At 32.2% G+C, this 144,179-nt stretch overlaps 1 long non-coding RNA gene across 1 annotated transcript; it reads right to left on the bottom strand.

Moving 5' to 3' along the window:
- Positions 1-40,115: 40,115 nt before the first annotated feature.
- On the bottom strand, positions 40,116-127,533 carry LOC140433354 (uncharacterized). The gene is made up of 3 exons (XR_011949930.1): positions 127,484-127,533; positions 127,134-127,395; positions 40,116-40,186 (listed from the first exon to the last, which is right to left on the bottom strand). It is a non-coding gene; the product is annotated as an uncharacterized lncRNA (long non-coding RNA).
- Positions 127,534-144,179: the final 16,646 nt, after the last annotated feature.

Raw genomic sequence — 144,179 nt, 5'->3', positions numbered from 1 at the left:
GGAATTCTACTCTTCAAGTTGACGAGTAGAATTCCCTACTCTAAGGGTTTGACATATTGCACTGTAGACCTAAAATATTACTTAGTTTATTGGGTATATTGTATAACATCCGCTTTGAAGTTAATGCTGGACATTTCTCTAATATATGTGTGATTGTTAATTTTTCTTCACCATTGTCACATCTTGGTTCTTGTTTGTTGGAAAACACATGGCTATTAGGTAATCACGTAAACCTGATCTATCCGAGTTGTTGGTAATGTGGGCCAGGGTTTTATGGATTTTTTACTATCGAGTAGCTTGGCCGATGACACTTTCCACTTTTCTTCCCACATATATCGCACTTTACCTTTGACCACAGCTCTCACATCTGCACTGGTAAATGTTTCAGTACACTCCGCACTACTACCCCTTCATTTCCTTGAATTCCAATATGGGATGGTATCCAGAAGAATATAATATTTTTTTCCATTTAGTTGAGCGGTATGAACTTCTTGTTTTATCTTGATGGCCAAAATATTAGTTGAGTAAACATATTGTTGGGAACTTAGAGAGTGTGTAAGTATAATATAATTGGTATTATTGGATGCGTTGACAACAAGGGTGGCCTGGTATAGAGTGTATATTTCAGCAGAGTAAATGGTGTACTCTGAAGAGAGTTGACACCAAGGGTGGCCTGGTATAGAGCGTATAATTCAGCAGAGTAAATGGAATACTCTGAAGAAAGTTTGTATTTATTTGTCGATGTTGGGGATATGATACTGCAGCACCAGTATCTTTATTTGATTTAGAAGCATCTGTGTATATATGTGTATACTCCTTGTAGTTGTGAAGCATATCATTGAATGCGGATTTGATTAACTCTGGTTTTGTTGAATGTTTGTCGAAAGAAATGAGGCGGATTAGGCACTGATTGTTTTTTTATTTGCCATGGAGGAATTGAGGATAATTGGGAGGGAAAGCATGCTGGGAACGTGTAGTTAAATTGATTTAAGTAGCTTCTAATCTTTGCGTAGAAGGGAGTAGATGTAAAGAAGAAGAAGAGGTATTTGTGAGGTGAAATACCTTTAATAATTTAGTTATCATAACAGTAATTAGTCTTATTAGATTAAAATATTTAGAGAAACATATTAGACCAGGGAAATAAGCAAGAAATGTACCCTGTTAGTGATCTTAAACCGGCCAGGTAAACGACAGTTGTTTTGAGTAGTATGGACGTCTGTAACAAAAATCTAGATATGTTTTCTGTAGTCAGTTTTTTGGACTTAACTTATTATTAACAAATTAAGGTCAAAAAACGATAAATTCTCATTTTTTATATCTATCAACAAAAAGTGAAGCATTTGAAAAAAATTTAACAGTAATAAACTTTTAACTCACATAAAAGCTTTCAAAATAGCGTTTTTCAAATGTTTTTATCCTTATTTATTGCTTAAAAAGAAACTTTACTTTTTTAAAAACAAACTTACAATCATCATATTACATGAGATTTTGGGTCAGGTAGTGATTAAAATATGACCAAAATTTCAAAGCGATCGATCAAATTGTTTAAAATTTATTTTATTTGTTTATCCGAAATTAAATTTTTTGCAATCATATAAGTATAGTTTATGAAGGTATAGTAATTCTAAGAATAGTTTATGAAAGACAAGGGAGTATTATTACTGTCTATCAACAGTATTAAGAAAAAATAAAAAAAAAATGGATTTTAGATATTGCAAAATATTTTGCAAAAACCTGTCGATTTTTTGCTTATAAACAATTAGAATATCTTTTTAACCATTGCCTACAAGAAATTATTTTTTCATTTTTAGAAAGACTGCATTTTTTACAAATTTAGAAGAAAAAATGTTGACCCAGGTATATATAACAATTTTTAAATAAATTATAAAAAAACACTTTTTTACTTCAAAACCACTTTTTTATTATTTGGGTTATTTTAAAACAAAAGTTATTCCTATGATGTTTATGTAAAACGCTTACTTTAAGCGTAAATTGCAAATAAAGAACTAAAATAGCAGAAAAATACCCATTTTAGTATTTTTCGAGGCCATTTTTTAATAGATTGGACATCAGATGTAAAAAAATAAAAAATAAAAGATGAAAGTTTAAGTCAAGTCGTTTAAAAATGCTCAATTTAATTTTGATGTTATATTGCAAAAATCAGTTTAAAATAAACATAAACAAATTAATATACCGTTGCGTTTCGGAATATACAGACATACTATATTATTGATTTATACTTGACGAACGTCTAAACTTTAACTTTTGAAACACAATGTTTATTTCTTACTCACAATGTGAATCTTATTGAAAGAATATCATGCTACAATATGACAGTAAAAAGTTTACCCAAAGTTTACCTGGAACCAGCTTAATATAAACAAAAGAATAAATAGTTCAAATAAAAATAAAAATTTTTATTTTTTGGAAAATTGTGATAAATAAACAGTTTTCGTGTTAAACTTTGGGTAAACTTTTTACTGTAATGTTGTAGTATAATATTTTTTCGTTTAAAATTTCGATAAAGATTCAGTTTGTAGGTAAAAAATAAACAATATGTTTTGAACGTTAAAGTTTAGATGTTCGTTAAGTAATATGTCGGAAAACACAACGGTATATCAATTTTGTTATGGATATTTTAAACTGACTTATACCATATAAAGTCAAAATAGACTTGAGCATTTTGAAACTACATAATTTGTAAACTTTTACTTCATCTTTTTTGTTTTTTAAATCAATGTTCAACTTATTGAAAAATGGCCTCGAAAAAAACGTTAAAATCGGCTTTTTTTCGTCATCTTAAATTGTTTATTTAAATTTCACGTTTAAATTAAATATTTTACGAAAAAAACACAAGAATAACTTTCGTCTTAGAATAACTTAAATAATTAGAAAAAAGTAATTTTGAAGCCAAAAACTATTTTTTTATAATTGATTTAAGAAGTGTTAAGTAAATAAAGAATTAGATTTTCAGGAGACAATTTTTCCATTAAGAAAAATCTCAAATTTTCAGTGAGATTTCAAATTCGTGAAATGATTTAATTTGATAAAATAAGCCTTTTTCTTCAATTTGGTGCTTTCAAAATTCATGTATACCCAATAGTTTACGCATAATAACGTTGTCGATAAAATATTTTTGGGATAAACAATTTCAATTTTGCAATAACTATTTCTTGAAATTTTTAAAGCTGAATATTTGTGATATTGTACTTATTCTCCCGCAAAATCAAAGCTTTTTGTGCATTTTTAAAAAAGTTATTATTGGTTTTTAAAAGGTCATCTTTTGACGCTATTTTTGTAATAATTAAGCAACCAATTAAAAAAAAATAGCTTTTCCAAAACCTTATTTTAAAGGATTTTCTATACTTTTTCAGTTTTCACTTTTTCATATAATTTACCGGTCTTCACATGTAGTATTAAAAATCAAATAGCGATCTTACATTGTTTATATATATATATATATATATATATATATATATATATATATATATATATATGACCTATATAAACCTAGAGCTAACATTAACCCTACTACAGGAATTAATATTAAACCCAACAGTCTTCCGGGTTGCACCACGTCGATTATTTTTGCGCCGAGCTTTCGACATCCTCTTCGATGTCTTCTTCAGGGCTTCTGATGTATATAATATATACATATACATATATACAGGGTGTCCCGGAAAATAGTGCGTTCCTTAACGATATGTGCAGATTGCAGCATTTAAAACAAAAAAGTCTTATAACATTTTTTTATGAAGTTAACCGTTTTCAAAAAAAAATTATTAATTTTAATCCATTTGATTATTGTTCGCAGAAAAGGAAATACAGCCGGCAACGTTGCGTTCCCTGTTATTCTTCGTTAATTACTGTAAATCAGCTATCATGAATCATCGATCGTTAGGCATAATATGTATTGATACTGATAACAGTGATACAGAAAAAGCATGTATTTGTTTTTATTAAATATTTAATAATTAAAGTTTGAATACTGTTTTTACTTACATCGAAAATTATTATTAAAATAAATGTTCGAAATGGCCACCATTTGCACAGATACACGCGTTTATTCGACGAATCCAATTATTCTTAATATTATAAGTATGTAAATTATGTCTGATTATTTCAGCAGCATCAAAAATTCGTTGTCGCAATGGAGCTTCTGTTTTAATTTCATCCTGGTTGTCGTATACTAATGATTTTAGATGTCACCAAAAATAAAAGTCTATAACATTGCATGCTGGTGTTCTGGGTGGCCACAGAACGTGTCCATTTCTACCGATCCAACGACGAGGAAAAGTGATGTCGAGGAAATCTTTAATATGTCTCGTAAAATGTGCTGGAGCCCCGTCATGAAGAAACCTCATTTCAGAGAGTATTTGTAACGAAACGTCTTCAAGAAGTATCGGTAGAACATGCTGCAAAAAATTTAAATAGGATTCTCCATTCAATCTTCTGGGAAGTTTGTACGGTCCAATCAGACGATTACCAATAATCCCAGCCCATAAATTTATCAGTTATAATATAGTTTTCATCACTCCACACGTGACAATTGTGAAAATTAAACACACCATTTCTCGTAAAACCAGGTTCAACTGCATACAACACTTTGCACGGAAATTTGGGTTCTCTGGCGATTTTGTTTTGAAACCATCTACAAAATCTTAATTCTCGAGGTAAATCGCCTTGGTGTAAATCTTGCACTCGTTGGTAATGGTAAGGATGTATCAGTTGTTCCGTAAAGTCTTGTGAACAATGTTTTTTGAAATGCCAACCATTCTAGCCACAGATTGAGTACTTACTCTTGGATTATTACTGACTATATCCAAAATCACATCTTCTGCATTTACTCTACGGTTACTTCGTGTTCTACCGCTAGTTTTTTTAGGTATCACACAACTCGTCTCTAATAACCTTTGGGACACGTTCACAAAACTTCGGGTATTAGGATGTCGTCGTTCGGGATAGCGTTCAACATAAAGTCTAAGAGCCCTATTACTGTCACAGTGGGCTTCACCGTACGTAATTAACATATCGTGATACTCGCGAATCGAAAACATGACAATACTATTTATTCTTGAGCTACGGGTAATTACAACTGTTTACAAATACTGTACCTTTTCTGTATCAAAATAAATTAAATTATCGCATTCTGCCCATACCTTTTGGAGCGCAACGTTGCCGGATGTATTTGCTTTTCTGTGGACACTAATTAAATGGATTAAATTTAATATATATATATTTTTGAAAACGGTTGACTTTATAAAAAAATGTTATAAGACTTTTTTGTTTTAAATGCTACACTCAGCCCATACCTTTAAGGAACGCACTATTTATGGATATATATATACATATATATTTCAAATTATTTTTTCGACCGTACTGTTTTAAATATTTATTTATAGTATCAGCAATCGGTCAGGAAATAAAACTCTATTTGTTCAGTCTCAATATTTCGTCACGATTTTGTGACTTCTTCAGGAGAAAACTGTAAATTTATTAGAATAATTAATGATTATATGTGAACAAAATGAATATTTTAATACTTACAACTATAAGAATGAAAATTTAAATTTTTTAGGCATATCTAAATAAATGACATATTTGTTTGATTTTATTTAGGAGTTATGGTAACCGCAATATTTTATAGAGTGAATTCCCGTTGTACAATTTTTAGCGAGTAGGTTAAAATAAACAATTACTATGACAGTATTATTCATATTATAAAGTGGAAAGATGGAATTAATAGAATTGAGAAAGAATCAGGAACACGATAAATTGATCTATAAAATGTAATTGATGGTATGTAGTCAGTTACTGCAATACTGATATTTAGGAATGTAATAAAATTATAGGTACAGTTACTAGAGAATTACTAAGTTTGTGTTTAAAGGTTAAGATCTATCATATTATATATTGTTTAGTATGTTGCAGTAGGTATTACTTAAATGATTGGTGTCTGTCTTATAATTGATAGATTCAGGAGTTTTATTAATGTGTACCATTTCAAGGAAAAGCCGAAAATATAGATAAAATATAAAATATAAAAAATATCGAAGACAGGACCTAACTTTGACTTTAATAATGTAAAAATCTTGGAACAAGTTGATAATTATAAAAATCGGCTTTTCCTTGAAATGGTACACATTAATAAAATTCCTGAATCTATCAATTATAAGACAGACACCAATCATTTAAGTAATATCTACTGCAACATACTAAACAATATATAATATGATAGATCTTAACCTTTAAACACAAACTTAGTAATTCTCTAGTAACTGTACCTATAATTTTATTACATTCCTAAAATAAATATTAGTATTGCAGTAACTGACTACATACCATCAATTACATTTTATAGATCAATTTATCGTGTTCCTGATTCTTTCTCAATTCTATTAATTCCATCTTTCCACTTTATAATATGAATAATACTGTCATAGTAATTGTTTATTTTAACCTACTCGCTGAAAATTGTACAACGGGAATTCACTCTATAAAATATTGCGGTTACCATAACTCCTAAATAAAATCAAACAAATATGTCATTTATTTAGATATGCCAAAAAATTTAAATTTTCATTCTTATAGTTGTAAGTATTAAAATATTCATTTTGTTCACATATAATCATTAATTATTCTAATAAATTTACAGTTTTCTCCTGAAGAAGTCACAAAATCGTGACGAAATATTGAGACTGAACAAATAGTTTTATTTCCTGACCGATTGCTGATACTATAAATCAATATATATATATATATATATATATATATATATATATATATATATATATATATATAAATATATATATATATAAATATATATATATATATATATATATATATATATATATATTCCTTAAACATTTTTTGATGTGTATATCTTATAAAAAAAGTATCTAGGTCACTTCGGCTTCTGAATATAAAAAACACAAAATAATGAAAATTTTATTATTAATAAATGTAAATAAGGTCCGAATTGTTCAAAGAGTAAGGCACAACGTTGCGTAAATCCAAAACCCCTTTTCTGATTTTCTTTTGTCAAACAGAATAGAGCAAATATTAGGTTCTACTTTGTTATTCCTATAAATTTCTTCGCTGGTTGTGTATATTTTGTGTTTGAACATGAATTATAAATACAGGGCATTACACTTTACAATTTAGTAGTATGAGACGAGCTATAAATTACGAAATACCTTTGCTAATTATTTTTCTCTCTGGAAAAATAAATATGACGTATATTTTTTGGCTATTACGCTTAATTACTGTGGGATAAAATATGAGATTACTCTACAAAAAATTATTCAATTAGTCTTTCAACATGGTGTTAAAATTTTTTTATAAGAATAAGCGAGATATTAAGATTAAGATTTTCAAACTGTTTTCTTGTGGCATGTCTAAGTCAAATTGTATGTTCAAACAGGATTAAGTCACAATTTATTGTAATTCATATTTACTAACGTCCATACAATTATACTAGTACAGAGATTGTCATGTCAGCGCTCAAACAATTATGGAGTAAATATAGTGGGGATTTCCAGCAGAAAAATGGCATAGTAAAATAAACACATTGCAAATCAAAAGACAGAAATTAGAAGAAAATTTTATTTTACTAGAAGATCAGGTGAGTGGGGTGATTATCATCAAGCTCTGATTAAATATAATAGAAAACAGAATACCAAAAAAAATAGTTATGATGGGCATTACAAGATGATACGTCAGCCTGCAGAAATGTTAATGCTTTACAAAACTTTCTCCGAACACCCTCAGATAAGTATACTCTCACTCTGAAAATAACTTTGTTTAAAATAGTATAGAAATACTAAAAGAACTTTTTAGGATGCACCTTTCTGAGTCTAAAACAAAACTAGTACCAGTAGACACAAAGCAGCACACTAAACTGATCACTGGAATAACTTTCCGTACAAAAAGTTGATAGACACTATAGACCAACTTAGCACTTATATACCAAAATGAGGACTAAGTCCCTAAGGCTGATTAGCCTGATACAATTATTTGTACCGACAACTCTTGAAAAACTTTCAGATAGACCATTAGTGATGGTGTATTACTAAAAGTCCGATACATCAGGATTCTAGAGTTTCCTATGTTCTAGGAGCTCTATGTTGTAGAGCTAGTAGAGCTGTAGTTGTAGAGCTCTATGTTCTAGGCCAAAAAGTTATGCTGGGTGTATTTATCGATATAGAGGAAGGATTTGACAATACTCTCTTAGGAAGCAATATTAAGGGCGATTCGTCTAAAAGTAATAGACGAAACAAGCTGCATATAGATAGACTGCATGCTAAGTAGCCGTGTGGTATACGCCACGTTATTGGGAGATACAGTGTCAGCACAGGTATCTAGAGGTTGGCCGCATCTAGAGTTTTATGTCTTGGGCTATGAGCTGTTGGGATGACTTGGTCATTTTAGTCTATGATAAATTAAATATTAGGGATATAATGTCTGGTTTTACTAACTGGCTCTGGCGTCTGGTAACTGGCTATGATTTTAGTTATAAAATAAACTTTAAATGTACGGTTTAACATAAACTCCAAGAATAAAATTAATAAGTGCAAAATCATAAAATTTACCAGAAGAAGGAATTTAGAAGGTGGTAAAATATAATGGTGGTAAAACCAACAATTACCCATACATTTGGCTAACAGTGCAGTAAAACAGTGCCATCCTTATACTAAGCAAGATGCAAATACTTGTTTGCCTGATAATTACAAGGCCCTGAGGAAAACACAAGCCTTACTGGATCTTCCTCCTCTGCACATCGTTATTGGGGTGCAGTGAGAATGAGATTTTATAGACTGCTGAAAAACCTGATCAACATATTATTTAGAGCAGGATATAGTAACATCACAAGTTAAATCAGGGATACAGAATAGATGATGACTTCGGACCATATGATACCCAGATAAAGCCTTACCTTACCGTACTTTTCCAATTGGACACGCGCCCACGAGAAGGATATAGCAAAGGAAACACACAATTCAGAGGTTACGGAGTTATACCTGTAACATTAACGGGTGTAAAACTGTAGAAGGGTCGGGATTGGGAATATTCAGTAATGGTGGAAAAGTAAACAGTTCTATGATACTAGGAAAATATACATTTGTATTTCAGATAAAAATTTATGCAGTCTTGCATTTTTAAGAGAAATTAATATAAGGGCTTTCGAACTAAACCGGATCAAGGATCATAATATGCACAGCTAGTCAAGAGGTAGTAGGGACAGAATCCCTAAGGTGGGCTCTAGGCTAGTGTCGGAATACCAAAAAGAACTGTACAGACTAGAGGAACATAACAATGTAAACCTGATATCAGTTACAGGTCAAAGATGAACTTACCAGAAGAGGATCGGATTCAAAATACTTAAACAAAGAAAATGAAATAGTCAACTATATCTTGCATGTTCCTGATTTTATTTTGAAAGTGATTATCTTTTACTGTTGTTCTTGAAATTTAAATAAAAAATGTCAATAGTTTTCTAAACAATTTCCAAGCATTCCTTCCATTTCTGGAATAATCGTGAATTACGTTACCAGAATCTTTATAAATTTTGTTGCACTTTTTATTGAAGTATAAAGTATCAGATTTTTTATAACTCTTGACGATATGTATAGACATATATTTATGAACATGATTAAACAATACCTTCGTTTACATTTCGTTTGAAGAGCATAGAGGCCCAAAATATAATTTCGGATATATTGTCAGGTATCTCTATATCCAATTGAACTCGTAACATACCACAAATATTGTTTCATCGATATTCCTCTATTTAAATCTACAATGAGAGCCTATGCTTTTAAAATATATTTATATATACATAAATATATGTATCTGTCTGGATGGTTACATTAATTCAGTAATGATGTAATTGGTAACACACATATATGTATGAATAAACTTGCTATAGCCTACGGCCTCTTGTGCACAATTATTCGAATTTTAGGTTATAATCTAAATTACTCCACCTATGAATCCGATGTTTTTTATTTGCATGAATCGTAATTCGCTTAACCATACATTATTTCGCATTTTGGGTAATAACAGCGAAGGTATAGGCGAATATATTCATACTGTATTATTATTTTGTAAATAAACAGAATACTGCAAATAAATTTGAAGCAAGAAATTAACTGACTACTAGGAATTATAAAAAAGTGATAACTTTTGACGATACTAACAATTCGGCTGTTTATATAACTACAATCAGCACAAGGTTTAATAAACCACTTCTTTGTTCTTGTATATATATATATATATATATATATATATATATATATATATATATATAAACAAGATGTTCTTGTTTATGTATATTTTTGTGTATATATATATATATATATATATATATATATATATATATATATATATATATGGGTTTTCAGTTTTGTACCTGCCCGTTTTACTATTAGTCTACAAGCCCACGAGATATTTTTAATGGGTCATCTCACCCAACACGAATCACATAAAACAATATCACAATATGTAAAAACAACTTTGACTATGACGTCAATTATTATAGCTACATATGAGTCACAAGTAAGATAAAGTTACCACTGGAGGGGGTAAGTTTTTTCGGCCAAACATTTTTAGACGGCTTTTATAACTTAGGTAGGTAATACAAAAATAATGACCTGCGACCTAATGTCGTACAAAAATAATGGTACAATTGACATTTGGCTGGAACAATAGTGAGAAATCTAAGACGCAACTCCTAATTTGAACCCCATGCTTTGTGTACCGCTTAAAATTGGCGGCATAGTTTCTAAAGTTGTAATTACTTATTTCTGGCTATTTCGTTGTCATCAGTACGGTGCAGGCGATGACGGTGTTAATGCGTTTTTATCGTATTGCCACTCTCATTGAAATTCACGATTGAATTCATCTTGCATAGGGCTATTATGCGCAGGCAGTTCTAATTCATACAACATCTTGCCAGATATCACCAAGCACAAATTCTCTAAAGATATCGATACACCATTGTGTATCTCTGCATAAATTTTAAGTTTGGGATTTGTTGTTCTTGAACTTACTCAAAGTAAAATTTCTTCCGCAATATTGTCTCTTTATGTATCTCACAAACTCTATGGGTTTAATGGAAAGTATATCAAAATGATTATTAAAAAAAAATGATTTAATGTGATGGGAAGTAGATGACATAATATTATCAGCAAGTGTGTGGTCCCAATGAATATAATCCTCTAATAAATGTGAACGTTGAGAGGCTTCTCAATATCTTACGCACAATTAACCATCAATTGTTCGTAGACATGTAAATAAAGTTGGTCCACGAATATTAACTAATAACAACCGCAAGTAAATATATTCGTCAGTACTTGAGTGAACTATATAGATGCGCTCCGATGCAGTTGAATATACATCCACGCATCCAGTTCCTTGTCTCCTACGTTGAAATTTTTTAGATGATGCATTTCATGTAGAATGTTTTGGCATTTCAGCGTTGTTGCAGGTAGACGTTAAGCTCTTAGCGCTGTTTTGTTTGTTGTGAAATAAACTCGTTATCCATTCTCTAGAGGAATATCCAAATGGACTAGGTGGGATGACGTTCATGTATTGGAACTAAAAATATTCTCCAAACCTCTTCATTGCTACTGATATATCTTCCTTTTTGACATTGTATAACTTTATTATTATTATTTAAATGTGCAATACCAAATACAGCTATGTCGTTTCCTTTTGTGACATACTTGCAAACATATTTACTTAATCGATGTGACCAAATTGCAGTACTCAAAATTGCAATGCGCTTTAAATGTCTGGGAAAGCTGTGGTGAATATGGCACAATCTAACTGTTGTTGACTACAATATGCTTATTTTTCACTTTGTTGATTGTTCTCTCTCGTTATATTCTACGGAACAACGACGGTACTGTGGATAACTATTATTGTTTGTATATTTTTCAGCCAACCAAGCACGTGGATATTGCTTCGAACATTTCTTATTGATGATGCACAGTAATTCCCGATTGCGTTCGACACACGGGCCATGAATTATGTGCTTCTTTACTACTTCATACAATTCTGGATCCAAATTGGGATCAAGAATTTCTGCGCAAATTATTGAGTCAATTTCATCAGGTCTTATATTTTCGACCATCTACAGTAGAATATGTGCATGAGGCAGTCTTCTCTTCTGCACTCTACAGAGTACATTTAACATCGTAGGTCTTCAAATAAATATTTTACAATAAAGTTCATGAGAGCTTTGAGTTTCTGCTTGGATATCCGTGTTGTTATGTCGTGACGATCACTGGATGATTGACCAGATAATATTCGATTAGTTATTTCAATCCATCCACTCACTTTTCGGAGATTTTTTAATATATACTAATATTTTTGTGATAACACTTCTTATCGCTCAGTATGATGTTTTTCCACGGGACAGAATTAATATTTAGCGTGACGCGAAACATCGAGACGCGTGCCGTAACTTTGCCGTATACTACAATATAGGTACACAGTATACATACATGAACATTTATTATAAAAATAAAATGACGGTTTGTTTTGAACTGATTGAATCGATTTTACTAATTTTAATTTTTGAAATATTTGTAGCAATTTAGCACGAAGGTTTAAAAGGTGAAAAAAATATGATGACATTGTAAGGAGAATATCTAGTAAAAACAACCATTTTATTTTCACATATATATATATATATATATATATATATATATATATATATATATATATATATATATAATCGAACACCTCCCTACCCTAAGGTGTGAGGTAAATATAAATACAGGTTACAGATATACATTACATCTCAAATCCAATGAAAATACAGAATTTTTTTTTATTCTATTCTGTGCACGAATTTTGTCCATTCTTTCTTGTTTTTTGTCTTATTTTGAGCTTCTGACTATTCCATTCCCCTACTTTTCAAAATCTGCCCTACTTCGTCATCCCAGGTTTTCCGTGGTCTGCCTCTGGTTTTAAACTTTTTCACTTTAGCCTTCCAGACTTGCTTACCGGGTCGGTTGTCGCTCATTTGGCACAGATGACCAAACCATTTTATTTGTTGTGTTTCAATAGCATGTAGTACAGATTATGTGCACAGTTCTTCTCTAACATCTTCATTTCTTATTTTGTCACGTCGTGTTATTCCTTTGACTCGTCTTAGATATTTCATATCATTGGCTTGTATCTTGCTTTTTAATTGCTTTGTTAAAACCCAGCTCTCGCTTCCATATATCAAGATTGGTCGGAATACTGTCTTATAAACTGTCATTTTGGTTCTTCTACTGATTTCCGGTTTACCTATGAATGCTCTACTAAGATTATGGTACACTTTTGAAGCACTACTTATTCTTTCTGTTATTTCATTCTGCATGGTACCTTCTCTGCCTATTGTATTTGAATGCATCTACTTGTTCTATGAGTTAGTTAATTTCTATGTTAACATTTTGGTTAGTTTTCGTTATTAGCATCCCCTTGGTTTTCTTAACATTAATCTTCATGTTTCTAATTGCCAGCTCATTATCCCAGCTATCTATATTTTTCTGGAGGTCCCTTTCGTTGGAAGCGCATAACATGAGATCATCTGCGAATGCACACTCAGCTATACCAACCGGTTGTAGTTTACTATATCCGATATGTACTTTGTGTATACTTGCTTTTGTTTCCTTAATTATGTCGTCAATAAATCAATATGAACAGTGTGGGGCTCATAACACCTCTTTGTCTTAGACTCTCGTTTATTGCAAACATCTCTGATTCCAAGTTATCCTTACGTACATTTATTTTCACATACAAATAGTTATATAATGTTCCCTTGGATTTACATCACTAAAACTGTGGCTATCTGGAGATCTATTTACTTTTTTACTTTTCACGCAAATAACTGAAATTAGATTGCATTCGCAAAAGAAATTTTTTGTTTTTTAAATCCAATATAATGAAATATAATTATAATTAAAATAAAGTAATTAAACATAAATACAAGATAATAATAAAAATCTAAATTATGAATAAATTCTGTATTATATTTACCTTATGTACTTACTTATATTAATGCTAGCTCCAGGAAAAATGCTAGAAATAGGAAAAGAACTCAAAAAGTATAAAATAGATATTGCAGTACTGCAAGAATTACGCTGGGAGGGACAGGGACAGATTGATAAACAAGACTTTACAATGTTATATTCAGGAGGAAAAAAGCAAGGGCAAAAAGGCGTGGGATTCATGATACTAAGGCATCTAAGAGAGAAAATTATAAATTTCAAGCCAATATGCGAAAGGATGGCCTATGTTAGAGTTAACAGCAAACCATTTAATATATCAGTCATTGAATTTATACGCCCCCACAGAAACAAGCAATGCAGACATAAAAGAAATCTTTTATGATAGGGTCGAAGAGGAGATAGAAAAAATATTCAAAGAAGATGTCATATTTGTACTAGGAGACCTCAACGCCCAGATTGGAAAAGAGGACTTTTTAGAACAAATTGCAGGAAAGCATACAATACACGAAAACACGAATGACAATGGGCAAAGACTATGTAACCTAGCAACAAGAACAAATTTGTTAATAAGCTCAACAAAATTTGAACACCCTAAAATACATAAGGTAACATGGGGGTCACCAGATCAGAAAACATATAGTCAAATTGATCACATAATGATTAATAAACGAAAACAATCTTCAATAAAAGATGTAAGAACGTTCAGAGGTGCGTGTTCAGACCACTATATGGTCACAGTTACTATAAGACAAAAAGTTAAAATTGAAACAAAACAAAAAAACCAACATAAAAAGTGGAATCTCAATAAAATGAGTAATGAAGAAGTAAGAAAAAATATGAAGAGGCAGTAACAGTTCAAATAATAAAAGAGAAATATAAAGCAAAAGATATAAACACAGAATGGGAGACTATCAAAAAATCAATAGAAGAAGGTGCAAATATGCAGATAGGTAAAAGTCAGGCTAAAACAAAAAACGGATGGTATAACCAAGAATGTAGAGAAATAACAGGAAAAAAAGTGCAAGCCAGAAATAAATGGCTAAAAGATAAAGAGGAAGACAGAGAAGAATATGAAAAATTAAGAAGGAATGCTAAGAAAGTGATAAGGCACAATAAAAGAAGATGGGTAGACAAAAAAATGCAGAAAATAGAGCAGGAAAGAACAAACAGAAATACGAAAAGTTTTTACAAAAAGATTAAAGAACAAAACAAAAAATACAAGGGCAAAACAAACGGAATAAAAAATAGAGAGGGAATAGTGATAATAGAGGACCAAGGATACAAGCAAGTATGGAAAGATTACTACAGAGAGCTCTTGACGGAGGAAACAACAGAAGAAGAAATGCATAACGAGGAGGAAACGGTGCACGAAGAAGAAGCAGATGAAGTAGATGAAGTAGACATCGAAATTTCAAAAGAACCAACATTAGAGGAATTGGATGAAGTAATACAGAGAAGCAAAAATGGAAAAGCCCCTGGTAAAGATGGAATTAATATGGAACTAATAAAATACGGGGGAAGGGAACTAAGAGGAAAAATACTGGCACTATTGAAAAATATATGGAAAGAAGAGAAAATGCCAGGGGACTGGGAGGTAGGGCAGATCATAACAGTACATAAAAAGGGAGATCAATAAATCTGTGAAAATTATAGAGGAATAACGTTACTAAATAATATACATATAATATAAATAACATATAAAATATTGACATCAATAATAAAAAAGAGGTTATTAAAGATCACAAAGTAAAAAGTAGGACAGTACCAATGTGGATTCACAGAAGGAAGATATACAATAGATGCAATACACACAATAAAACAAATAATGGAAAAAGCAAACGAGTATAAATTAGAATTGGAAATGTTATTCATAGACTTCAAATAGGCATTTGATTTAATTAAAAGGAACGGATTAATGATAGCACTGAAAAAATTAAAAATTCCACATAAACTCAAAAAAATAATAGAAATGACAATGAGAACTACAAAAATAAGCATAAAGACACAAAGAGGAGAGACAGAGGAATTCAGTATAAATAAAGGGATGAAACAAGGAGATGCCTTATCAACAACGCTATTTAATCTAGCATTAGAATATGTACTACGAAATATAAATAAAGGAAATTTCAGAACAAGAGGTGGTCAAATAATTGCATATGCAGACGATATTGCTATTATTGCAAAGAACAGAAAAATAATGAAAGAAATAAGAGAGAAAGGGGAGGTAATGGGGCTAAGATTAAATCAAGAAAAGACAAAAATATTAAGATTAGGGAAAAACCAATGAAAGAAAAAATCAAAATAGGAAGTTGTGAGTTTGAAGAAGTAGAATACTTCAAATACCTAGGAGTTACAATAAGTAAATCCGGAGAAAGAAAATCCGAAATAAAAGAAAAAATATTAGCAGCGAATAAAGCTTATTTTGCAAACAAAAGATTACTTAAAAGCAAAACACTGACTAAAACAAGTAAGATGAGCATTTAGAACACCATAATTAGGCCAATATTATTATATGAAGGAGAAACAATGACGATGGTTAAAAAAGATGAAAAATACTTAAGAATAGCAGAGAGAAAGATTATGAGAACCATACTAGGACCAATCAGAACAGAGCAAAATGAATATAGAAGCAGAACAAATGCAGAGATTAATGAAGAACTTAAGGCAGACATCGTAACTAAAATAAAGCAATGCAGAGTTAGATGGTTAGGTCACATTTGGCGAGCGGGCGATGAGGCAGTGACATACGCAACGATAGAATGGAATCCAAGAGGAAGAAAGAAAAAGGGAAGACTGAGATAAAAGTGGCTGCAAGAAGTTGAAGAAGACCTCCAAAGGGCAGGAGTCAGAGAATGGAGAGGAAGAACTAGAGACAGGAAAAAATGGAGAGATATTGTCAAGAAGATAAGATAAACAAAAAAGACTGATCCACTTAAGAAATAGGATCTAGAAAGCATTTGCGGTTTAACCCCACACTGGGGTGTAGAGCCATTAAATATATATATATATATATATATATATATATATATATATATATATATATATATATATATATATATTATATTTACCAATTTTTAAAATTACTAACAATATATTTTTTTTTATTTAAGATTTTTTAAATTTTAAAGAACTTAATGTGTGGTTTAATTTTAAAAAAATATTAACAATTCAATAATAAGCAGACATAAAATTTCATTACTTCCCATATTATAGTAATAACGCGATAAGATAGCGAAAATAGTATTCTTCCTACTTTAAAACGGATAACGATAAAGCTGATCGACGGAATTCAAAAGACAGAAAACTGATGAACACAGTCACACGTAATTGGGAAAACCGACATTATGTAACAGAAGAGAAATTATATAAGTATTAAATTGACTTAGATGATGATATTGCAGAACCGTACTTTAACGAAAGTAAGTTTTATGAAAACATCAATTCAGATTTGGATAAAATGTTGCATACTATGCTAGATTAGATTAAATTAAGAGAGGTGGCCTTTCGGCCTATTCCACTGCGACCTTTTCAGATCTATTGTGGTCCTCTAGTCCTAGATAACATTCTCTAGCCTGACCCTTTTTACAAAGTCTAGTTGCTTCGAGACTGTACCTTCCATGTAGCTATTTGCCGGTGGATTTTCTTCTCCTAATGCAAAGAACCGCACATTTGCCAGACTGTCACACTGACATAAAATGTGCTCTGCTGTTTCTTCTTCGAGGTGACAGAATCTGCACAGGTCATCATCTGATAATCCCATCAGCTTCAAGTGCCTATTCTGCTTACAGTGCCCTGATAGAAGACCTACTATGACCTTGACTGTTTTCCTGTCTTTGCTTATTAGGTCTGCCGTAAATTTTGGCGAATGTTCTGTAATGAACTGTTTCGCCTGTCTTTGTCCTGGTGAATTCCTCCACCATTCCAGAGATTTGTGAGCTACCCACTTCCTTGTAGCCGTTCTTGTTACTGATTTAGCAACTCCGCAGAAGGGTTCCGGTCCAATAAATGGCAATGATAAGCCTTGTTTGGCCATTTCATCTGCTTTTTCATTGCCCTTATGACCCTCGTGCCCCGGTACCCAGGCTACCGTAACCTTGCTACGATCTCCTAGTTTATTTAGGGCATACACGCAATCCCATACTAGCTTAGAATTGACCTCTACAGAATTGAGTACCTTAAGCGCTGCCTGAGTATCTGTGAAGATGGCAACCGAACAGAACGTTCTTTCCTGCCTTTCTATGTCTTCCACGCAGTGATAGATTGCAGTTATTTCCGCCTGGAAAACTGTCACATCCTTAGATAGACTTACCAGGAAATCTATCCATTGATTTGTCCCTACTATGCCGGCTCCCACACCCTCCGATGTTTTTGAGCCATCCGTGTACCAGGTAGCAGCAGCTTGTATGGGTACACCTTTATTCCAGTCTTCCCTGCCTGGTATCTTAATTGTGAACTTATTAATAAAGCTATATCTCGTAACTGTTGCATCGATAGGTTTCCCCATCACAATATCGGCTTTTAGCTCCTCGATTAGCTTTCTGTTGTCAGTACCATCATCATCCAGCCTCAAGAGTCCACTGCTGAACATAGGCCTCTTCCTCATGTTTCCAACCCCGTCTATCTTGCGCCGCTCTCATCCAGTTTTTATAGAGTCTTCTTAAATCGTCAGTCCATCTTGTAGGTGGTCGACCGACGCTTCTCTTGTCTTCCCTTGGCCTCCATTCCAATAACCTCTTTGTCCATCGCCCATCTGTCATTCTGACTATGTGTCCTGCCCATCTCTATTTTAGTCTGGCTATCTTCTTGATGATGTCAGTCACTCCGGTTCTTCTCCTGATGTCTTCGTTGGTTATTCTGTCTCGCAGAGTTATTCCTAACATGGACCGCTCCATTCTTCTCTGCGTGACTCTCATTTTGGTAGCTGCTGCTTTTGTTAAGGTAAGTGTTTCTGCTCCGTACGTCAAGACTGGGAGGACGCACTGATCAAATACCTTTCTCTTTAGGCATGTGGGCAGCTCACTTTTAAAAGTTTCTCTCAGTTTTCCAAATGCTGCCCACCCAAGGCCGATTCTTCTCTTCAGTTCATGAGTCTGATTATCCCTGCCAATCATAATTTCATGTCCCAGGTATTTATATCTATCTACGAGTTCTATTTCTTTTCCACCAATACTGATGTTCTGGTTGGGTACCAAATTGGTCGTGATTTTTGTTTTCGAGATATTTATATTTAAACCTACACTTTCTGTAGCCACAACGAGTTCCTGTACCATCTCTCTTGCCATACCTAGATCTTCAGCTATTATAAGTATATCATCGGCGAAACGTAAGTTGTTTAGATATTCTCCATCTATTTTTATTCCCTTTGTCATCCAATCCAAATTCTTAAAAGCATGTTCTAGCACCGTATTAAAAAGTTTAGGTGACATTGGGTCTCCTTGTCAAACCCCCCGTTCTATTTTTATGCGATTACTGTTAGTATGTAATCTGACAGTGGTTGTTGCCTGCAGGTATATTTTGTATAATAATTTAGTATATCTATATATGTCGCTGACTATGGATTAATTATGCGCATCACGGATCTGGCTTCGCCCTGTGTAAAGATATGAAGTGGTGGTAGATTTAACAGGACTTCCAGCGATGCAGTAGGAGTTGTTTTTAAGGCCCCCGTAATACACAAGCATGCTAGCCTTTGTGTATTACCTAGCAGCCTTATTGCTCCCACTTGCTGCGTCTTTGTCCACCACGTCACCGAGCCATAGGTTATCATGGGTCTAATAACCCTTGTATATAACCATAGAGCCATTTTGGGTTTAAGTTCCCAATTCTTACCGCACATTCTTCTACATCTGCCCAAGGACATAGTAGCTTTCTGTGCGGTTTTTAAAATGTGAGTATTCCATGTAAGCCTATGATCAAAATATACCCCAAGGTATTTTGTTTCTTTGGCAAATGAAATCTCTGTTCTTCCCAGCACCGGTGGTTTTAGGCCTTGTAGTGCTGTTTTTTTGGTGAAGTTGACAATTTGTGTTTTCTGAGCATTGACTATCAGTCTCTCTTGTTTACACCAGTCGTCAACTATATTTAGGGCTGCTTGCATTCTCTCAGACACTACCTGAGCAAACCTGCCCCGATTGCTATATCGTCAGCATATCCTAGATAATAAAAGCCTTCTGTGGACAGATTTCTGAGGAGATCATCTACCAAGGTTGTCCAAAGTAGAGGGGACAGAACTTCTCCGTGTGGACAGCCTCCACCTACTTTTGCTTTGATGGTTGCTTTACCCAGAGTGGACATTACTGTCCTATTCTCCAGGGATGCCCTTATCCATCTGCATATTACCGCAGGTGCGCCTCGTCTACTCATAGCCCCTATCAAAGAGCTGGTGGTAACATTATTAAATGCTTCTTCTATATCTAAAAAAGCGGCCATTGCTATCTCTTTGTCTTCCATTGACTTTGAGATAAGCCTATTTAGATCATCCAACGCAGAGTCCGTAGATTTACCAGGTTGGTATGCATATTGACGATTGCTTAAAGGATTATCTTTTAGCACTTCGTCTTTGATGTACCTATCAAGAAGCCTTTCCAGCGTTTTTAATAGAAAAGAAGATAGGCTTATCGGTCTATATGACTTTGGTGTTAGGTCTGATACTTTACCTACCTTAGACAAGTATATGACTTTGACCTTTTGCCATATTTCCGGTACGACCCCCCATGCTAAACTGGCTTTGAGGAGCTCGCATAGGTGTGGTATCAATACTCCTAATCCCATATGCAACAGTATTGGATATATGCCATCTGTACCTGGAGACTTATATGGCCGAAACTTATTTATAGCCCATCTATTCTGTTTGGTCTTGTGATTGCTGTGGCTATTTCCCAATATGTAGACCTTGGTCTAGTGAGCCTTTGGTATATGTTGGTTTGCCTATCTGCATCATCCAGAATTGTTGAGCCCGAAAAGTGCGTGTTCATTAGTTCTCTAAGACTTTCCTCTTTGGTGTCCGTAAATTTGCCATTAGCTTTCTTTAGGAAACCTACTTCTTTGGTTGTAGCACCATCCTTTGCCAGGACTTTATGGATTCGAGAACATGCCGGGGTATCTGTAATCTCCTCGCAAAACTCTCTCCATGAATTACTTTTGGCTTTCGGAATTTCTTTATTGTATAGCGTTAGCTTATACCTGTAGGCATCCCAATCTTGGTTACTTTTGGCTTTATTAAATAGGCTTCGGACTTCCGACCTCATCTTCTTTAATCCGTTGTTCCACCAGACTGTATTACTTCCCGTACTTTTCCTTGTTTTTTCTGGACAATTTTCCTAGTAAACCGCCATACTATGCTAATTTGGGAGAACTTTTAGTACAAAATATTTAGCCTGGACCATCATTTTATGATATTAATGTAGAGAATAATGAAATTTTATTGATTAATTTCTTATTTCAGGTCACATTCCAATAAATTATTTCAATTTACTGGTTAACGAAAGATTTTACGAACTTATTGTTACTAAAAGCAATAAATAAGCTGTGGAAATTTTTCAGAGGAAACACAAGAGAATTACTAAATTACACGCTCACAAGACACCAATGTACTTACATTTTTTGGTTTCTAACTACATGTGGAGAAGATTCGACTTCAGGATTATTGGAAAACCGACTGTCTTTTAATATACCTATTTTTATCTTTCATAAAAAGGGATCACTTTATATTAAATAAGATGCTTTAAGTTTGCAACAAACATCAAAGTAGCGTTAACAGATTACACAATAATATAGTACACACCAGTAAGAGAATATTTCAATAACAAAATAATAAAAGTTTATTACCCTGATAAAACTTGTCGCTAGGCGAGTCCATGATTTAGTGGCGTAAAAAGCGTGTGTTTCGGCAATATGTAAAAAACGAAAACCACAAATATGGCATAAAGCTGTATATGCTCACGGAGCCAGATGGAATTATTATAAAAGTTACAATTTATACTGGTTTGCTGGATGATCATGGTGGAAAAGGGCATGCTACACAAATTGTTCCTCATTTAATGAATAAAAGCTTGAAGTAAATAAATTTAATAAATAAAATCTTGCTTAAGTCGTATTTTTTATATAAAAAGTTTAAAAGTTTAAAGATATCGTTTTACAATTTTCTATTACAACTAATATGAGAATTATTGACTCCCAAACGCCAAATATTACTATCCCCAAAGACCGCAACCCATATTCCACAGAAGAATCCTCTAGGATCAACGTCCCAAATTCCATATGGCAAAGAACATGTGTTGTATGTTACGAAAAAAATTAAGAAAGGACACTTTATATTATTGTCCTGCATAGCCAGGGAACTCAGAACTGTGTTTGCAGCCATGTTTTTCAAATTTTAACCCTGGGATGCATGATTGATTACATTTACGTAACATGAATAAAAAATACTAGTATATTGGCTTGTATCGCTTGTATTAAGTATGTTTTTAAAAAATACATTAAAACAAATAAAAGTAAAGGAACCTTAAGTCAACAACATGTTTTACGTACGTAAATTAAATGTTCTTTGCAAATGAATGCATTACACTTGACACAAACGCGTTTACATTTTCGATCCTTTTTGGATGAACACATGGAGGTCCGTTTTTTTTTTCACAAATTTTTTTGACAGTCAAGCCCTCTTTGTGGTTGTCAATGTTCACAAATTTTCTTTATGTCTTCATTTATTAACTATAATAATGGATATATAATTGTTTCATACTGAATACGTCTTTTAATTTTGATTTAATAAGAAATAATTGTTTATATTTTATCATATAAAAAAAATGTAAAAAATGTTATTCTGGAGTAATGTATTTGTTAATACATTCTTTTGGAGTTGTCCGTTTCTCGCTCTTCTTTTCATGTAGGGCAAAATTAATTTTGTGGACAGTTACTTTAGGAATAATCTCCATTCTTTATTTCGCCCATTCTTATAGTTGAAGTGTTCAGTCAGAAAATAAAATGCATTGAAAGTTCCTACATCTACCATATTGTTCCATATAACAACTGGTCATATTTTTGTTTATTTTTTACATGTGTAATTTGCAATTTTCTGATCCATTATGTCAACACCTCCTTTTTTATTATAGCTATGTACAATTTCTCGTTTCTTTTTGTTTCTTTTGCTCAGCAATATCACAGCTTTATTTTTTTTGGGTACATAACTACTCACCAATTTAATATTTTTGTGAAATTCAAAACAAGATGAATTTACAGGTCTTTTCTAATTTGCTTACATTTCTTTTAGAATGTCCCTTTTTATTTTTCTTATGCAGTTTCCAACTGCAGTAATTTCAAGTGACAATAATTTTTCAAACAAGTCATCACTTGCAAAATAGTTATCAACTACTAGATTTTTGGAACTATGAAGTTTATGTGCATAAATGAAGTGATTGCACATTTAAAAGGTGACTTCATGCTGCTGGTTTGTGTTCTCGAACTAGAGTAACTGGATTACCGCTTTCCCGTGAACACCGAATTGCTAGATTGAATTTTGCACGAGAACACTTGGCTTGGATTGGAGTAGTGTATTATTTTCCGATAAATTGAGATTTTATCTTACAGACTCAGACACACGTGTAAAAGTGTGGCTACATTAAAGCGAGAGGTATGCTCAAGCATGTGGTACTGAGCTTGAAGAGTCAGTTATGACACGGGGAGGCATATCGTTTGATGCTCGCACGGAGTTAGTCGCTATCGAGAATGGCACATTTACTGCACATAGGTACCTGACACAGATTCTAGAAGACTATGTTTTACCGTTTATCGGTATTCATAGAAACGATGCAACATTTATTCATTATAATACACGGTCCTACAGTGATCGTATAGTTACTGAGAATCTTGACGAGGTTAAAATCACACAATTTGTTTGACCTGTTCGCAGTCCAGATATCAATTCCATAAAACATGTTTGGGATGGGATGAAGAAATGTTTACGGTGTCATATACCGGCCCCCAGAAATTCACGAGAGCTTCGCGACATATTGGTGCAAGAATGGAGCAATCTTTTGCAGATGAGTTCAAAATCTGATCCAAAGTATGCCTCGTCGTTAGAAACCTATTATCACTGCTAAAGGAGAGAATACTACTGAAGTTTTTAAAATTTCTTTTGTTTTAACAAAAAGCACATCAAATTAAAATTCCTTCTCAATATTTAGCATATTAAAAGAAAATTGTTCATTTTCAATACTTTTCATTAGCTTTAAGGGACAAAATTGTGTAATAAAAATTTAATTTTAATGTTATATTTTACAAGTCCCTTGTATATGCTATTCGTACACTCTATATTTATTGACTGTGTTTTATCGCTATAGTTTTTTTGCAACAAAACAAAAAGAAGCAATAAATGTACTAATTCTATAAATATACTAATTTCCAAGTGTTCACGAATTTTATTCGGCTACTGTTTAATTGTTGATTATTATTAATTGTGTTTATTATGGAGCGTCAATAACGTAATTTAATCCGAGAAGAATGTGCCCAAGCAGTGATACTGTCTGAAGAAGGGTGGAGTTACCGAAGAATTGGTCGTTGGTTTAATGTGTCCCACACATCCGTCTCACGGGTGTTAGAAAGATTCCTCCATACAGGGGATCATACTCGCAGACCAGGGCAAGGACGAAACCGGGTAACTACCCCTATTCAAGATCGATTTATAAGAATTTATGCTCTTCGACAACGTTTTCTAACACATCGAAGTCTACAAATTCAGCTTCGAGACGTGCATGCTATACAAATTAGTACTGAAGCTGTTCGCCAGCGACTTAGGGAATACAACTTAACATCTAGGATTGCCGCCCGAAGTCCTCTATTAACTGCAGAGCATCGAAGGGGGAGACTGCATTTTGCCAGAGAACACGTTAATTGGTTAGAGGCTGATTGGAAACGAGTGCTATTTACTGATGAATCCCGATTTTGTTTGTACAATAACGACAGACGGGTTCGTGTATTGCGACGACCCAACCAACGATATGGTCAGTGTAACTTCTCACACACCACATTTTTTGGTGGAGGATCCGTTATGGTGTGGGGTGGTATTTCTTTGACCGCACGTACGGACCTAGTGGTCATATAAAATGGAACTGTTACAGCTGAAAGGTATATATTGGAGATCCTGGAGCAACATGTAGTACCATTCGCTCCTTATATCGGTGAAAATTTCTTACTAATGCAAGATAATGCCAGACCTCACGCTGCACAGATCGTCAGAAATGATCTAGAAGAGGTAGAAATTAACACTATGGAATGGGCAGCACATAGTCCGGATTTAAATCCGATTAAAAATCTCTGGGATATCCTTGGTAGGCGATTAAGAGCGACACCGATCCCACCAAAAAACTTACAGGAAGTGGGATAGAAGCTTATCCAAATTTAGAAAGAACTAGACCAAAATGAAATACGGCAATTCATTTTAAGTATGGGCCAACGATGTGAGGCTATTATACGTAGTAGAGGTGGAAACACTCGTTATTAAGACTTTTTTCATATTTTAGTTTACTTTTCTTATCATTATTTTTTTAGTATTTTCCGTTTTATTTTTTTTTATCCTGTACTTCAACATTTTCTGATGATTAGACAAATTGTTATAATTGCTAATAAAATGTAGAATAAATCTGGTGAAGTTTTATTTTTTATTCTTTGCCTGTTTACAAATAAAATTGATTTATTGAAGTGGTGCGTTAATTTTTTGGAGAAGTGTATATATATAGATTATGGCATTATGTTTCTTGAACCGTACTATATTTATAATAGCGTTGTGTAGCTTAAGGAAAATGTACCTCTATGTCCTATCGTTTCCTGCATTCAATCACCCTTTAAGAATTTTTCAATCACTAACATCCCAATAAAACTTGCCATTGACATCATTAAAAGAAGTGGAATGGTATAAAAGAATACACTAACATCCCATTGCAAGAATTCCAATCATCTGTAGAGTTAACATTAAACTCAACATACTTTTTATATAAGGACAGATATACCAACAAATGAATGAATTTGCAATAGGTGCAAGTATTTCTAGTGTCATTGCTCAACTGGTTCTGGAAGATTTAAAAGAATCTGTCATGAGTCATTTAGATTTTATTGTACATGTACATTTAATGTATCTGTGCTATCCCAAGAAATAAAATAAACGACATTTTAGACAATTTTAACAGTTACCATCCAAAACTAAAGTTAACTATGGAAATTGAACAAAATAATAAAATAAATTTTTTGGATATCACCTTACATCGCATTAATAACACAGTTAAAACCATGTGATTTACAAAAGGAACATGGTCTTCACGATATCTCAACTATAAATCTCATCATCCATCCTCCCATAAGATGTCTGTAATTAAAAGTCTTGCTGATAAATCTATAAAACTAACAGATCCAGAATACAGACCAACTGCAATAAAAAAAGCAAAAAATGCCCTTCTAAATATTGCATATCCCGAACATCTAATCTAAACTATATTCAAATCAAGATTAATCAATTTTACAACCATACAAATAACAATAAATCCAACAGTACCAAGATTACGTATACAACTCTTCCATATATAAAAGGTTTATCCGAACAACCAACAAATCTTTTAGAGGCAAACATAACATAACAGTGACTCACAAAGGCAACAACCTTTTAAATGAATATTTCACTACACTATAAACACAAACTCAAAAATTCAAAAATAACATGTTGTTTACTAGATACCATGTATTAACTGTGAAGGTGTCTATAGCGGTCAAACCAGTCAACTGCTTCAATCCAGAATTCGTTCTCACAAATATGAAAAGAACAACATCACTGCGCTCGCAAAATATGAAAATGAGAATAAGCATAAATTTGACTTCGAAAACATTAAAATTTTAAAATCCGAACAAAACAAAAAGATACACAGAACCTAAATAATATAACACCATAAAAAACTCTTAAAGTCATAACATATCTCCACTTTACCTTTTTCGAAAACACAAACGATACGTCCATGTAAAAATAATTATATACTAATGACAGTAAACTATGAGATATCAGTTATTAATTTTTACTTCTGTCAATTCATTAATGTCAAAGTTTGGTAAGTTTCATATATTTTACAATAACTTTTTGTTCATAATCTTGTATATTTTAGAATCTTGACAAAGGCTCGGGGTTTCCTGCCAAAACGTTGATTTCAATGGACAATAAAATCTAGTTCCAAATTTAATATTACTTATTGAACCAAAACCCAAGAAATACTAACTTTATATTATATATATATATATATATATATATATATATATATATATATATATATATATATATATATATGTTATATGAGAAAATATTAACCTTGAACTAGCTTAAGTTCGCCGACTTCAGATTTCATCATCCCATTCCCATAGAAACCGCTGAGCACGCATTAGAACTTTGTAAGAACCGTTGGCCAATATTCATGGGAACAGCAATTCAGCACTTCATACCAAACCTATAAATTACCATTCTCAGATGCCGGAACCACTCTTAGCTGCAACTTCGACCAGTCCAGTTATTGTAGTCATTTTAAATTAATTTAATTTTGTACTATTATTTAATATTTAATCTGTAACAAATAAAGTTCTTTTTTAAAAAGTCAAATACGTGATTAGTGATCTAACAATTGGCGCAAAGTCAGTAGGATCCGGTTAACGTTGCTAGAACACGTGTATACTCACTGGCAGCGGCGGATTCTCATCCCTTAACGGAACAAAGAATCTACGGAAGTCCTCACTCCTGTGACCTACGGAAGGAACACGTAGTGATGCCCCTGGTAGCCAAGCAGAGAGAACAAGATGACCCTTAAAGAAGAAAGCATCTCCGAACAACCTCACTCCTGTGATCTACGGAAGGAACACCTAGTGAAGCCCCTGGTAGCTGAGCAGAGAGAACAAGGCGTCTCGATGTTCTTCTTTATGTAAGTGGATTTTGAATCATCTCGTTAATAATTTGTTATAATAATTTACGAAATTAACTATACTGCAAGTCAATTAATCAAGATACATAAAAAAAAATACAAGTTGATTATCTAATATTTGAAATTATTGATATTGACATATTTCTTTCATACTATTTTATACTGATATTTTATTGACATATTTTTTTTACTTGCTATATTTTGGTATATTTTTCTTGATATATTTTTATTTGGTATATTTGATACATTTTTGTTGATATATTATTTGATATTTTTATATTGATACATTTTTGCCCTTTATATACCACCACATTTTTTTTTCTCCCTTATATACTGATACATTTTATATTTCTCCATACTTCTATTTTTCATTTTCGTTTAAAAATATCTCGAAAAATGCCTGAGACACGTTCCCAGACTCAACAAGAAATCGAACCATACAAGCTTTCGGAAATATTTTCTATTATCCCAGAATTTGAAGGCGATCCGATTTCTCTTTCTACATTTTTAGATGCGTGCGACTGTGCTTTTAAAATGGCCACAGGCGATCAGCGCGTTCTATTAACGATTCACGTAAAAAATAAACTCAAAGGTAAAGCTGCACAGCTTATTAATTCTAGAAAACCAATTTCTTATACAGAAATAAAACAATTACTAAATCTACATTTCGGAGACAGTAGAGACCTGACCTCCTTAATACAAGACTTACAAAGATTAAGACAACTATCTAACGAATCTCCTCTAACTTTCTTTAACCGTTTACAAGTTCTGAATGCAAAAATGCACGCCTCGATCCAAGTAGCAAATTTATCCCCAGATCAAAAAACTGCCCAATGTGACTTAATCGATACCATGGCCCTAAACACACTTTTAACCGGTTTAGAACCTCGTCTAGGACAAATTATTAGGGCTAGTAATCCAAAAGATCTCATTGAAGCAAGCAATCGTATTAGACGCGAACTTCAATTGTCATATTTTGAAGAACAAAAATCTAATTCTAGATCGACTATTCCTAAATCCTCTCAACCAATGAGAAGACCCTCATCTCAGTTTACAAAATGTACAAATTGTGGCCGCATTGGTCATCTAAATAGTGAATGCCGCTCTTCACGTTTCGTACAGCCAAACAAAACTTTTTCTAGACCACACGGTTACCAAAACCAATATAATAATGGACCTAACAACTATCAAAACAATCAGAACCTTAATAGGAATCAATATTCCTCCAACAATCCAAATTTCAACCAACAAAGACCTTCCTTTTCATCTCAAAATCAAAATCAAAATCGTCCATCTGTTATTCAAAGAAACCCAAACTTCCAAAGAGCACATGTTTTAAACGAATACCCTGATGAAATGACGACTAACTATTATACAGACGATTACTATACAGACAATTATTATAATACCGATAACTATGAAAACTATGAAACGGATTATTATACAGAAAATAATCCGCAAACTGATAACTTTTACGAAACCAATAACACACAAAATTATCAGGATTTTCTTTCACTTCAGAATCAAAATCATCCTCCCAATCATACGAACCCCTCAACGGATATTACGAATATCCAAGAACAAATCCAAGCACTCAACTTGGACAACTTTCATCCGAATCTCAATTTTCCCGAACAGACATTCATGTAACCCCATTTCATACAATGAGTTCCAAAAATTTATATTACATTAACGATGCTACCTACACTTTTAAACTTTTAATCGACACAGGTGCTGGAATCACTGTTTTCAAAGAAAACACAGCACGCAATTATCATAATAGATTTCCTGAAAACGTTACTATTCAAGGTATAACCGATCAAAAATTGTTAATAACAGAATCTGTCCTGATTCCCTTCACTGCCGATAATCCTCACAAAGTCTTTATTTTCAATCTAGACATTGATTTCGATGGCATAATAGGCCTAGACTTTCTAGATCATTATGAATGCGTAATAGATCTTAAATCCCGACAGTTGCATACAAATTTTTAAACTGTCACCCTTCACAAAGTAGGACACGAGACAAACACACCTCCTAAAGACAAAACACCGACACACCCCACAGAAATAAGACAAAACGAACCTAAAATAAAAATTAAATCAGATTCTAAACAGGAATCAAATTTAAAATATCAAAACCCTATAAATGAAAAATATACTATCGTAAAAAACCGAGATCAAGACAAAAATTTTGAAAGACCGGAGAGAAAACGAATAAAATGAAAAAACAGAATTACCATTGACAGCCGGACCGAACAAATATGCAGACTAAAATGCAACTTATCAAATACAGATGCCATATTATCAGCTCAAGAAATAGAAAAAGTTAGATTACTTCATGCATTAGTCCATGTAGATGAAAATGGAGAATTCTTAACTTCCGTACTAAATGCTAATGCTATGCCGAAGACAATCGAATTTTCAGACATTTCAATCGAACCTTTCAAAAATTCGGAGACAATCCTATCCTACAACGGAAATGATTTTGAAGAACCCGTAGTAGATAGAACACGAATAATTAAAGAACAACTAAGAATTGATCATCTAAATTGCGAAGAACAAGAACTAATTCTAGATATATGTACTGAATACGCAGATATATTTTATGTCGAAGGCGACAAACTGACCTTCACAAACGAAATCAAGCACAAAATCGAAATAAACAATGCTAAACCTGTCTTCACTAAATCCTATAGATATCCTCAAATACATAAGGAAGAGGTAAAGACGCAAATTAATAAAATGTTAGAAGAAGGAATAATACAGAAAAGCGTCTCGCCCTGGTTGAGTCCAGTCTGGGTCGTACCGAAGAAATTAGATGCGTCAGGAAAACAAAAATGGCGAGTTGTTATTGATTATCGAAAACTCAACGAACTCACAGTACAAGACCGTTATCCTCTACCACAAATATCAGAACTATTGGACTAACTAGGAAGATGCCAATACTTCACAACACTAGATTTAGCGTCTGGATTTCACCAGTTTGAAATCGAGCCACAAGACATCCAGAAAACGGCCTTTTCCGTCGAAAATGGACATTACGAATTTGTCCGCATGCCATTCGGACTAATGAATGCTCCATCTACTTTCCAGAGAGTAATGGACAACATCCTCTTAGGAATACAAAACGAAAGATGCTTAGTGTATATGGATGACATAATTATCTACTCACTCACTATTCATGATCACATGTCACGACTAACAGAAGTTTTTAAAAGGTTACGAAAAGCAAATTTAAAAATACAGCCAGACAAGTAGCATATTTGGGCCACCTTGTAACAGAAAATGGTGTAAAAACAAATCCAGTTAAAATATCTTGCATCAAAAATTTCCCGGAACCAAAGAACACCAAAGAAATAAAATCATTCTTAGGCTTAGCCGGTTACTATAGAAGATTTATTTCAAATTTTGCCAAAATTTCTAAACCACTTACGAAACTACTTCAGAAAGACGTACCTTTTATTTTTAATTCTGATTGCAAAGAAGCCTTTAACGAACTCAAAAATATTTTAACTTCAGATCCAATACTTATATATCCCAATTTTGAGGAACCATTTTTACTCACAACTGACGCTAGTGCATTCGCGATTGGAGCCGTTCTATCGCAAGGCCCTATTGGAAAAGATTTACCCATAGCTTATGCCTCCAGAACTTTATGCGGTGCCGAAACAAAATATTCGACTATAGAGAGAGAACTATTAGCTATCGTATGGGCAGTCAAACATTTTAGACCATATCTTTTTGGCCGAAAATTCACCCTGATTACCGATCATCGACCCCTTACATGGCTTTTCTCGATAAAAGATCCCGGAAGCCGATTAGCGCGTTGGCGCCTAAAACTCGAAGAATACAATTATAAAATAGAACATCGCACAGGAAAAATAAACAGAAATGCAGATGCCCTCTCAAGGATAAAGATTAACCATTTCAAGGATTGTGCAAACTTTCAATCAAAAATCTCATTACATGCATCGAATGAAGATGACACGGAAACTCAAGAAAACGAAGACGACGATGAAGAAAATATAGAAAAAATGTCCGAAGAACTTGACAAGTTTATCGAACTGTATAGAACAAAGTCAATAATCGATTATTCTAAAATTGAAACATCGAATACGGACTTATTAGACAAATCCAACAAAAATATTGTTACATTTTTTTGGCAAAATAAACTTGAAGAACTCCACGAGAACATAATGAATGACATATTCGAAGAAAACATGGAATATAGTAACCGAAGAATTAATAATGTACACAGCAAAACTGTAAAAGATCGAAAATATTTTATTATACCATTACCGTTTGATCCCGAACGAGTAATATCATACTTGTTTCTTGTACTTTTTGCAAATAAAGATCAATTCGATGAATCAAAAATATATTGCGTCGAAAATAATCTCGAACTACCTATCCTAGAGATATTTTCTTATATTTTTGCTGACAAAGAATTAAAATTAAGAATCTGTCAGAATATAATTAAAACAGCCAGCGAAGACGAAATCCCTCAAATTTTAGATCATTACCGTTGCGGTAAAAACAACTTACATCGAGGAATAAACGAAACTGTCAGAAGAATAAAGCAGAAATACAATTGGAAGAATTTAACAAAAGATGTAGAGAAATTTGTAAAAGCATGTGAAATTTGCCAAAAAGTTAAGATTTGTAGGAAAAACTTAAGTGGACCACTAGTCATAACAGAAACTCCAAAAACACCATTCGAAAGAATAAATATGGACATATTAGAATACCCTACTAGGAACTACGCTTTAACTATTCGTGACGAATTGACAAAATTCACGCAAGCCTATCCTTTGGAAGACAAAAAGGCAGTAACAGTAGTCAAGACACTCCTACTCTTTTTTCAACACTATGGAACACCACTAAGAATTCATTGTGACTGCGGTCGAGAATTCGAGAATGCTATAATCAAAGATCTATGCGAACTATACGACATTAAACTAACATTTTCTAGCGTTAACCATCCACAATCTAATGGATCTATAGAAAGGTTTCATGCCACACTCTCAGAAATGATTAGAGCAAATCAAGCCGAGAACCCAAACGATCATCCCTTCACTATACTTCCTTATGCAATAATATGCTATAACAACACAAAGAATAAGACCCACGGTTTCACACCATATGAACTTATATTTGGGCACACTGCAGGCCGACCACCAGAAACTCTATACAATCAAAAAACACTAATGAGTAAATATATTCGAGACCTGAATAACCGCATGGAATATTTTTACAAAGTAGCCAGAGCAAAAACAGAAAGACAGAAAGAAAAGGCGAAAGTAAGATTTGACGAGAATATTTCAGAATGAAGACCTGATTTTAAAATTGGTGACAAAGTTTACGTAAAAGAATCCCAAATTAAATCAAAATCGGATATTCTTTTTAATGAACCTTTCGAAATTCAAGAAGTTTTTACAAATTCCGCAATTATCCTTAACCCCAAAACTAACCAAACCTCTAAAGTAAATTTTGACAGACTTAAACCTTATTTTGAATAATTTTCCTTTACAGATTCTATGGACTCCTTCCTATCGTCCAATCCCAAATTCTCCTCACTCCAATTAATAACACAATTGGAATATTTTTTCATGAAAAAGGAACTATACGAATATCTAATGACAAATGGACTTTACTTGTTTACAAAGAATTATTACCTATCTAAACTACAATATCCAATAACGACAGAATTTTGGAAAACCTGTTAGAAAAATTTATTAACGTGGATACACCGAGAAAACTTGCCTTTCAAGCCGAAGTACAGACACATGTTAGTCTGCTAAAACAAATCTCAAACTCCGTTAATTTAAAATATAAAGAAATAACCTCTGACACAGTACCTTATAATAAACGCCTAAAACGCGGTTTAGTAAATGGTATCATAGACTTAATGGACGCATTAAAAGAAATCTCACAGTCATTACAAAATAACGTATTGCCTCTACCCACTTATATGTCAAATATAGCTCAGTATATTGACATAATAAAACTGCAAGCTTATCAGCTTGATTCAAAAATTGTTTTCGTCCTCGAAATTCCGTTAGTTGATCCCGAAATATTCACCTTGTATCAATTATATTCAATACCAATATTAGATGATCAAACTGGTTTTCATCATATACTTTCAACTGTTCATAAATACATAGCGCGAGATGATGATTCAATTTCATATGTCTTACCCATGGACACCGAAAAATGCAAACAAATCAGTCAAAACCAAAGAATGTGTACAGACATTCTTCCGTATCCCATAGACACAGATGCTATATGTGAAGCCCAGCTTTTGAAACCTCTCAGCAACTTACCAAAAACTTGCCAGATGTCCATGCTCTTGGCACAAGGTTACAATGTACAAGAAATTGACCGAAATTTATGGTTACTAACCATTTCCTATCCATTACCAGTAACAATCAAATGTGCAAGGAAAGACGTCACTACAAAAATAATAAAAACAAATTCAATCTTAAGATTAATTCCCGAATGTATTGCATTCATCGGCAGTACCAGAATTCATGCTAGAGACCAAATTGAGAAATATACAAATATCACGTATAGAAGTCACCCAGTTAACGTACCCTACAGATGCTGTGACCATTTTGAGACAAAGAGTCACCTATCAAAATTGAAACCACTAAAACTCAGTAAAATCAACGTAGATGACTTAAATATTGCACAACACAAATTGGACCAATATTCAGAAGAACTGGACCATATTATGAGCCAATCATTCATTGAGGAACATCTACCCTTATTCACTATATCAACCTTATCCCTGATTATTATCCTAGTTATCTTATACCTTTTCTGCAAATACCGAACCAAAATATTCCCAAAAATTGCAATCTCCTTGTCCCCGGATCAGACTCCAACTCCACTACCACGCGGAAATTCCATTAGACAGAAACTTCAAAGCTTAACCTCCTTCAGAAGAAGACCCAATGTCCAACAGGAAAGCGAAGCAGTAACACCAATTACTCTGTAAAAGTCAAAGCAATGGCATTGACTTTTCACTAATAAGGGGAGCTGTTATATGAGAAAATATTAACCTTGAACTAGCTTAAGTTCGCCGACTTCAGATTTCATCATCCCATTCCCATAGAAACCGCTGAGCACGCATTAGAACTTTGTACGAACCGTTGGCCAATATTCATGGGAACAGCAATTCAGCACTTCATACCAAACCTATAAATTACCATTCTCAGATGCCGGAACCACTCTTAGCTGCAACTTCGACCAGTCCAGTTATTGTAGTCATTTTAAATTAATTTAATTTTGTACTATTATTTAATATTTAATCTGTAACAAATAAAGTTCTTTTTTAAAAAGTCAAATACGTGATTAGTGATCTAACATATATATATATATATATATATATATATATATATATATATATATATATATATATATATATATATATATATATATATACTTTCTGTAGTTTTCCGGGTTTGACCCCGCGTTGAATAATTTTGGTTTTGATTTTGACGACGTTTCGGCAAGGTCGCACTTGCAATTGTCAAGTCATGTAGTAGCGCTTCTCGCTGATGCTTGAAGTTGACAGTTAACAGTTAACTAATGACTTTTTTAACAGTTTTTGACCACATTGTAGAATTTTTATAAATTAAAAATCCTGTATGTTTATTTATTTTGTATATCATGACGTACATGTATAAGAACTTCCTCGGAAATTACTGAAAGAGTAGTAGTAGTATATTAATAATTATTATTATTTCACTATAATATTACACTAACCTACGCCGACATTATCTTAACAATTCATATCTCGTTATTTTAATATCAGAAAACCATATTTTAATTTAATTAAATGTGCAAAATAAAATCCAACAAACAAACAAAAAATTATAAAAACTTCAGAAATCTGGCATGAAAAGTGAAAATTGTCAGGAGAGAAACCAAGAAAAGAGATGAACAAAGGACTTTAAATCGTTTCGTGTCAAGGTTCCATAGAAAGTGGACATCGCATCAAGGGCTCTAATCTAACGATTGTAGTTATCATTTAGTGCCAACTGACATGCGATATTTAATATTGTATCACTCTGTCATTAAGCGGCCATTATCATTTTCTATTCTCTCACTAGACTTCATCATACCATCTCTTTTTGTTTCAATAGGCCGGTTTAGTAATGTTGTACTGCACACAAAATTTGTCAGTAGAATGTATAGGATAATATATATGTATACATATACATACATATATATATATATATATATATATATAAATATATACATATACATATATATATATACATATATATATGTATATATATATATATATATATATTATATATAAATTCCTTTTCATCAATTTGCACGGTGAAGGTTCGACCACCTACTTAGAAATAGAATAAACACATGTGCGGATGCTCCTAAATAATTATGGAAGCTATTACTCAGATTAATAACCAACTTAATAAAACAAGTTTGGAAAAAATGAGAAATTACTAAAAGGCTGGAAAATTGCGTCCATACGTGCGATCCACAAAAAGGAAGATAAAAGATTGTGCAAAAATCATAAAAGAATTGCTTTATTAGATGAAGCATATAAGACATTGGCTTTATTAATAAGAAACTGACTAATAAAATATGAATCTGAAGTAATAGGCGAATATCAGGGAGGGTTTAAACGAGAAAATAATCAAATCTAAATCCAGGAATACGAAAATCAGGATTTACAAAACGATTGTGCAACCTTCCAATTATTCATTTAGAATAACTTAAGTATTAAGTAAGAAAAATACAGAAAAATTGGAACCATAGGAAAGAAAGATATTACTCAAAGTATATGGAGGGATAAAGTACAATGACGGTGTATGGAGAAGAAGTACAAATAAGAAAATAATGGAGCTCTACAACCAACTAAGCATAATACAAAAAGTAAAAGACAAATGACACGACCGGAAAAAAATAGTAAAAAAAACAATGGACCAGGTCTATTTTAGTCGATTTTCTTGGGCTTAGGTTCACAAAAAAGACTGTCATGATACTAACACATTTTTATTTACTTTTTTCTACGTTTCGGCAGGAATTTCATCTTCTGTCTAAATACAACATTACGATTGCTCATAAAGGGCACAATCTTTTAAAAAAGAATTTTACAAGACTAAAAACAAAAACCTCTTTATTAAAAAAATCGCATGTTGTGTATGAAATTCCCTGCTCGAATTGTGATGGAGTATATATTGGACAAACCAGTCAGCTACTTAACTCAAGAATACGTCAAGGTACGTCAACCGCTCTCACAAAATATGAAAACGAAAGGAAACCTAAATTTGATTTTGACAAAACTAAGATCCTAACAAGTGAACATAGCAGGAAGAGGAGGGAGCTCCTAGAGTCTATACAAATCAAAAAGAATAATAATGCAATAAATGATAAAAAATATGTAAAAAATGTTAACAAGATATATAACAAGTGAACATAGCAGGAAGAGGAGGGAGCTCCTAGAGTCTATACAAATCAAAAAGAATATAATGCAATAAATGATAAAAATTATGTAAAAATTTTTTAAAAACACACAAAAAGATAATCTCAGAACGCCTAAAATAACTCATTGTTTAAATGATAAACCAACATCAATAAACAACATATTAAATTTTAAAATACATTTTACATGTAGTGGCGTAGTGGGTCTGTCCTATGCTTCTATTATTATTTTAATTGTGACGTTATATGTATACTTGTTAGCAACGAGCTTTTACATGCTTGGTAAGTCAAAAGTTTCTCTTTTAAACCTTATACCTAATGCCTTTGATAAAATGTTTTTTAGTCAATAATATTTCTTAATATTGAAGTAAATAAAAATATGTTAGTATCATGACAATCTTTTTATGAACCTAAGCCCAAGAAAATCTACTAAAAAATATATATTGAGATTCAAGAACTAAACTCAAACTATATATATATATATATATATATATATATATATATATATATATATATATATATATATATATATATATATATATATATGTATATATATATATGTATATATATATATATATATATATATATATATATATATATATATATATTAATGTGATATCAAGAATTTTAATTTTAAAACTTTACAAAAAATTTATATAAAACATTACCTAAAATTTTTGATTTATGATTTATATCACATCTTTCAATTTTGTTATCTCAGGTTTTACTCGTGCTTCAATATCTATACTTTACAGCTGATAAGTTAGGTCCAAAGAATAACGAAATAAAACAACATAATATGATATGAAGATAATGTAATAAAATAAACTGATTAAAATACCTCCAAAAATTATTAGCATACAATGTTTATCAAACAAAATTCGTTCTACGTACGTAAACCTTCAATAATGCATGGATAATAGAATACAATTACAATCTAAAATCTAGCTTATTATTCTACATAAACAAATCAAATAATGTTCCGTGTCCTTCCTAATACAATTTTGATATATCGATTGTACCAAGAAAAATTTGTATGAATTATCCAATTTTCTCCACAGCTCCTTGTCCCCTCTCAGAACAAATTTGATCTCCTTCGACTATGGACAACTTATTCACACATTGCTAATATGATATAATATTATTTTACCCAAAATTCTCAAATTGAATATATTATGAATGTTTCTCCCGTTGAAACGCTTCCTCTGCCTTGAGTTGTACAATTCCTCGTTCTGTGCAAAATGAACTAGCAGTTGTCAGCAGCCTCCTATGTAATTGGCAATATTAAACAAGATATTGCAATTTAGTGTCTTCAATGCTCTCCTTCGAATGCACGTACCTTTCCAATGATGCCAGCCTCTTTTCCTCTCGCCAAACTTAAACGTAGAATACAAGTAGGAAAAGTTTACTTACAAATTTATACCAGATCAACTACCGTCGGACACACTTACTTCACCAACTCACAACTTATTCTTTATCACTTACTACCTCTGGATACTACCTCGAAAACCAACCATTCACTTTAAGAAACTCGAACTAACTCCCTCTCTCATCTCCTCTATCCATCCATCCAACCTCTCATTATACACACCCACATCCACTTTCCAAATTCTCGGCCAATCAGAAATTTGTATACCACTCCCACATAAAATCAGAAATACCTACAAACTTTCCTAATTCATATTATTTCCACAAGGACACTTAATTTCTACTGGGTATTTACATATTCCGAACAATCATTTATTTATTAACTATTTTTATTGTCTTGTTCATGGCGCAAACCCGGATTACTGAACACTTTATGGCTTATGGGGAAAAACCATCGTTAACTTCTATTCATTGTACCCGCACTATTCACTTGTTATATTTATACAAAAGATTATTTATGACTAAGATTGCCTTTGGTTAATTCCAGGCAGCTCGGAGTATTTTTATTTTCTATAATCTCTGAAATATTGATTTCATCGTTGATTCAATATTTTTACTCTTCAATTTTGAATACCACAACAATATATATATATATATATATATATATATATATATATATATATATATATATATAGAGCAGAGCAATGGCAAACTTTTGCTAAAAACTACTATTTTTGCAAATTTCGACATGCCAGAGGACAGAAAAGAATTTATTTAAATATTTTGTTCTTCACCTCAAAAGTAGTTGGCACTTCTGTGAGCAAACCACTGAAAGTGGGAAGATATTGGAGACATTAGCTGGACTTTTTAGTTTGAATCGGAATCAGCTCGAACAGCTGATGAAGTAGATATGTTGAAATAACTGTTATACCGTTCTATTGATTCTGATTCAGAGTATGGGGTTTGACTGATTTGTTCTCCAATATCATAATGTATTGCTTATATATATATATATATATATATATATATATATATATATATATAAAGCGATTAACGTCAAATAATTGTGTTACAAATACAGACTAAACTCATTAATGTGGTGTTCATTAAATTATATATTTTTTAAACCTATAGATGATTAGATAATAAAAATTGGAAAAAACCGGCGAAAAATATGTTGATAAAAACAAAAAAGAATATCAAAAGCAGAACACCAACATATAATTATTGAATGTCTAAGATAATATCAAAATCCCCTTACCTACTGGCCTGTACGGTGGTTTATTATATTTAATTTGAATTGTTTCTGGCAATTTTAGCAAATGCTGTAAGGGGAGGACTATTCGTTAAAATATAGTCGTCGTCTATGGCTAACGTTTCTTATTCTTAATACAAATTCAGAGGTTTCCTAAAATTTCAGATATAATTTTAAAATAAATAAGAAATTTAGTTCAATATAATTAAAAGACAGTTACTAATATCGCTGTACATACAGTAAACATAAAACAAACGACGCTGCACTGCAAATATTTTCTCGTATTTAGTATCTGATTTACACATTACAAGCTTATATTCAAATTCTTAAGTCTTCTATTGAAAGGGTCTAGCCGGTTCTTCTTCTTCTTCTAATGGCGCTACAACCCTTTGTAAGTCTTGGCCTGCTTAACAATGTTCTTCCATTCTGCCCTGTCGGATACTTTCATTCGCCATTGCCTGATGTTCATGGTTTTAAGATCCCTCTCTACGTCGTCTATCCATCTTTTACGGGGCCTTCCTCTTGTTCTGTTTCCTTGGGGCTTCCATCTCTGGACTACTTTTACAGCTCGATTATCTGGCATTCTTTCTAGGTGACCAAGCCAGTTTAGTCTTTGTGATTTTACAAATCTGACAATATGTGCGCTCTGCATTAGTTCATCCAGCTCATGGTTCATTTTAATTCTCCACGAACTATCGCTGCATTGGGTTGGTCCAAATATCTTCCTTAGTATTTTGCGCTCAAATATTCTCAGTTGATTTTCATCAGTGGTTGAAAGGGTCCACGTTTCACATCCATATGTGACCACTGGTCTAATTACTGTTTTGTAGATTCTCAGCTTAGACTCACGATTCAGTAACTTACTTTTCATTAAGTCTTGTTGTTGTCATTTATTATTGAGCCTAGGTAGGGAAAAGTGGAGGCATATTTGTAGGTATGGTTGTCTACCTTCAGATTCTCATGTTCATTCGATTTTGTGCACTCCATATATTTTGTTTTGCTTTCATTTATATATAGACCAAACGTAGCAGCTTCTCGTTTCAGTTCTATACCTTTTTCGCTCAATACCCTTTTGTTGCGGCTTATTATGGCAACATCATCCGCATATGCGCATATTTGCATAGATCTTGTATTAATACAGCCGTTTGTTGTATTTTTCCATTCAACATTTCTCTCTTTTTCCTTCTGCATATTTTCTTTGCATCTTCTCTGAGTTCTTCATATGCCTTTCTATTCGATCGGGAATCCCTTTGTAGACATTTCTGTCTAGCTATATGTTTGCTATTTATTACTTGTTGGCAATCTTGGTCAAACCATTCCTCGTTTCTTTGGCTTGAGGTTTAACCTAATGTTTCCTTTGCCATATTTGTAATTGTCGTTTTAATGATATTCCATTCTTCTTCAATGTTGTTTTGTTCTCCTCTTTCATTTAATATTACTTTTATTTTCTGCTGGTACTCATTCTTCTTTTTCTAGCCGGTTAAGATAGCAAAAAATGCCCCTTGCGATATTTCAAAAATAAAAATACTATGTTGTTCTATATCAAAAATTAGTATTTTTTACAAAATTTTTGGCAGAAAATGAAAATTTTTGAACGTTTGAGAAATCTTTAAAATTTGTTTAAAAAAAACTATCTCGAACGCCACTCCAATATATATATATATATATATATATATATATATATATATATATATATATATATATATATATATATATATATATATATATATATATATATATATATATATATATATATATATATATATATATATATATATATATATATTAGAAGTGATTATTTAGACCAAAAAATAATTTATAAATACGTTCGAATTATCGGGTAAAGTGGTCTGTAAGAAAATCTTTCTTTTTTCTGAGATACTCAATATTTCGCCATTTATTTAATAGCTTCCTCAGGAGTAAACTAAAACAATTTGAACATTACAAAAAATGGCGTACAAATACATTTTAACACTCACAGAATTTAAAAGATTTCGCAAATAAAAACTGAAATTGAAGTATTTGAAATATTGAATGTCAAGATTAAATTGTCTTAAGCACTTTCGTTACAGCTATACGATAAAAAATTAAAATTATTTCAAATGTAAAAATAAAAATAACAATAAAAGAAACGTTAGAAGAATGATATTTCTTTGATGAATTATTAAGGTTAGTTGTTATTGAGATGAATGTTGGCTATTTTGAATATTTATAAATTTTGTTCAATATGTTACAATATATGTTACTTAACTGTCCAGTGTCCGTTTTATAATTTAAATAAAAACACTTTCAACACATACAACATATAAGAACAACTGCAGAAATTAAAATTATGTTTATCTTACTCACCATACGAAAAAAATGATGTTGCTATAAAGCTGTAATCAAAATCCACAAAAGTGGGCAATTAGATCATAGCGTACTCGATTTCATGTAGAAAATTGATTTAATAAATTGTAAAAACATTTACCAAAAAAGATATTTTAGGTAAATTTTTATCTTTTTATCTAAGACACAATTGGCTTCACTGCAGGTTTAATAACATATCTTGTATTGACATTTGTATTCATCGCCAGTCCCTATCTCCTTGTTTTTTCTAGTATAAATTTTGCAGTGTCTGTCTCAATGCTGAATTTTTTTTTGGTGTTAAGTAGTGCCAATTTCGAGTATTTTTCGGCTTACTTTCTTATTATACATTTTATACATTCCTTGTCAGTTACTATGATGTCCAGACCATGTTCTGAAAGTGTTGCCGCAATTCAAGGTATTCAATTGTCGACAGAAAGCAATACAATAAGAACCGAAATATTGGCTGCAAACAATATAAGGTGTACACTCGAACTTCTTTGAAACACGCCTTGCTACGCCATAGCACTTAATAAAATATTTTATGATATTAAAATATTTAGGAAAGCATTTGATCAAGTTGATTAATTGTATGAGATGTCGTTCTGCTCTTCAGCATAGGCACTTTTTCTATCTGAGTGTAATTTAACGCATTCTAGCTACAATGTTGGTTGACTAACTAAAGGTCAAGTGATTAAACGTTTTTGATAAATAAAACTAGAAATAACTACGTTCTTAAAAAACTTGAATACCCATTTTGAAAACCTAATATGAGATGAAGACATTTTGCAACACTTAAATGTGCTCAATACCAAACTATAAAAAAATAAGAAATTAATTGGTGATCTGATAATACCCGTTATGAAAAAGATATTGCAAGTCAAGAACTAATTCACTTTAAAAACAATTCTTGAACACAAAAATAATTCTGAATCAGAATTAGTAGACGTTTCCATATTTTTAGATTTCATTAAAAGTTTTAAAAAGGAAGTCGCAAGAAGATTTGAAGACTTTGCAAAGGTAGAAAGGTTGTCGGTATTCTTAAAAGCGCTTTTGCATTTCCCCTAGCAGGAGAATTGAGTAATGTTGCTGCAAATTGAATCCCCTTTTTAATGCCCTTGCTCCAAATGGAGATTATAGGCTTACAGAAAGACATTTTCTTGCAAATGCATGAAACTGCATCCACCCAAGGATTTTGGAGTAAACATATTCCAGAGAAATTCCATTTCTTTGTAAAACTTCGTTTTTAAAAATGAATTTTTTTAAGAATAAATATGGATCAAGATTGAGAGACGCTCACCTATTCCCATTAGCTGCTCCCAGCGTAAACCTTTCTTTAAAAAACGGGCTCAAGAACACAAGTGTAATTTTTTACATTGATTTTAAAAATGTACACCTTGATGTTAAAAATACCTGTTTGTTGTATTTCATATTGTATTGTGAGTGAAAATTAAAAGGAGCTAGCAAACTATACGAGTGCTTTTGGCAGAACTTCGTGATACGCCACCGTCAAGTGAATCAAATTTAATGTGTGGATCTCCCCAAACCTTATTTAAAATATGTCTGGACCCCACCCATAATTAGTTGCCAATTCCTAATATAGAGTGTTTGGGACTAGACATAGCATCCTTGACGTAGCTCTTTTTTAACAGAAATTCCAGGTAGTATGGAGTTGCTTATTTTAACTTAAGACTGAGATTTATTATATAGGTTTTGCAGTGCCTTTATAAGTATATGACCCATATTGATGTCATAAAGTATTTCCAAAAATTTAGTTATTGGGACTATATCGTAGACATTTTGTAGATCAGTGAAAATTATGTAGACTTGATTCCTTGCTCACAATATTATAATACGATTATTTTAACATCGTGAAATATTAGAACGAACGAAAAAAAAAAACGAATAAAGCCTATGGAAATATAAAAGTAAAATAATGAAAAAAATGCATTGTTATACATTTTTCTTTGTAAATTTAAAATAATTATTTTATTAATTTTCTATAAAAATCATCAAATAAAAAATAGTGGTAACTGATTGTTCATATTTAACAAATTTCCTTAAATTTCCTAATCACCAAATTCCGTGCCACTATCTACAACTTATATAAATCGATTTATAATAACCTGTTGTTTATTTAATGGGCACTCTGTTCAATTTCTGCTATTGTTGTGTCCACTTTTGTTCCCTTCATAACAGCCGACAGCACACAATAGATATCTGTTTATTAAATATGTATAAAGATATCAGGAGTTTTCCTGTTGCTGGACGGTTTATTTATTAATGAAAACATGGATTTTACTTATTACGAAATTGTTATGCTCTTACTAAACAATTTAAAAAAATTAAGAGTTCAATTTATGACGTAAATAAAAGATAACCAAGTTTAATATTCTAGCTTTTCAAGATAATATTTTTTCCGGCGTATATGCATCGACGCTGTTGAAGTTATCATGTATTTGAAACATTGCATTTATGTTAAATATTGTATTTATATGGAATCAAGCCACAACTGAATAATAATAATATTTTGTACTGAAAAAATTTGTTGTTGAGATTTCCACTCTAGAAATCGTTCTCAAAAACGATTATTTATTAATTTTGTTAAAAAATTCTTGCCACAAGAAAACAGCTTCAGAACCTCATTAAACAACAAGTATGGGCCCTGTGTTATCAAAGATTTTAGAAGGTTAGACTCAACTTGGCCCAGGCTTAGAATATCATCCAATTCCTAAGATGGGCATGTAGCTAAAGCTATCCTTTTTAAGTAAAAGATTGGACAGATTTTTACACAGAGCCAATTTAGCCATAATAAGGGAGAGAATTTAATACCACAAGTTTAATTTATTTTCGGGAACTTGTAAGTGTTGAAAACTCTCTTTATTATAAAACATCAAAGTCTGATTAAGATAGAATACCACATTGTACACACATAGTATACATTAACACATACACAACAGACAAAAAATTAAAAACATTAATAAATTTAACAGCCTGTTAGAAAATATTAGTAACAACAAATATAACAACCTAATAAGACAGAATATACACAGCAGAACATTTTTTAATCTATCCACAACACAGTTAAATGCCTCTGATCAACCTCTGATCCTATCAAAAGGTCTGAATTATGATGTCACACGCCCATCAGTTTTAATATTGGGTATAATTAGTGCTGTTGAAAAAGTCTATCAAGTAATTCGAACACAAGAAAATGAATAATTGTTCAAAAAACGAAATTGGAGAAAAGTACTAAATCAAAAGCAACCATTAGTAAGGAACAATATCAGGAAATTCAAGAATTGGTCACAGATGGACCATACACGAACTAACAAAGAATCCAATTTAATCACTGGAAAACAAAATATGTATGTAAAACACTGCACAAATTCACAGAACACCTGACAGACTGCCAAAGAAAAACATTAACACCACACTATACAGTATGTCACCACATCTATATGGAGTCCCAAAAATACCTAAAGAAAATTTACCGCTCAGACCAATTTGCAACAGCTTGGACTATCCTTGCAGCATACTTAGTTCATTCTAGACAAAATATAACCTCTATCAGACAATAAAACGTACAATAAAAACTTATAATTATTATTACAAAAACTAGCAGAAATATATTATAATTACAACAATATGCTGGTTAATTTTGATATCACCAGCCTTTTCACCAATGTGCCATTGGAGAAAACGTTCAAAATATATATATATATATATATATATATATATATATATATATATATATATATATATATATATATATATATATATATAATCAAAAACCCTTCTACCCTAAGGTGTTGGGTGCTACCCATAACAAAAGTTAAATTGGGTAATCACAATATATTGAGCACAAAATCCAAACTGAATATATTAGCTGTCATGAAGCTACTAACACTTTACACAGACAATACTTATCTTCAACTTAATAATAATTTCTATAAGCCAAATTAAGGATTAGCCATGGGCTCATCCTTATCTCCAATATTAGCAGATATATTCATGGAGAATTTCGATCAAAACATTTTACACAAACAAGACAAACATCCCATAGTATGGTGGAGATATGTATATATCTCTGATAAACATCAACAATAAAGAAAAATCAATAAAATTCACCGTGGAAAAAGAAAACAATAATACACTTCCTTTTCTGGATTTGATAATCATAAAATGTAATACAGGATATGTAACCAAAGTTTACAAAAAACGAACAAACACCAACATATATTTAAATTACCACTTAAATACAAAGGAAAACATCAAAAAACAAATTATCAAATCAGTATATGGAGCCCAAAACACCTGCTCTAGTGAAAAGTCATTTCAAGAAGAAAAAAAAAGCTAACAAAGGTTTTAACAAAAAATGCTACCCATTGTTATTTATCATCAAGGAATTCCACAAGATAGGAGAAAGAAAACAACAAAACACAACAAGCAATCCAGAAACACAAGAAGGGACTTAAAGATGAAAAAATACCATATGTAAAACTCTTATCAGAAAAATTAAAAAGGATAAGAAACAAGTACATTACAGTAACATTTTAAACAACTAACACACTCAAATCTCTCTATGTGGAGAAAAACGCAACCCCACTAAGTGTCAGGATAAACGAGCATGAAACATACATCAAAAACAGAGACCTCGACAAATAACAGATAAGCAAACATGCCTGGGAGAATAAACACAGAGAAAAATAAAAAAATGCATTTATAATAATTAAAGAAACAGACATCAAAAAGAGAAAAATCAAAGAAGTAGCCCTCATGCTACTCAACGAAGAAAAATCCCATCAGCAAACCCATCATTAAAATAAAGCAGGTTTTGGTTTCCAATGCTGAAAGAAGAAGCCAACAACAAGAATATACCAGTAATAGCGGACAACAAACGCTGAGACACATCGTTTTTAATTATACACAATACATATGCACCATACAACATAGTATATAATATTATACACGAACACTTTCATATACACTCAAACGCTTTCAGTACATATTAATAATGAAACCTAATCAGAATTTGAAATTCCATAGGGCAAAAATCCACCTTCATATCTTTTCAGCCAAAGCATGCCTGTTGCCTATAACACAGCGGCCAAGTAGTCAACTTTCAATTTTGTGAAATGACATAACCACGTCAACAACTTTGACGATTATACACTCTTTTACAAAATTCTTAAATAATCTTTTTTTAGAACGATTTTCGCAGTGGAAATTAAAACGTTAAATTTTTTCAGTTGAAAATGCAATTATCATTACAATCAATTGTGGATTAATCTCATATAAATACAATATCTAACTTATAATAGCCACAAGAAAAGAGTTCAGAGCATTGCATTGATGTATTACTTATTTTATGAATTAATCAAGAATAATATCTTTATGTCTTAAACAATACATGCATTTGTTATCTTGTATGTATAAATGTAAGTATGTATATATTTCGTAGTAAGGTGTATACTAGCGAACAAGATTCATTTTGTAAGATGAATTTTAATAGGATACTATGGCAAGTAAACTTGTAAGGTAGCTTGCTATGCTTTGTAAGAGAGCTAAAGCTCATTAAAGATGGCGGCGTGTAATTAGTTTTCATTAAATACCTCCAGAAGGCTTTTATTAAGAAAAACGGAAACTTACGATTATTTATCCTTTAGAGTTGAATCGATTTCATCAATTGCGAATTGCAAGTACCGGTCATAGACATTCGTTTTGGGTAGGACAACGGTTATTTTAAAACTTAATTATTATATTCTCAACTATTCTACTACTAAAAGGTTCTCTTACTTTAAGTCGGTATGAAACACTGTTTTCTCTAGAAAAATCGGTTTCAAACTTTTTCGGTTTTTTGTCATGAAAGTTAAATTAATATGTTTTGCATTAGATGGCTTTGAACTGTCAAAAACTATCAGAAGTATAATCTAAGTTTTTCATTGTCAAATTGTTATCAGTTAGCCAAGTTTTTCCTTTAAGTTTTTTAAATTGTGGCATTCAAACACAACTCCAAAAAATAATGAAACAGGGCGACATAATCACAATAAAAAATTTTAATGGAAGTTAAATTTTCCTGCTCGTGAACAATTCGCTACATGGTTACAAAATCAGAAAAATCAAAATGAAGATTTTTAAAATACATTTTTTTGCGACGAAGCCACATTCTCACAAAATAAAAAATTTTATTTACATATGCACATTATTATTCGTACGTTGGTGACAATCCTTACGTTGTTCAAGAATTTAAGCATCGGCATAGGTTTAGCATAAACATCTCAATAGGAGTAGTTGACGATATTCTACTTGAAGCTGTTGAACTGGCTGCTCGTTTAAGTGATGATTACTTGCATTTCCTACAAAATTTACATGATTTTTTAGATAATGTGTCTTTAAATATTCGGTAAAACTTATGGTTTTTATATGACGGCTGTCCGGTATACTTTAGCAGGAATATACGAAACTTGATAATAACTACGAAGACCACTGAATTGAAAGAGGTGGTCTAGTTGCTTGGCCAGCAAGTGGCAAATTTATGCATAGAAACTAATCGTCATCACATTGAGCAACTTTTGTAACTATCTACCTTTGATACTGTGATAGTTTCATTTCATCGTAATAAATACTTTGTTGTTAAAGATGTTTAAATAAAATTTTGTTATAATTTGATTTTTTGCTTTGTTTACGAGTTGTGTGCTGCATTTAATAAACAAAAGATAATTTATAAAATTAAAGTACCTATTAATATACCTTTCATGACTAAAAAACGAAATATTTTCAAACCGATTTTTCTAGAAAATGGTGTATCCTACAGACTAAAAGTAAGAGTACCTTTTAGTACTAAAATATTAGAAAATTTATTAATATGGTATTACTAATGCTTAATAGTTAAAGACAAAAAAGTTGTGCGTTAAAATAACTGTTGACCTACCCAAAACGGACGCCTATGACCGGTACAACAAATTTACAATTGATGGAATCGATTTATCTCTAGATTATAAATAATTGTACCAGTTTTTGTTTTTCTATTTAGAAGGGTTCTAAAGTTATTTAAAAAAAAAACTAATTACAAGGCGCCATCTTCAAAGAGCACTAGCTCTCTTAGGAAGTATTTTCGGACTAATTGAATTGGGTTAAATTGGCTTAAAATTATCTGAGAAATCTATGGTCTGCGTTTGTCAGGAGTGTTTCTGGACACCCTGTATAAGTGGGAATGAATCAACTTTAGTTGTCATATTTAATTCAAGATGCTTAAAAAACCTAAACGAAGTGAGGGCAGTATTAACGCGATTTGCGAAAGATTTTCCAGATTTTAGTACGGATGGAAATGTACTGTTTTGCAAATATTGTGAAGTTCCTGCGAAGTCCCGCAGAAAGTTCCAAGTAACACAACATTTCGCAACTGCAATGCATAAACATTTAAAGCATAGAAATCTAGTCAAAAACAAGTTTTAATAACCACATCGCTTTCATCAGGAGTTTAAAATTTAATGAAGATTTGCCCAAAGCTTTTATCGATGCTAACAATTTATATGGTTCTATACTAAATGAACTGAGACAAAAAAGCAAAAAACAAAAGTATCTGGATATCGTTAGATGAAACTACGGACGTAGAACAAAAATATGTTATGTTTCATTACCTACAGCTAAAGTTGTTACTTAAATAATTGCTGCTATTTACTATGCCGAAAATTTCAATTTATTAATTATTAGACATACCAAATAAATTTAACTCAGAAGACGCTCACTGTATACAAGAAACCCAAAAAATATTTTCCCATAATAAACTGCATGCATATTTGAATCATATTAAAAATAATTGTTAATTGTTTAAGGAGAACTGATCAGTTCTCCTGAAACATTAAGAAGACGCAGAACTAATCTGACTTGACAATGGCAAGTGTGACCTTGCCAAAACGTCGCCAAAATAATGGATTTTCAAAAATACAAAACTACTTAACACGGAGTCAAACCCGGAAAACAACTGAAACCACATATAGCTCTCGCGGAAATTTCAAATCAAATATATATATATATATATATATATATATATATATATATATATATATATATATATATATATGTATATATATATATATATGTTATATATATATATATATATATATATATATATATATATATATATATATATATGAAGACGTCTTTAAGGAATATGACTGTTTAATTTAATATAAAAAAAAGTGCACTCGTAAGTGAATGGGATGTTTTCGGTCAATTTGGAGATAAAAAAGACAAGAGTTGTGCTACTTTATGTATTTATTGAAGACGTTTCGCCCACTGTTCAATGAGCATCATCAGTTCATCTAAAAGAGTGTCTAATAAGTTAGACCGTGTCGTTGTTAATATAACATTTCAAAATTGATAGATTTTTATTAATTAAATGTAATTGAAATTACATTTTTTGATAGATTTTATAATCAATCAATGTTTTCAAAAGTTAAATTAAAAAAATTAATATAAAATTACTTAAATTGGGAATCTTCCGACGTTCTGTGTTTCTGTGTTTTTGCTGATGTATTTATTAGATTAATTTTTGATGTTTCTTCACATTAATAACATTTTAATGCTACAGATCTTTTAAAGGTAAGATCATTTACTTAATTGTTTTTCATATTAGATGTATCGCTAATAACACTCTTTTAGATGAACTGATAATGCTCAATGAACAGTATGCGAAACGTCTTCAATAAATAGATAAAGTAGCACAACTCTTGTGTTTTTTATCTCCAAATTGACCGAAAACATCCCATTCACTTACGGGTGCACTTTTATGTGCACCCGTACGTTTGTATATATATATATATATATATATATATATATATATATATATATATATATATATATATATATATATATATATATCTATATATATATATATATATATATATATATTGTTATGATGTATTGTTTGTTTGAATGATGAGCAATGAGTATTTTTAATAATATAGGGTTTTTATCGCGGTTCTCAAAGAATTAGTTTGTAAGTACTTTTTTAAATTATCTTTATTATTAAAATTGGCTAGTTTATCAATTTCACCCAACTTCTTATTATATGCACCAACAATTTTAAACTCTCTATTGTTTGAATATTTTGTACAGTTACTGTTTGCACAACATCAGCATCAAAATGTCTAGATACATTTAAGACCGTTTCATCCTCTCTAAGCGGTGGTTCTAAATATTTTGCAACTGTTATCAGTTTCAATGCATAATCTACCATATTTGATTTTAAATTTTGATTATACTTTCCAAAATATAGAATTTCTCTAAACTTAGCTTGCTCTAGTTCACCCCAATAATAATTTAAAAATTTATTTTCAAATGTTTGAAAATTATCTAAATCATTTTCAATACTAGCAAACCAAGTTGCTGCATTGTCATTTAATGTCATTCTAATATAATCTTTAATATCATTAATATTATTCACAAATCTTAATTTATGTTTTAAACTATTTATGTATACTCTAGGATGCAAATTTTTGATATTACCAGAGAATTTAATCCCAGTCTCATTTGTTAAATTTAAGTAAGGTCTCCCTATGTCTCTCATTTGTGAAATATCATCTATTCTCTGTTCCACATTTCTTATTTGATTACTATTTATTTGGATATTTTGTTGTATATCCTCTAATTTTTCTTCTGCGTTTCTCCTGTCTTCGTTAATTTTTACTTCTAAGTTACATTTCTGCAACTCTATTTTCTGTTCTATATCTATCTTATTATCTTAAATAATCCTCTTTACTTCTTGTCCTCTCATTGTCTATCCTTTTCTTGTAGTCATTCCGTATACTTTTTATTTCATTTGCTACTTTTTTCTCTGCAGCTTCAAGTTTTTTTATCCATTTGTTTTACAATTTTATTATTATTATCTTCTATTTTCTTTTCTAATTTTCTATGATTCTCTTCCAATTTCTGTTCCATTTTTTTCATGTCTTCTTTGACTCTCTTTTGAATTCTGTTCCATTTTTGTTCTATTTTTCTCATGTCTTCTTTGATTTCTTTTGAATTCTCTTTCATTGTCTTGTTCATCTGCATCATTAATGACATCAAAGCTGCCATATTGACGTTTTCCTCTCTGTCTGGATTCATTTCTGCAGTATCTTGTGGAACTTGAACTAAACTCTCCTCTTGTATAGGTTGTGTTTCTACTTCCACATCTTCTTCATTCTTTTTGCTTCTTGTACCTTTCTTTCCTTGAGACATTTTGAGACTTTACTTGTTCAAATATAATTAAAAATAAAATCTATAATTTTTTCTTTCTACTGATAATGTAATTTAATTATATGAGAGCACTTATCTTCCCAAACTAATTCTTTTAAATAGAGAGCCCCGCGGTGGGCGCCAAATTGTTATGATGTATTGTTTGTTTAAATGATGAGCAATGAGTATTTTAATAATATAGGGTTTTTATCGCGGTTCTCAAAGAGTTAGTTTGTAAGTACTTTTTAAATTATCTTTATTATAACTATTATGAAACACACATATATATCTAACCTAGCCAATGTAAATTTAAAATAAACTATCTTTAAATTGATATTCTTATAAAACTAATTAAATTCTATAGACAATGTAAAATTTAAACAAACTATCTTCAAAATTGAAATTGTTATGACACTAACTAAATTATATTAACAAAATTTTGTACCTTTCTTTCACTGAATGCCTAAATGAACTGTTTTCCACTATATAGATTCTAATCACCACTTAATGTCTTCGTACTTCGGTTATCCTTGTTTTTGTGAAATTACTTTTCCAATTATCAGCTTCTACCAATTTAAGATATATTTTTCTTCACCAGCATTTATAAACCACCAAGCAAACCAGCAAAACAGCATTTATATTTATTCTTCTTTTCAATATACCAATGTCCAATTAGTATAAGTTGATTTATACTAATCTCCAATCATAATATAATTTTTATTTCTTCCAATATCCATCCAATATTCTTCTAATATACTTTTTTAATCTTCAATAATTATTTGTGTATAATTATAAATGTGCAATAAAATATATGCATAATTTTTAATCTTCATTTAACTCACTATATTAAACAATTGGACTATTTGTAACTGAATGGACTGGACCTACTTTCTTACTAAAACTTTTCTGACTGCACTATCTTGAAAATTCTGAACAATTGACTTCACTAACTTAATGAGTCTATCTTCTACTAACTTTCATAATAAACTGGCCATCTTGAAACCAAATCACCGGGTATTTATATCTTTTTTTATGTTCCAGAACCATCTGGTAAGAAATCATGTTCGATTTAGTTCTATTTCTTCTATATGGATGTTCTCGAAAAAAGTATCTGTTCGATCCACCGACATAATCATTATTCCAGAATGTTCCAACATAAACAAAGGTCAAATTCTGCATTCTGGAGAATTCGTTAATGATAATTTTGTTGACATTTAGGCTTTTCAGATCAGAATAAACACTTAAATCAGTAAATATATATATAAATTAAACATTTTAAACTAACATTATTATTATAACCCCACTTATATTCCTAATTATTTAAAATGTCACTTGGAGAGTAAGTATATCTGTCTGTCACTCACATATGTATAGTTGGTTGCCTAGTCACATGGCTCACTTAAATATATCTACCACATTATAATTACTAAAATACAACTTTTTACAATTATTATATGCTAATTTCTTAAAAATGCCCTCACATAAATAATTTTTATTAAATTCTCTAGTATATAACTTCTTAAAATAACCAAATACTTTTTTATATCTAATATTATCTAGTATATAATTTATAAATTATTTTCTTTAAACACCAATCATCACAATACCCCAAAATAATATTTAAAATAAATAATTTACTTATTATTTTTTTAAATATTAATTTTCTCATACCTTATTAAATTTAATAAATCAATTTTTTTTTTTATTTAAAATGTGTACTATTAAATACATCCCTGTTCGCTGTCTATGTCAAACTGTCATGTCAAATAAAGCAATGGAGGCTATTATATGAGAAAATAAACATAATCATATATTATTGTGTTATGTTTATTTATAGACAAAACCTATGAATTATTTCCATTCAACAGGCTTTCATCCATATGAATTGGTAAGTTTAACACTTTATTATATTAGAAAGACATTTTTAGCAAATTATTTATAGAATCTATTTAGTATCTAACCCCAAATTATGATTTTTAGGGTACAAAATAATTTCCATATGTACAAGACAACAAGTATGATGTCAAATTGATTCAAAATAATGAAATCTACCATCTATTTAACAAATCAAGTCTATTGAATAAAATGGATATATCAGTAAGCTGTTAGTGTTTTTATAATTAGTGTTAAGTTTATAGTATATTACTTCTTTTTGAAAAAATGTACATTTTTCTTGATTTATTTTAAGTCCAACTTTATCTAATCTGTTTATTATAATTTTTAGGTGTTTCTCATGATCTTCAGCCGTTTTAGAAACAATTAATATATCACCAATGTAGTGAATTACAAAATGTTCATATTGATCCAAAATATCATGAAGACATCTACATAGAACACTGCAAGATGATTGAAGTCCAAATGGTACTACTTTGAATTGATATACTACTCCATCTATCTGAAATCCTGTATACTGTCTACTTTTTCTTTCTAGAGGTATTAACCAGAAACTATGCTGTATATCAATTTTAGTGAAAAATGACATTCCTGTAATTCTTCCTATTATTCCATCTTCTAACATATTATTAATCGTTCTGTTTACTTCTTCTCTGTATTTATATGGTATTGGGTATGATTTTGTTTTAAAATCTTTTTCTTCTTTAACTTTTATACTATGGATATAATTTTGTGCAATTCTATTTTCTTTATTGACAAGTCCCTTGTGTTGCTCCAATATGGAAACGACTATTGATTTATATTCTTCAGGGCAATTAACTTTTATCACATCTTCTTCTTTACAAATAAAATTATTCTTCATTATGTACTCATTATTCCTTGTTTCCATTTTTACGCACTCCACCTCGTAGGCATCCATCTGCTTAAAATTTCCATTCCTTAAATATTCACTACAATAATTATTCTTCACATTCTTTTGGGACATATCCCTATCATCAAAATACATTTCTTCTTCATAAATATCATTATTTTCTTTTAATAATATCCTATCAACTCTTATTCCTTCTTCCACCTCATCTTTCTGCATAAATTTAATTATTTGCCCTTCCAAAGTTACCATTTTTTCTTCAAAATCTATCTTTACTTTCTTCTTTTCCAATTCATCATTTTCCATTAATATATCAACACATAAATCCTTGACAATAAATCCTTGCATATTAATTTCTTTATTAAGAATATTAATTTTAAAATTGGCTAGTTTATCAATTTCACCCAACTTCTTATTATTTGCACCAACAATTTTAATTTTTGGAATCTTTATTATATCTGATAGTTTTAATGTATTAAAAATAAAATTCTCCGAAACTAAAGTACTTTCTGAACCAGTATCTATTATAATTTTAATCATTTTATTTTTGGCCAAAGCATTTATATAAATTAAATTAATAGATTCAATAATTTTATCTTCATCTAAAGAAATAAATTCAGAAGGTTTTTCATAATAGCAATGGCCTAACTTGTAATTCAGAAAGTTTACTGAACAAAATTTTGATTATTAGAATTGTCAGATTGTATCTGACCACTTGGATCTGATGTCCTATGTCTTTCCCTACTATGACTTCTACTCACATTTTCTTGCCTTGTACTATTTCGTTCCCTGTCTTCGCAGCTTCTATTCCTTCGTACACAATTTACCTGTCTGTTATAGTTAGGCCGCTCTGTATTTCTTCTATTGTTAAAATCTTGTCTATTATAATTAGTATTGTTATTAAAATTTTGTCTATTATAACTAGTATTGTTATTAAAGTTCTGTCTATTTTGATTACTGTTATTATTATTAAAATTTTGTAAACTATCACCATATCTATAATTATTATATGATTGTCTATATTGTTGATTATCATTTTTATTATATTGAAAGTTATTATTGTTTTTTCTGTTGTTATTATTATTACTTGTCATATTACCTCTTTGTATTCTTTGAATAAAATTAATAAAACTCTCTATTGTTTGAATATTTTGTACAGTTACTGTTTGCACAACATCAGCATCAAAATGTCTAGATACATTTAAGACCGTTTCATCCTCTCTAAGTGGTGGTTCTAAATATTTTGCAACTGTTATCAGTTTCAATGCATAATCTACCATATTTGATTTTAAATTGTGATTATACTTTCCAAAATATAGAATTTCTCTAAACTTGGCTTGCTCTAATTCACCCCAATAATAATTTAAAAATTTATTTTCAAATGTTTGAAAATTATCTAAATCATTCTCAATACTAGCAAACCAAGTTGCTGCATTGTCATTTAATGTCATTCTAATATAATCTTTAATATCATTAATATTATTCACAAATCTTAATTTATGTTTTAAACTATTTATGTATACTCTAGGATGCAAATTTTTTATATTACCAGAGAATTTAATCCCAGTCTCATTTGTTAAATTTAAGTAAGGTCTCCCTATGTCTCTCATTTGTGAAATATCATCTATTCTCTGTTCCACATTTCTTATTTGAATACAATTTATTTGGATATTTTGTTGTATATCGTCTAATTTTTCTTCTGTGTTTCTCCTGTCTTCGTTAATTTTTACTTCTAAGTTACATTTCTGAAACTCTATTTTCTGTTCTATATCTATCTTATTATCTTGAATAATCCTCTTTACTTTTGTCCTCTCATTGTCTATCCTTTTCTTGTAGTCATTCCGTATACTTTTTATTTCATTTGCTACTTTTTTCTCTGCAGCTTCAAGTTTTTTATCCATTTGTTTTACAATTTTATTATTATTATCTTCTATTTTCTTTTCTAATTTTCTATAATTCTCTTCCAATTTCTGTTCCATTTTTTTCATGTCTTCTTTGACTTCTTTTGAATTCTCTTCCAATTTTTTTATGTCTTCTTTGATTTCTTTTGAATTCTCTTCCATTTTTTTCGTATCCTCTTCCATTTTCTGTTCCATTTTTTTCATGTCTTCTTTGATTTCTTTTGAATTCTCTTCCATTGTCTTGTTCATCTGCATCATTAATGACATCAAAGCTGCCATATTGACATTTTCCTCTTTGTCTGGATTCATTTCTGCAGTATCTTGTGGAACTTGAACTAAACTCTCCTCTTGTATAGGTTGTGTTTCTACTTCCACATCTTCTTCATTTTTTTTGCTTCTTGTACCTTTCTTTCCTTGAGACATTTTGAGACTTTACTTGTTCAAATATAATTAAAAATAAAATGTTTTCTTTCTAATGAAAATTAATTTAATTATATGAGAGCACTTATCTTCCCAAACTAATTCTTCTTCTTGTCCTCTCATTGTCTATCCTTTTCTTGTAGTCATTCCGTATACTTTTTATTTCATTTGCTACTTTTTTCTCTGCAGCTTCAAGTTTTTTATCCATTTGTTTTACAATTTTATTATTATTATCTTCTATTTTCTTTTCTAATTTTCTATGATTCTCTTCCAATTTCTGTTCCATTTTTTTCATGTCTTCTTTGACTTCTTTTGAATTCTGTTCCATTTTTTGTTCTATTTTTCTCATGTCTTCTTTGATTTCTTTTGAATTCTCTTTCATTGTCTTGTTCATCTGCATCATTAATGACATCAAAGCTGCCATATTGACATTTTCCTCTCTGTCTGGATTCATTTCTGCAGTATCTTGTGGAACTTGAACTAAACTCTCCTCTTGTATAGGTTGTGTTTCTACTTCCACATCTTCTTCATTCTTTTTGCTTCTTGTACCTTTCTTTCCTTGAGACATTTTGAGACTTTACTTGTTCAAATATAATTAAAAATAAAATCTATAATTTTTTCTTTCTACTGATAATTAATTTAATTATATGAGAGCACTTATCTTCCCAAACTAATTCTTTTAAATAGAGAGCCCCGCGGTGGGCGCCAAATTGTTATGATGTATTGTTTGTTTAAATGATGAGCAATGAGTATTTTTAATAATATAGGGTTTTTATCGCGGTTCTCAAAGAGTTAGTTTGTAAGTACTTTTTTAAATTATCTTTATTATAACTATTATGAAACACACATATATATCTAACCTAGCCAATGTAAATTTAAAATAAACTATCTTTAAATTGATATTCTTATAAAACTAATTAAATTCTATAGACAATGTAAAATTTAAACAAACTATCTTCAAAATTGAAATTGTTATGACACTAACTAAATTATATTAACAAAATTTTGTACCTTTCTTTCACTGAATGCCTAAATGAACTGTTTTCCACTATATAGATTCTAATCACCACTTAATGTCTTCGTACTTCGGTTATCCTTGTTTTTGTGAAATTACTTTTTCCAATTATCAGCTTCTACCAATTTAAGATATATTTTTCTTCACCAGCATTTATAAACCACCAAGCAAACCAGCAAAACAGCATTTATATTTATTCTTCTTTTCAATATACCAATGTCCAATTAGTATAAGTTGATTTATACTAATCTCCAATCATAATATAATTTTTATTTCTTCCAATATCCATCCAATATTCTTCTAATATACTTTTTTAATCTTCAATAATTATTTGTGTATAATTATAAATGTGCAATAAAATATATGCATAATTTTTAATCTTCATTTAACTCACTATATTAAACAATTGGACTATTTGTAACTGAATGGACTGGACCTACTTTCTTACTAAAACTTTTCTGACTGCACTATCTTGAAAATTCTGAACAATTGACTTCACTAACTTAATGAGTCTATCTTCTACTAACTTTCATAATAAACTGGCCATCTTGAAACCAAATCACCGGGTATTTATATCTTTTTTTATGTTCCAGAACCATCTGGTAAGAAATCATGTTCGATTTAGTTCTATTTCTTCTATATGGATGTTCTCGAAAAAAGTATCTGTTCGATCCACCGACATAATCATTATTCCAGAATGTTCCAACATAAACAAAGGTCAAATTCTGCATTCTGGAGAATTCGTTAATGATAATTTTGTTGACATTTAGGCTTTTCAGATCAGAATAAACACTTAAATCAGTAAATATATATATAAATTAAACATTTTAAACTAACATTATTATTATAACCCCACTTATATTCCTAATTATTTAAAATGTCACTTGGAGAGTAAGTATATCTGTCTGTCACTCACATATGTATAGTTGGTTGCCTAGTCACATGGCTCACTTAAATATATCTACCACATTATAATTACTAAAATACAACTTTTTACAATTATTATATGCTAATTTCTTAAAAATGCCCTCACATAAATAATTTTTATTAAATTCTCTAGTATATAATATATAATAGTCTCCCGTTTTATACCGCTGTCGCGGCTTTGGGAGTATAGCAGGGTAGTCTGCTATATCTAGGGCCTACGGTATACAAGGAAGGTAACATGGCCAGTGCTACGTTTCAACCGTCTATTATTACCCCTGGTTTTACCCAAGGTACTCATTTTTATTCAGGCTGAGTCGACCTGGGGCCTATAGACATTTTTAAAATGTCTAGATGTTCTTGCCGGCGGTGGGATTCGAACCCCGGACCACCGGCTTGCGAGTCAAGCATCCTACCGCTTGCGCTACGCAGGCCCATTCTCTAGTATATAACTTCTTAAAATAACCGAATACTTTTTTATATCTAATATTATCTAGTATATAATTTATAAATTATTTTCTTTAAACACCAATCATCACAATATATATATATATATATATATATATATATATATATATATATATATATATATATATATATATATATATATATATATATATATATATAAGAAAAAAAATACCTGTGACTTGTTTGGAAAAAATATATAAATATGTTTTTTTATGGGTTGGAGTCAATAAAAGGGGCTATTGGTAAACTATTATTTATGTCAAGCTTTCAATTGTGTTTACAATCTTTATCAAGAGCTTTTAAATAAATACAAAAAATCTTACAAAGTGAAACTAGAAAAATAAATTTTAACTCACCAAATAAAATTAGTTTTGTTAGTAAATCTAAACTGCTAAACATCTTAAAAACTATTTTAAAAAATATCCAATTAATGTTTTTCTAAATTTAGTAATTTTGAAAAACTTTTTTAACAAAAATAATTGAATGTATAAATAAGTTAGAATAACGACCAATTACAAATAAGCCTCAATGTCGTGTATGCCAACTTACAATTTTCATTTTTGACAATTATATTGCCAAAAAATAAAATTTTCTTTTAAAAAATTCTTTTTCCAAATAAGATGAAAATGAACCTTATAACAGGATTAAAAGAACGTGTTTTAAGGCTTTCCCATCCAGATTATCTACAAGAAGATCTTCAGTTGTTAAAAAATATTTTAATTGAGATCTCTTATCCTCCAGATATGCTACATAGGATGCTTTTTTCTAATATTTTTAATATAAATAACTTAACACCATTTTTTGCTCAGAAGTCTCAGAACATTGTATCCAATAATCAGAACACCTATTATCATTCACTACCTTTTATACCATCATTAACACCTAAATTAATACAAACACTAAAAGTTATTGACAATATAAAAATAGCAACAAAGAGCATCAAAACTATTTCATCTTTATATTCCAAAACTAAGTATCCTATAGATAAATTAGATAAAACAAATGTAGTATACAGCATTAGTTCTACTCACTGTGAAGCTGTGTATGTTGATGAGACCGGAAGGAATCTGTCAAACCTTATTATTTCTCATAAAAGTGACTGTAGAATTAAAAAACCATCTTGTGCTTTAGCAGAGCATGTAATCGACAAAGACCATATTATGGATTTAGATAACATTAAAATTTTATGTAATGAAAGTAATAAATTCAAAATGACTTTTTTTAGAAATGGTTTGTATTAGCAGAAGTGATAATAATTTAAACAAAAGATCAGAAATTTAAAATCTAAGCAAAATTTATAATTATATTATTTCTCTATAGTTTATTCATTAAAATATCACATTTTAATTTAATATTCCATATACTTGTTTCATTGTTTAGACATCTATCAATGATGAATAAATTTATGAAAAACTTATTTATAAATTCAATTATTTTTGTTAAAAAAGTTTTTTTTAATTACTAAATTTAGAGAAACATTCATTGAATATTTTTTAAAATAGCTTTTTAAGATGTTCAGCAGTTTAGATTTACTATCATTTTATTTGGTTTCACTTTGTATAAGAGTTTTTGTATTTTTTTTTTAGAAGCTCTTGATAAAGATTGTAAACACAATTGAAAGCTTGACATAAAGAATAGTTTACCAATAGCCCCTTTTATTGACTTCAACCCATAAAAAACATTAAAAGAAGTACTTGTGACTCGTTTGGAAAAAATATATAACTGTTTTGGATGGGTTGGAGTCAATATTGACTCCAACCCATATATATATATATATATATATATATATATATATATATATATATATATATATATATATATATATATATATATATATATATATATATATATGTATATATATATATATATATATATGTATATATATATAAAGTTGTTAGGTATTATTGACTGACACGTTATGTAAAATAAAGTTTTATTTTGAGGTTGCAGTCATTAATAGGGCAGGAAAGTAAAACTCTTTGTTCTTTAATCAAGCTTTCGCAAAATTTATTTGCTTCTTCAGGATATGCTACAATATGGTATCAGTAAATACAACGAAATTAGAACTAAATAGCATTGTATAAAACTAGTATAAAAACTTACAACATGAGGTTAATCCATTAAATTTTCAAATTTACAAAACATTAAAACAACTTATTTTAAAAATTATACAGTTATGTAAGTACAATATTCCAATTTAATTTAATTTTGTAAAAATTCATTATGACATTGATTATGTTGATGTTTGATTTATGTCAGAAAGACACTCGTTTCTGTTTATTATATTTTTTGTTGTTGATAACTAGCTCTTGATTGTTATTATGGTTACATACAAAGTGGCGCCAAATATGAATATTTAAATTTTTTGAAATTCTAATATTTATAGTCAGAAAATCTAATATTGGAAAATTATAGTATTAATTTTCGTAAGACAGAATGTAATTATAGATATTGCTTAGTTTATCAATATCAGTTTTTTTATTAACGCATTGATATTTATTTATGCATACCATTTCTAAGAATTCTCTTTTATTTAATTGGTTTTCACGAATTATTATTAATATAATACCATGCGAAAATTGTGATAAGTCATACATCGTACACACATCTAGAAATCTAATAGGCAGACTAACATCACATAAAAGTGACCTTAGAAATAATAAAAATAGGTGTGCATTAATAGATCATGCAATTAATAAAAATCATTCATTTAATTTCAATGAAACTAACTATTTGCCTAACTATATAATTTGCTTCCTGAAGAAGCAAATAAATTTTGCGAAAGCTTGATTAAAGAACAAAGAGTTTTACTTTCCTGCCCTATTAATGACTGCAACCTCAAAATAAAACTTTATTTTATATATATATATATATATATATATATATATATATATATATATATATATATATATATATATATATATATACTTCTTTGGTAGATAACTATCGTAAAAGCGTCAGGTAAAGGATTGACTAAAGATGGTATAAGCCAGTTTGGTGTAGAACTTTATTCTAAATGTGAAATTTTCGGTGATAGGCTGGCACCTTCATAATCACCGAAATGAAAAACTTATTTAGTACAAATAGTGGAAGTAAGCATCTAAAACTTCCATTGAAAATATTCAGATAGTCCTTATAGCGAACATTGTTATAAAATATGTTAAAAAATAATTTAAAATTTTAAATAAAAACATTACAACATAAAAGGGTATTTTTACAAATACAACAAAAAAACATCTAAAAATAACCAAAAACTACAACTTTATGTTAAAGGAACCTCGAAGGGCAGAAGTAGAATAGAAGAATTCTTTTTCTCTTGTGTTGAAAATCTTGCTACCTTCTGTCAATATCTCGATGTCATATGTAACAAGGTTATGTTTATATTTACACCTCATGCAATAACATGGAACCACCAGTTGGAAAATTTTTTAAAATGTCTTGTCAAGTCTTGTTGAAGTAAAAATGAGTAAATACAACTAAAGTTTTCTACATCTTTCTTACCGTTGAGGTGTACCTAAATATAAACATAACCTTGTTACATATGACATCAAGATATTGACAGAAGGTAGCAAGACTTTCAACACAAGAGAAGAAAAATTCTTCTATTCTACTTCTTCCCTTTGAGGTTTCTTTGATATATAGTTGTTGTTTTTGGTTGTTTTTAGATGTTTTTGTGTTGTATTTATAAAAATACCCTTTTATGTTGTAATGTTTTAAAGTTCTACACCAAACTGGCTTATACCATCTTTAGTCAATCCTTTACCTGACGCTTTTCTGATAGTTATCTACCAAAGAAGTGTATTCTTAGCGTCGTTATATGTACTACATATATATATATATATATATATATATATATATATATATATATATATATATATAGTACTAACAGGTCTCCTAAGAGGGCACTTGAAGCTGATGGGATTATCAGATGATGACCTGTGCAGATTCTGTCACCTCGAAGAAGAAACAGCAGAGCACATTTTATGTCAGTGTGACAGTCTGGCAAATGTGCGGTTCTTTGCATTAGGAGAAGAAAATCCACCGGCAAATGGCTACATGGAAGGTACAGTCTCGAAGCTACTAGACTTTACAAAAAGGGTCAGGCTAGAGAATGTTATCTAGGACTAGAGGACCACAATAGATCTGGTCGCAGTGGAATAGGCCGAAAGGCCACCTCTCTTAATCTAACCAATCTAATATATATATATATATATATATATATATATATATATATATATATATATATATATATATGTACTATATATATATACATATTATAATATGTAGTACCTACTTTTACTGCCAACTTTAAGATTCACATCTATATAAAACTGTCCTTACAATTAATTAAAAATATTGATTACTTACCGGTCATAAAATATGAGTCCAGTTCTGTGTGGGTTTCAATTAGAGACCCTCTAATAACACCTCAACGGCCCCCTAAAGACCGAAACACGACATAGGATGCGTCATTTACCTGATCCCGTACAATGTACAATATAGTGCCCAAAGGGGCTACTACAGAATATAGCAAGAGTTTCCCAACAAATTATTTGCATTGAGATATCGGAACGATATTTATTGTAAGTGTTTTTAATGAGATAAAGCTAAAATGTGTTACAAATCGTATTATATAGAAAATAACTATTTTTGGTGACTCCTATATACGCACTTTTCTCTTTATTATTGGTCGAGAAAACAAATAGAACATTATTGAATAGACAGAGAATTATTTAAGATATGCTCACCGATATTTATTTTTTATATATTGAATGCGTTAAAGTTTGGTTTTGTTGAATTATTACTTATTTTCCAACTAAATAACCTGCCAACCTTTGTTAGCAGATTTTATTCTTCTGAAAATTCATTTTAGTTAGAGAAAGTAGTTTTGGCTCTATTATATAAACAAACGAGCATGAATCATACATCAAAGCCAGTGATTTCGACTCCCTAGATTCCACAAATCCCAGATATGCAAATCATCATCATCATCATCATCAGTATCATCATCATCATCATCATCATCATCATTATCCAGCCTTAAAAGTCCACTGCTAAACATAGGCCTCTTCCTCGTGTTTCCAACCCCGTCTATCCTGTGCCACTCTCATCCAGTTTTTATTTGTTCTTCTCAAATCGTCCGCCCATCGTATAGGTGGTCGACCGACGCTTCTCTTGTCTTCCCTTGGTCTCCCTTCCAATAATCTCTTATCCTCTTAGTCCATCGTCCATTTGTCATTCTAGGTATGTGTCCTGCCAATCTCCATTTTAGTCTGGCTATACTTTCGATGAAGTCAGTCACCTTGGTTCTTCTCCTGACTTCTTCGTTTTTTATTTTGTCTCGCAGAGTTACTCTTAATATGGATCGCTCCATTCATTCTTCTCTCTGTGACTCTTAGTTTGCTAGCCGAGGCTTTTGTTAGAGTAAGTGTTTCTGCTCCGTATATCAACACTTCGAGGACACATTGGTCGATGTGATCAAATACCTTTCTCTTCAGGCATGTGGGCAGCTCACTTTTAAAAGTTTCTTTTAGTTTTTCATATGCTGCTCATCCAAGACCGATTCTTCAGTTCAGTTCATGGGTCTGATTATCGCTGCCAATCGTAATTTCATGTTCTAGGTATTTATATTTTTTGACGAGTTCTACTTCTTGCCACCAATACTGACGTTCTGGTTGCGTACCAAATTTGTCATTATTTTTGTTTTAGACATGTTTATATTTAAACCTACATTTTCTGTAGCCACAACGAGTTCCTGTACCATCTCTCTTGCCATTCCTAAGTCCTCAGCTATTATGACAATATCATCGGCGAGACGTAAGTTGTTTAGCTATTCTGCATCTCCATTTTTATTCCCTTTGTCTGCCAATTCAAATTCTTAAAAGCATGTTCCAGCAGAGTACTAAAAAGTTTAGGTGACATTGGGTCTAATTATCTAACCCCCGTTCTATTTATGTGTGTGTGTGTGTTTTGTTTTATGGCACTGGAACTAAGCCAATTAGCCAGAACAAATGTGTGAAAGTTATAAGGAAAATGCTTCAGTTAAGTATTAATTTTCACTTAATGCGTATCTAATATTATCTTATATTTAATGAACAACACATATTATTATACATAATACTCAATATTATATTATTGATTATCCTTATAATGTAACTGTTTTTTTTTAACTATATTGTTTGGTTTTTGATTTATTTGTTTTTTTTTTTTTTTGTCGCTAATTTGCCGAAGGGTCGTCTCGGCGGGGTTTTATAACACGGGGGAGGGGACCCCTGGAATGGATACAAAAGAGTGGGATTTATGTTAGTGTGCTTATAATTTAAATTTACATTTAACTGTATGTACATAAATAACCTCATATACTCGTATATCTTCAGTTGCAAGTAAGCTCGATAAGTTAAAAGGTGTGTCTATTTTTAATTTATATAGATTACTAAGTAGTGTAGAGATCTCTTGTTGAATAGAAGGGCATTCTAATATAATATGTTCTAAACTACCATGTTTTCCGCATTCGCAATAATCTTCGTTATGGATACCTAAACGGTGTTTATATTCCGGATACATTGCATGGTTACTTCTGATTCGTGAAATTGTTTTTATAAAATTTCTATTTTGTACATTAAAAAACCATGGTTTTATGTTTAGTTTTGGAAGCAACAATTTAAACTTTTTCCCAGAGTTGGATTTTTCATATTTTTCTTGCCATTTAGTTTTCATGGTTATTTTCATTTGGCTTACGTGATCGTTCAAAGGTAGCTTCATGTTAATCATCTCACCTTCTGTAGTAGCCCTTTTTGCTAATCTATCTGCTATCTCATTATATTCTATCCCACAATGACTTTTTACCCAAGATAATGTAATTATCTTTTCATTTTTATTCAATTTTGTAAGTACTTCATATACATCTTTAATTAAATCGTCATACTGGTCGGTTATGTTAATATTTTTTATCTTTTCTAATGCACTTCTGCAGTCAGAGAATATTACTATATTAGTGCCGGATAGGGATTGAGCATAGATTAGTGCTATTTATGTGCGATTACTATTGTATGTAATTTGACAGTGTCTTTATTTTTTAGTATGTAATTTGACAAATGTCTAATTTATTTTATTTAGCGCTTCTTTGCTTATATTGTTATCTCCTTTCATCTGTCGCCTTTGGTCTATAAGGGTTTTGTTTTGTTTTATTTTAGTTTTTAAGAGTTTGGACAATATTTTATTTCAGCCTGTTGCATTGTTTTGACTATTTGTTTGTTCAATATATTAAAGTCTGTTGTTATCTCTTTCAATGAATTATCAATATATTTTTCGAACTCCTGAATATTAGTTGGTTTTGTCCATTTATTTGGTTGTCTGATATGCAAATGTGCCTGGGATCAATACCTCAGAGTAGCACGGAAAAATGCATCTTACACATTTATATTTAAGACTAACCCTTAAATTTTAATTACACTTTATAGTTCGCCTCACACTTCGAAACGCTTCCAGAACCTAGTGGAATTCTTTCCATATCAGGACCACTGTAGAACTCGACTGAATAGCTAGCATGATCGATCAGTGACGTAGCAAGAGAGGTCCTAGCAATACTCTTTTTTTTACCGATTTTCGGAATGGAGATGGAAACATCAAGGCACATGCAAAACCTAATTTTTATTACAGATAAGTGTTTTAGCCGCACATAAGTCCAGTATTTAACTTAAACATGCCACAATAACTGCAGTCCTGATAAAATTATCTAGATTGGTATTTAGTCTTTACGAGATTCTAATATTTTTAATAACGTTAGCATGTTAGCATTTTCAAATAATATATGGTCTATTTCGTTGGCACTATGACCATCTGTTATGAAATATTATGTTTACTTTTTCCTTCAGTCACATTTTTTTACATAATTTTCTATCTGTGTAACTTTGATATGGTTCTAACGCCATTTTCTTGTGCAATTTTTATGTTATTTATTATTTTTAATGAGAATTAACCACATTTTCCCTTTATTTTGACGTTTAGATTTGCCAATTAGAAATCGTTCTGAAATTACAAATTGATTAAACTATGTGGTTTTGTTGTTACTGTAATACAAACAATTATATTTCAATAATTTCATTTTATGTACCTGATTTATAATGACAATTCGGACATATATTAAACAATTTAAAGTAGCGGACGTTAAATCGTAATATATATCATATAGTAGGTAATCAAACTAACATTTTTACTTATATATAAAATTAGGAGAATACATTGATAATAGGTAGCCAGTCAAAAAGTAGCCGCAAATCTTTTTAATTCAATAGTAATTAATTTTTGAGCAAAAATTGTATTTCGTTCATATATTTTTAATATAAAATACACTGCTCATGATGAATATGGATGTTTGTTTTTTTTTAATATAATGGTATAAGATTGCCTGAGAAAAAATAGTCAAAAAATTAGGGTCACAAGCTGTTAAAAACGTAAGGTATCAAAGATAAAGTACAAGAAGGCTAGCGCGCAACACTCCTAATTTGAAGTGTCAGTTGTATGTATTTTTAAAGCATGCGTCGATATAGATATATATATATATATATATATATATATATATATATATATATATATATATATATATATATATATAATAACCTGTGGGAGTTTTTGTCAGTTCTTCTATCAAGCGCGGCCCTATGCGAATGGAGGATGCTCTCTGGGTATTCTAAGAACCGATACCCAGAGGGTAGCAGGACTACCTGCCGTGGAACAAAAACTGACACCTAGAGTTTAATAATTTATGTTTAGGGTCGCTACCTGGGGATCGCCAGTGCACGTCTTAAGCCGGCGCTGGACGTGACAGCATGCGGGACGTCGGTGGCAGGGTGTTCAGGTGGCGGGCCCCTGTTATACAATCAGATATAGCCCCACAACAAGAAGAACCACAAATGAGACAAACAACAACAAGAGTTCCACTCGCTGAAGGTGCTGCTCTGGAACATCAGCCAGCGCTCACTCAAGCGGGACGACCGAGGCAGCGCATGAAATGGACTGTGTCCATGAACGAAAATATTTTGAGCTTTTATTATAAGGTGACAAACCTAGGTGGTCAAAAATGCCGAATTTTGCACGGAGTATCTAAACAAAGAGTAGCAGACCAATAATTAGGCATTAATTACCGGGTAATTTTAAGAAACAATCTCATCCCAGAGACTAGAGGCGAAAATCTTATCAGAAACGAAATCGAACGGGAGATCCATAACCAAGAGCAAGTTGCAGACCAAGTCCCTAATGAAATCCCTAATAAGCAGATTCCTGAGCTTATCATACAAGAAACTCAACCTAATAATACACAGAAGGACATTGAGAAATTTCGTGTACCCTCCAATGTAAAGACATTGGCTGGACCCTGCTCTACCTGGCCTTTCGGCATACGACGGTTAGCGGAACCGCTACTCCTACGAGTCCGACACCATTTGAGGGTGGCGTGATTAGATAAAGTAACACGGGGCTGCACCCTCCCCGTAGTACCTGTGTTGCGGTAAGCCCACCCTACATTAATCCCCCCCCACCCGGGGAGGAAAGGTGAACGCAGGTCGAGGCTCGACCTCGCACGTTTGACAGGTCGCCGCTGATGAGCTCTCCTCTGCCACTCACAAATCTCCCAGGTGGGTACGTGCCGTAACCCCACTCCCTTAATAGGGAGAGGGGGTGTCAAGGACGCAGCACGTTCAACCTCACCTGGTTCTGTGGAATGAGAGTAGAGTGGTCCCACAAGAGGCTCCTCTCGGATACTAGGAATGTAGACCGGTGACCGTAACGCCGAAGCGCCCTGCGTGCGTTTCTACAAACCCGATACCTCAAGCGACAGCTCTCTGCCTCTTCATTCCTTCCCAATAGTCGCCTCTTACGACAGGCAGGGAAAATCGCCTCGGCCGTATCCTTATCTCCGCGAGTCGAACGGAAACACAGCAGGACAATAACGAGTTGCACGATAGTCTAATAAACGAGATGGCACGCGCCGTACAAGAGTTTAGTGGAACAAACCCACTTAGCAGGCCACCGCTACCAAAAATAAACCCGTCTAAGAAACTGGGTACGCTATTACAAATTGTGAATACTGAAGTCCTACCTAATTATATCATAGAAGCCCACAAATTGGAATATTTGCATATGCTGGTTTACTGTACAGCAACAGCAATTGCTAATGTTATGGGCATTAAGATCAGAATACGACGGGGTACCAACATCGGTAGGATTGGTAACAGAATAGCACCCTGGGAAAAACGATTGCTGAGGAAGATTGAATTACTGCGTAGGGACATTGGACAAATGACAGAATACATATGAGGAGTAAATCATCAACAGAGCTGAAGAAATATTGTTTAACACTCTAAGACACTCACGACATGATCCAGAAAACAACATACCTCAACAATGCCTGGCCACATTAAAACAAAAACTATCTGTTTACTGAGGCCACCTGAGGAGATACAAAGTTAGTTACAACCGGAAACGAGACAATATACTTTTTAAGCAAGCAGAGAAGGATTTCTATGGGAAACTTAATTCTACTGTAGAAAATGCAATTAAATCCTACCCAAGCCAAGAAGAAATTCATGAGTTTTGGGGAAACCAACCTTCGATGCCAGCTACTCATAACAACAGTTATGAAACCTCAACAATGCCTGGATACATTAAAACAAAAACTATCTGTTTACTCAGACCACCTGAGGAGATACAAAGTTAGTAACAACTGGAAACGAGACAATATACTTTTTGAGCAAGCAGAGAAGGCTTTCGATAGGAAACTTAATTCCACTATAGAAAATGCAAATAAATCCTACCCCAGCCAAGAAGAAATTCATAAGTTTTGGAGAAATCAACTTTGGACGCCAGCTACTCATAACAACAGTGCTGGATTGATTGAAGAAACGACGAACAACTCTCAACACTACAGTAATATTCCCTATGAACGTTTCACCACTGAAGAAGTCTCGAATATTATCAAAGAGCTTCATAACTGGAAATCTCCGGGACCAGACGGAGTTCAAAATATTACCATTTCTTACTTAGGGAACCACTTATCTAATACCGAAGGATCAAAATAATATCCAAGACCCAGCCAAGTAACGTCGAATTACTTGTCTTCCAACTTTGTACAAATTGGTCACATCCTGTGTAGCCCACCGTATCTACCGGCACTGTTCTCTAAACAATATCATAGAGCCTCAACAGAAAGGATGCTCTTAAGGTTCCATGGGCTGAAAAGAACAGCCTTGCTTCAATAACCATACATTGCCTTTGTACCAAGGGGGAAGAGGACTTATGGATATAGGTGAGCAATTAGATAAACAAATTGCTAATTTAAGAACTTATTTTCAGGTACAGGCTGAGACATCTACTTTACATCAAGCAATTTGTGCAGTAAATGATACAACGCCGCTTAAACTGAGGAAACAAGAAATGCGCATAAACCACCTAACTCAGCCAGAGAAATGCTCACCTGGATGAGTATACCTACATGGGCGACATCTCAATGAGATCAGCCAAGAATATGTCGACAATACAGCGTCAAACTATTGGTTGACATCACGAAAGATGTTTCCCGAGACTGAGGGTTTCCTACTAGCCATTCAGGATCAGGTTATTCCAACTAAAAATTACCTGAAATATATTGTTAAAGATCCTCAAGTTCAAAATGACAAATGCCAAGCCCAAGAAACTATCCAACATTTTATCGGTGGCTGCCAGGCATTTGTCGGTACTGATTATAAAGAACGCCATGACTAAGTGGGAAAAATTATCCACCAAGAACTAGCTGACAAACTGGGACTTCTCCAAACCGACCATCTTCCATATTATTAATACGTCCGTGACAGAATGCTTGAAAATGACAACTGCAAGCTATACTGGGACCGGACTGTGCTTACAGACCAACCAGTGGCGTATAATAGACCGGATCTCATACTAGTTAATAAACTTACTAGACAAACAACACTTATTAATGTGGCGATACCCAAAACCAATAATTTACGTGTTAAATATAACGAAAAGATTGCCAAATACAGAGATCTAGAAATACAAATTAGGAGACAATGGAGAATGAAAAGTACCCAGATAGTACCTATTATTCTATCTACTACTGGTGTTATTCCCAAAAACCTCCTAAAGAACATAAAACAGCTGGGTCTAAATGAACATCACTATAAGGCCATGCAGAAAGCTGTACTTCTCGCGACGTCCAGATGTGTACGAAAATTTTTAGGAGATACTCCAATATACCAATTCACCTAGGGCTCGATAATACGGAAAGAGTCCCATCAGAGCTCAATCCTTTTGATACTGTAGGTATCTGGGATAAGTGAATTTTCCCCTTGGAGGAAGTGTGAGCCGTATGGCTAAATCTGGATAAAAATAATAATAATACGATGTGGCGATACCCAACAACAATAATCTTCGTGTTAAACAGAACGACAAAATCGCCAAGTACAGGGATCTGGAAATTCAAATACGAAGATAGCGGAGAATGGAAAGTACCCAGACAATACCTATTATTCTCTCTACTACTGGAGTCATTCCAATGAACCTCCTATTAAACATAAAAAAGCTAAGTCTGAATGAACATCTCTACAAGACCATGCAGAAAGCTGTACTACACTCAACGTCCAGATGTGTACGAAAATTTTTGGGACATATACCGACGTACCAAGTCACCTAGGACTCGATAACACGGAAAGAGCCCCACCAGACCTCAATCCTTTTGATACCGTAGGTATCTGGGATGAGTGAATTTTCCCCCTGGAGGGAGTGTTAGCCGTATGGCTAAATCTGGATAATAATAATATCCATATTATCACTTGTCAAACCAGTGTCGTTGCGCGCTAAATCTATTTTACTTTTTTCTAGTCTGTTTATAATAATTATAATTACTATTTCTTTTGATCTTGATTTCGCCTATTAGATATTTACGAAGAAAATCAACAGGAATCTTTCCGCTGATGCGGGCAAGAGACCGATTTCGGGAGAATGATATCACTCTTCGATAAACTAGAGGTGATAGCAGTCGGTTTCATTGTTTGATTCCGGATTTTCTTAAAATTCGTTATCGTCATTCGTTATTTGTTTTCGACATCAGGAATTCAATAGTGTAAAATGTAGTGGTCAGAGAACAGATTGGGTTCTGAACGGGAAAACATGGTTCTCGGCAGAGAGTTTTAAAAATCGGTAAAATTTTTATTTAATTCCATGAGTTGTGGTTAGAAAAAGGTATTTAAGCTCAATCTTGATATGTGCAGTCTTTGTGAAGCAAGATATTCACCGGTTTGTTGCTGTATTTGGTGTCACGGGATTTAATAAAAGCGTGTCTAAGTTACTTTATACTTAGCCCGCATTACTTCAAAATATAATGCAAGCAAAAATAGAAGGAAAACGGAATCCAGGCCGTAGAAGAATGTCATGGTTGCGTAATTTCAGAGAGTGATTTGGCTATACCACTAATGGTACAGCTAACTAACTCTTCAGGTCAGCTGTAAACAAGGTCAGGATAGCCTTGATGATTTCCAATCTCCGATAGAAGTGGCACAAGAAGAAGAAGAAGAGGGCTAAGTGAGTTTATGTTTATGAGCATATGGTTTAAGTAAGTGAAAATTAAGCAGCCGAGTTTTGAAGAATACATATTGATATCATCAGAAAACTTGAAGTCCAATTCGATGTTTGACCTCTCCACAGATTTTTCCTGTTTTCATTTTGTCTATGGGACGAATCCAAATCGTTTGAAATTTGTATGGGACAGTGTGTTTTTTGTATCCAATTTTAAGATAACAAACTTTCTTACTAACTGGAAAAGAAATAAGCAGCCATTAAAGCAAAGTACGTTTGTTAAATTTTTCTAAATAAAATAAACATTCTTCGTTAATATACTAAAATTTGCTTTCATGACAAATTAAAAAGTTAAATAAGTATAAGTTTTATGGATCAGCTTATTGTCATATTTTAGTTTTCTTTTAGATAAAATTAACCTTGATAATTAATTAATAATTCAAGTCAATATTATCTTTTTCTGTCATTTTGTACATAACCAAAATTTTAAATTCTGTTTTGTTAAAAGGTTAAACTCAATGTAATATTTGTTGATAAATTTGGATAATTTTGTTTGTAATAACTGTTCAAGTAAAATAATAATAAATATGTAATGTTTATCTTTAAACCAGGATTTTAAAATTATTTCTTTTAAAAAGAAATTCACTCATTACCATTTATTAGGAAAGAAAAGCCTTTCTTTCTAACCAGCAAGCGGATTTTTTTAAGAGGTATCCATTTTAAATAGTTTAGAAATCTTCTTGTGTATTGATGCCCAGGACATCTCTGTAAATATTTTTTTGATTTCTTTTTTGTTTGCAGTTAGCTCTCCCAGTCCCTCAAATAAAGAAACCTAGCTCTCCAACCAAAACACGAGTAGCCGTTCGCAAACGTTTCAATTTATTTGCTTACCCTATTTCCAGGCCAGTAATTGTTCAGCCCTCCTTTCAACCTCCTATAAGCAAATAATAATGTTGAACTGTCGCTCAACGTGGTAAGCTTGTTAAATTGTTACAATCCAAATTTGCGACCATTTTTTCTCAGGTAACCTATATCATCATATCATCATAATAAAAAAAAATATATACATTAAATTTTAATTTTATAGATACTGTTCTTTTTTATTTAATAACGCATCGACCATGCAGGGTCATTAGCGTATTTAGATTAATGTGACAGTTAATATACATAATGTATATACATCAGTTTATAATACGTGTATTACAATATGTATTTTATATCTTTTGAAGTAATTGACAGCCTTTAAGATAAGAAATTATGTTACCTACTAATAGCAATATTTCCTGTTTAGTAATATCTTCTTTTAATATTGCTCATCAAATCCTACTAAATTTTGTGCGACTAGCGACCTAGCGACTCTTATTTTGCAACTACGTCGCAAATTTTTTTTCATTCATAATGAGAGAGTTATATTTTCAACATTTTTTCTTCTTCCTTTTATTTGACTCTCATATCTCTTAATATCTAATCGTTTCTCGCTTACCATTATATAATCAATTGAAATTATTTCTCATTTAATCTGTCTTAACACTTTTTTGCGTTTGAGAATGAAAATATTATATTTAGATTTTTACTTATATTTCAGATTAAGTATACATTTTATCTTTCTCCTTGATAGTGTAATTAATTTCGGTCTTTATTTGCTATTCTTATTTTACGAAAGTTCTTGTTTTTTCTTTTACTAGTCCCTGGTCATTTGCTTTGATTTTTAGGCTGTTGATTTCTAGGGCATATACTAGTTCGTTCCGGCGATTAGACTTTAATACCCTATAGAAAAAGGTCACAGGTAACTTCGCTCCGGCCATATATTTTTTAAAGAAGATAGTTTAAAAATGCCTTTAGTGTGTACACAATAAATATTAATAAAGAGCCAGGGTCAGCGTAAATAGAGAATGTTGTCCTCATAAAACAGGTGCTTTGATCTTCCTCCTCCTCCTCAGTCCTAATCCCTTTTGGGATGTGGTGACACCATCAGGCCTTTACACTTTTTCAAGATTTCCCTCCATCCTTCCCTGTCCTGGGCTACATGTAACCCTTGGTTAATCAATATTTTTGTTTGATTTACCCAACGGCTTGGAGATCTTCCCCTAGGTCTCTTTCCTTCAACTCTAAAGCATGTGCTTTGATACATTTTATTATTAGTTTAATAAAAGTTTTAATAAAAGTTTTTTAATAAATATTTCTCAAACTTTTTAGTTACCTAAATACAAAACTAATTCATAATTAAAATTTTATAACGGTATTATAACTAAAGTCAGAAAACAAATGTCAACTCAGAAGTGATGCCCGAAATAAGTCAATAAGTCACGAAGAAATAAAGCAGTAAAAGAAATAAAAAGGAATAAAGCTCCTGGAAGCAATGGAATCCTAGCAGAAATGCTAAAGGAAGGCGGAGAAGAAGCCTTCACATAATCTAAAAATACTATTTAATAAATGTATTTGAAGGTAACGTACCTGAACAATGGAATACTGCTAAAACAATACTAATACACAAAAAGGGAGACATCACAGACCTGAAAAATTATCAATCAATTTCACTTCTTTTACAACTTTACAAAACCTTTACAAAGATTATTACAAACAGGTTAATAATTAAATTTGACGGATATCACCCAGTAAAACAAGCCGGATTTAGAAAAGGGTACAGCACCTGTGACCGTCTATATACTTTGAAAATCCTAATAAAACTTACGTCTTTAGTGTCCTCCTTTATGGAGTAGAAAGCTGGAGCCTTACACAAGATACCATAAAACGATTAGAGGCAATTGAAATGTGGTGCTACCGACGTATATTGAGGGTCTCATATATACACCACACAAGTAACATAACTATTCTCCAGAGGCTATTAACACCATAAAAAACAAGAAATTGGCTTACTTCGGCCACCTCATGCGTAATGATAAATACCGACTTCTACAGTTGCTTCTACAAGGCAAGATTGAGGGTAAGAGAAGCCCTGGACATATACGTATATCCTGGCTGGTCAATCTTAGGAAGTGGACTGGTCTAATGTAAACTGATTTTTCAGCTGCTGTGAATAGAAAAAGATGAGTCAATGTGGTCGCCAACATCTCTAAAATATAGGCACATTTAGAAAAATAAAAAAGACTAACGAATACAATCTCCCATTATGTCTGGCTTTTATAGATTATGAAAAAGGTTTTGATAGCGTAGAACTATGGGCAATAAAAAAATCATAAGTCAACAACCAGATCGATTCCAGATACAGAATAATAATACATAATATTTACGAACAAGCTGAAATGATAGTGACGTTGGGTAATGGAATCGAAACGAGACCAGTAAAAATCAACCAAGGCGTAAGACAAGGAGACACAATATCTTCAAAATTATTTATAGCTGCCCTAGAAGATATCTTTAAATCAATAGTCTGGGAAAATAAGGGAATCCCTATAAACGGAAGATACTTAAACTATCTTACATACGCAGATGATGTAGTACTAATAGCCGACACTTAGAATGCACTGAATACGATGATTGAGGAGATACACACAGAATCCCTAAAAAAGGACTGAAAATGAATTTCAGAAAAACTAAAATAATGTCAAATAAATATGACAAACCTATGATAAACATCCAGAGATAATACACGTAGATGAATACACATATCTGGTTCAAAATGTCACGGTAAGCAAACAAAATCAGACTATCGAAATAAGCAGACCTGTAAAAATGGAATGGGCAGCATTCGGAAGACTCTCATACGTACCTTAAAATAAAAATATACCTCAAAGACTGCGAACCAAGTTGTTTAATGCCTGCATCATACCTGTATTTACACATGGAGCGCAAACCTGTACATTCACTAAAATAAACATGGAGAAGATCAGAAAAACTCAAAGAGCTATAGAAAGACAGATGCTGGGTATCTCATTTAACGACCATAAAACTAATGAAGACATTCGTAAGAGAACAAAAAAATGCCGTCAAACAGACAGCTAAACTAAAATTGAAATGGGCTGGACATAACCAACATCTTAGGGATGGCCGATGAAATAAAGAAATCGGGAATTGGCGGCCATATGAAGCCAAAAGACTACGAGGAAGACCGCAAATGCGCTGGAGCGACGATATTAAAAGAACTGCAGGACCAATGTGGAAACGGCTTGCAAACAACAGAGATGGATAGTGAGAATTAGGAGAGGCCTATGTTCGGCAATCCGAATAGAGAGAAGAGCTTAAAAAAATCACTAAAGTATTATCATGTTAGGGCTCATATTTCCTTGTTCAATATTGGATTGGGTTTTTTGTGTCAGAAATTGCAAGTCATGTATCTCTGTAGCAAAGATTGGTAATTATTATTCTACATGAAATTTTATGATAAGGAATAGGGGAGGTGCGTATCTTAATATTATTACTTTAGTTACGGTTTGAATGTCTTTAGTCCATTATAAACAAATTTGAAATAAGTGATATGTTAACCGTTAACTAGTTATTGACAATTACAAGTATACCTTCCATAAAATGCTTGCTAATAATATAAAACGTTGGAAGTGTGTAGTAAGAAATTGCAAAGCATTTGTTAAAACTCTAAATATTTGTCACAGTGTAGTCGAATCTTAGCAATCTCAGAATTAGCGTTGGCCAAAGTCAATAAGGGCCTAATAATAAACAGTGAGCTACTTTGTAACGTAAGATATGCTGACGATACCGTCCTTCTGGCAAAAACTCTAGAAGAACTGCAACATCTTGCTTTACAACTCAATATATATTGCAAAGATTATGGACTAAAAATAATTTAGAATAAAACCAAGTTCATGATATTTACAAAAGCACAAAACATCTAAGTTAAACTATTACTAGACAACACAGAAATTGATCAAATATCTTCATACAAATACCTTGGAGCAGGGATTACAGAAGATACTAATCATACAAAAGAAATAAGATGGCGCATTGAAATTCCACGGTAAACTGTTAATAGAATGAGAAAACTTTTCTGTAATTGCAATATCAATATAACGCTCCGAATCAGAATGCTGCGATGTTATATTTTCTTTACGCTTTTGTATGGTATTGAGGCCAGGACACGGAAACAATCCAATATTAAAAATCTGGAAGCATTCGAAATGTGCTTTTACCGGCGTATTCTAAAAATATCATACATGGATCGCAAAAATCATGAACTTAGAATACTTTGCGCCCATCATAAGAGGTGACAAATACGAACTATTAAGGAATATAATGCGGGGCAAAATCAAAGGTAGAAAAAGCGTAGGTAGAAATAAAATCTCGTGGCTACTCAAACTCCGTGAATGGTTTGAATGGAGTTTAATTGAACTATTCAGGCACGTAACCAACAAAATTATAATTGCTAGAATGATTTCCAATCTTCTATATTAGCATAACTTGAAGAAGAAGAAGTTGAATGTAGTGATAACCACAGCTATAAAAGTTTATCGAAAAACATTGGTAAACCTGCAAAAATTAAATAATGATGTTAAGCGGAAGGCAATGGACGATTTGTGGGAAAAACCACTGAAGTTGATAGACAACAAAATTAAACAAACTGTCACTGACACTCTTACTGTAGAACATGTATATTTGATTAGAAAATATATTTATAATGGCAGAAAACAAGCTTTTTTGTTTTCTGCCATTATTTCCAAAATTCCTAAGTGCGTGCTAAAAGTACATGACTTATTGAACTCTGTGGAAGTAAAACCAATCAAAAAGTAAAATTTTTATTAAAAAAACATCCGGCAGCACATCTGTTTCTTTTTCTTATGTATCCATCCATCCAAATCCATTTTTTAGCAAATTAGAAACAATTTATGTTAATGGAACTTTTAAATAGGTCACAAAATTATTTAGTCAACTATTTACAGTTCACGGACTTAAAAATGAACACCATGTGCTGTTGGCATTATTTCTGCTTTCAAATTAGTTAAAACATGCATATGTGACTGCCTTAAATTGTTTAAGAACGGAGTGGCAAAAAGAATCTAAATTTTAGTCATAAGATTGTGTATGCCCATTTCAAAAAATCGATCCATGCAGCTGTAAGTAAAGTTTTTCCATCAATTTGTGAAAGATTTTCTAGAATATAGTACGGATGGAAATGTACTATTTTCATTTTCCAAATATTGTAAAACTCCTTTAAGTGCTCACAAAAAGTCCCAAGTGATATAACATTTGGCAGCTGCAAAGCATAAATATTTCAAGGAAAAAAAATGTAGTCAAAAACAAGAAGTGTTAATAACTACTTTAAGAAAAAACTATTTACTTAATTTATATGGTTCTATCGTACATGAAATGGAAGGGTTTTATATCGTTAGATGAAACTTTTGACGTAGAATAAAGATATGTTACTAATTTTGTGTTCGGTTTAATGGGAGTTAATGAAGAAAGGGATAGATCTTACCTTCTTACTTTAAAAAAAATTCCAGAAGTTAAATCAAAATTAAAAAACATCAAGAGCAATTCAATTACTTGAAACAAAAGGACTAAGTTTAATAAAAAGCGTTGAAAGCACACAAGAAATAAGAACGACGTTAAGCTATCAACAAAATTATTATTGCAGAAAAACAGTGTTCTAAAAAAATGTGAGTGCCAAAATAACTGTCAAAGTTTATTAAAAGGTTCTCTGTGAATTTTTGTGATGTAGGAGGTCCTAAAAGAATACAGTCCTATTCGAAAAGTCAACGAGTAAACACCGGGCTTCTTTTATTGTTAATATAAATAATTTGCCGGCCCTATAGACCAGGCATTGAATTCATCAAAAATTAAATTGTCAATTAATATCAACAATTGACGTGCAGCTTATATGTGTATATGAGCAGCACAGGAAATACCATCAAACCAACTGTTCCTTTCACAACAATGTCACAACAAGATTCAACAATCCGCAACAAACAAGATACACCAAACAACAACACTTCTTTAGTGTCATATGTAACAGCAGCAAAAACAACATCGAAACCAACCTACCTAAAGAGAGAACAAGAAATCATACTCAATGCCGAAGACAGCCTCAAATTATTTAATTATGTAAAAAGCAATTCGTGATATTACCGAAACCAGGAACATCTGCTTCGCCTCTATAATCTCCAACAATACTGTCTGTATATATTTAACTAATTAAAACATAGTAGATAAACTTGTAAAATCTCATGCTACCATACAAATCGGCTCCCTAACTTTAAACATACGTAAACTCGTTTCTCCTACAAAGAGAATCTTAATATCCAATGTCTCCCCGTGTATCCCACATGAAATTATCGAAACTGCTGTTAAAAGCCTAGGTCTAAAAATTGCTTCCGCAGTATCATTTCTTAAAGCAGGCATTACGGGGGAGGAATTATCACATATCCTTACCTTTAGGGGACAAGTTTATGTGTCTCTGTCCTAAGAAACTTTTGAGCTTTAAACCTCTCTTGTGCTCTCTTTCGAAGATAATGAAAACCGCATCTTCCTTTTTACTGACAAAATGGAATGTTCCGTCTGTAACAGATCGGGGCGTGTCGCTTCAAATTACACAAATCCACCAGAAAGTACCTCTTCTGACTAGAAAATTGTTTCATATCCTTTAAGAGCCGAATCCACGTCTACTGAAAAAAGCCCAGAAACCAACACTATACCTTTCACACCAACAGAGATATCTCTTCCAGTCAATAATATACCACTTACATCCTCAAATAACAACTCCTTATTAGAACAACCAAATCAACATATGACAGATACACAAACACACTATAAACGCACACACCGTCAAGTTGTTTCGACTCTCCAGCAATTGCAGTATTTATACTCCTGAAATATATGGAATACTACAAGCGGGGAAAACTATACTCAACGATGATAAAACTATAGCAATCTGTACGGATTCTCTGTCCTCCATGCAGTCCATAAGAAACGTACATTCTATCCACCCAATAGTTCAAGAAATCCAGAGTATATGCAATAGTCTTCAAATTAATGGAATTACAGTAACAATATTATGGGTCCCATTATACGTTGGTATTCCAGGTAACGAAAAAGCCGATTAAGCAGCAAAACAAGCATGTTCTTTTAATGTTACAACAGACTTTCAAACATCTTCTTCTTCTTCATGTACCATGTCCTTTCAGAACGTTGGTTACCATCATAGCTATCTTAATTTTATTCACTGCCACCCTAAATAGCATGCTCGTATCAACACCATACCAATCTCGCAAGTTCTTCAACCATGAGGTTCTTTTTCGTCCTGGACTGCGTTTGCCTGCTATTTTTCTTTGCTTGATATTTTGTAGCAACCTATATTTGGGACCTCTCATTACATGTCCGAAATACTCCAGCTTTCTCTGCTTGATGCTTTTTAAGATTTCTGTAGTGTTGCTGAGACGTTCTAGTTTTGTGGAGTTTCGAATCTTCTCCACCCAGGAAACTTTTACAATTCTTCTATAGCACCACATTTCGAAAGCCTCAAGGCGATTTAGATCGATTTTATTCACAGTCCAGGACTCAATACCATAAAGTAAGACAGAGAACACGTAGCAGCGAAGTAGGCGGATCCTCAATGCCAATATTAGGTCTCTGTTACATAGCACCTCGTAAATCGTTCTAAAAGCCGCTTTAGCCTGCTCTATCCTAGATCTAATGTCGCCGTGGCTTTCTGCGTTACAATTTAATTGCTGTCCAAGGTAAACGATTTTATCAACTTGCTCAAGTTTGGTATTATTTACATATATAGACTATTTTATATGCTGTTGTTTATCAAGTAGCGTTTACTATCAAGTAGTGTTTGCAGATCTTCTTGACTAGAAGCTAGGAGTACTGTATCGTCCGCATATCGCAAATTATTGATGACTTCACTGTTCACAAGTATTCCCTCTTGTTTTTCAGAAAGTGCTTTTCTAAAAATTTTTTCGGAGTAAACGTTGAAAAGCAGGGGTGATAAGAGGCATCCCTGCCGTACTCCTCTTTTAATATTAAGAGTCTGTGATTCCAAACCATCTACTAAAACTGATGTTGTTTGATTAATAAAACAACAGTATATGTCTACAGATATATCTCGACATCTTTGAGCAAGTACGTGCATTCCAAACAGTGCCTCTCTCATTCCAAACCCGTTAGGGAAACCAAACTGTGTGTCATCCAGGTATTCCTCGCATTTATTGTAGATACGACCATGTATTACCTTCAGAAAAATTTTCAATAAGTGGTTTAACAAGTCAAACATCATCAGATCTAAAAAGAACACTAAAACGTAAAATAATGGACCTTTGGAATGATCATTGGAAAAGAAGCAATACCAAATTAAACGTTCTACAACCAAACATGTTCTACCACCAGCTCCCACCAATGAAAACAAAGGACAAATCTATCATTTGAAGATTGAGAATAGGGCACACACGCCTTACACATGGACACCTAATGAATTCCAGTAATCAGATTTTGTGCCGGTACTGCAATACCACGACTTCTGTAACACACGTACTTCTTGATTGTCAACACTACCTAGCGGCCAAAAGAAAATAAAATCTTGGTATTGACCTAAAAGACATACTTATCTCAAACAACAGTAACTATGAAAATGTATTGAACTTTTTAAAAAACAAAAAGTTATACAATTTAATTGAAAACAAAATGTACATAATAGTAAACAAAAGTAACTAACTGATACCCAATGTAAAGTATTAACCATGTAAACATGAATGTAAATTGTACCTGTGTCAATGACCATTAGCTGTCGTGACACATATTTTCGAAATTTTAAAAAAATGTTGGTCTCCAAACTTTGAAAAATAAAATGGTTGTTTTGTGTAAAAACAATATATTACAATATGTGTCAATTGTCTCGTGTGATATTGCAAGAACATTTTTTAAATATAAATGTACTCTTTTTTGATAACAGTAGAAAATTTCAATTTGAACATTTAATGCATCAAATGGTGATTAAATACAACCGAATCCTATTAATCACGTTTTAGATTTTAGTTTACTTTTAATTTAGTTTTTGGGACAATTTTTTTATCTTGGGTTTAAAATACATATATTTTTTAATATGCTGCAAATTAATATTTTTCTAAAATAATGTATATTTATGTATTTTTAGTAGTAATGGCGTAGTTCTGTTAATGTATAAGTACATATTTTGAGGCCTTTTATTGCATATCTTCATGCACATTTTACCAATTTTTAATGCATAACTATCCGAACCTTAATAATCATGTGTTAGACAACAACTTTAAAATAACTATTGTTGATTCGAGTCATTCGAGTGATTCCATTTTTTCACAACATTGTTAATATCAAAAGTATCCGTCTGAGTATTCACATGCCTATCATCTTTGTTGGAAATTGTATTGTGTTGTATATTATTTTTGCAAATATTTTAAAAATTTTGCTCAGGTATTAAAATATAATTATAGTATATATGATAATATAACCTGTAAGTTCGATTGAGAATTAAACTTTGAGATATTTTATTTGAAAGCAACCATCATAGGATCAAATTCCGAATAAATCTAAAGTTTATTCCTATACTCTCTCGATTATCAATATACACACACCGGCGCGACACATACCTGTAATTTTCATGCATGTATCTTTGACACCTCATTAAAGTTGTAAGCGATCGATCTAAGACAGCTCTGTTACTATGTGATCCTTTAACTCCCTGCTGCCTCATCCCCTCTATAATATTTCAGCAAATATTTATCTTTGATATTTTGTTATTTCAGGTAAAACAAAAGTTTTGTTTTACCGATAAAATATTACTTCAGATATCGATGGAATGATAGCTACCAAGAAAATTAATAACTTAAACAAAATGAATGTTTTATAAAATCAAAAATTTTACATTAGAAATATTACTTTGTAACATGCAAGTATGTATTCGTATCCTGCAAGCATTTTGTATTTTTCAAAAATACAAAACCTAAAAATATACCAACTTTTTTAAAACTAGTCTTTTCATTATTACACTTGTAATTTGTCAAAATATTAATTATAACACAAAAATTAATAATTTCACATTACTGTGAAAGGGCTAAATCTTCTTATAGTATTCTTCAACTTTGATCACTTAATATTAGATACTTCTTTTTTAATTACCTCTATTCATTTTTATGAAATTTAGGAGATGTATTTACACACATAGAAGGCGATGGGAAGATAATGTGGATGAGGACGCCAGAAATCTCCTTGGCAGTCGATCATGGAGGATAATGGCTACAGACCGTAACGGATTGAGAGGGATGATGAGGGAGGCCAGAGCTCGAATTGGGCTGTAGAGCTATAGGAGAAATGGAAAGAAATGTAAACGAAGATATAATGATACAATTATGTATGGAAACTATAAATAAATCAACGATATACCTTTATAGTCGAGAAACGAGAAGCAAGAAGCATCAATATTCACAACAGCTAGAAACGGAGATAAAAGAAGTAAAGGTGATAAAGTAAGCAGATCTGAAAATTTAGCATAGAATAGTAATAGCGAAAATAAAGAAACATCAGACATCGAATTGTAGAGAATATACAGTATAGCAAGATAATCACAAGGGAACTTAATATAAACTTATTCTGTGCTTGGATTAAAACAAAATGCAAACTGTCTAGTTTGTCGTCAGGTCGCTTTTTATTATTATTTATAAAACACAACAGGTATAGCGCATATAGGACAGTTTCAAATGAGGCTCTATATGTCTTATTAGAGCGGTGATACCGATCGTTTTGTAGTGCAAAAAGCGAGCGAGGCTGTATGCGAGGAGGATGGATGTAAATATAGATAAGAATGAGAAAGAAAGAACGATAGTAGAGTGGCAGAGAGAATGGGCGAATGACCGTGGTGGGAATGTAAGTTCAGGAAACTAGACACAGTTCTGACCGGACATGGTAGTTTTGGCACCTTCACAAATAGAATAGGCAAATCTGCCTCAGCAGACTGCACTGTTTGTGGGGTACCGGACGCTACCGCCCACATTTTTAACTACCATAGATGGGCAAATGAGAGGGGAGATTTCGAGAGGCGAATGAGTTTCGGGCTGGATGAAAGAAACATTGTAAATATAATAGAAGTACACTATCTGATTTCTGGGGTGATGAAGAAAAAGGAGCAGGAGGACAGAGGAGGAAATTGAGCCAGAGATCTAAAATTTATGGTTAATATTATTTATTAGTTTATGGCTTAACGTTCGAAACATTTTCTGATTTACGGTAATAGGTATGGTTATTTTAAAAAATTTTATTTTTTTTATTTTAGTTGTTCATTGAGAGGCAAGATCACCTCTCTGGAACGGTGGTTAAGGTTTTAGCCGGAACACGGTTAATCCGGCACTACCCTGGGGTCTTCTGTTCTAGTATCCTACTCGGCCGAAAGATTCTAGGGTGTCTTGTTTCTTGACGTAGATGTCCAAAAAAGATTTCCCCCACCGTTGCCTGTCAGAATTCAATGGATACGTTTTTATGCTCTTGCTAGAATTTGGCAATACGGCAATTACTATAAAAATTAATTAATATATATAAAAAATTTATATAAATTAATAAAAAAAAGGTATTGAATAGGCCGGAAAAGTTTAATTCTCCATTACAAGAAGATTCCAGTTCTCAATATTACTTTTTTGTAAGTCGTCATATACGCTGTCCTTCCATCTCTTTCTGGGTCTACCTTTTCTTATTTTTTGTATTGGATTTCATGAGAGTACCATTTTCGGCATTCTTTCCTTTTCCATTCTATCAATGTGTCTTAAATATCGTATTATCTGTGCGTTGATTACTATCGTTATTTTTGGTTCGTTATATAAATCTTTTTATTATGTCTTCTTCTCCATTCCATCTATTTTCACACCTCTATGTAGCACTTTGGATTTTCCTCTCCCATCTTTCTAAAACTTCTATTTTTGATTTCTTAAGCACCCATGTTTCGCATACATATGTACCTGTAGGCCTGATAACTATTTTTTAAATGCTAATTTTTGTTTTCTTGAGACATATGTGGAGTTCTTTAATGTTAGCAATTCTTCAAACTTTTTGTTTCCTATTGCTATTCGCGCCTTTATATTCAGTTCCTCATGTCTCTTTTTATTTAATTTTACACCCGTAACTCTTTTGACCATGCTTGTATTTTCTCCTTCTTCTTCCAATGTGAAATTGTCTTCTTTTTTATTATCTGTTTCTCCCATTATCATGTATTTTGTATTTTTCTTGTGTATGTTGGAGTATGTGTGTATATGCGATCACGACATCAAACAAAATCTATTTGCCACAAAAAATGAAAACTATTAATTATTTGAAATGTTTTATGTTGTCTATTTCTTTAAACTATACCAATAATTTTGCATTTCTGATAAAAGGCTATAGTGTAATAAGATGGTAAAACGTGCACTCGGCTGGCTTTCTATTTGCGATTAGGCTCTCGAAAGCACATATTTAGAAACCCATTTAGCCAAGTTTTTAACTCTTTAGGTCGCCCTAGGAGTCTCCTACCGTAAAAATAGATTTCTTCGAAAAAAAAATGTTCTTGGGCGATTCTCTGCTTTAACAAATCTGAAAAACCTTATAAACATACAATTTAATGCCCAAAAACCACTGATTTTTTTCAGATTTTTATAATCAAAATTAAGCTCAGAAAAACTATTTGAATTTAAAAAAAAATTGGGTTATGTAGGTAATTTTTGGCATGAAAATAGTTTTTTTTATATAGCAGTGTCATACTGGTCATTTTAAGACCAAAACATACTCTAAATAAAAAAAATGTTCCAAATCATATTCCAATAATAATTTTCTTCGCTATCTTTGTTTATTACGGGGTCGGTATCTTATGTGATAAATAAGTCTACAAGTATTTCTGCTGGTTGTTAAAATAATAAATAATTGCAGCAATGTGAGAACATAACCCTACAGTTCTTAATCATTGGGCACAATCACAAGCATCACGCAAAATACCGCTGTACCCAATTGAATAAAGTTTGTTTTCGACATAACATTTATAGTTCTTACTGTTTATGTATCTTGACCTAATTAATGGAGTAAATTAAGTATAACTATATGTATGTTATGCTACTTACAAATCAAATTAAAGTTTCAAAGATTTATGCCGTGAAAACGCTTTTAATATAAGTATTTAATATTTTTAATACATATTTATATATTTTGAAGCAAAGATTCTATACTGGCGTTGTATTAATTTTTCTCTATAGTAAAATTCAAAGTTAATAGTCACGAAATTAGCGACACGAAAAGAGTCCATTTACTCGACTAAGGTAGTCAGTTATACAACATGTAAACAAATCATTTAATTAGCAACACGAAATAATTGGAAGATAGTCCTTTTAGTCGATGAGGGGAGTCCGTTATACAACATGGAAACATTTTGTTTTGTGAATAATATATATATATATATATATATATATATATATATATATATATATATATATATATATATATATATATATATAAATATGAAAAACCAAACATCCATAGAAAAGTTATTACAATTGTGTTACCTTAAAAAGACATGTAGCAGTCAATGATATTAAATGTGTGAAAAAGCTTACGACAATGGACATATTGAGATCAAGTTGTATAAACAATTAATTGAAACTAGGTACAGTTTACAAAATTTTAAACTTAGCACAGCAAAAGAACATGTGGTAATTGTACATGTTTATAAAAAAATTTTGTAAAAACTTAAGTAAAAAACAATATTAATATGCAGAGAACTAAAAAGATCATAAGATGCACTTCCAACAGTATAATATTAGTTAAATTTAATTTTGACTTTAAGTATTATATTATTGAATAGATTAAGATTGAAATATAATATTTAAAAGTAAAATGAAGTTACCAGTCTTTAGCTTATTAGGTGCTGCAGGTAAATGAAAGCAACAGGTATAACACCCACGCCAACAACGTGAAAAGACAGTGGCCTTAAGGTCAAAATATGACAGAACAGCAAGGCGAAATACCAACCTCTAGTGCAATAGAGCGGTACATTTAAAGAATATGATAAATTTGGGTGACAACTTTGTCAGTAAAAAACCAAAAAATGAAAGGAAAAGGTGGTTAAGATCACCATTTTCCTCCCAGTGATTGGTTGAGAAAACCAATGAACAAAACAAGCGAGGTCAATCCAAAATATCATATATTATAAAATCTACGTTGTGACTGGTTAGCCAGCCAACAGGTGAAGATTGATTTAACTTCCACAGTCCAAGGTTCATAGCATTTGGATTTTTTAATTGAAACTGATTCATTAGTTGATATATGCCATTTTTATTTTCATTGCAATATGGTTAGTTGTTTGTAATATTTTAAGAAGCCATTTTCACTATCTGTGAAAACGGATTCTAAATTATTATCTTCAATATTATCGAAAATTAAAATAATAGTGTCCCTGATCTTTCATTTTATTTTTTTTTTCATTATTAATTATATTTGTAATTAGTAAATATATATGTGAAATAAGTTTATCTCGACAAAATATAAAATTATTCTGTTGTGGTAGGGGGATTAAGGAGAAAGACAAGCTTGTCTTTTTTGAAGGGGATTTTTAAATTCTGAATAACTCGTGCTTGTATTCTCAGATATTATAGTTTTGAGTTTCTTGACCTTACCAAAACGTAAAAACGGACACTGACATAAATCAAGTAACAAATAAAATTGATTTATTCCCTTGCTTTTAGAATTATATGTATGTAAATTTATAGATTTCATTACTATGATTAAACTAGTTAAAATGTACACCAAAGTAAAGGGTAACATAGGCTAAATTAAATCGGGTTGTACATACTAGCTATTTTATTAGTACTTTTTTTCAGTTTTTATAAATTAAAATAACCCTTACAGTAGTATAACATACCTTGGGGCGTATGCATTGATACTTTCTTGGCGCCCATACATTCACTAGAGCAATTTCCCTTACTTTATTACTCATATTCTCATGAATTAATCGTTTTTTATCTACTTTCCACATTGATTCTCATTTAACTGTCTCTGAAGGGCATGCAAATTGGCCGAATCCTACCTTGAGTATCAATTGGTTATTCTCCAGCATAGCCGCTAACAAACCTTCAGTTGTACTACATTTGTATATTTCCAATTTTCTTATATTTATACATTTTTATTACTTTGCTCCATTCCATTACCTTCATAGTTTCTAATTGTCTTACAGTGGCGCTCGTTTATGGTTCTTACTTTAACACTTACTTTTTGTTGCAATACGTGAAGACGAACAATTCGTATGATATAAATAAGGCAACCAAACTATATTTACTTCACAAATTTATTGAGAACCAAAAAATATATTTTTGTTAGTCCAATTTACAATTTCATTTTAGGAACATTTTCTGTTGGTACAGAGCAAATAGACCTAAGACAGTAGGTATGAAGCTAAAATTTGCAGACCTTCTGTTTTTAGAACGTGTACCACAAATGATTATACTTCTAGTAAAGTATATCCACCTGAAAAAAAAAAGTATACAATCTAGTTCAAATAATAATGATATTATTGTTGACAGTGAAAACGGAAAAACTTCATTAATACATAATATTTAAATATTTTTTTAACTGTTTCAAAATTAAACATGTTAGTTGTAAGAAAAAATGTAAACGATAAAAATTATAAATGCGTTGTTTTTTACTTTTTATTTACCTTAAGTTAGAGCAGGAATAATTTCTGCTCATTTAGATCACTCTTGTGTAATTTGTACGGGACATGGATCCGGAATACCTGCATTGGGGGCTTCATTAGATTAAATTCATCATTTAAATATTAAGCTACACAATGTAACATAAAACAACATATAACAAGTTTTGCAACATTTTCAATCGACATCCGACCTTTTTATATTGAAGCATCGGAAATCGTTGTTTTAGTTGTCCAAAACATCATTTAATTATTACACGCTTCTTTGTAAATAATTTGTTATAAGCAAGCTCTGCAAGAGTAATTGGATTTCTAAGGGGCTCCAAAAATCACGGTGCTATGCCATAACCTTCATTTTCTAAAATTATTGCATTTGACCTCCTAAACTTATTTTTAGCAATGTTACAAATTTGTAAGTTGCTCCATATGCGTGGATCATGGACAAATCCTAGCCATGATGAGTCTACGCTTATAAACTACTCATCTGCATTGCAAGTGTTTTAAACATTGATAGTGTGATATCCTTTACGATTGATATATATATTAATCACCATGAAGAGGTGATTTTTTATTTTTGTGTAGGTGTAATCGATCACACCCACTGCACACGGAAAAGTGTACTTTGTTTGCCGTCTTTCTTTAGCTTCTATTATATCCGCCGAAGTATGAGGAAATTTTATCTAAGGTGCGCATTTTTCCATTATCTGGGCAACTTGCGTAACAACCTTAGACGCAGTAGTTTACTGGACATCAATATCTCCTCCCACCACTCCTGTTTGAAACACCGAACTTACATATCTTAAAAATATTTTCATTTCATGAAAGTTAGATATAGTCCCACCTCTTGTTTCTCCGATTCTTCACTCAAAAAGTTATTTGAAGGTCACTTAACATTTTCTTTATTAAATCGATATAACATTTTAAAGTCACGATCACACGTACTTGTTCTTGGTTTATAGTAGTTTTTTGAACGCAAATTAAACATGAACTCAGTCATAGCTTTGCCGCGATCCAAATGAAGTCTGGTAACTATTAGACTCCAAATATATGGAGTAGGCTCTCATCCTTAAGAGCATAAAGATATTTTTATTCATATCAAAAATAAGAATATTCTAACAACAAACTGTACATAAGAGTACCTATTTATGCCGGGTATCTGCTTTTCAGGGTTTTTCATTCATACCACGTGGAGTATATACTGCACAATTTGTATAAACTAAATTCTCATTTTTATTCATATAATGAATGTGTAGTGGAATACTCGAATTAAATCGCATGGCAACCGTCTATATTTATTATAGTCTTATTTATTTTTAAAACATCTGTTACTCGTATATACTATCTATTTCATAATTAAAATATACCTTAGGTATATCTGGAAATATATCTTCATTTATTTATTAATTTCTAACAAGTAGAACCTTTAACGTACGAGAAAATGGCAAAATCTCTAGGACTTTCAAACAAACTAATAGCCCCTAGAGTCGGTATTGAGTCCTACACTCTTTATACTTGTTTTTAACAATATATGTAAAAAAATTGAACTTACAGTCAAGTTTGCACTCTACGCAGATGATTTAATAATTTTCTACCAAGGCAAAGACACTGTTGCTACTTGCAAACTGCTTCAGAATACTACTGACCAATTGCTTAAATGGACTTCAATAAGTGGATTTAACCATTCTGTTGAGAAGACAATCATTAAGTTTTCTCGCAGCACAACCAGTACTAAAAATCCTAAAATTACCATACATGGTACTTGTCTACTAGCAGTAAAGAGAATACGGATTTTAGGACTCACATTCGACAGTAAACTTACTTGGAAATGCCATTTAAAATATCTCAAAACTAAGTACATAATAAATCTTAACATACTTAAAACTCTGTCCAATCATCATTGGGGTGCAGACAAAGACACTTACTTCAGATTTATAGATGTCTTATTCGTTCTAAAATAGTGAAATGATATTTATTTATGTCTATTTAATTTATAATGTCTTGTTCTTATCTTAATTCATTAAAAAGCACAATAACTGATATTAATTTATTTATCACTAAATATACATAATTTATTAAAGGGCGAGCGTAACAATAAATATTGCGAGCGCGTCTTCAGAATTAACTGAACTCTTCAATCAAAGTTCGGTTATTTTATAAGCAATCCTGATATTCGAGAACAGCATCGAAAGATCGCATTGTCTTGCATCGAAAGATCGAGAAGCTTAGCCGGGCTCATTCACCATAATTTTGGTTCTAGACCTCCACCGAAATTTCTACAACAAAACAGAATTATTAGTCATCATATATTTATAGTTATTTTTAGGCCAGGATATTTATCGTAACAATAGACTACTGCGGTTTCTTTTATATGTCAGATAGCCCATCAGATTTAAAACTTCTTAATTCTGTACACAACACTGCACTTCGAATCTGCCTTGGAGCCTTTAGGTCGAGCTTCGCAGAGGAGTTTATACAGAGAAGCTAATGAACTTCCCCTCTGGCTACGTCGCCGACAACTCCTTTTAAAATATTCGTCTCGAATCTCAGCTAATACCAAAAATCCAGCCTTTAAATTACAAAGTAATGACCTTTAAAACTCTCCTTCTGCTAATAAATTTCAATCTATGTCACAGTCTCTCTCACCACATTTCAATAACATCGATATTTTAGCTACAACTCCAATATTAATATCACCTAAACCTCCCTGGAATAAATTGAAAGCAGATTTTAATCTCTCGTTAACTAATTACGATAAGCATTAGACAAATCCACAATTTCTGCTGGCATCAGGCAAACCTTTAAAGAATTAATTATTGGTAACAACAAATTTGACCAAATTGTATACACAGATGCTTCTAAGAGCCTATAGCTGTTGAATGTGCCGTAACTTCAAACACAGATTTAACCACATTTTGTAATCTCCTACTCTTCTGCTGCATAGATACTGCTGAATTCTCCAAGCTAGAAACTTACTATTACCAGAATATAAAAAGTAGCAATATGTACAGACTCTTTAGCGTCTATGTACTCTCTCAAAAGTATGTACACGGTGCATCCTTTGGTTTAAGCTATTTAAAACTCTTTCGATAGTTTAATCCCAATGGGAATATCCATAACCATAATTTGGATTCCGTCGTATGTAGGAATCCCTGGTAACGAACTAGCCGACTTCTTGGCAAAACAAGCCACATCTTCTAATACGGAAACTAAAAACATACAATTACATACAGATTTACAGTCGTATTTTAAAAATATCATCCAAATGTCTTGGCAAGATTACTAGAATAACATTACTTCCAAACGTGATATCCATCCCACCGTTAAAAGGCTTAAGTTTTCTTCTATGAAATTAAAAAACAAAAATTAAAATTATTAATTAAAAAAATAATTAAAATAGAGGATATTGTTTAAAATCTATTTTCTTAAAATGATTTACTATCTTTAATGGTAATTTACCGCAATTTCAATTTGATAACCTAGTTTAACCTTTTAAGTTTCACTGTTAAGTATCTTGGGAACAATTTATAAAGTAGAAATCAAAACATCAACATACACGTATTTTCAACCAAAATTGTGGTTAATTCACATTAAAGGAAGAGTTTCTTAACGAATAAAAAAGAAAGTACAGTACATTTTAGGTACAAGCAACAAAGTATTTTTATATATATTTGGGTATTACATTCAGCAGCTTAAACTTATTCGTAAACTAGTTCGTAAGGTTTTATTATGCAATTTGCAATTTAGTGAAATTTTTCAATGGATGGTATATTTTATTTTATTATGTTTTATTCTGTGATATTGACGATGTATGTAATTTTAGTAAATTTTAATTATTATTGTTATTATTTTTGTTTTTTTTTTACTTTTCCAAGCTTTGTCCATTAAATTGTACAATTTTCAGTGACAATAAAGCATATTTCTATTCTAAAATAAAGAAAAGATGGTAAGTAATAAAATAAAGGTATATATATATATATATATATATATATATATATATATATATATATATATTATATATAAAGGTAAAATAACTGTATATTATAAATATGTTATTGAGATGTTTTGTTATGTTATATTTCAAATATATTACAACCTTTGTAATCTTTGTACAATTTTGAATATTGCTTTATTAAATTGAATTTCAGTCTACTCATTATTTTGTGTCAACGTATTTGCGTAACCTATGATTCTTTTTTCCAGTCAACCGTTTTGAGTAATTTGCATTTACCGAAACATTGTGGGAAAACAGCAAGTGATAGAAAAAATTTAAAATTCCAATTAAAAACGAAAATAACCTTTTATTTTATAACATTATTTCCATAATTTTTACCTTTAGGTGTACCGCCGAAAATTTTCCGTGTCTAATGTAAAAAATATTTTTGTATACGAAATCAATATCAAATTTATGTAAAGGTTAACAAGCCTGCTGTAAATGCGGTTTCATATACCCTGAGGGTTTATTCTTTTTTCATTATATCAAACCAATAAAAGATACTGCAAATTCATGTTATCCTCCCAGTATGTATTTGTAGAATGCATAAAATGTATACAATCTTTTTTTAAACAGGAAACTAAAGCTTTAAATTAAAAGTCTTTTTTATACTGAATATTAATAAAATTTATGATATTTATTTTGTTATTTCTTAACTGCCAATGATTTATACAAAAGTGTCATTACTATATATATATATATATATATATATATATATATATATATATATATGTATATTATATATATATATATATATATATATATATATATATATATATATATATATATATATATATATATATCGGTATATCTCAAAATATAAAAATTTCATGTCACGATGTTTGTCCAAGCTAATATTCAAAAGCCGCTAAACTGATCGCAATAAAATTTAGTGAAAGTGTATATTTGTTGATCCAACTTAGGAGATAGAATATTTTTTATCTCGATGAAAGACAATTAATTTTAAATGGTAAATAAAAATGTTTTATACGACTTCACCTCTACAGTTTTAGTTCATTTGACCCATGTGGTTACAAAATACCATAAAATGAAGTTTAACAAACGTCATATTCATAGAATCTTTATTAGTCTCAGATCCAAATGTTACGAACCTTGGACTGTTGGAAGTTGAATCAATCTTCACCCGTTGGCTGACTATTCAGCCACAACGTAGACTATTTCAATACGCCTTGCTGTTCTGTCATATTTTGACCTCAAGGCCACTGTCTTTTCTCGTTGTTAGCGTGGTTTCTCCTTGTTGCTTCCATTTAACCGGCAGCAGCTAAGAAACTAAGAGTGGTAACCCCATTATATTTTTAAATATCACTATATTTCAATCTAATCAATTTAATGTTACCTAAAGTTAAAATTAAATTTAACTAATAATATACTGTTGGAAGTGCATCTTTTTAGTTCTCTGCAAATCAATGTTTTTTACTTAAGTTTTTTATATATTTTTTATATACATATACAATTACCACATGGTCTTTTGCTGTGCTAAGTTTGAGTTAATTTGTAAACTGTATTTAGATTCAATTAATTGTTTATACAACATAATCTTATAATGTACATTGTCGTAAGCTCCTTTACATATTTAATATCATTGACTGCTACATATCTTTTTGAGGTAACACACTTATAATAACTTTTCTATGGATGTTTGGTTTTTCACATTGTTCTTTTTAGATGAACTGATGATGCTTTCTGATTAGAAAGCGAAACGTCTTCAATAAATAGATGAAGTAGCCACCTTCTTTGTCTTTTTTCTCCACCTATTGACCGAAAAACCCACCACTCTTCGAGTGATCCTTAATTTATATATACATATATAAATAATATAAGTTAAGTTTTAATGTTTTGTAAATTTGAAAATTTAATGGATTAACCTCATGTTGTAAGTTTTTATACTAGTTTTATACAATGCTATGTAATTATAATTTCATTGTATTTACTGATACCATATTTTAGCATATCCTGAAGAAGCAAATAAATTTTGCGAAAGCTTGATAAAGAACAAAGAGTTTCACTTTCCTGCCCTATTAATGACTGCAACCTCATAATAAAACTTTATTTTACATAACGTGTCAGTCAATAATACCTAACTACTTTATATATATATATATATATATATATATATATATATATATATATATATATATATATATATATATATATATATATATAAATATAAATATATATATATATATATATATATATATATATAAATATATGTGTATTTATATATGAGTGCTTTTTAAACATTTCTCATATTATTTATCTATCGTTTACAAATTACTGCATCCTACGGAATAAAAACTGGCATCACGCGTCTTTTAATGACAGATAAGCATCCCTGTTGTACAGGTGAATATTAAAAATTTAATTGAGAGTCTTTACCACATTATATTAATTGTTAATGCGAAGTTGGGAACAAAACGCTATCGAATGACATGATAAAACATTTATGGACCTCCATCACGGTGTCTCTTGTGGCATTGAGTGACTTCAGCAGCGTTCGTTGGAGATTTTTAAATTATTTACATCAACCTAATTTTTTTGTCTTTTATTGCTTATTTTAATTTACGGTGTGTGGTGTGTGTTAAGTAAATTCCTTGTTACTAAGTAAAGTCAGCTTCATTGCCTTTACAAGGAGTCGCTTATTATCTGAATCACTGCTGTACCTAGGACGAGTACAATCGGACAAAAATATTTTTAATTAAACGTACTATACATCACTATCTAGATTATATTTTTTTAAAAATTGGTTAAAATCGAATAATTTTTTCGGTTGCTTTATTCAAAAACACTTAGTCTTCCATAATGTGACTAATCTATAGAACTACGCACAGCTTATTCATTGTGTTAGCTGTTTCTATTACTCTTTCTTCTGCAGTAATCAGCCATTAATTAGGGTTGATAATGAATTTAATTTAAAATACGGGATGTTGGTAGGTTTGTCATTGCTAGCTTTCGCTTAATAAAATCACATGACATATGACTTAGCAGTGTCAAAGTAGTTGGTTTTTAATTCGACTATTGTAACCCGGTCTGACTACAGTCAATTGGCATATCGTACATCTTCCATTCACTCCTGATGCGCGTTTCAGGATTCTGGACTGCTACTACAATGTTCATTTATAGGGAAAGGTTAAGTATTTTTTATTTCGAAAGGATGAACATGTGAGTCCTCGTTTAGGATCTTTCTATCCTCTTCAAGTTGGCTTTAAATGTGTTGTGGTAAAGCAGAACAGCCCGAAAAATACACTGTGGTAATGGTGTGTGTGGAGCATCTTGGTGGCTGTTGAGATGGAGTCGCTACTTAAATTAGAGGTAAAAGGCTTGTCTAGATGAGATGTCCTTTTCAGAGGCTAGTGTAGGTATTTTGAGCTAGATGGGACAAAGACCGAGTCTCTAGTTACTATTATTCCTGCAAGCCGTTTTTACCTCTACATCCAACTTCAGAACTAGTGTATTGCACTAAAATTTGGTTATTGGATGTTTGCATTAACGGTCAGGCCTCATCAGCTAACGAGAGGCGGTTTGCCACAGGTAGCCCAGTGTAAGTGTGTTTGTGATAGCATGACAGTAATAGACGCTACAATTTCGATGTTACTTTAGTTCCTTCAGTGGCTCATCCCCTGCCGACCCTAGGATTTGTGCCGGGCACAACATTTAGTTGTCGGCCGGAGCACCGGCGGCGAGGATACTTCGACAGCAGAAAGAGGACTCCTTTCACCGTTATGCTAGTGTGAGTGTTGTGTGTATAAGTGTTTTAGAGTCTGAATCGGCAGAGACGAAAAATGTGTTTTCTAGTGACCATTGTTCTTGCAAGCCGTTTATACGTCTGCGACAAACTTCAGAACTAGTGTATTGCACTAAAATTTATGTTATTGATTGCGTTTGCGTTCACAGCCAGGCCTCCAGGCCTCGTCGGCTTTCGATAAACAGTTTCAGTATCTGCCAATTCAGGTCAGAAAACAGTTGCGGCTATTGAGATTCTGCAACTCTATATAAGCTTATATAGCTCTAGTGGATGGATACCATGTTTTTATGTATGCCAAATATGGGGTACCTATGCCAAACTTCTTTGGCATAGTTAGTCAATTGTATCTGGTTGTGTCTGATACACTTTGGATTTTAAGTAACCCCATAGAAAAAAATCTAATGGAGTTAATCTAGAGTTAATCTTAATTAAGCTAATCAAGTCCGAAGATCTTGATGGTCACCCTATATGTCCCCGTCGGCCAATCCATCTTGCCAGAAAAACACTATCTAGATAATTTCGCACCCTGGCGACATAGTGGGGCGTAGCTCCATCTTGCTGAAATATGACGTTTTGAGGGAACTCTTGATAATGATTTGTAATTATATCATTGATTGCTAACGTTATCTCGGTCTCCAACATATTTAAGTAAGCTTCACCATTTAAATTACCGTCAATAAATATTTAACCCCAATATGCCTGCTCAAACATATTTTGTGGAAATTGCGTGTGAATATTCTCGAAATTATCTAGGATTTTCATCAGACCAGTATCTTACATATTGACGATGAACGTGACCATTTAAAAAAATATATCTCTTTGTCACTAAAACAAATGTGTTGAAGATAATTAGGATTATGTCCAATATTATTTGTCATGGTTTCGCAATATTCCATCTGTCTATCTGGGTCATCCTCTGTTAATGTTGAACCATTTTTATTTTGTAAGGATGAAATTAATTTCTCATTATAATTTTTAAAATTTTTTTCTGATCTACTTCACAAACGTGACAACAGTTTTAGTAGAAGTGGACGGATTAACGTTAAACTCTCTTAACATAGAAATCTGTTTATCTTCGGATATACGCTTTCTTTCTGTCCGTTTCTTATTTAGAACACTATCAGTCTCAAAAAAAATTGCTTACAACTGACTTAAAATAGTGCCTGTCTAATGGACGGCCAGGATAGCATTTATTAAATTCGTTTAATAAAATAAATAGCGTTTAAATTCTTAGCGACTCACGGTAATTCCGGCGAGCTTCACCATAAATTGTGATCATTTCGCATTTTTCTTGTAAATTACAAGGTTATACCGTTTTTAAAATTCACAATAAACAAATTTCTTTTAAAAAAGCAAAAAGACTAAATTTAATAAAACTATTTATTTATGATCTGTCAAAAAACATTTAGTTGCTATGCAACGAAAGAAGATCATTAGATAAGTTTTTTGATCAGATCTAGAGGTACGTAGGCACATACATTGCAACTCTTTCTCGCGTAATTTAGATTCTGTAAATTTTGGAGTATTATACATTTTTAAAATCAGTATTTCAACAGCTTTTAAATGAGGTATCACATGATATACTTTCCCATTTAGAAAATACAAAGTTATGACTGTCACCTGTAAAGGGATCGCGTAAAGTTCGAAACATTGATGCTATAATATACTATGATTATTTTCAAAATCGACCTGTCTGCGCCTTTTGCTTACGTGCTAAAAATAAATATGTAAATAGAGGGGGGTAACACTTATTCCAGCGCATGCTACATTACACCGTTACTTTTCAGATCATTAGTCTTGGGAAAAATTTATGGAATAGGTCTTGAGAAAAATGGGCACGCCATATTTGGACTAAACCTATAAAAACTCTGACCGTGCAGATTGTAGGGTATTATAGGGTAATCACAAGGTAATTTATATTAAGTACCATTAGACAAAGGAAATAAGCAAAAAAAGTACCCTATTTGTGACAATGTACAGGCCAGGCAAACGACAGTTGTGAGTAGTATGGACCTCTGTTACAAAAATCTACATGTTTCCTGCAGTCGATTTTTTGGACATAATTAATTATTAACAAATTAAGGCCAAAAAACGGTAAATTTTCGCTCTTTTCGTCTATCAGCAAAAAGTAAAGCGTTTGAAACAAATTTCAGAAGATAAGAAACTTATGTCATATAAAAACCTTCAAAAAGGCGTTTTCTAAACGCCTTATTGCTTAGAACGTTGCAAAATAAGTCAAATACACACACACACAATCACGCTAAGCGATCAACCCAACCTCTAGGAACATGTGTATACCATACTAAGCATGGGATCCACATGTCCGAAGATCAAACCGGTCACACCTCGCTAGTCGAAGTGGTACCTATCTGACCCCCAGGTTTTTCCACCACCCCTCCTCATCGTGTGACATACGTGAGGAGGCTTATGATCTTGAAAGTTACTAGAGTTGCCTTGGGTAATGAGACAACTCCCGTTTTTAATTATTGTGGTTATGCCACCTAACTGTAGGGGTAGCCACATCTAGGCTTTTCTCCCTAATTACTTTACTGATTCTATAGATTTTACTCTAACTGCACTTCGGGACTTGAGTCCCTAAAACAAAAAAGAAAAAGTAGCGTGTGTGTTCCGTCCATGGAGTCGACAGCCTGGGCTGTCGACTTCATGTTCGGAAAGAGTGTGTGCTCGATTACTCAGCCGCCGATTTGGCAAAAATAAATTTTGTTCTCCTCGCCGGCTGGGTGTCCGATGTGGGTCCGGCCACTGAGCCCATGTTTGCCGCACATGACCTCAGTGCTCGGGTGTCGCGAGAGGATCAGTATCACTCGATCCGCCTTAAGGGCCTATTCCGCATCAGCGGTATATAGAAGGCCTGAAGGGTCTTCTATATGGAGTAATTTAAGTGACTTTACGTTAAAACGTTTAATGATTAAAATTGATTAAGAACTAACTGTATTTAAAAGAAAACAACCGATTTTTTTTTTTTTTTTTTTTTTTTTTTTGTGGGGTCTTCCTTGGCGTTGGGACTTTAAAATGCCGGCACAATTCTTACCCTTTTATTTCTTACATGCTAAATTGTGTGGGTGGGTTGGGGTGTGCATTGCAGGGTGTATACGGCCTCCACACACCCCGGTGTATAGTGTCCTTAACTAAGTGCCTTGGCACCTGTATCCTCTCGCCAGAGTCCTAAAAGAGAAGGATTTTTTTTGGGTGGTTGTTTTCTGATGACTGCATTCTTTTATTTAGACGTCTTTGCGACCATCTCATTCTTCATTTATTGGTTTGGGACCCTATATCCGGCTATTTGCTGTTTAGGTCTTCTGTGTAACGTCCTGGTGTTTGCGTTGTAGTTTGTCAGCTCTCTCAACATGCTACTTGGGTGGTTATTTAGTCCATTGAAAAGTTCGTATGCCTTTTTGTCCATTGTATGTAGGATCCTTGTTTGTCCTGAGTCTCTGTATAGATTTCTCAGAGGTACGTATCTTGGTAGGTTCAGTGCGTCTCTTATTATTTGATTTTGCGCTGTTTGTATTTTCTTCCTGTTTGTTTTACAGGTGTGTCCCCACGCAGCGGAGGCATACGAGAGGACTGGTAGGATAATGCTATTCGCCATCCTAATTTTGGTTTTGAACCTTAACTTGCTTCTTCTGCCAATTAGCGATGAGAGCTGACTTTTCAGCGCTTTGGCTCTATACGTTTGCTGATTTATGTGCTGCGTAAATGTAAGCTTTTTATCGAGTAACACTCCTAGGTATTTGGCCTCATTTGTCCATTGTACTGGGGTGTTTCCAATTGTTAATTCTTGATTCGGTACACTTTTTCTGTGACTAAACATTACAGCCTGTGTTTTATCTGGGTTTATGGCTATTTTCCATTTGATACACCATCTTATGAATCTGTTGAGTGCTCTCTGCAGATGATTAGCTGCATGGTTTGGATTTCTCCAGCTAACAGCTATTGCCGTATCGTCAGCGTAAAGACTTAACAGGGATCCTGGTTCTTTTGGCGTGTCGGCCGTATAGATGGTGTACAAGTAAGGCGACAAAACAGCTCCCTGAGGCACACCTGCCTCCAGGGTCCCGACCTCGGACAGGGTTGCCCCTGTCCGAACTCTGAACCTTCTGTTGGCTAGGTATGATCCAAGGAGGCATGTCATCGCCTCGCTGTATCCCAAGGTGTTCATTTTATAGATGAGTCCGTCATGCCAGACCCTGTCAAATGCTTTACTGACGTCCAGAAATGCTGTTGCCGTGTACATTTTTTCGTTATATCCTTTAGTTGTGAATTCTGTGAAACGTAGAACTTGTAGTTCGCATGAATGTTCGCTTCTGAATCCAAATTGAGCTTCTGGTATGGTGCCTAGTGCTTCCGATTCTTCATTGAGTCTTTTTAGTATAACTCTTTCCGCTATCTTGCTTATTGATGATAATAAGCTGATAGGTCTATAATTTTGCGGAAAAGTGCCATCTTTCCCTGGTTTTTTGATCATAATTATATGTGCCTCCTTCCATCTGTCTGGGAAATATCTTAATTTGAGCATGTTGTTTACTATGTTCGTTATATAGACAATAGCTTTGTTGGGTAGGTTTTTGAGTGCCCTGTTTGTGATGTTGTCAGGTCCTGGGGCTTTTTTGGCATTAGAGAGTTTAATTAGCTCTTTAATTTCCTCGGGAGATGTATGAGTTATTCCTATTCTGCCCTTTCTTCTCTTTAATCTTCTAGCTGTTCTTTCTACCTCTTCTTCGAAGTCTATGTCTTCGTTGGGATTTTCGTTGTTTCTGCATGCTCTTTCTAGTTCGTCCTTTAGGACTTCAGCTTTATCTCTCTCCGTATGAACAATCCCGTTTTCTCCGTGTAAGGGAGGTATGGGTTTCTTGTCCTGTCGGAGTATTTTCGATAGTTTCCAGAAGGCGGATTTGTTTGGGTCTAATTCTTGGATATAGTTGTCCCAGTTTTCGCTTCTATGTTCTCGTAGTTGTCTTTTAACTTCCCTGTCTAGCTCATTGGCAATCCTTTTATCTTCTAGAGTTCTAGTACGGTAGGCTCTTCTTCTTTTTCTATTTTTTTCCTTTATTAGGTTTTGTAGTTCGAGACTAATATCTCCGAATCTTCCTTGTTGTCTGGTAGTGTTTTCGGTTTTTGAGCTGGCATCGATAGCATTATTTATGGTTGTTTCTAGTTTAGTTACACTGTCTTCTAGTTCTGTGATGTTGTTTATTGTTGGGATGTTACCGATGTTTTCGCTAAAAACCCTTCTGAAGTTTGACCAGTTTGTAATCTTCTTTTGGTGGGGCTGCAAATAGTTTAGTTCTATTGCACCCAGGGTCAGGACGATTAGATTGTGCGTTGAATCGCCTTCATTTAGAGATTGTATCTCGTGTTGTTGACCCACGTTGTGTAGGATTGCTATGTCTAGATGTGTTGGGAGTTGTCCGTGAAAACAGGTCGGTCCTGTTGGTCCGATCACGTAGGTGTTAGGTCTATTTTCGAGATGGCCGCAAAGTCGTCTCCCGTTGTTATTGGTTGCTCTGTCGAACCATAGGGGAGATCTCGCATTAAGGTCTCCTATAATCACTGTGGGCTCTTCTGTATCGAGGATTAGGCTCAAGTCTTCATCGAATATCAAATCGTTAGGTCTGACATAAGCTGACACTATTTTTAGTGTTTCGTTGTTGGCCTTTAATCTGACTAGCGTGGCTTCCATTGTCACCAGTCTATCTGGTGTTGGTATGTGTTCATGTTCTAAGCCTTTTTTAACTAGTATGGCTGTTCCTCCTGATATCGCTCTATGGTCAGTTCTATAGATATCGTAGCCAGGGAATTTGGTTTTCTTCCTTTCCACTAATTTGGTTTCTTGAAGGGCTACGATATCGAGCTCTAATCTGTTGATCATCTCATCCAAAAGGTTGAGTTTTTTGAAAATTCCACCGGAATTCCAGGACCCTATGCGTAGATCCTCCGTACGGTTTGCTAGCATTGTCGGTGTATTTCTCCGAATGCAGTCATCATTTTAGTTGCACGGTCCATCATGGACATCATCTCCATCATCTTCTTATTGTACTCCGTATGAAACGAAGCAATAAGTGTGGCAGCATCATGCATGGTAGGAGCTGCTTCTTCTGTAGTTGTTTTGGCAGCTTGAGCATAGCTGAAGCCCGTTGTTGTTGTTGCTGGTGTGATCGGTTTGCTCGCCGGTTTTACGGGGGCAGGGATCTTCTTCTTAGGAGCTTTGGAGCATCCTCTGTAATTTGCTGTGTGTGCTTGGTCACAGTTAGCACATTTTGGGGCTGTTTCTTTGCTCTTTTCACAATCATTGCTGAGATGGTTTCCTCCACACTTTACGCATCTGGAGATGCAGTGACAAGCCTTAGAACTGTGGTAGTAGCCCTGGCAGTTGAAACATTGTAGGGTGTCTTTTGTCATTTTGAGTTCGTCTTCGAAACGAACTCTCATGAAGCACAAATTTGTGACTCCACGTATTTTTTGGATATCATCCTCTTTGAGGGTGATCAAGAAGAAAGGCAAGATCTGTTTTCCTTCTTTTTTAGAGTACATGTTGCTTACTCTAGTAACGTCGACATTTTTTTCCCTTAATTCGTTGAGAATTACATCTGTTTTTGTATTTGCAGATAGCCCTTTTAGTATGACCCTCTTCAGTTTTTCGTTGTCGATTGGGTAGGCAATATACTCTACCTTAGGTGTGTACTCTTCGAGTATTTTGACTACTCCTAGGTAGTCTTCCCTTGATTTTGTATTTATTACTATTGTTCTACCAGATCTGGCGAACTTGTTGTCAGAAATAATACCTGCTTTTGCCGCTTTTTGCAGGATTGCTTGGTGTTCTGCGACCGTCTTTAAGATGATCGCAGGAGGTTTTGGTTTTCTTACGTTAACCTCAGCAGGTTTTTGAGGGGTTACGCTGTTTTCTTTTTCTACTTGGGTTTCTTTCGGAGACTCCAAGTTTTTGTGGGCTTTTTGCTCACTTCTTTTTTGCAGATCTTTCGCGGCTTTTGTGAGCGCTTCGTCATTTCTTTCTTGTATTTTTTGCGTTTGTTTTTCAACAACGCTTATTGGTTTTTTTGGTTTTACTGTCTCACTACTGTTTACTGATTTCTCAGTAGCGGTGCCTTTTTTGTTTTTTTCCTTCTTTTGGACTTTTGTCCATCCTGCTTCTGATTTCTCTGGTTCTTTTCCTTCTGTTTTGCGTTCTTTAGGCTTGGCTGCACCCCCAGATGTCGAGGGAGTGGCTTTCACCGTCTTGCATGGGGTTGTTTCTCGGGGCCTGTGGGTTTCCCACAAGGCCAGGTCTCTTTTCTTCTCGACTTCTATTAGCTTTTCGTTCCTTTCGGTCAGGGCCATTATGTGGCCGACCAGTTTCTTGATCTCTTGGTCCTTCTCTTGATTCTCCTTCCTTAACTCAGTCATCTTAGTTAGGAGATCCTGGATTTGGGCCTGTGCCTGTTTTTCGCGCTGCCTGCTTTCTTTCTGGAGTTGTCTTATTTGTTCGGTCAATAAGTCGACCGATTTGTAGAGACCGCTTTCGTCTTTATCCTTAGTAGATTTTTTTGGCACTTCTTCTTCGTCGGAGTGTTCCGCTGATGGCCTTTGTCGTTTATGTTTTTTGCCTACCTCCGGCTCGGCATCGTTGCTGGTGGAGATGATGTCCACTTTGGGGTCCTTCATTTCGATGAAGTCTAATGGGGGCGGGGCTTCTACGCTTGCTGCGTCAGTCTTGGCGTTCAGTTGTTCGTCCGTCTGAACGTTCAGGGCTTCGTCCGACTGGACGTTCAAGGATTCGTCCGACTGGACAGTTGATTCGGTGGCCGGGCTCAGCTCCTCGTCGGGGGTGACCTCCATGGTGGTTGAGACGCTATCGTCTGTTTCCACCTCGCTGTAATTTTCTTCTTCGTTCGGAATGAACGATTCATCATCTGAGGTGTCTTCGATGATCTCAGCTTCGGGGGATAATTTAGAAGTAAATTCGTTGTAAAGTTTTATTGCTGAAGCAACCGTAGGGGTGAGTGACTCGGGATAGTCACCTTCTTTTTCTTGTGATGTCACCTGCGTGACATCACTTTTTTGGGGGGGAATTTCACTCATCTTGCCGTAAGGCAGTGAACATAAGTGTTCAAAAGAAAATAGGATTTTATTACACAGAAGACTCTGTTTTTTTCGTTCCGCCAAGCCGCTGCCTGACGGTTTTCCTGGGTGTCGTCCCAGCAACCTCACGGTAGTTCACTCCCTGATTTCTCAGGGAGGGATCCTCTTGAAGTTTCTCTCACCTCAGAGGCAGGGGCCGTTTCTGTCCGACTTAGAATACAAATTACTAAGCCTTACAGTGTCATCCCTGTCGACCCACTGAGATGAACCCGAATTTTTCGTAAACACGAAGCTATCAAAAGCCTCCTACGAGGAGCCCATAAAGGCAACCCCTCGAGGTTTAACTTAATGACAGCCTCGCATCCACTCTTCACTTATTTGGAAAACAAGTGCCTGTGTCACGCACGGTGTCTTACACACCGGGAGCTGAGAAGCTCCGTTGGCAACAGGTCAGTTGTCCCCACCTAAGTACACTTCGCTGACTCGCGTCCGTATCGTCCGACTGCTATAGCCGAACTACTGATATAAGTCAAATATTTCGGATTTATAACCTTTATATTACACACAATATTGGGTCTTGTGGTGCTTAAAATAAGAACAAAATTTCAAGTCGATCGGTCAGTCAAGAGTTTTAAAAGATATTTAATTTGTTTATCTCAAATTAAATTTTTTGCAGCAATATATATATATATATATATATATATATATATATATATATACATATATATATATATATATATATATATATATATATATATATATATATATATATATATATATGTATATATATATATGTATATATATATATACATATATATATATATATATATATATATATATATATATATATATATTAAATATACGGATAGATTCTAAAAGAAAAAAAATTATTCTATTAATAATGTTAAAAAAAAATGAGGAAAAATAATTTTAAATATTGCAAAATAATTTGGCAAAAACATGTCAATTTTTATAGCTTATAAACAATTAGAACGACTTTTGAACCATTGACTCCAAAAAACTGATTTTTTCATATTTTGACAGCCTGAATTTTTATACAATTTAAATGGAAAAAATGTTGACCTAGGACTCTTTGGGACGAAGTTAGTGCCTTTTTTTTATAAATTGATAGCAGCTTTGTTTATCAAAGCTATTTAGCAGCTTAACAACTAAAAGACCTTATTAGTGTCATTTGAAATATCATACTTTAAGGTTTTAATGTGAAAAATTAGAAAAAGATTGCATTTTCATGGAATCATTCACAAAGCTTCAAAATTGTGGTCCTCAAAATTGGTCGGCTTTGAAACTACTAAGAGCGCAGGAGTGGGAAGGAGCTGTTAATTGTATTTCTGTTTCGTGTTTATAGATTTCGACGTTTCTTTTTTTTTTTTTAATTTGTATGTACTTTTTGCGTACATTACGAATATGTATTATTTAAATAATAAGGTTGTTAAATAAACCATCTAATTATTTTAAATAATTTTTTTTCAGTTTTTATTTTTTTTAGGAATATTTGAGGTAATTTTTATTATAAAAAATAAATATTTATGATTAATATATATACTTCTTTAATAAACTTAAATATTTTATTTATAATAGATTTTATGAAAAAAACAAATTATTCTATTCAATTATTTCTAAAAATATTATTGGTGTATATAATGCTTGGAAAATAAATAATCCCAGATAAACTAGGTTTTATTTCTTCCTAAGCATGCTAGGCGTGTGGCTTTTGTCGAAAAAGTTAGATTTTACACCCACATACTGAAACTTGTTTTAATCGATATTATTATGATGCCAATATGCTATGCTCGAAAGTTTTCCGAACATTTTTCATGGCAACCTATTTATGTATAATAATTTTTTTTAATAATTTGAGAGTTGTTTTAAGACGAAAATGATTCTTATGATATTTATGAAAAACGCTTTCTTTAAACGTAAAGGGTAAATAAACTACTTAAATAGCCGAAAAAAATTTTTTAATAGGTTAAATATCAGATGTAAAAAAAAACAAAAAATAGAAGATGACAGCTTAAGTCAATTGGTTTAAAAATGCTCAATTTCATTTTGATGTTATATTGCAAAAGTCAGTTTAAAATATACATAAACAAATTGATATACCGTTGCGTTCTGGAATATGTAGACTTGATGAACGTCCAAACTTTAACGTTTCAAACACATTGTTTATTTCTTGCCACAATATTAATCTTATTTTAATCGGAAGAATATGATGCTGCAATATTACAGTAAAAAATTTTTTTTTCTTACATGACGCATCAACCACGCAGGGTTATTAGCGTGTATGGATTGTGATGCAGAGTTAGAACTTAACAATAGAATATTAACATAGCAATACATAAATAGAAATAAACCTAAATCTATACAAAGTAAAATATTAAATTTTTGATAAGAGCTTGCAGTCTTTGAGAAAGGCGAAAGTATTTTTAGTATCACTGTCTTTTCCAAGAGCACTATTTAATGTTGATGGTATGTTATACATTTTGCGTTGCACATCGTACTTGGGGCACCGCAATAAACAATGTTTTACCGTTAAGACACTTTTACACATGTTACACACAGGTTTATCAGCACGTTTTAGTAGGTAGTCGTGTGTTAACCGAATACGACCAATCCGGAGGCAAGTGAAGGTTACTTGTTGTCTTCTATTCTTAAATTTTGGGAATTTTTTATGATTAATATCAACTTCGTACAGCTTGTTTGGGGAGTTATTCCGTGTATCCTGCCATATTGAATTAATATTTTCCTTAAAGAATACTTTCAGGTCGGTGTGAAGAGATTTCGTATTCTCTTCTGCGTTTGGGTTTCTAGGTGCATTTTTTGCTATTTTGTCTAGAACAGAATGTGACGGTACCCATATAAAATTACCTTTAATGTTCATAGTTTCTGCATGTTTTAGTTCCTTTTTAATGAGAAGGAGTTTCGTCCCTGCCCCAGTTTCGTCTTCGTTTTTGGAGGCATCGGTGTAAACTTTGAAACAGCTACCATATTTGCTTAATATTTTAAGAAATTCTAGATTAATTTGACTTGCAGGCGTTTCTGATTTGTTTAAGAGTAATAAGCTGGTATCAGTAGAGGGAAGTCGAATTGTCCAAGGAGGAGGGGTTTGAAGAGATATCGTAGGTGTCTGGAAAATGGATCCCTATTGTTAACAAGTAGGCATGTAGGCGGTAATAGAAAGGGTGATCAGTTTGATTTAAAGTTTGGAAACAATGTTTGAAGCGGTCAGCGAATACGTTGTGTATAACTGGATTATCTTGATAAGACGATACTGCCGTGGCATAAGAAAGACTTAGATATTGTCTTCTAAACGCGAGTGGAATCTCTCCAGTTTCTCAGTATAGGGTTTGTATTGGACTTGTGTGGTGTGCTCCTAAGTAAATTTGAAGACCTGTATTTTGAATAACATCTATTGTTTTTAAGTACGCTTTTGTAGAGGAGTTGTAAACGATTGAGCCGTAGTCCAGTTTGGAGCGTACTAGGGCCTTGTAGATATGTAGTAATGTAGAAGAATCGGCGCCCCATTTTTTGTTTGCGAGTGATCGTAACAAATTTATTCCAGGCTGATATGTCTTTTTTAAATATTCTAAATGTATCTTCCAAGTTAGTTTTTGGTCAAAGATCATACCAAGAAATCTAACTTCGTCTACATATTTAAGCTGTCCTCCATTTAAATATAAGTTCTTTGGTTGTATTTGGTGACTTTTCGTAAAACATACTGCTTTGGTTTTGAGGGTATTGAACTGGAGACCACTTGTGAATGACCATTCTTCAATATGATTTATGGCTTTTTGGACATGGTTATGGATGGTTGTTATGTTCTGTTCTCTACAAAGTATAACTAAATCATCTGCATATAGGTTTTACAGGATGTTTAATTTTTGCGGTAATGGAATTCATAGCTACAAGAAACAGAGTAGTGCTAAGGTTCGAGCCCTGTGGTATACCATTTTCTTGATTTTTTGTTGAGGAATATAAGCCGTCTACTCTGACTTGAAATTGTCTATTTTTTAATAAGTTTAATATGTATTTTAGTATATTACCTCTTATTTTCCATTTGCTGAGCGTTTTTAAAATTGAATATTTTTAAACTGAATCGTAGGCTTGACTAGTGTCGAAAAATATTCCAATACAATGTTGTTTGATTGCGAAACCCTCATTTTTTTTCGATTCTACATCAATAAGGTTGTCTACAGTAGAACGACGCTTTCAGAATCCACTTTGTTCTGGTATAATTAGTTTCTTTGATTCCAGATACCACATGAGTCTGTTATTTATTATTTTCTCTAGCATTTTGCACATACTACAAGTAAGAGATATTGGCCTATATGTTTCGGGATCTGATTTTGATTTATTTGTTTAGGAATAGGAATTATTATTAAATTTCTCCAGGATTCGGGAAATACATCTTTCGAGAAAATTAGGTTGTACATGCTGAGTAAGTATTCTTTAGATGGGTAGGTGAGGTTTTTTAGAAAAATAGTGGGTATATTATCTGGCCCAGGGCACGAGTTCTTACAGTTTTTCATTATCGTTTCTAATTCATCCATCGATATTGGAAAGTTTATTTCGCTGTTATTTTGATCTTCATAGTCTATGGTAGATTTTTCTTCATTTATTTTGTTCTTTAAGAAATTTGGTAAATAGTTTACATCGCTTGAGTTTTTTTCATAACCTAATGCCAGTATATTTGATATTTCCTTTTGAGATTTATATATTACATTATTTTGCTCTAACAGATTTATCGACTTAAGTGATTTTGCACCAGATATTCTTTTTACTTTTTTCCATACAGTTGTCATTGGAGTAGAACTGTCAATTGTTGAAACGTATGTTATCCAAGATTCGCGCTTTGCTTTTTTGATAGTTAATCTGGCTATAGCTCGTCGTTATTTGAATTCTAAAGAGTTTTGTTCATTTTTCTGTCGTTTGAATTTATTTAACGCTTTTTTGCATTGTTGTATAGCTTGTTTGCATTCATGGGTCCACCAAGGAACTGGATGGAATTTACTGGCGAAGTTAGTTTTCCCAATATTTTTATCTGCTGAATCTATTATCAGTTTTGTAATAAAATCTACTTCTTCATTCACATTACTGTTTTGATTTATGACATGCAAGTTGTGTTGGATATGGTTTTGAAATTTCTTCCAATCCGCATTTTTTCCATTTTCCAAGTTCCATTTTGCTTCTGGTATAGCTGTAGATGATTCTTCGTTATTAATTATAATAGGATAGTAATCACTATCGTAAGGTTCCAGTAATACATCCCATGAAAGCATATGAGTTATTGATGGTTCGCATATAGATACGTCAATAGCAGAACCTTCACTCGATCTTATGTCAAAACGAGTGTCTTGTCCCTCATTTAGTAGATTTAGGTATAATTTTTCCAGAAGGGATTCTATTTTTCTACCGATACTTGTTAATTTTTTTGAACCCCATAAAGGGTTATGTGCGTTGAAGTCTCCGACAATTAGTCGTGGAGTAGGTATTTGATCTAAGAGGTCCGATATTTCGTTATGGTTAAGTTCTTGGTTGGGGGAATATATATGTTGCATACGGAAAAAGGTAGTTACGTCTTTGATTCTGACTGCAATTGCCTCGAGGTTTGTTTCTAATGGTATTTCTGTACTATCAATGTCGTTCTTTATGTATATCGCTACTCCTCCGCTGGCTATTTTAGCATGTTGTCGATTTTTAAAGAAACAATTAAAGTTTTTTAGTTCATGTACAGTGTCGCTTTTAACATTAGTTTCTTGTAAACATAGCATCATTGGTCTGTAGTTTGAGATTAGTATTTGCAACATTTCTAAATGGGTTTAATACCCATTTAGATTCCATTAAATTAAACTGCTAAATGTTATTATTATGTTAGTATGTGTCTATAGAGGTATCGCTGTCTGCCTCGATATGGAAGTTTGGATCAATTTGTCGAAGAATTTTATTTCTTATTCGGGTGCATTTAATTTTAATTTTTCTGTCATTTAGTTTAGAGTAAATTTTTGTCAGTAGATCTGTGACTTCAGAAATTTCATTGGTATATGTTTTTGCGATACTTAGTGGGTCCGAAGATCCTGTGCAGTTATCGAAGAAATCTATTAGTTGTTCATAGTTTAAGGGATGATTGGAATTTTGGTCGCTAAATAATTCTTCTGTTGGTTTTAGCATTTCCTCTAGCGTCTTTTTTGGTTTCTTTTCTTGGTTTAATTTAGTCTTTTTCTCTTTATTTTTTGGTAATTCAAAGATATGTTCTGATGAAGGAGTTGGGGACGGTGTAGAACGCTCAGAAACTGTGCATTTTTGTGGTACTGAATCTGTTTCTATTTGATTAATTAAGAGTTTTATACTTGGTGTTTCATGTTGCACAGTTTGTTAGTTCAGTTAGGTTTGCTTTTGTTGGATGGTACTAGTTACTTCTTTAGTCACCTGATTGTTACTATTTTCAATAGGGTTCTAACCGACTTCTACTATATTGTGAGGTATAGAAGTTGTGTCGCCTGATACAGACACCTTTGCTGGACAGTATTTTGCTAAGTGCTTGGTGTTTTTGCATATTTGACAAGTCTGATTATCTAAAGATAAGTATATTCTATATAATGTTTCCTCATAAGTAATAACAAAAGGATCGGGTAAGGTATGGTTGGTTAGAGGAGATATGTAGGTTTTCCGCCTGAAACTTAATATATGCTGGAATTTAGGACTTGAAGTCCCTATCCGTGGACATGATAGTGGTGACAAAAGTTTGACACCAAGTGCTTGCAATTCAGATTCCAAGATTAAGTGTGGAATGGATGGACATATGTTAGAAAGTACTAGTCGTTGGCTGGGGGAGATTAGTTGACGTGCTTGCAAGATTTGTTGATTAATGTTGATTTTTCCGTGGTTGGTAATAAAATCATCGACCAATTTTTCATTTGCTAAGTAAATGCATAATCTGTTGTTGAATAGCCTTGAACAGAAACTAATATTGATTGGTCGAATTATTAGGCTTAAACTGTGAAGGTAATCTTCAATTTAGTGTTGTCTATTGCATCAAATACGATTGCTTGATTTCTTGACGGAAAATCACTAGTAGTTGTTTGTCTGAATACGGAATTGTAACTTTTAGGTTGTAGAGGTTGTTGGTCTGGTACAGAACTAGGTTGAGTTGACGTAGATGAAGATGCCATGATGTGCAAATTAATATTTTGTATGCCAAAATATTAATTAATTGGGGCCAGAAAATACTGGCCTATTTATATAGTTGTCGATATTATTTGAAATAAAGGTATCTTACCAATGTTTATCATTAAAATAAGACACAGTCACCAAACGCGTTTTTAACCTTTGCAAGAACAGATTAACGAATAATTAGAATTTAACGTGTTTACTCATTGGCTGTTCTGATAAGACTCCAGTAAAAAGTTTACCCAATATATAATACAGGTTCTTTCCTAATATATAAAAAAAAGAATAAATAGTTCAAACACAAATGAAATTTTTTATTTGTTGAAAAATTATTATACATAAACAGCTTCCCGTGGTAAACTTTGGGGTTATCTTTTTACTGTAATGTTGTAGCATAATATTCTTTCGATTAAAATAAGATTCAGCTTGTGGGTAAAAAATAAACAATGTGTTTTGAACGTTAAAGTTTGGATGTTTGTCAAGTCTATATATCCCGAAACGCAACGGTATATTAATTTGTTCATGAATATTTTAAATTGACTTATGCTATATCAAATCAAAACGTACTTGCGCATTTTGAACCTATTTTGTAAATTTTCACATCATATTTTTTTGTTTTTTAAATTCGATGTATAACTTATTGAAAAATGACCTCTAAAAACGTTAAAATCGGCATTTTTCGGTATTTTTAATTGTTCATTTGCATTTTATTTCTAAAGTACGTATTTTACGAAAAAAATACAAAAAAACTTTTTCATTGAGATAATTTTTCTATTGAGGAAAATGCTAATTTTTAAAGAAATATTAGTAAGTAGTTTTTTTTTTATAAAATCTGTTATAAATAGACCAATTTTGAGGACCACAATTTTGAAGCTTTGTAAATGATCTCATTAAAATGTAATCTTTTTTGAATTTTTCACATTAAAACCTTGAACTATTTTCTTTCAGATGACCCTAATGGGGTCTCTTAATTGTTATAAACAAAGCTGCTATCAATTTATAAAAAAGCCACTAACTTCGTCCCAAGTGTCCTAGGTCAACTTTTTCCTTTTAAATTTGTAAAAAAATTCAAGCTGTCAACATATGAAAAAATTAGTTTTTTGCAGTCAATGGTTAAGAATTTATTCTAATTGTTTATAAGCAAAAAACTGACTGAGTTTTTGCCAAATTATTTTGCAATATTTAAAATTATTGTTGCTTATTTTTTTTAAATAATATTTATAGAATAAATTTTCTTCTTTTAGAATCTGTCCGTATATTTAATAAACCTATTAAATTTTTTGACTTGTATGGTTGCAAAAAAAATTAATTTGGGATAAACAAATTAAATAACTTTTAAACTCTTTGACCGATCCACTTGAAATTTTGAGCACCACAAGATTCAATATTTTGTGTAATATATAGGTTGTAAGTTTATTTAAAAAAAAGTTGTTAACATTTATTCGCTCCGTGCGTGACCATGATAGGGGAACTTTGAAACGATGCCAGCGTGCGTAGCGGCGAAATATGACACAATTGGACCTACCTTTTTACGCATAAATTTTATCAAAAATGTGTGCAAACACATATTGCGTATTTAATTGTGCTAATAATAGCAAAAATAGTAAGTGTAGTTTTAATAGGTTCCCAAAGATTACATATAAATTAGAGAAAAGAAAAAGATGGATCCGTGCTATTAATATGAAAAAGTAAATATCACATAACTTCATTTTTATGCAATTGAAATAGGAAAAATTTAAATAATTTATCTAAAATGATATTTTATAAGGCTTCAAGGCTGCAGAGTGCCTGATGACTTTAGCTTTTATATCGTAACTTTTACTATAACTGTTCTTAAATATATGCTCTTTCACGTGAAAAACTTGATTTGCCAGCACTAGATTTTTCCCTTTCTTTTCCGTTTGTAATTGAAAAGATAATATTATGATGAATTTTGAGAAACCCAGTTTTTAATACTACATTTATTTAGTACATAAACTGAAAAATATAATTAAAAAGTTAATTATTCATAATTGTCAATTTCGCATGAATTTAACAATGTCAAACATATGTCATATGTTTAACCTGAAAATTGGTAGGTCCAAAACTGTCAGATGAAGGCGGAAGGTGTCGCGTCAGTCACGCACAGAGCGAATAAAAAACCGAAATTTTTTACTTATTTTGCAACTTTCTAAGCAATAAATAAGGATAGGAACAATTAGAAAACGCCATTTTCAGGATTTTTAACGCTTTACTTTTTGCTGATAGACGAAAAAGCGAAAATTTACCGTTTTTTGACCTTAATTTGTTAATAATTAATTGAGTTCAAAAAATCGACTGCAGGAAACATATATAGATATCCATACCACTCGAAACAACTGTCGGTTGCCTGGCCGGACAAGTTTCACGAAAAAAAAGCTTATTTCCCTGGGCTACATTTATTGATCTTAAATAAAGGGGAAAGGCGAGGGTAGATAGAGATTATTGTTTGCAATTCTAATTACGACAAAAAAATCTATAAAATAAATAATTAATAATAATTTATAATAGTATGTTGGTATAATAATTAAACATATAAAAATGAAATAACTCTCCAATATTTGAGTTTGAAACACCCTTGAATTTATTAAGTGCACTTTGTCATTTCCCCTTTTTTCACAAGCTCCATTCGCTGCGTCCATGTCTGGCTTTCATCCTTAATGGATTTACATATTTTATTATCGGTAACAAAGTATACATTACAGTAGAATTCCCCGAGTTACCCGATATTCCCAATCCATCAAAACCGTTGGAAAACTTTAAAAAATGTTGTAAATAATTAGCAAAAGTGGAAAGCGGACATGGAAATCGAGCATTACAAAGGAAAAGTTATGCATTTTTAAACAGCAAGCATGCTAAACATACGCTACAATAAAAATAATGGTAACAGAAAATATTAACAAAAACATTCCGAGTACTTACAGGATATTAAATAGAGTATCCATGCTATACTTTTATCTACTGAAAAATAAAGAATGACAAATGGATAAACTCAGATGGATTTTTTGTATTAAAATATTAAATTAAAATTATTTTACAGACATTACTCTAAGTATATATCGTAAATGTTTAATGTATGTAGGAAAAGAATCCGATAATAAGCCTTTTTTCAGTTTAGCGCTTAACACTGTTGCCAGCGCTATTGGCAATTATTGTTATTTCAGTTAGATATATTGTAATTTTTTTCTGTATCACCATATATTTTGCTCGGTCTATCGTTGAATCAAAATAATTTCTACGCTTAAATTATCTCTCATATCAATATCGGGTAGGAATGGAATCCGCCAGGGATGCACATTCAGCTTCTTTCTAGTCAATATAGTCTTGGACGAAATAATAAAAATATACATAAAAAAGTAAATGTCATAGAACAACCAAGAAGGTAAACAAGTCATTATTTATGTCAGAAATCTAAGTTGTCATTGTTGCCAAATTACAAGAAATTCCTGAATTCATTTTAAATCAACTATATTACATAATTATTGCAGAGTTGGATTATGCAACAAAACAAATTAATATTAAATGTAAACAAATAAAAAAATTAGCAATAGAAAACAAGAATTCAGTAATAATTTAACGGTAAAAACAATTTTTGAGCCGCTGTGTAGTATAAAGAAGTAAAATATTTTTGACAAAACACTTTTCATTAGGGACTTATTTACTTTGAAATGTATTGTTACATCTAGATTTTCAAATGGTAATCAATCTTTTTTCTTCAGCTTTATTTAAGTTTTAGTTTTCCGATCGATACATTACAGTTGTGCATATGATGGTTTTATATAATTTGTAAACAACTTAAAAAAACTGTGGTTCTTAAAAGTTGCACCCTAGTATATGCTTTTATTTTGGTCTTTCTAATACTTTTTCCATCCATCCTATGGTTTTTTTAGAAAAACTTTGTTTTATCATTCGTTTAAACCTATAAAAATGAAGCTTAGTTTTAATGCTCAAAGAGTCATAAGACTCTTTACTGTTCGTTGCAAGATATTTCGGATTTAATCTTTTAGGTATAGTTGTATACAGGGTCGGACTTATATACTGATACATTTTATCAAAATTACGGCAATCCCAGAAAGTAAAAGAAAAATATATATAAGTAATAGTTTTATATTAAAATATATATTTAACATAGTGAAAAAATACAAAAAAAAATAATTTTAAACTTAACTATCGTCTACAGTTAAATCGGTATCACTATCATCGCTATCGTTTAAATCTATAACTACGTATTTTTCTTCTAGTGTTTTGACGTGCTCTATACATTTTTTTCCAATTATCTGCTGTAATATTATACATTCGGCTTTAATTAAATCTACAACAGTCGAAAATGATTTAGGAGAATCATTATTTTTTCTCGCATTACTTTTTAATTGATACATAATTTTTTTCACATTTAACTAATTTTAATAGTTCTACAAGTTGTTTTTTGTGTAAGAATCCATAAAATATATTTTATGTTTTGATAAAAATTCTTGAATTTCAGCTTGTTTGAATTAGTGTTTAGAATTTTACTCTTAAGTCTACAATGATACGGAGCATTATCCAAAATAATAACGCTATTTCTTTTTAATTCAGGTAGTAGTTGCAGCTCAAACCACTTTTCAAACAAAGTACTGTCCGTATCTTGATGATAATCTAAGCGACAATCACTTACACTCTTAGCAGAGAGTAATAAAGCATCCTCTACCCATCCTGATTGTCCCCCACAATGTAAAATACAAATTCTCTTCCCTCTAGAGAGAGGAACATTGGTGACGCAATTTTTACTACCATGGGTCCAACATTTTTTAACTATATCGTGGGTGTCGAATAAAGTTTCATCCAGATAATACAAGTTCTTTCCTTCACTCCTAAGAGACCTTAGACTCTCCAAATAATCGAACCTCCACTTTATTAAACAGCTGGATTCCATAATTTTCTTGCCGTTTATTCACTATTCTAAACATAAAACGATTAGATTTTAAAAACCTCCAAAAAGAAGTTTTATTGCACTCGGGGATTATTTCTTTGTTTCTTAATTTACTCAAAAGTTTATTTAAAGTTGGTAAATTATTCACTATATACATATGATATATTGTTTCCCATATAGCTGATAAATGAAAATTCGGTAATACTCGGTAGGCACCAGAATCCTTTTTTTTTTCGCAACACTGGACCGTCTTTTATAAGTTCGTACACAGTAGATTGTGGCACTTGTGTCAAATAAACCGTCTTTTTGATCGCTTCTGATTTAACCATCGTTGGATAAAGACCTAAGAAAAAACATGTAATTTTACTTTATAAGGAATTCTGCTCAGATTTATGTGTTTTTTATGAATTAATTAATCGGTAAATATGATTAACCTTCCTAATACCAGGTGGGGTCAATTCTCGCCCCAGGTCTAACGTTTTTATTAATATCTGTAATTAAGTTTAATCAATTGCTTTGACGGTTTATGACATTGGTAGTTGATATATTAAGAGCACAAAGAAGTAGTAAAATCCAAAATACCGCGAACAGAAAATTAAATATTCTCGTCGGATTTCGCGGAAATGTATGTGGGGCGAGAATTCGCCCCACGTGGTATCGAGTGTTTTCACGTTCTACAAATCTGATTTTATCAGTTCAGACGAAAGTTTTGGAAAATGGTTACTAATGACTGTACTAATTACTTGCCATGATGTGCAGTCGCATTCTTTACATATTAGCAGTTGATTGTAATGTGTTTCATTTATCTTTGAAATGCCATTCTTGCTCTTACACAGTGGGAACTTTTATAATTCCCCTATTAGCATATTTTTGTCAAGATTCTTCGAAGCATCACTTTTTAGTTGGGATTGTGTCTCTAAGAATTTGCAAAGCGCAATTAGCTCTAAGCACGTCTGATATCTGATAGGTAACTGCTAAAATTACCTGTTTATTTGTTGAGTTTCTGAATGTGACTGTCTTCTGTCTTTGATTTTTAATTTGTTGAATTGGTACTAAACAAAGTATACAGACAATAAAAAGTTAAAAAAAATGGTATGATTAATGAGATACATAAAATCCTTGCGCTTAAAAGTGAACCCAACTACTGGGGCGAGAAGTCGCCCCACCTGGTACTGGTCGTTTTAAAATTCACCCGGTATTTGGAAGGTTAACTAAAGAGTATTTTAACGAGTACGTACCGTTGTAAGCTGAATATGGCCAGCTGTGTGTAAGCTGAATATAACCAGAACGTTTTTCAGGTTCAGACTCGTCTTCACTTCCTGAAATAGTGGCAGTAATGTACAGGATATTGTCACTAATCATTTCTATATCACTTATATTTATAGTTATTACACTTCTGTTATTAAATTCTGTTCTGTTCTGAACTTCTGTTCTAAATGAACGACAAACGAAAAATGAAGTTCTTTTCAAATAAACTTTCTTCTCACAGTAGCCTATTCAGTGATAATTTGATATTAAGTAAACATTATCCTTTAACCTGAATAAAATTCCAAGAAATTTTCTAATCTCTTATAAACACTAGCTTTACGTACCTAGAAATTTGTAATTCTGAATTCCAAAATACAAATTCAATTAACTGATTAAATTTAAATAGGTACACAAAATTATGCTTAAAATTTTATTTACCAATCGTTAACAACTTAAAATTGAAGTACGTACCTGGCTACACCTACATACTTTGTATCATTTAGTAAAGTACCTTCAAACTTTGGATAGAATTTAAAATTGAACCTAATGTAACGAAAGACTACTGGTGACTATTCGTTATAGCATTAAGGAAATACAGTCATTTTGTGCTTGATATCAGACCAGTATCTTAATCTGGGGAATTTCATCCGAATTATCTTGCAACGGATAGTACTTCTTAATCACTGTCTATGTCACAGCTACTACTTGGATCAGTGTCACCGTTTATATTAATTATAATGGGTACAATTTCCTGTCTATCTATGCTCTCGGTCATACCACTTTTTAATTACATTTTCTGTATAACTAATAAAATTTTGCGATATCTGGGGTGTAATAGTTTGTAGAGCGTCTTTCCACATGCTAAGGCATCACATTCTTTATAGCCATCTCCACCAATATGTCGGTTATAATAGATTTTGGCAATTCGCCCTATTAATTCTATAGCATTGAAAATACAGTTGTATAGTGACAGATGTACTACTTTACTTTGTGGTCATATTATTCTACTAAATAATCTGCAATATATTTTGGAGGTGGCTTGTTTCTAAAAATTGATATTGATAACCTGAACTAAACTCTCATTACGCGTACTTACTGCGCAACAGTCTACAAAAACTCGTTTTTCAATTGTCCATTTCAATTTTCATTGTCTTATTAAAAACAGTTTATTGTTAGTTAACCAGTCTTTTATTTCAGTCTTGATTCAAGACATGTTTGGTGCTTTCTCTAACAACATGTTATGGTATGGAGCGATATCCATTAAAATTAAGGATGGTTCAGAAAAACTTTTTTATTAGTTGATTTCCAAACTACGATACGAAATTTGTTATTTTTTTATTTGTTTAGTTATTTATTTTTCCATAGTAGTCCATTGAAGCCGATTTATGGTAAAATATAGCCTCTGCACCCTCAATGAAACCCCTCAATCTACTGAAGAAATAAAATATGACCTGGCAACTTTTTTGATGCCGGTTGGTGCCAATTTAGGCTCAGTTAATTCCATAGGATTACGCGTCCCCTGTTTCCTTGACTAAGATAAAAACCAATCTGAAGTGTCATCACCGCAACTGTCAAATAAGTGTTACCAATGAATGCCAAAATGTAACTTTCGTTATATCGTATATGGTATATAATAAAATATGTCTAGTGACTATGATTCCAGTGTACTTGGCTAAAAGATTCTAAGAAGAAACAGACCTACTTAAATATTTTGTGTTGGTATCATGTGACGTCACATTCTATGACGCAAATGACGGGCATCGGGATTTATACTATACCAAACTGTATATGGAGTAATTTATCAAGCCAGACATGAAATTTAAAGATTTGGCTATATAACTTTATATTGTGGCCACGTTGAGACAAAAAGATGAAAAGAAACAGTAAGATAAAAAAAAACAGATGTCAAGTGACACAATATAGAGAAATAAAAAAATTGCATTTTGACCAAATCAAGACTTTGCAAAACATCTAAAAGATCGATATTGAAATATTATGCAGAAACTGGACCGAAAACATTAAAAACCAAAAGACGAATAGAAACAACAAAAATGAAGATACTTCGAAGACCAGCTGGATAGATCTAGATAGAACGACAAGCGAAAGTATAGGTGGTAGTAGGCATTCTTGCAACTTTGAAGATATGATATATGGATATTAAAAATAAAGAAAGCGTGGAATCAACATATTAATATATTAAATGAGAAAAGGTTGGTGATTAAATCACCTATAATACACCAGAGCATTGGCCGTTTCTTAAAGGGGACAAGTGAAATAAGATTAAACAGGAAACTGGCTTAAAATCAAGTACTTAATGTAATGCTATTACCTAAATAAATATTTTATTTAAAGTATTTGTAAACTTTTATTAATTGGAGTCGTACTAGTAATAATGGACTAAGAAAAGCAATGTCAAAAGGCAAACGTTTGTTCTTTTTTGGGGAAGGAAACGAACAGGGTTTTGTTCATGGATCTTATTTAAGGTGGAAATCAAAATCTGGGGACTATCATGACGACATGAATTTAAATTTAAACATGACAACAAATTTGAAACAAATGGATGGATGAAAAATTGTTTTGTAACTTGTCTCCAAACAATGCAATAGTGTTGGATAACGCAACATATAACACGCAAGAGGATAAATGCCCAACTTCCGCAACAATAAAGAGTGTTATGCAAGAATGGCTCAGTAAAAGAAATATACCATATACACACTTCACGCTGAAGCCCGATTTATATAATATTATAAAGTTACACAAATCTTGTTTTGTAAAAATGTAATTGACAGCACTATTCGAGAGCATGGACACGAAGTAGGAAGACTTCCACGAAAAAGAAAAACCCGATTGAAATGGTTTGGGCAGCTCTAAAGACGTACGTAAGATTTAAAAATGTAGATTTTACATTTACGTCTATACAAAAGAGAGCAGATGAATTTTTGGAACAACAATGGAAGAAAGTAACTGACAAAGTCATCTTAATTGATCGTCTAAAGAACCGCTAATAGATGCTGCTATAGATAACATTATTATTAATTAAAACAATGACTCAGACTGCGAAGATTCTGATAGCGATTCCAGTGACGATGATATTATTTAAAATAAAGTAAGAACGACATAAAAATCTATTTACAAATATCATTGAAAACAGATAACTAATCAAGTTGGTTGAAGCTAATAATGAACAATTAATTCCTTATTTGTATTTAACTGAAATAATTAACAACCGAAATTTCAGCGATATACACCGTTACTTATTACGTCTAATATTTCGAATCATAATAAAAATGTAAAAGCGTTATAGAATTGTTATCAATTTTACTGTGATACAGGTAACAGGCAAAAATTCCGAACAACCTTTGAAACCCGATTGACCTGATAACGTCGCGTAACCAAAATTACAGATAGCCAGGGGTGTCAACTGCGATATGTATGCATGTTTCATTGATTTCGAGAAGGCATTTGATAAAGTCCCACATGGGAAACTAATCGATAACCTAAAAACATCAGGACTCGATGGTAAGGATATAAGACTGATCTCAAACTTAGATCTACAACAAAAAGCAGCAGTACGATTAGAAAATGAACTGTCTGAGATCTTCACAGTCGAAAATGGAGTTAGACAGATAGTGCGCAGGTGCTCCAAAGGATGATTGATAACCTTGTAGAAGCATGTAACAAATACGGCTTAAAACTAAATTGCAAGAAGACACAAATAATGATCATTAGTAAGAACACCAACATAAACGCCCAAATTACAATAGACGATACACCGTTAGAAAGAGTGGAAACAATATGCTATTTGGCTGCAATATTAAGGATACGTGGGATTACAGCTACGAAATAAAAACTCGTATTAAAAAATCCAGAAGCTCTTTTAACAGGCTTAGGAAGATTCTCTGTAACTTATCTTTAAGTATCAATCTACGCATAAGAATTCTTAGATGTTACGTCTTTAGTGTCCTTCTCTATAAAGTAGAAAGCTGTAGCCTTACAGAAGATGTCATAAAACGATTAGAGGCATTTGAAATGTGGTGCTACCGACGTATGTTGAGGGTCTCATATATACACCACACAAGTAACATAACTATTCTCCAGAGGCTAATAAAAGACAAAGAAATTATTAACACCATAAAAAACAGAAAATTGGCTTACTTCGGCGACATCATGCGTAATGATAAATACCGACTTGTACAGTTGATTCTACAAGGCAAGATTAAGGGTAAGAGAGGCCCTGGATATAGACGTATATCCTGGCAGGCCAATCTTAGCAAGTGGACTTGTCTAACGTCAACTGATCTATTTCGAGCTGCTGTGAATAGAATAAGATGGGTCAATGTGGTCGCAAACATCTCTAGAAGATAGGCACATTTAGAATAAGAACCAAAGTTCTGCATAGGCCTTACCTTGACGGTTTCAGATATTTCTGTCAAGTTGTACATTGGACATACGTTTTATATATTTGTTTATATAAAATTCCTAGGAATATATAAAAAAATGCGTTTTAAATTACAATTTTTGCGTAAACGGGATATCTGTAACACTTCTATTAGCTGTGTACACTTTTATAACGTAATGGAAGATAGATAATTGCGCAGTTTTATGTTTACCTTTAAATATCTCTAACCGCTTATGTTTAAACATTAAATTGTCTAAACAATTAATTTTTTTAACTAAAAATATTTTTTTTGCAACAAAACTATTAAAATACAATTTAATTAAGTTAAAATTGCAGTCTGAAACTAGGCAACCGATCCGAGGGATTGTCGGCCTGCCAGCGTTTCGCCTTAGGTTAATTTGAGGTTTTATCTAATGGACTGCACTCCCTTGCCACGAGCAAAGTGAAACCTCTTTGATGCACTTTCTTTGGTTTACTAGGTTGTACATTATCGCTTAATAGACACATTAACGTAAGTAAAATATCTATCGGACAGTTTTGACTTGTTTTTATCAACATTTTAACGAATTATTTTGTTTACCGTTGCCTCTTCTCAGAGCCTCAGGTCCGTTGTGACGTATTTTTGTGTGTTTCGTAATGTCTACAATTATTATTGCATGCAATTTGAAACAAACCTGCAGTTGTTTGAATTGTATTAGCCACACTTGACTAGACAATGGTCTAATGTATAATTTAATACACGTATTTAAATCATGCAATAAGACCGAGACCTAATAGCAGTTTCTTATTTTCTTTATTTATTGTTTTATTTTAGCAGACCGTGAATAAAGATATTATCATTGTCTTTATTTGTGGTTACTGGCATTTTTATAAAGTAATAGAAATCGCTTGTATAGAAACAATTAGGATTACGTAAATTTTCTTTTATTACATGGGGACTCTAACAGTTTATTAGAACCTGTGCTTTATTTCCTACAAGATATTCAGATCGACTACAACCTACCCGCAACACCGTGAGGTGATTTTAACACATTTTGGTTTGTTTCCAAAAAAAAGTTAACATAGTGACGCGTATTGTTGAGAATAATAATCATAAAATTAATGTTGTTGGTGACTATGCTACTTATTCCGAAGCGTCATTACGTTGTAGTCAGAGATGTAGGCACACCAATAGCAAAGCGAATTAAAAAAAAACAAATTTCATCCCTGTTCAAAGTTTAAAAAAAAATGACTTTAATAAAAGAATACAATTTGTAATGAAAATGTCAAGAAGATAATGAATTTTTGAAGAATATTATATTTTGTCAAATATTATTAAAAATATAAAATATATGATATAAAATCAAATTTACAAAAAATGGAATGTTTAATATGCCCAATTCGCGTTACTGGAGCGAAGTAAATCAAAATTTAACACAAGTACGTGGTTTTCAGGAGCAATTAGAGTTTAATGTCCTTTGTGCGGTCAGAGACAACCAGATTGTAGCACCTTATTTTGATGATGGTAACTTAAAAGTTAAAAATTGCAGTTAAATAATTTTAATTTTCTAATAACTACTTTTTAGGTGAAAGATATCTTAATGTATTAAAACAATTAAAAACCAATCATTAAGATCGTTTATCACCGTAAAATTTAGAAAAGTGTTTTTTTTCGCGATGAAGCTTCTCCTCATTGTTCCAAAATAGTAAAGAAATTTTTAGATGAGACATTTGAGGATAGGTGGATAGCCAACAATTATCCTTTCCTGTGGCCTTGTTGATCACATAACACCTCTAGATTTTTTATATGAAGCTACATAAAAAATAAAATATATTTCGATCACCTTACAAAAAAGGATAAAGTGAACTTAAAGTTGACAAACGAAGGGGTGGTAAAAGGGCTCTCTAAATTATTGGAAGTTCAAGGTTAAATTTTAAACGGTTGAAATAAGTTGTTATACGTGGAATTAAAAAAAAATATCTGGTTTCCTTTTTTATTTTTTTGTTGAAAGCAACAATAATGTGTTAAATTTTTAAGTATTCTCTTAACGATGTTAAGGATAAGTAGTAGTCGATCTGGATATCTTGTAGTGAATAAAGTCATGTTCTAGTGCAATGGTTCCCAAAGTGTGGGTCGCGACCCCCTGTGGGGTCTTGTTAAAGAGCTAAGCAGGTCGCGAAATGATTTCCAAAAAAAAAACTTTTCAGTTTCTTTTAATACACTACAAAGTAAAGTGCCTGTTTTTTGGAAACTAGCTTTTTAAACCTGGGCTTTGTATTCGATACGCAAACAATGACGTCATTTTCGAGTTCTAAGCGATTTCCCACTTTGGATCCTCTTTAATGTTAGATTAGTGGTTACACAAAGAACGGTACTAGGCTCGGGCTTCAGTCTGGCAGAGGTATCTTGGTCGGGGCTCTTATTACAGCTCAAATATAAAGAATCAGTTAGAGAAGTATTGAAGATACAGAGACGATAAGTTAGAAGATAAGAGAAGAGAAGTTGGAAGATAAGAAAAGGGAATTATTTGGGCACCACCCTATTTTTAGAGGAACAGGGAAACCTTAAGACATAGAGAATACGATAACGATAAAGGTAAGATACAGTTAAGATACGCGAGAATAAAATAAACCGTGAGAGAAAAGGTATTTTGATCGTGCGGTACACACTTAATATTTCGACACATATACATTAGTTATATGATAAAACAAATAATAATATGTCAATAAAAATGCATGAAAGAAATACACCTTGCACAAAAATATAAATTCATATCATAGCAAAAAAATAAAAAGCAAATATATCGTTAACAAAGTTATATTGAGGTATATTAGAAAAAAAATGCACTATAACAATTACGACACAGTTAAATGTCACGAGATAAGTGATTACACGATCTATTATCAAATACAACAACAAAATATCGTTTTGAAAAATAATACTGAACAATGTAGTATTCTCAAGATAAAAAACAAGGGATATTATGATTGTCAATATTCGTCAAAATAAAATATTATTATGCCTTGAGAATACGTAAATATTTACTAAATTTTGTTTTGAATGTGATCACCTCAAATCTATTCCTAAAATTTATCATAAATATAACCCACTTTAATGTCAAACAAATGGATCGTAATTTATACGTATGATATCGTAAGTTTATACCCGTGATAGTTCATTCGGTTATACTTAACCATAAAGCAAAGTCACTGAACTGGATGTTATAAATCAATTTGTTACTATTTAGGTATTGAAGTTGAGCTTTAGTCAGTAAAATTTATGGTTACTCACAATACCGTAGACAACAGGTGGACACACAGGTGATGGCGTTACGTCCTCAATACAGGCACTTGACACTGGGTCCTGGCAACAGGTATTGGATTGCAGGTACCGCAAATTACGGTCTTCGATCCGTAATCCCTTAAGAGACAAATGAACGTAAAGTTAAATGAAGGCGTCTAACAGCAGAGACGAATGAAGGTAGAGATGAACGATGGTAGAGATGAATGATCGGCAAACAGAGGTGACTTCGTTCCTTCGAATTGGAATACGTCTGTTTGACAAAAGGGAAAATAGTTAATATAGGACTCACTGTGTAAAGATATTTTATATAGATAAGATTGAATTGAAAATACACTTACCGCCGTGTGATGGAGAACCAACCACTTGCCACAGGAAACAACTTGAAAATGAATTCGAATTTTGATCTTAGGCAAGCTAAAGATAAAAAAAGAAGTGGGAGTATTGGCTGAAGAGTGCCACGCAAAATTGATATTTAAAAGACAAGGCTAGTGACGTCATTTTTGTAACTTAAACCTTATCTCCTGACAGGAATTATACGTTCACCGAAAACAAACTCTTCTGTTTTTCTGAGAAGGTAGACCGGGGATTTCACAATAGGCACTGACTCCTTTGTTACTAGAAAAGATTTCTATTAAGCATATTTCTATAAAAAGATCAGGGAACATTTGGCGAAATATTTCATTGTTAAAAAAAGCGTAGCGAATCGCTCGTTGCTGTTGGGTTATTTTTACGGCTTTTAACAAAATATGTGGACATAGGCGGCGTGAAATTAATTTTCTAATGGGAATAATTTAAAGGAATTTTAAACATGCTTTAACTTTCGTTTTAATAGCTGTCGTTAATTCGTTAATTAATGAAAAACTTAACTCATCTAGGTTTTGGGACAAACTGTAGTTTTAACATTTCATCACTTGATATTTCAATAAGCTTTTCTTTCATTTTTGTTGGAATGTCATCTTGTCAAAAAGAATTGGCCAAAAAAGGATTCAGTACACATCTGTACTTGCCTTGTCGTGGCTAGTTTGAATTTATTTGGAGAAATATCCAGAGAGCTGTTGCTTTATATTGTCTAAAGTAGCTTGAATATATGTAATAACTTAATTGAAATTTATCCTGTTATTATACTTAGCTAAATATTCCAGAATTCTTGAAAACACTAAAATGAATCAAAATTCTGCAATTGAATTATGGTAATTTCAATTGAAATCTGCCGTAATTCAATTTTTTTATAGATCTGTTAATTAAATCGATGTTTAGAATATTTATAATTTTCAAAATTATTATTCTGAATTATTATCTTTTAAATACATCAAAATCTTAGACTAGTTTTCTAGTTTCAAAGTTTTCTGACTTAAAGACGCTTTTAGATGTTACCCCCTAAAAGAAATCTTACTTTCATGTGGTAAAGAAGATTTACATAAAAAGAAAATTGTCTTCAAAATTTTTTCTGAAACTGCAAATTTATTATAACGCTTATTCTTTGATGGGGTTTACAACTTTAATAATACTCTTTAAAGCAATCCATTTGAGCTGGAGATTTTAAGACAAGAGCTTCTCGATATTAAAAACGTGTAGCAATCTAGCATTTAAAATTATTTTCTGCAATTTAACAATAAGACCAGATCGATGTCCTGTCATAGTCTTGGCCCCATCGATACATGTAGCAATGCATTTCACAAAGTCAATATTTTATTTATTTGCATAAAAGTTTCAAACAAACATTTTCCGGTGGTATTAGCTTCTAGTGGAAAAAAAATATCTTTTGTGATACCATTTTTCCGTTGTACCTTATAAATGTTATAAACTGGGCATAGTTAAAGCAAATATCTGTATCATTCATCCATCTGTAGAGCTTTTTATGTTTTCTGCCATTTCACTTATTCTTCTTTAGACAATATTAATAGAAAGGGGTTGATTTTTATTTTTGCAGACTCTTTCTCATCTACTATTATTTGCTGTGGCGTACAAAACCGAATCTATATAAAAAAAGTTACAAAATGTACCAAATATAAATCAGACGTACACCCGGAAAGAAAAGTACTATACGGTGACAGTCTGGGAATGGCTGGCGGCTAGACAAAACAGTGGAGATGGTCATGCGGTCCACGAAACAAAAAAAAATCCGAAGTTATATCAGGGGCGCCAGGTAAATTGGCCCACAGCCTTCCCTACGTTACTATTCAATAAACCACCAACTTACCAATAGGTTTACTACTAAAATATTAAGTACAGTATACAACCTGAATAAAAACAATACAATAATAAATAAAAAAATAAATGAAATTGTCTGAGATTAGGATTTAGTCAATTTTAATAAATAAACTCCCAAGAGAGTTGAAAACAAATACATATTACAATATTATTTAACTTTACCATAGGCTTCATAAAAAGAATATAAAAATGCCTCTTCTACTTGCCTAACAAAAATTTATAAGTTATTTCTATTAAACTGTACAAAATAAAAGGTAAGACGTATCAAAAGTACCGGACGCTAAGGGGTGTGTGGTTCAATACCAACCAAAACAAATAATTAACCTAAATAGGACACCACGAGAACTCAAGTGCGTGCGCAGAAAATAATATAAAAAAAATAAATCTCAAATATTTAACCCCCTTAGACGCAGTTTACAAAATTATAATAGGTATGTGTAAATATTTAATTAATAAAATAAACCGCAAATAATTTTTAAAAACTGTAAACTATTTGTAAATATTAAAATAAAAACAAACCGCAAATAATCTTTAAAAAAACTATTGTATTCCGTAAACAAATTAGACGGCGCTTAAATCTTCCGTCGAAATTTAATTATCGATCCATACCTCGAATTTTCAATCACATTCACATACTTCACCGCGTGGGATCCTAGTTAAAGTTTAGTGTGTCTTCAATGCAAAAATGCCATTCGCAAAATCCACTGCGACTTCGGACGAACTCCAAAAATACGATTGCCGATGTACATAGACTTGTGTGACAATGTTGAAAAGTTGAAAATTACAGCCAGACAGAAAAAGACGAAGAAGAAGGATGCTGAAGCAATAAAACACTAATTACCATATCTGTCTACAATAATTATTTGGAAATAAATATATTGATTTTAACACTTTGTTTATCTGCCTTCTGGCAATAATGGAGCAATACAAAAAAGCTTGTCTTTGAACTGGAATGTAATATGACAACTTATGAAAATACGAATAGCTTTTAGAGATGGGGGAAAAATAGCTACAACTTTTTAATTGATTCGAAATGTTCTAACACTCACCCTTCTTAGCCAGATTAGTGGTTCGAAATATCCCAAATTGGACCGAAACGTAGTCGGCTATTTGGACTCGTGATTAAGGCTAATTTCTTGATCTAAATGCAACTCCAGTAGACACGTGTACTGTGGATCCGCTTTTTTAGCGAAATTGTGGATACTCCTAAAAAAACCCTTCCACGAAGGCAGAAAATCCCCTTGAATATCCACACGGTTCGTACTAGTCCAGATCCCACATGGAACAGCAGCAAAAAAAGCCAAAATGCCGTTTTTAATCTAGCCCGAACTTTTCAGTAACACGGTCAAACCTAGAATCACTTCCTTTCCGTCGTCTTCCCGAACACCTGACAACTTGACACACGGAGGTCACCGAATAATACCGAGATTTAAACATTTAAATTTTATGATCCTAATTCTTCCAAGATGACTCTAGAAAGAACGATCTAAATTAGTTTCTTCACAAAAAGAGGACGTTTTCCCTTAACTTTAGCACAATTTGCCAGACATTGCCCCTAGTTGAAAACTACTAATTTTTTTTTGCCACCTTGCTTATAAATTATAGGCAACCGCTCTTACACGTCTAGAATTATTTAAATTTTAATAAAATAGAGGTGGGACTTTCTACTTTAAATTTGGAACGTAACATTGCTCCATCTCAACAGTTGCAGGTACAATTAAATGTTCATCAAATGTACCTACTGTATGCGGCTTACTTAGAGAGACCTTAGCTTTTCTTTAAAGAATTCTACAGGCCTTTCATTCATGGGTAGCGGGTAGATACTCTTTTACGTTCCCGGTAGAAAATAGATCTACTTCAGGGATGCAACATTGCCCACGTCAGCCATAATTATCTCCCAATCTCCTGGTACCTGGGAGAAATTATGTCCTAAACCCATTCTCCCACCTAATTACCAAAGTTTCCATTCACATATCCTACTCTGTCAGACACCAGCATCAGTACCAAGATAGAGCGTAAGGGAAATGATCCTGGATCGGTATATTATTGGATACTAGAGCTGTTATATTAACCAAACGATTACCGGTATAAGTAATCCCCCACCTGTTGGTCAACAGCTACGGGTGGAAGAACCGACACGTGGTAGGGCACTTCATTGCTCTGGAGCATAGAAATTAACTCCGAAGGCGGAAGAACTAAATTAGTCAACGGCATTGGGATGTGGAAAGCCAGGGGATGACTACCTCATTAAAGATCCGTAAGGATATCCTTAGTAAAAATCATCATAGATCCATTAATGGATAATTTACTTAATGATCATGGAACTCGGAATCCAAGATCCGGCGGGGGAGGAGAATCAGATTTCGACAACAGGGCCTTTCAGGTCGTCATCAAGGTAAATCCCTGTCAAGCAAATAAGAATAATTCTATAGCCTTGAAAATCGGAACATGAAACGTAAGAAGTTTATACCAATCAGGCAAACTGGTAACGCTGTGTCGGAAATGTGCAGAATGAAAATTAATATACTGGGCCTTAGCGATATACAATGGCCTGAATCAGGAAAATGTACCACCAGAAATGGAACAATGTATTATTCTGGAAACAACGACTCCAAGAACAAACAGGGAGTTGGCATTATAGTTGATAAGAATTCTCAGAAAGCTGTTTGTAACTTTGTTCCCTACTCTCCAATATAATATAATCCAAGTATATGCACCAACTGCAGACAAGGATGAAGACACCATAGAGGCCTTCTATGAACAAATCGACAATGTCTTAAGGCCTATTATAATGGGCGATTTGAACGCTAAAGTGGGTCAAGTAGAAAAGGAGAATTGCGTGGGGCGATATGGACTCGAGGAAAGGAATAAACATGGCGACAGGCTTGTCGATTTCTGTGTCAATGAGGAACTCATAATTACAAATATCTTGTTCAAACTTCCTAAACGTAGACTATATACATGGAGGTCACCAGCTGACAATAACAACAAAATAGTCAGAAATCAAATAGATTATATATTATTGTCAACAGAAGATATAGAAATTCTATAATTACCGGACCACCAATATTAAGAGAAGACGTCATCTATATCATCAAAAACACAAAAGAGGGTAAAGCTACTAGACCAGACGATGTGCCAATCGAATTATTAAAACTCATCGATGAAGATGTTATTGATGTAATGATTGAACTCTTTAATCTAATACATCAGACTGCCACAATCGACCTTTGTGGCAATTCCCAAAAAGCCAAGTGCAACAACTTGCTCAGATCACAGAACAATAGCTTTAATGAGTCACAAACCTAAAACATTTTTGAAAATAATTCACAGCAGAATTGTTAAAACACTTGAATATGAAATTAGTGACACACAATTTGGCTTTAGAAATGGTATAAGTAAAAGAGCTGCTTTGTTCGGCTTGAATGTGCTGGCTCAGAGATGCATGGAGATCATGGGCATGGGCATCAGAGATGTACTTTACATAGAAATATAAATTTCCGAAAGAACGTTACCTACTCTTTATGTGCAAAGATTTTCAACATAGTATGTTTGTAAATCTATGATATATTAACTGAAGAGTTAAAATAAAAATAAAAAATATGAAGTTTTGACCTGTAGTATATAAATGTTGTCTAGAATTGTCCGCATAATCGTAAAATGCAATAATACATAGGGTGATCTATTTAAATATACATATATAACCGGTATTTTACTGTTTGGTTTTACTTTATTTACTTTACTTTATTTACAGTAATTTTAAGTGGTTTTTATAAAGCCATGAAGAAATATTATTTTAATACATTATTTTCTAAATCTTTTGTTTTCTCTTTATTTGTTTTTGTCTGATTTCTTTGATGACGTGTATTTAGTTATATATTTACTTTCAAACACAAGATCAAAAGACCGTTGCCACTTTAAATGAAAATTCCCTGTTGTGAACTTTAGAAATAGTTCTGCCTCCTAATTTAGACTAAAATTGAAATATAACTTATGGTGAAGCTTGCCGGAACTATCCTTTGATGATACACACTTTTAATCAACTCTTTCACTGACCGTATAACATAAAGTCATTATTTTAAAACTATTGTTGGTAAATACTTGACGGTGACGGTATTTTGAGTACAAAATAGTATAAGTTCATCGTCCTAAAGAGTTGTAGAAAGAACAGTAAACTAAAACTTCGTGGATAACTTAAAAACGTTGTAATGATCTAATTGTGTATGATAAATTATCTTAAAGAATAGTTTGACGATTATCATCGGTAGTGTAGTGAATAGGATTTATTCGTAACATGCAGGCGACTGGGGCTTAAATTCTAAAAGCTGGAGTGAACTTTAGAATTTAATTAATTAGTAATAAGATGCCAGATGTATGCAGTCAACAAACAAACAAAAAACTGATATACATTTCGAAGGGAAAAATAATCTTTTTAAAGTAAATAAAAGAACTGAACATGGTTTCTAGTTCCATTTGTAATCATTTTTGTTATTTTTAAAAATAGATGTACTTTACTCTTGATCACAATAATTGAACCGGTCTTTTCAGAAACAACATGAGTCCATTTTTGGCAATATTGACATTTCTTCACAAATCCGTTTTTTATATGTCACCGCACCATTTTAAGCAGAAACGACATCAATCTCGACCCTCTAATAAACCACAGCTTAATAAATAACCATTCTATTCGAAAACCACATAAGTCATCGACTGGCGTTGTTTCAGCGCGGAATTGTCTTTTGTAAACAAAGCGATCAAGATATAGGCTGCAATAAATGGCACGAATAATGATCTGAATTTAGAAAAAAGTAAAAAAAAAAAAGTAAAAAAGACAATTATAAATCAGAAATTATGAAGAAAGCGAGGCTGTGCGGGAAATAATATGAAAATTATAAAGATAATATTGTACTTGCCAGAAAACCAGGAGGAGACCGTCCAGGTAAGTTTTAAGGTTAAGATAGTTTTAAAACGTAAAATTATTGTATATTTCTTGTAGTTGTCGCTTAAAGTGCTTTGAAAAAGTTAATGCGGATGTACATTAACAAGAGACGACTTTGAAATGAAAAACAAAAGAATAGAAGATATAACATTAGTTACTCCGTGACAGGCCCGGGTGGCAAAATTATTGTTTGTAAAAAAGCTTTTATGGGAATTTACACTGTGAGTCATGAAAGAATTCGAAAAATTTCTAAGCTTCTTGTACAAGTAAAAACATCACTAGATAAACGTGGAAAAAATATTTTAGGGAATACTAAGTCTAAAAATTAAAAAAAAAAACGGATTAGGACTCATATTGGGAGTTTTTCATTAAAATTTCACATTACACCGGAAAAGAGAAGCATTACTTAATTCCCTAATACAAATACCCTGATAATATTAACATTTTAGTGAAGTATAGATTGTATTTAAAGATATTTCAGCAACATTTTCTCTATCTTTTGGATGTCCACAGGTAGACACTTGCTGTGAATGTAAATAGTCTTTTTCTTCTTCTTCTTCGCGCGACTGTACATTATCTTTCCGCCTTTTTGGCGGCCTTCCAACGGGTCTTCTGCTATACAGCTTGTTGTTTTTACAGATGTTCGCTAATCTATCTGGTCCCATTCGGTTTACAAGTTCGTTCCAGTTTTTATTTTCTTGTTTTTATCCACTTGTTAATATTTTGAATTTTGCATTGTTCGCGTATACTTCTGTTGGTTTGTCTGTCTCTTAATGATATGTCCGGTATTGATCTTAATACCTTCATTTCGATATTGTTGATTTGTTGTTTCGTCTTTCTTGTATCGGTCCTTGTCTCCGCTGCATATGTTAGGATTGGTCTTACTATTGTCTTGTATACTTTCATTTTGCTTGCCGGGGTCAGATATTTTTGTTTCTTTATATGGTTCCTCGGAGGCAACCACTTACTCTGGCCGCTTCTGATACTTGCCTTGTGGTCTCTGTTGTTATATCCCTGTCACTAGTGATCTCTTCTTCTAGGTAATTGAATATCATTACTTGTTCTACAATTTTGCCGTCTATTTCTAGTTTGCATCTACGCGGCTCTTTACTGATCACTATACATTTAGTTTTTTTTACTGATATTCTCATATTAAGTTTATTTGCTGTGATATTGAAGGTGTGGAGATGCCTTTGTAGGTTATCTTCGTTATCATCAATTAGTACTGCAATATCGGCATAGCATAGTATCGTGATTTTATGCGCTCCCATGTGGTATCTGTGTCGTTTTCTTACTTCGTAAATAATTTGATTCATCACCATATTGAATAACAATGGGCTGAGCGAGTCTCCTTGGCGGATTCCTCCTTTTAGTTCTATGCATTCTGTTTCCTCTGTTGGCATTATAACTCTGGTCTTGTTGTTCTTGTTAATTTCATTAATTGTCCTTATTATCTGATGGTCTATTTGTTCAGCTTGAAATAAATTTAAGATGTCATTTCGCTTCACCCTGTCAAAAGCACTTTTTAAATCTACAAAGCAAATGTATGCTGGTTTTCCATATTGAATAGACTTCTCTATTATTTGTCTGATAATAAAAATTGCGTCTATTTTGCTGCGGTTCTTCCGGAAGCCTTGTTGTTCATCTGCAATGTTCGCTTTTTCCTCGATTTTATCTTTTATGGCTGCCGTTAACAATTTTAATGTACTATTCATCAGACTGAATGTGAACAGTTCGAACTAAAAGTTCTACAACAAAATGGCAGAAATTGCAGAGATATGCAGGACAGATGCCACTGTATGTGGCCTTACGTTTGATTATATGCAAAATCTTCAACTTCCACTTATTTCTGTACAGAAGACTTTTTTACTTACATTAACTAACCTACAACGTCTTTGGAATTCACAACATGCAAAAAAACAAGAAATGTTTTACACCTACCACGAGGGTCAAGCCAGAAAGGGGGTCAATGAAGTTTTTTCATTTCTTATGGATTATATCAAATGTGAAGTGCCTACTGCTATGAAACATCTTCAATTATTTTCTGACAGCTGTGCCAGTCAAAACCGGAATCATATTGTAGTGAGATTTCTACTTTCGTTAGTAGATACTAGAAGTTTTAAAATCATAAGCCAGAAGTTTCCACAAGGTGCCCATTCCTTTTTGACTGTGTTTACCACCCTAAAGAATATACAAAAATAATAGTAAATTCTACACGGCACAAAAAGTTTCTTGTTAAAATGTTGGAAACATCGAATATTTTTGAATTTTAAAAGTGGTGGCCTAAACATTACAAAAAAAAGTGTTTGTCTACCGGCTCAATGGGCAGCATTTTTTTATTTTTTAAACCAACCAGGGACTATAACAGTATCGGAATTATTTAATGGTTTTATCACTAACAACTTTAAACTTATAGTAATATAGTGACTTATAGAGATAAATAAGTGATAGAATTCCATTTTCACCAACAGTTCTGGCCTATCGGGATGGTAAAGTACCAATTAATAAAAAAAATTGAAGATATACGCAAGCTCATGGACTACATAGCAGAGGAAGAAAGATCATTTTTTAAAGAGATTATGCAGTTTCCTACTACTGATTCAATTAATGATGATTAATGCTTATAATTTGTTTGAAAGACGATAAAATTGCCAAAAAATAATTTTATTATTTGTCTTCTGAAATAACATAAGTCACTTTTTTTAAAACCATAATATGACTTAAGAAACAAGAATTTTTACAAAACATATGTAATGCATAATGTACAGGATAGTGAATTATTATTGCAACAATTAATTTTAAAACAGTTTTTCTTACAGCGCTTTAAAACAGTTTTTTGCGATTTATTCCAAACTATAATTTCTGACTAATTATATTGTTTCTGAAATGACCGAAATTCCGAATTTCACTTATAATCTTTCAATCCGACGTAAAAAGATAATGCCGTCTCAAAGTAAAACGCCCTAGTTTCAGGTTTTCTGATCATAAAAAAAGTAGTCCACCGTTCTTTCTTCGACACCTTAGGTTGATATGATGGAGAATTAAACCGGACATGAAGAAAACTTCTATCCGAAAACAGATGAGATTGTCATTATATCTACTTATACTAAAACTTTAGTTCACGTTTTTAAAGTACATAGGTAAGAAAACAAAATTTTGATGAAAAATGGTGTTCAATCACAAATTAGTCCATTAATTTGTAATCTCACATTAATCTTAATTTCCTGTTAATGTTTATAGATTCACCGTGTATAATTGTGAAGCATATCGATTAGTAGATCAATTACAGTTTGTATAACTTCCTGCAAACTATTGCCTAATATTATTGAGCAAATGCCTGCAATCATTTCCTCGGTTCAACTTATATTTGCTAGCTTTCAAAAGTCAAAGGTTTTTGTTCTATGCAGAGGGCAATACACTTATTTGATGAATCGTAGCTTTTTAGTGAGATTTAAATATAGCTTCGGGACTAGTTTGGGACGTGGTCTATTATAATCTTTTACCTCAACAACAATTATAGTGTAATAATTTAGTAGCCGTCAATTAAACTCTATTTCACTCCACGACTTCAACATTTTATTTTATCATCGTCGATCGGGAAGAATCGGACAAGAGAGTTTAGAAACAATCCAAACTTATAATTACATTCGAATTTGTCCCAAGGGTCTAAAAAAAATGTGGTTCTGAAACTATTTCCTTATGGCATGTTTTACACTGATATATTTTTTAGACGGGATTATACCACAATATAAAAAATTACATTTTTATTTTCTCTTTTCGACGTTTCAATTTATAATTCGCACATCGATTTTAACAAAATTCTGAAATCAAATTGGGAAAATGATCGGTAACCTGTAAATATCCTTTGCGCTATACCTATAAGGTCAGAAAACAATATTATTAAATTTTTTTCGGTCAATACCATTAAAATAGATGGCACATTTGTATGCTAAGCACTTGATTGGAAAACAGTTCAAAGACATTTATTGGTCTTTTCAGTTTGATTTTGTATTTAGCCCTATCATCTGATAAAATCATGGAAGGCCTAAATGACGCCATAAGGCTGTGTTGATTCACAATATTTAAACTCGAGAGACTGACCAATTGTTCTCCTACGCGATATACTGTCTTTAATATATCAAAGCGATAGCGAACTTTTGCTAGATGTAAACGTGTAATCTCCGTCACTGTAAGATTTGGGCAGCTCTTAACAGAATCAGAATAAATTGAGGAAGAAGCACCGACTCCCTCGGCAGTTGGGATAGATGTCCGTCGCTTTCTTGTGATTGTGGCCACAATACATACCCAATAGTAGCGCAAGTGGAATAGGACGGGTGGGGAGAGTGATTTGCATGGGCCCATCCGTTTGTAATGGTGGCGGCGCTAGTCACGTTAGGTCAGGGGTATGACATAGCAAAATACTTATGACCTTAATGTAAGTGCTGTTGCCATGGTTTCACTAGTTTTGCAAATTTACCCAAATAATGAATATACTATACGTTTTTCAAAAAAAATGTAGCAAGTTCTACTAAAATCACTACTTAAATTTACAACAACGTATTTCTAAAGAATTATGAGTACCAAAAAAAATGTGTTAGTGCCGTGAGTGGCAACATTGTAATCCACGCCTTTGCAAGTTGCAAATGGCGTTATAAAACACCATATCCCAAATTTTAGAAAAAGACGATAAAAACAGTATACATTAATTTTTATATACCTAATAAACACTGCTAAAAGAGAAGAAGGTACATTACCAAAATGATATAGTATTCCCAATCAAAAGAATATTTGTTGTTGATTGATGAAAGTTAGTTGGACAAATGGCTATTAAACATTCTGAGGATTAGGAGTATATTTTTACAAGCACCAGGTAAGAACAGCACCTAATTATACCAAACTTTGTTAGTAAATACAAACTCGATACTATTTTGTACATTTGGTTTTTGAACTTAAATTACCTTTAAATCTTAACCAACATTAGTGTTATATTTATATACTATAATTTAAAATCATTAAAATGTAATTATATTAATTAAATTATATTTTAAAACCATTAAAACTCCTAACTCTTATAATTGCATTGCTAAAATTGGCCTTATTTTATAAAAAAAAGTCATACATTCTTAATCTTAATAATATTTCATTATTTTAGATTTTCATGGATCTTCTACTTCTGAGCAATAGTTACATGGAGTTACATGCTAATTTGTGATGATCCTGAAGAGCAAGATCACAGAAATGCTAGAGTTTACACTTTATTATCTACAGATAGTACTTCAAGGCAGAGTATTTTAGAAGGTATGGAACTTACAACAAACCATTACTAATGAAAATAGAGGTATCTATATTTGTATATCAAAAGAAAGATCTCGAACACGATGGGAAGATTAAATGAAGATTGGTGGAAAAATCCCTTCATGAAGGTGTCCATCTGGTACAGAATTGCAGCCAGTGGAGACAGCAAGCTAACAATATTTAGAGTTTCTCCACCCACACCTTAACAAGGGTTTAAGAAATAAGGAGGACGAGGATATTTGTTGCCAATACTTTACCAAAGAAAATTATACAAATAAACAAGTGTCAGGATGTCTGTGTTTTATTTTTTAGTTTTTGCGACTTTGGTTTGTTAATGTAACGGAAAACAGGTATAATCATAAAATATTAAATAAAAACTGTCCTATACCATAATATATACTCTCTCTGTATCAGATATTATGTTATACATTTATATATAAAAATGTGTAAGTGTATACTGTATTTTTGGACAGAGAGAATATATTTTTTGGCATAGAATAAGTTTTTATTTCTTATTTTATGAGTATATTTACTTTCCATTAAAAGCATATTTTTTGAATTTGCCGCCTAGAATTCAGAACCTAAGTTTTGAATTTGCCGCCAAATGAAATTAGTTTCGGCCCGTCCGTATTTGGCGCTAGAAACTCTCTCCCAAAACTTTCTATGGGAGTTACCTTACTAGGGGGGTATATACTCTGGATTGTGGCACTGCGAGATATACGATCAGGCACATAGAAGACCCTAAACACTTCGTAATGGCTACCGAAGAGTCAATAGCGTATATGTAATATAAAAAAACTGGACATCTGTTGGTAATTGATTTTATAATGTGTAAATCTAAATTCAGCTACCTATTCTGTGACGTAAGTAATATCAATATAATAAACGTTATACGCACTTTAGTGCAATGCTCCATTTTGTATATTTGGTTGCTTTTTATTATTTCTGCTCTTAAAAGTTCAATTTAACAGTAGCATTATATTTTTCTCTTATTACTGCATACTTCACATTTTCTTAATAAATCAGAAAAATAGTTAGAATTCAATATCCTATCTACATTATAATAACAAACATAAAAGAAAAACTCCTACAGTATTTATTTTTTTAGAACTTTCTTTCTTTTTCTCTAGAACTTTAGCGTGTATTTGTTTTTTAATACAAAGCACGTGGTGTTCGTGTGTATTAAGGTATAAAAAAATTGCTTATTACAAGCTTAAATTTTTATTTTAAGAAGATCTTTTCGGAATTAAATCATTCCATCATCAGTTAACTAAAAGAGAGAGTAAAAATACCAATATTAAAATACCAATATTTTTACTCTCTCTTTTAGTTAACTGATGATGGAATGATTTAATTCCGAAAAGATCTTCTTAAAATAAAAATTTAAGCTTGTAATAAGCAATTTTTTTATACCTTAATACACACGAACACCACGTGCTTTGTATTCAACAGGTATACTAGCCACTCCTGGATATTTCCACTTCATGGTTTGTTCCAGTTTCACTTTTGTTTTTTAATAGTTTCATAATAAATATATAATAAATTAATCAAGTATTATTGCTAGGTTAATAAATGTTGTGTTATATATAGACATTTTTTTAATGTCTAAATTAAATGGGCTTTATTCAGTTTTCTCCAATGATCCTTATAGGTTAGCGATATCTAAAATCTACTTACTTTGTAAATCTCCTTAATTTTAATTTTCCACTACCGATCCTCCGAACTAAATACAAAAAGGGAAATTCTAAAATACACCGTTTGCCATCATTGCAAGTGTTTTTAATTTTTTCCTCAAAGAAAAACAAACGATTCTAATTAATTTTTGATTCAAAGATGACTTGAGCAAAGCCGAGTTGGAGCCTTAGGGCTCGAACGGTAAGGGTAAAGAAACTTCACAAAGCTACCTTTGTTCTTTGTTAGATACATTAAGGGAATATTCCCACAATGTTGCCAAGAGGTATTTGACTAAATGTATCATGGTCGAAACTAGGGGGTTATGTAAATGATTAGACCACTTTCTGGCGCCAAAAATTTTTCTTGTATTTAAATTGTCTGCTGCAAAAATAACTTACACTAATTTGCCAAGATTAAATTATCTTTTATATATAATCAAATATTAATAATCCTTGAACTATAGATTTTATGCACTAGTCCCCCTAAACCCTTTTCGTATATTTTTGTATAACTACTTTTGAAATAAAACTCGAGGAAATAGAATTCCTAAAATGTTAATGTATCATTTTTGTATCAACATTTAGCTACGACGAGCTACCGCATTTATTATATTTTGTAGTTCTTGTGCGTTGCTTGCTATAAGGACGGTATCATCAGCGTACCTGATGTTGTCTATAATGGTTCCATTAATCTTGATTCCACCTTGGACCTTGTCTAATGCTTTTCTGAATACAGATTCCGAATACAGATTAAATAATAGCGGTGATAAGACGCAACCTTGTTGCACTCCTCGTCGGATTTGTATGTCTTTGGATGTTGTGTGCTCTATTTTAATTATTGCCGTTTGGTGCCCATATAGTTCTGAGATAATTCGCAAGTTTTGTTCGTCAATTCCAGTTGTTCTCAGAATTTCGATTATCTTTTGATAGTCAACGCCCTCAAATGCTTTTCGATAATCAATAAAACATGCATATATATCTACATTCATGACTCTGCATTTCGCAAATTCGTGTATGAATGATTCTGACAAAAGTTTTAAGAACATCAGACATCATGCTTAATATTCGATAGTCATCGCAGTATGAGGCATTGGATTTTTTTGGTAATGTTACGAATGTTGATTTTAACTATGAATGTTAATAATAACTTCTTCTTTTGTTATTTTTGGACATTTTTATTTATTCGATCATCCGTGGATCATCCGTGGAGAACAAAGTCTATCATCGTCAAAAAGTGTCTGAATGTATTCTTTACATCTCTCCAATTTGTCTTTTGTACCTATAATTATCTCGTTATTATTATTTTTTAATATTGTTTCTTGTCTTTTTCTGTGTCTTCCTGTCATTTCTTTTACTGTTTTATGGACATTAAAGGTGTCATATCTTTCCTGAAGTTGTTCAATTTCTAGGCATTTGGTTGACATCCAGTTTTCTTTAGCTTTTCTGCACTTTTTTCTAATAATTTTTGTATTCTATTGGGTTTGTTTTATGATTTCGTCGTACGTTCATGAGGTCCATGATCTCTTGCGTTATCCATTCTTGTTTACTGTTTTTTTTTTTAGTGAACCCGATGTCGTCTTTTGGACGTTTGTTATTTTGGTTTTTAGAGCAGTCCATGTTACTTTAACATCTGTCTGTATCAAGTTCTCTATGGTTTCTATTTCTTTCTCAACCTTGATACTTATTTTATTTTTCTTTTCAGGGTTCTTCAGTTGTGAAATGTCTATTTTTCTTGTCACTTTTCCCTTTTAACTTTAAGAAACCTTTTAAGTCTAAAATCCATTATAACTGGATTGTGATCGCTATAAATGTCGTTTTAGGATATGTTTTAGAAGATTTTATGTACTTCTTGAAGTTGTTATCAAGCAAAATGAAGTCAATTTGATTTATAACAATTTTATCTTTTCTGTCTGTAGGTGATTTCCAAGTGTATAGACTTCTAGGATGTTATTTGAAGAAGGTGTTGGCTACTAACAGGATGTTTTCTATGCAGAATTGTACCAGTCTATCTCCCCTATTGTTTCTGGTACCGAGATCGTATGCTCCTATGTTGTCTCCTTCGGCACCACGACCAATGTTGGCGTTAATGTCACCCATAATTATCGATATCCCGCCTTTTTTTTTGTCACTTGCATTATTTCATCTATATTGTTAAAAAAGTTTTAAATTTCTTCCTCTGATCTCTCACTTGTTGGAGCATAGTACAGTTTTGTCCGATACTAATATAGCCGGTCCATATTGATGTTCTGGGTCGGTTCCTTCTGACCAATACATGTATCGATCTTTTGTTTTTTGTTTTCCTGAACCAGGCCACCTTACTTCACTCATCCCTAAGATGTCTATTTTTATTCTTCTTATCTCGGCTTTAGTATTTGCAAGTTTCCTAGACATGAATAAGCTGCGTACATTCAAAGTGGCAATGCGTACTATCCTGTCATATATTTGGATTCTTTGTCCACTTCCTTGGACCTCAATAGTAGTTGACGGGGGAATTCTTCGCACCCACTCCCCATTTAAAGGGTGCCCCAGACTGAGGACCATTTTCTTCTGCCATTTAGATTTGTGGGAAATATAATTGTGAGAAATTATACGTTAACATAAACAACTGTTGTTTTTTCTTTTTCCTTTTGGGATCATTACAACATTATCCAATTATACATATTGTTACGAACATGCTTTTGGCATGGCTCATATACCGGTTACAACTCTCAGTAAAACAGTTGGGTGAGCAGCTAGAAGAACGCGATGAAGATTGCAGTGGGTCCAAGAAGATACTCCAAGAACAACTGAAGACTGTTCTCAACAAGAATGGAGAAGACCCAGAGACATTCCAGTTTCAGTCAGCAGAAGAAGCAGTTTTAACGAAAATAAAAAATGTCTTGCAAATGTTACAAGATTCTTCTATCATTTGAGACG

Source organism: Diabrotica undecimpunctata, chromosome 2, assembly GCF_040954645.1.
Source record: "Diabrotica undecimpunctata isolate CICGRU chromosome 2, icDiaUnde3, whole genome shotgun sequence".
Lineage (NCBI taxonomy): Eukaryota > Metazoa > Arthropoda > Insecta > Coleoptera > Chrysomelidae > Diabrotica > Diabrotica undecimpunctata.
Note: the sequence above shows the minus strand (reverse complement) of the source record. Positions and strands in the feature narration are given on the sequence as shown.